Consider the following 144179-nt stretch of genomic DNA (forward strand, 5'->3'; position numbering starts at 1 on the left):
CTCCACTAAATGGAAAACAAGCCTTTAGCACTGATGTGAATTCCCTAAACCACTGGTTCTCCACCCTGACCAGGAGGTTAAGTCCTTTGTGATGTCGTCTCCCAGCCAGGGGACGGTCCGCCCCCAGCCCTACCGCCAGCTGGTCCCATCTACTGCGGGGAGCCTGGGAGAGAGATGATCACTAAGGTAACCCAAGGCCCCGGGGGTGGGCAGACACAGACACACAGCAGCTCCCACTGCTGGGCACGCAGCCTATGTCCTGCTCTGGGGGGACTCCCGGGGGCCTTCGGCCAGCTGAGGCCTCAGACCTGACGCCTGCGGGCCTGCTTGGAGAGAGTCTTCTTGGTCTCTGCACACTCCTGTTGGATCACGGAGACCCCAGGGACCATCTCCAACTGGGGAGACTGAGGCCAGGAGTGGAACTGACACTTAGCAGCAGAGCTGGGACTTACCCTCAGTGGTCCTGATACCTGCTCCTTCTTTGGGGCGATGTCTTGATACAGTGGGCTCCCCAGGATCCCATAGAGAGGGGCTGAACAGTGCTGCCATGGATGGCGTTCATTCATTCATTCATTCACTCAGTAGCCATACCAGATGTCTACTATATTGGTTTCCCAAGGCTACCATAACAAATGACCATACATTTGGTGACCTGAAATAACAGGAAGTTATTCTTGTACAGTTCTGGAAGCAAGAAGTCCAAAGCCAAGGCGTTGGCAGGGCAGTGTTCCCCCGAAGGATCTAGGGGTGAATCCTTCCTTACCTCTTCCAGCTTCTGGTGGCTGCGGGCATTCCTTGGCTGGTGGCTGCATCAGTCCAAACTCTGCCTCCTGAATGTGTCCTGAGCTGCTGAAGTGCAGGCCCGGGCACCTTGAGACCAGAGCAGAGTGTGGTGACACCATGGCATGAAGCCTTGGCTTTTGAATTTCAGGGGCCACAGGCAAGTGGCACGCCTTTCCTGGAGCTGGCCTGGAGGCACAGCGAGGCGTAACGGCAAGAGGAGCAATCTGCATCCCCAGGGGCTGGACAGGCCAAGGGAAGCCAAGGAAGGAACCAGACTAGAGAGTTCCTGGAAAAAAATTCTGCCCAAGAGGCTGCTTGCTGGGCAAGGGGGCCTCCAGAGTGAACCCTAGGGCCGGAGATGTGATGGGCAGAAGCTGTGAGAGGTCAGACAGAGAGTGCACCTCCCACGCCAAGAGCCCCAGGTGGCGACCAGGGTGGGTATCAGGGGAAGGGGATATCCCCGAAGAGCCCACAAAACACCCCATGAAAGAGAGAGGAGAAAGAGTGCCATTATGGGTGAGTTGTTCACCCCCACCCACCAAATATGTTGAAGTCCTAACGCCCAATACCTGTGAACGTGACCTTATTTGCGAATGGGGCTGTGACTAATGTCATTGGTGAAGATGAGGTCACACCGCAGTAGGAGGGGCTCTTAATCCACTGTGACTGGGGTCCTTAAAGAAGAGGGAAAACCGGCACAGGCACCGAGAGGAGAAGGCCGTGTGAAGAGGCAGAGACTGGAGTGATGCTGTCACAGCCAAGGAACACTTAGCGCCAATAGAAGCTGGAGGAAGCAAGCGAGGCTCCTCCCCTGGAGACTTCAGAGGGAGCGCGGCTCTGCCAAAACCATGATTTTGGACTTCTGGCCTCCAGATTGTGAGAGAACAGATCTCTGTGGATTGAAGTGCCCCACATTGTGGTCCTTTGTTATGGCAGCCCTAGGAAATTAACAAGGGGACCAACCTTTGAGCATCCACCACATAGCAGGTACCGGGAGCCAGACACTCCAACAGGAGTTCAACAGAACTGCCTTGCCTTCACATCTCCTCTCCCTTTGCTCACCCCTCTCCTCCAGCTCTGGAGGAGCCAGACACGGCAAAGCCTATGGGGGAGAGGGGAGGAGAAATACGAGCCGAAGGACACACAATGCCCTCATTCCTGCTGTTGCTCTGCCTGAACTGGGGGAAGGGTACTGCTTCAAATGGGATGTGAGACGAAAAAAAGAAAAAGGAAAAAAAGGTCTGCCTTACATTAGACTGGAATCTTTTTTTTTAAAATCAATTTATTTATTTTTGGCATCATTGGGTCTTCACTGCCGTGCCCAGGCTTTCTCTAGTTGCGGTGAGCGGGAGCTACTCTTCGTTGTGGTGCACAGGCTTCTCATTGCGGTGGCTTCTCTTGTTGCAGAGCACGGGCTCTAGGTGCGCGGGCTCAGTAGTTGTGGTTCATGGGCTCTAGAGCACCGACTCGGTAGTTGTGGTGCACGGGCTTAGTTGCTCCGTGGCATGTGGGATCTTCCCGGACCAGGGGTCAAACCCATGTCCCCTGCATCGGCAGGTGGATTCTTAACCACTGCACCACCAGGGAAGCCCTAGACTGGAATCTTTATACTATCTGAAAATGACCAGAATGGGGTACGGGATCCACCTATATAATGTGGGAAATTGCCTCCAAGAGGTAAGCCTGGGAAAGAATTCAAAGGAAACATGCAGGTAGAAATATCTGATGGGCTCTGATACGAAACTTCCCCCTAAGCGGCAGCAGGAGCCAGAGTGCCTCTCTAAAGACGAGGGTGGCGGCAGGAGGTTATCTCAGAATCCTTGCCTTCCTTTGTGCTTTTCCAAAATGGAAAGAACCCTCAATTCAGCTTCACAGAAGTCTTCTCCAGGGACTGAAACCTAACCAGGAGCCCAGGTCACTGCAGGGAAATGATCCAGACTTCAAGGAATTGTAAAACATGTACTCAGGCAACAGCTTCACCTGGAGGCTGGCCAACGAAAGTCACCTAGTGGCCACCTTTGAGACTGGAGATGGTGATACGAATGCCAGAGTAAATAGAGCAGGGTTTCCTGGTTGAGGGCATGGGTGCTCGAGGCAGGCAGCATGGGTCTTTGTTCTGGCCATCTGTGCAGTTGGCTAAGTGGCTTAGGGGCAACTGCAGGAAACAAAAGCCTCTAGTAGTTTCTAGGCAAAAAAGAGAATTAGTACAGGGAATTAGGTGCTTACAAAGTCATCTGAAGGCTAAAGGGAGTAGGGGGCTCTAGACTCGGTCTCCAGGAGTATTTAAAGAGTAGATAGGATTTGTTTTCATCGGTATGATAAGATACCGACATGTCAGTGACTGTTGTCAAGAAAGAAGTGTGTTATCCTCGCAGATCCCTAGAAACAGGAGGCATAGCGTGCTATGTAGGGCCACATGGGGAAGCACCATGGTCTGCTGGGGGCAGTGGGAGCAAGGGGAAAACATGAACAAGAGAGAGCCTTTATCACGGTTTCCAGGGGAAGGAACTTGCTGCAGGGTAGGCAGGCTTGGGATTGGCTGGTGTGAATAACTTCAGCAGACTGTGGGGCATAGGTGCTGTCCTTAGTTGTCTGGTACCTGGCCTTGGGGAGATTAGGGCAGGTGAGTAGCGGCTCAGATGGTGAGAGCCTTAGAGGAGGTGGCTGGGGGTATGGGCTCTGGGTTATTGGCCGGTTTGCTTAGGAAACACATGTGTACAGACCAGCCATTGGCTGTCTCTAGGAATTAGCTACTCTGGAAGGGACAGTCCCTCCAGGGTCGGCAAAGCCCCAAGATGTCAAAGCATCAAAAATACAGGATAAAAAGACTCGATAAATACAAGAATGATTTCTTTACTACTGTAGAATTGACCAATAGGATGCGGAATGGTTTCTGCCACCTTCTGGAAGGTGAGGAAACAGGCCACAAGGAAGCTACTGAGTGTGAGAGGATAAAGACATGTATATAAACTGCTAGCAGAGCTAAAGGCATCAAGTCTTCATAGTGACTGCTGTCATTCTGATTATTGTTTTGAATTCTGTAGCTTGGGCAGCACAATGATCATTAGGCTTGAAGTTAAAAGGGAAAATGTCCCTGTCATTTGATTATCCATTAATACAGTACTCCCAGGGACACAGGTCTGATCGCATGTGTGTACTTGTCAGCCCTTAGATGCACGAAGTTAAATTGGACTGCGGTGTATTGGGGATAAGGGAGTAGTTCTGAACCTCATCTTTCCAGGAGGGCTTGAGCATTGTTGGGGGTAAAGTTGCCTATGAGAGGACCTAGCAAAAATTGTTTCCAGCACCTTCCTGAAATATCCCAAGAGCTTTTCCATACATGTAATGTTTTCTGCTGCCCACCAGGTAAGCAGCAGAGTGAGGTGAGACCCAAAGCAGGGTGATGAAGAGGCAAACCCTAGCGCTTCCCTGGTGGCGCAGTGGTTGAGAGTCCGCCTGCCGATGCAGGGGACATGGGTTCGTGCTCCGGTCCGGGAAGATCCCACATGCCGCGGAGCAGCTGGGCCCGCGAGCCATGGCCGCTGAGCCTGCGCGTCCGGAGCCTGTGCTCCGCAACGGGAGAGGCCACAACAGTGAGAGGCCCGCGTACCACAAAAAAAAAAAAAAAAAAAAAAAAAAAGAGGCAAACCCTAAATCCAGCCAAGGAGGGCCAACCTCTGAATCCATTTCCTGGAGTTGGGGAAACAAAGCGAGGGAACCGTTCAGTGGGTGGGGCCTCAGGGACAGCGGGGGGTGGGGGGGTGGTAGACCACAAAGCTCCCCCAAGTCAACACAGGCCAATGTTGGCTCCTTCAACCTGTCTTGTCCTGCCCCATTTCCCTGACTGAAATTACATTTTCTCTGCACTTTCACTCACAACTTTTATGGGTTGCATTTTTTTTTAATGAAATAGCTCTTTTTAATTTATTTTTAAATTTATTTTGGCTGCATTGGTCTTCCTTGCTGCACCTGGGCTTTCTCTAGTTGCGGTGAGCGGGGGCTACTCTACGTTGCAGTGCGCCGGCTTCTCATTGTGGAGCCGTTCTCATTGCGGAGCCATTCTCTTGTGGAGCACGGGCTCTAGGTGCGTGGGCTTCAGTAGTTGCGGCATGCAGGGTTAGTTGCTCCATGGCATGTGGGATCTTCCTGGACCAGGGATCGAACCCATGTCCCCTGCATTGGCAGGCGGATTCTTAACCACTGCACCCCCAGGGAAGTCCCTTATGGGTTGTATTAATAACACGTCCTTCACAATTACAAAAGTAATAGCCACTCACTGTAAGTCAGAGACATGCACACTGTATAAAGATAAATCACCACACTGACAAGGATGGCTATACTGCAAAGGATAACAGCAGGTGTTGTAAGGATGTGCAGCTATTCGAGCCCTCAGACACAACCGGCATTTAGCACAGCTGCTCTGCAGAACAGTCTGGCAGTTCCTCAAAATGTTAAACAGAGTTATCCCATGACCCAGCAATTCCACTCGTAGGGATATACACAAGAGACATGAGAACATATGTCCACATAAGAGCTTGCCCATGAATGTTCATGGCAGAATTATTCATAATAGCCAAAAAGTGGAATCAGCCCAAATGTCCATCAACTGATGAAGAGATAAAGAAAATGTGGTCTATCCATACAATGAATATAATTCAACAATAAAAAGGAACGAAGTCGGGGAGGGAGAAGGGTAAGCTGGGATGAAGTGAGAGAGTGGCACGGACTTATATACACTACCAAATGTAAAATAGATAGCTAGTGGGAAGCAGCCGCATAGCACAGGGAGATCAACTCGGTGCTTTGTGACCACCTAGAGGGGTGGGATAGGGAGGGTGGGATAGGGAGAGTGGGAGGGAGACGCAAGAGGGAGGGGATATGGGGACATATGTATATGTATAGCTGATTCACTTTGTTATAAAGCAGAAACTAACACACCATTGTAAAGCAATAACTAACACACCATTGTAAAGCAATTAAACTCTAATAAAGATGTTTTTTAAAAAAAGGAATAAAGTACTGATGCAGGCTACAACATGGATGAACCTTGAAAATATTAAGCTAAGTGAAATAACTCACAAAAGAACACATGTTGTAAATAATGTCCAGAAAAGGCAAATTATAGACAGAAAGTATATTAGTGGTTGCTTAAGCCTGGGGTGGATGAGTTGGGGAGTGGCTACTAATGGATATGGGGTTTCTTTTGTGATTACAAAAATGTTCTAAAATTGATGGTGGTAATGGTTGCACAACTCTATGAATATACTAGAAATCACCGAATTATACTCCTTAAATGGGTGGATTTTATGGTATATGAATTAAATCTCAATGAAGCTGTTATAAAAATTAGTTATGAACACTTATGTCCACACAAAGACCTGCATACGGATGTTTATAGCAGCTTTATTCATAATTGCCAAAACGTGGAAGCAACCAAGATGCCCTTTAGTAAGTGAATGGATACTGCAGTCCATCCAGACAATGGAATATTTTTCAGCGCTAAAAAGAAGTGAGCCACCAAGCCGTGGAAAGACATGAAGGAAACTTAAATGCGTACTACTAAGTGGAAGAAGCCAGTCTGAGAAGGCTACATGCTGTATGAGTCCAATGATCTGATTTTCTGGAAAAGGCTAAATTATGCAGACAGTAAAAAGAGCAGTGGTTGCCAGGGGTTGGGGGAATGGAGGGAGGGATGAATAAGTAGAGCGTAGAGGATTTTTAGGGCAGTGAAACTATTCTGTATGATACCATAACAGTAGATACGTATCATTACATATTTGTCAAAACCCATAGAAGGTACACCACCAAGAGTCAACCCTCCTGTAAACTATGGACTTTGGGTGATCATGATGTTTCCACGTGCGATTATCCATTGTAACAAGTGTACCACTCCCTGGGAGATGTTGATGGTGGGAGTGGAGGTGGTGAATGTCAGAAACCAGGGTGCATATGGGAACACTCTGTACTTTTCTAGTCACTTTTGATATGAACCTAAAATTGGTCTTAACAAATAAGGCCTATTTTTTTTTTAAATCACTTAAAATTTTAAAAAATCACTTAAGAGTCTGATCACATACACACATGATAACTCAAACATTTTAATCGTGTGCTTGGAGTCTTTGTAAAGACTTTTTTATATAGTTTCACGTTATAGTATTTTAGCCTGTTTTTCTTCACTTAGCAATATAATGTAAACATTTTTCTGTGTCAATAAAGGTTTTATTACACTTTAAAATATCTGCATGGAAATCCATTATGTAGATGAGCTATAATTTATTTAAACATTCCACATTTTTAGACATCCTTTTAATTTGTGTTAGCATAAAGAACACAATGGTAAACATCACATGCTCTTGGAATAAATTCTTAATGATAATAAATAGTGAATATTTGTTGAGTGCTTATAGGGGCCAGTTAATGATCAAATGCTGTACAATTTGTCTCGATTAACAAATGATCAGAGAAACTTAGGAAGCAGGTACTATAATTGACCCCATTTTACAGATGAAGTGACTGAGGTTCGGAAATATTAAATGACTTGCCCAAGGTTAAACAGCTAGTAAACGACGAAGGCTGCAATCACACTCATGTTCACCTGATTCTAGAACTTAGAGCTATTAATTGTTTCTGACTCCTAAACACATGGAATTAGTTTCTGTAACTTTTCATTCTTTTGATACCTTTTGTCAAATAGCCCTCCAGAAAATTCACAATAATTTATAGTCCCCACCAAAAATGCAGAAAAGTACTAATAACTCTCACCAACACTGGTTTTATAGTTCTATGTAATCTTTGTGCTAATTTGATAGTCAAAAAATGATTTCCTGTTACTGTTTCAATTTGTAATTTTTTTTTAAGGGGCAGAGTTGTCATCTCTGAGGATGTAGACATGTTTTCTTTTTTGTTCTTTTTCTTTTTTAATTGAAGTATAGTTGATTTACAATGTGTTAGTTTCAGGTGTACAGTAAAGTGATTCAGATATATATATATATATATATATATATATATATATATATTTCAGATTATTTTCCCTTACAGGTTATTACAAAATATTGAGTGTAAGTTCCCTGTGCTATACAGTAGGTCCTTGCTGGTTATCTATTTTATATATAGTAGTGTGTATATGTCAATCCCAAACTCCTAGTTTATCCCTCCCCCACTCTTTCCCCCTGGGTAACCATAAGTTTGTTTTCTATGTCTGTGGGTCTATTCCTGTTTTGTAAATAAGTTCATTTGTATCTCTTTTTTTTTTTTTTAAAGATTCCACATATAAGAGATGTCATATGATATTTGTCTTTGTCTGGCTTACTTCACTCAGTATGATAATCTCTAGGTTCATCCATGTTGTTGCAAATGGTATTATTTCATTCGTTTTTATGGCTGAGTAATATTCCATTGTATAAATATACCACATCTTCTTTATCCATTCATCTGTTGATGGACATTTAGGTTGCTTCTATGTCTTGGCTATTGTACATAGTGCTGCAATGAACACAAGGTGCGTGTATCTTTTCGAATTATAGTTTTCTCCAGGTATATGCCCAGGAGTGGGAATGCTGGATCATATGGTAACTCTATTTTTAGTTTTTTAATGAACTTCTGTACTGTTCTCCATAGTGGCTGTACCAGTTTACTTACCAACCAAGATATAGAAGGGCTCCCTTTTCCCCACACCCTCTCCATCATTTATTGTTTGTAGGCTTTTTGATGATGGTCATTCTGACCGGTGTGAGGTGATACCTCATTGTAGTTTTGATTTGCATTTCTCTAAAAATTAGTGATGTTGAGTATTCTTTTCACATTCCTGTTGGCCATCTGTATGTCTTCTTTGGAGAAATGTCTATTTAGATCTTCTGCTCATTTTCAATTTGTAACTTTTAAGTTACTTGTGAGATTGTATATTTTTATGTTTATTCACTGTATTCATTTATTTTCTCAAGAATCAATTTTGTACCTGCTTTTTTCTCTTCCACTGTGCTTCTTTCTTATTATTTGTTTAGCAATAGCCTTGTTGTTATATAATTTTCAAATATCTTCACACTTCATGCTTTTGCATTGTAACTTGACAATTTCAATTATTTTTCTTACTGACTTTTATTTTTAGACTTTAAAAGTGTTCCCTTACCAACTCCTCTAGACACGAGTACAGAAGCAATGAAGTTCCACAGTGAGCAAGCTGACAACGGCTAGTCAGGGAGCCAGCTCCTGAAATGGTTTAAAACCAGTCTCTGCTCTTATTTTCTCTCCAATCAAATCCAGAATAAATATTCATATTCTTTGCTTTCTGCCTGGAGAAGTCAGAATACACATCAGATGTAGAAGGTCGGTATCAAAAGTACAATTTGGAGCTGACATTTGGTCCATAAGACAGCAAAAATTACAGCAAATTCCTCCATACTTTTGCTAATTGATGAAAAATGTTAAGATATAATTCATATACCATGAAATTCATCACTTAAAAGTATAAAATTTAACGGCTTCTATTATATTCACAAGGTTGTACAACAATCACTACTACTTAATTTCAGAATGTTTTCATCACCCCGCAAAATGACACTCCATACCCATTAAGCAGTCAAACCCCATTTCCCCTCCCGCCAGCCCTGGGATCCAATAATATACTTTCTGTCTCTATGCATTTGCCCATTTCCTATAAATGGAATCCTACAACATGTAGTCTGTCTAGTTTCTTTCACTTTGCATTTTTTTTAAATGATTTTTTTTCTTTTGTCTGCGTTGGGTCTTCATTGCCGTGTGCGGGCTTTCTCTAGTTGTGAGCGGGGGCTACTCTTTGCTGTGGTGCGCGGGCTTCTCATTGTGGTGGCTTCTCTCGTTGTTGAGCACGGGCTCTAGGGGCGTGGGCTTCAGTAGTTGTGGCACACGGGCTCAGTAGTTGTGGCTCGCGGGCTCTAGAGCACAGGCTCAGTAGTTGTGGCTCACGGGCTTAGTTGGTCCACAGCATGTGGGATCTTCCCAGACCAGGGCTTGAACCCGTGTCCCCTGCATTGGCAGGCAGATTCTTAACCACTGCTCCACCAGGGAAGCTCTAGCATGTTTTTAAATTTCATCCATGCTGTAGTTTGAGTCAGTGCTTTTCTTTTTTGTGGCCAAATAATATTCCATTGTATGGAATTTTGTTCCTCTGTTTGATGTTGATGGACATTTGGTTGTTTCCACTTTTTGGCTATTATGAATAATGCTGCTATAAAAATTCATTGCTACACATTTTCATGTGGAGGTAAGTTTTCATTTCCCTTGGGTATATATCCAGGAGAATGGCTGTATCATATGGTAACGATGTTTAACATTTTGGAAAACTGCTAAACTTTTCCGTAGAGTCTACACTATTTTTCATTCCCATCAGCAATGTGTGAAGGTTCCAATTTCTCCGCATCCCTGCCAACCCCTGTTATTTTAAAATGTATTTATTTTTATTACGGCCATCCTAGTGGGAGAGACTTGTACACTGGGTGAACTTTGAGTCTGTTAAAATAAAGACAAGCTTTCTGAGTGTGGGTCTTCCAGGGAGCCACCAGACAGGTCAAATGATGATTGTTCTTTGTGAATGATGTTTTGAAAGAACTCCAGCTTTGTTCTGTTCCATCCAGTACGGGGAATGCAGACTGTTATTTTTCAAGGCTACTGCTGAGCTGGAAAATGAGGGATGGGACTAGAGCAAGTTAAAAAAACAGAAATTATATTTTTAAGCAAAATTACCTGATTTTTAAAACACCTTTTGATGGTCCCAATTGAAAACACTTGTGGGTCAAAATCAACTGCGGGCCCCAGTGAGGAACCTTGGACACAGAGAGAGGTGGCTTGGCGGAATGGAATGGTTTTCAATTGTTTTAAAGTAGTAGAAAATTTTTGTCAGATAGCATTTTATTCAGAAGCAAGAGTGATATGGAAAATATTTCACAACCCAAAGGCCTAGCACCGGCCCATCAGAACAGACACAACTTCAGCTGTACCAAACGTTACCCTTTGAACGGCCGGATTGTGGGGAGACGGAAGGTGTCCAGGAGAGGGACCCTCCCGGAGCAGCCCTCAGAGAAGAAAGGATGAAAGCGGAGCTTCCTTTCAAGTGGGGGTGGGAAAGGAGAACGTGTGCGCTGACCCCCGCGGTGCCCCAGACCCTCTGCAATCCGGACTCCCTCTGATCCCACACCCTGAGCCCACACTCCTGTGCTGCGGACCCCACTGCCCCTCCCCTGCTCTCCGTCATCCCTTGTTTCTCCCCTCCCCCTTTCGGTGCCCTCCCTACTCCGTGCTCCGGACCGCCCCCCAGCCCCTGTGCGCCCCCCGGGTCCTGGTACCTGGACTCCGCTGTTCCTGGGCCCCCTGCACCCCTGCCCCTTCCGGCCCTCCCACAGAAGCCCTTAAAGTACCTCGGGGAGCCCTGAGCTCGGCAGAGGAGTTTAAAACTTCCTGCTACAGTGTTCCCTTTTCTCCACACCCTCTCCAGCATTTATTGTTTCTAGATTTTTTGATGATCTTGCACTGTTGGTGGGAATGTAAATTGATACAGACACTATGGAGAACAGTATGGAGGTTCCTTAAAAATTAAAAATAGAATTACCATACGACCCAGCAATCCCACTACTGGGCATATACCCTGAGAAAACCATAATTCAAAAAGAGTCATGCACCACAATGTTCATTGCAGCACTATTTACAATAGTCAGGACATGGAAGCAACCTAAATGTCCATCAGCAGATGAATGGATAAAGAAGATGTGGCACATATATACAATGGAATATTACTCAGCCATAAAAAGAAATGAAATTGAGATATTTGTAGTGAGGTGGATGGACCTAGAGTCTGTCATACAGAGTGAAGTAAGTCAGAAAGAGAAAAACAAATACCATATGCTAACACATATATATGGAATTTAAGAAAAAATAAAGAAAGGTCATGAAGAACCTAGGGGTAAGATGGGAATAAAGACACAGACCTACTAGAGAATGGACTTGAGGATATGGGGAGGAGGAAGGGTAAGCTGGGACAAAGTGAGAGAGTGGCATGGACATATATACACTACCAAACATAAAATAGATAGCTAGTGGGAAGCAGCCGCATAGCACAGGGAGATCAGCTCGGGGCTTTGTGACCACCTAGAGGGGTGGGATAGGGAGGGTGGGAGGGAGGGAGACGCAAGAGGGAAGAGATATGGGAATATATGTATAACTGATTCACTTTGTTATAGAACAGAAACTAACCACCATTGTAAAGAAATTATACTCCAATAAAGATGTTTAAATAAATAAATTAATTAAATAATTAAAAAAAATAAAAACAAAAAAACTTCCTGCTACAGGATGAAGAGTGTAGCCCACTCCAGGGCTTCCCAGACTTGATCCTTGGGGGTCCATTCTCTGAGTCCGCGGAACCCTGCCCTCCCCACCCCATCCCCGGCGCCCTGGGGGGCTCGGTTCTCTGCTGGGGTTGGCGGGGCTCCCGGGGTCTTTCCTCCACCCATCCCCGCAGGCACTGGGGGCGGCGGCGGCCACCCCTTCCCGAGGACCAGCCTCACAGGGGGTTCCTCCTCTGAACGCAGACGGTTCGCGGGTCCAGGGCGGGACTGAGGGCGGCAGTGGGGCTCCAATCTGCCGCCTTTGTTTCCTCAACCCCGCGGGAGTGTGTCTGGAGGAAGGGTCTCCCCTGGGCCCCCAGCTTTCCCCAGTCTCCCTTCTGTTAATGCCACCCTCCTTTGTGTGTTTTGTAGTCTAGCTTTGCTGGATGCCCAGGTCTCATAGATGGGTCCTGAGTGGGTCCCGTCTCTCCGCAGGGGTGCTGGTTTTTCTTGGAAACCACCACATCTGGTCCTCCGTAAAGAAAGCGTATTCGAGCTGTGATGTGTCTTGGTTTCTGATCCTTGAGATACGAAAGTTACTGAGGTTTTTCGTGAGGGGCTTCTGAGTCCTGCTTGAGCCTGGTTTTTACTGAGAATCAAGTCAACACGCAACAGGCTCCCTACCGTCTTGTCTTTCATGATTGGCACCAGCGCCCCTGGGACTGTTTCTCTGATCCTGGATGGGGATGATAACGTCACTTTACCGTCGGCCTCAAGGGCGTGGTGTTGGTTGCCAGCAGACTGGGTTCAATTCTCATCTCCACCAACTGTTGTATGATCTTAGGGGGTTCACTTGGCCTTCCTGGACCTCAGGCTCCTCAGTTATAAACCTGAGATAAGACTGTCCTCCTTATGGAATATTAGCCATAAAAAAGAATGAAATAATGCCATTTGCAGCAACACAGACCGAACCAGAGATTATCATACTAAGTGAAGTAAGTCAGAGAAAGACAAATGCCATATGATATCACTTACATGTGGAATCTAAAATATGTCTCAAATGAACTTATCTACAGAACAGAAACAGACTCAGACAAAGAGAACAGACTGGAGGGTGCCAAGGGGGGGAGGGGGAGGGCTGGAGTGGGAGGTTAGGGTTAGCAGTTGCAAACTATCACATGTAGAATGGATAAACAACAAGGTCCTACTGTATAGCATGGGGAACTATATTCAACACCCTGTGATTAAACCACAATGGGAAAGAATATAAAAAGATATACATGTATAAGTGAATCACTTTGCTGTACAGCAGAAATTAAGACAACATTGTAAATCAGCTATTCTTCAATTAAAAAAATAAATAAAAGCATTAAAAAAAAAGAAAAAAGACTCTCTCCTTGCAGTGAGGTCTCAGACAGTGTGTGGCGAGGACCCAGCCCTCTTGCTGGCATCAAGCAGGCCAGCAACAGAAGTGAGCTTCTTTCTTTGCGTCTCTTGGCTTCCTGGGTTGAGCCAGCTGGTGTCCATGCCTTCTGGAGGGGCCGAAAGGAGAGGATGATTCTATGACGCTCTGCTGTCTGCCAGTCCCACCTGCTCTCTGGACAGGACCATGATCAAAGTGGCAAACATGGCCTCAGGGCTGCAGAAAGGCTGCAGATGGAGCGAACAGCATGGTGGTTCAGCAGGGTCTGAAGCCAGACACCCTGGGTTTGAATCCTGCCTCCGCCACTTCCTGTGTTCCTTTGAACTTGCAGCTTTTGTCTTAAGTCAGAGTCTTATCCATAAAAAGGAGTAGATTGTGAGGGTACCCAGCTCAGAAAAAGTACATGCAGAATGAATGACCTAAAGCACCCACCGTACGTGAACACAGAGTCCAGACGTGGGAAGGAGCACTGCAGCAACACAAACCAGTGTTATTTTTTTTTTTTTAATTTTTAAAATTTATTTATTTATGGCTGTGTTGGGTCTTCGTTTCTGTGCGAGGGCTTTCTCTAGTTGCGGCGAGTGGGGGCCACTCTTCATCGCGGTGAGCGGGCCTCTCACTATCGCGGCCTCTCCTGTTGCGGAGCACAGGCTCCAGATGCGCAGGCTCAGTCATTGTGGCTCACGGGGCTAGTTGCTCCGTGGCATGTGGGATCTTCCCAGACCAGGGCTTGAACCCGTGTCCCCTGCATTGGCAGGCAGATTCCCAACCACTGCGCCACGAGGGAAGCCCGAATTATGTGTTTTGACCTCATGGGATTGCCCTGAACATCCAGTGAAATCATGGTATGTGGGCTCTTGGTGAGTTGTAACCGGCTTTTTGAAAATAAAAGCTTTCTGTCATTTGATCAAAACAACAAAAAAGGGAAAATGGCCCACTCTAGGATGAAACCCAGGGGTTGGGAGGCTGCCCTTGTGAGTCTAGACCAAGTTCAGGAACACACAGAGAGATTCTAATTCCTGGGTAGGATACTGTGTCTGCACTGAGTTATAGCTTCGGCTTTTCAAACCCGGTCAGCAGCTTGCTAGGGGGGTTATCTTGTGGCTTCACTACGTATTTGTAAGTGAAAGGCCTTTTGCTAAGTAGAGGAAAGACGGCATCCCTATCAGTCATCTGTGTTAAAATGGCAGAGCTATGGGGAGGGGGAAGGGTGAGCTGTGACAGGGCGGGGGGGAGTCATGGACATGTACACACTAACAAACGTAGTAAGGTAGATAGCTAGTGGGAAGCAGCCGCATGGCACAGGGATATTGGCTTGGTGCTTTGTGACAGCCTGGAGGGGTGGGATGGGGAGGGTGGGAGGGAGGGAGACGCAAGAGGGAGGACATATGGGAACATATGTTTATGTATGACTGATTCACTTTGTTATAAAGCAGAAACTAACACGCCATTGTAAAGCAATTATACTACAATAAAGATGTTAAAAAAAAATGGCAGAGCTAACTAATACCATTTTAATTAGGATATCGTAGGAATTTAATTTGCAGTGGCACTAGGGTGCCCTGCTCAGGGGGTGGGGTGGGGTAAACCCGGAGCTGCGAGCCACAGGGCTGCATCTGGGTGAGTCATACCTCCATCACTAGCCAGATGTGTCACCTATAGGGCAGGTTATCTAACCTTCCCAGGTCTTGTGTTCCTACTCTGAAAAATGAGTATAGTCAAACCTATTTCATCTATTAAAGATAATTAATGAGAACAGTCCAGAAAGTATTAGGTTCTACACAAATGCAAGGTTTCATCATCATCACATCAGATCCTTTCTCTCATCTCTCAGTCCAGGGGTCCAAGTTCACCAGAGAATGGAGATTTTTGTTTCTTCGTTCCTTAATTCTTTACTGACCATCATTTAACAACAAGGATTCGAAGTAGCATGTAGAAACATACGGAGTCCAGTAGCATTCCAGTAAATACCACAGTGAGTTCCAGAAGGCTATTTCTTATAAGCAACACAGTACAGTAAAAGTGATTCTTTGGGATTCTTCTTCTCACTTGGTTTGTTGACTGAATGAATGACTGAATGGAAGATGATGAATTGAAATTCCCTTTAGGTAATATTCCTTTGTACATGTACAGGGAGTACATACGTTTGCAATGTCCACAATAACCTGTTAGATGATCTCTCCCTTACAAGCATAGTCCAGTCACAGAGGATCGATTTTCTCTCCATTATCACTGACCATCAACTTTATGACAAAGAGGCTCCAAACTGACAGGACTCAGGGTGCAGGACACGGTGTGATCAAAGATTTGGTGAAGCACTCCTCCAATGGCATTGAAATGATCCACTGGTGAAAACAGAGATGCTTTATTTCTGGACACTAAGGAACTGAGCAAAACCCTCCTTTTGGGGGGAACTTTGTGCCTGGCCTAGACAGAATGGGGATCAATTGCCGTGTCCCCAGTCTTTTGGGGCAACAATGATGGAGGGGAATGAGAGGATGCTGAGTGCTGTGTCCCAGAGACAGGGCCTAGTTCATTGGATGCTCTATACATTGTGACTCAAGGGATGTGGGCCCCATCGAATGTAACTGCTGATCTGCATTGCATAGTTGTCCTTAGCCATTGGAGAAACATCCAATGAAGAGTTTAAATAGAACTTTGGGGGAGGATTCGTTACGATGCGTGCTTGAAAAGACACTAGGAAAACTTATCCTACATGAGGAAAAGAGTGCAGAGAAGTAGTTGCAATCTGAACACACCTGAAGAAACAACACTGGGCTTGGTGAATAGCCCGGAGGAGGGTGATCCTGCTATCCTAAAATGAACCTTGAAGAACGGCCACTGGGGATCTGAGAACTCCTGCCCAGGGATAACTCTCTCCATTATGGGCTGAATGTTTGTGTCCCCCCAAAATTCACATGTCGAAACCCTGACCCCCAATGTGATGGTATTAGGAAGTAGGGTCTTTAGGAGGTGATTAGGTCACGAAGCTGGAGCCCTCGGGATGGGATTAGTGCCTTGTTAGGTTCTCCAGAGAAACAGAGCCAGTAGGATATATATAGTTATACACAAGAGGAGATTTATCCTGGGAATTGGTTCACAAGGTTATGGAGGCCAAGAAGTTCCACAGTCTGCTGTCTACAGGCTGGAGAATAAGGAAAGCTGAGGGTATAATTCAGTCTGAGGCTGAAGGCCTGAGAACTGGGGAGGCTGTTGGTTTTAAGCCCCTCAGTCCAACGGCCTGAGAACAAGGAGCTCTGATGTCCAAGGGCAGGAGAAGATGGACATCCCAGCTGGAGGAGAGAGAGAATTCACCCTCCTTTCACCTTTTTGTTCCATTCGGGCCCTCAACAGATTAGATGGCGCTGCCCGTATTGGTGAGGGTGGATCTCTTTATTCTTCTTCTGAATCAAACACTAGCCTCTTCTGGAAATGCCCTTCACAGACACACCAAGAAATAATGTTTTACCAGCTATCTGGGCATCCTTTTTTTTTTATCTTTTTTTTTTTTTTTTTTTTTGGGGCTGTACGCGGGCCTCTCACTGCTGTGGCCTCTCCCGTTGCGGAGCACAGGCTCCGGACGCGCAGGCCCAGCGGCCATGGCTCACGGGCCCAGCCGCTCCGCGGCATGTGGGATCTTCCCGGACCGGGGCACGAACCCGCGTTCCCTGCATCGGCAGGCGGACTCTCAACCACTGCGGTACCAGGGAAGCTATCTGGGCATCCTTTAGTCAACTTGATACATAAAATTAACCATCATGGTGTCCTTATAAGAAGAGACAGGAGACAGGAGAAACAGGAGAGAGCCTTCTCTCTCTGCTTTCCACCAGGTGAGGCTACAAAGATAAGACAGCCGCCTGCAAGCCAGGAAGAGGCTCCTCATCAGACCAGATCTGCCAGCACCCTGACCTTGGACTTCCAGAACTGAGTAAGGTTTGTTGTTTAAGCCACCCTCGTCTTTGGTAATTTGTTCCAGCAGCGTGGCTGGCTAAGGCACTCCCTGAAGGGGCTCTCCTGCAGCCTGGCAGTCAAGGTCCTCTGGGGCAGGTGGGGCTCAGACAACTTTCCCAGACAATCTCCTTCCGTCCGTCCCAGAGCCCAGCCCGCCTGGTGCTGGACGCATGCTTGTTCACTCACACTGCCGCTCTGCCAGGGTTCACGTGTTCACACGGGCCCACCCTTCAAGGTCTGATGTCGGCTCTGTTACATGTCTACCTGATGTCTCCCTCCCTTTCATCCTGTGCTAATGACACCCTGATTTTGTTCGGAGCCAGTATATTCCAGGTAGTTGATGATGCTCGGTGTAAACTGGTGTTTTTCAAACTATGGACACAATCCACCACAAGATTATGAAATCAATTTAGTATAGTGTGACCAGCATTTAACAATTATAAACTGAAAATTTCTGAATAAATCAGAGTGGAGGTAAGTATTGTTCGGTGAAAGTTTACTTTTCAGTTACATATGTGTGTGTACACTGGTTTCAATGTGCCATGTATAGTTGACCCTTGAACAACACGGGTTTAAACTGAGTCCACGTATATGTGGATTTTTTTCAATAAACACTACTACAGGACTACACAATCCACGGTCGGCTGAATCTGAGGACGCGGAAGCATGGATTGGGAGGGCCAACTCTAAAGTCATACACGGATTTTGGATTTTCGACTGCAGTGAGGTTGGCACCCCTAACCCTCCTGTTGTTCAAGGGTCAGCTTTATTACCTATTATGGGCCTCCATCAGAAATTTCCAAAATCACTGGTCTAGGCCAATCAGGAAGCTCTCAAGTCCCCATCTCCCAGCCCCACTTGCAGCTAACACCAAAAAGAAAAATTAAAGATATAAATACACATGCCACTAAGATGAAAAATAACTAATAAATATTTTTAAAATATTTAATCACACTCTTAAAACTAGGTACCATTTTTAAACCTCTGTAAGGTTGGCAAGGATTAGATCAGGGCTGGTGGAAGTGTGGGGTTCCAGGTATGCTCATGTGTGCATCTAGAAGGTAATTTCATAACTACAACAAAAGTTGTTTGGAGACTTTGTCCAAGGAATTCCAGCTCTAGGAATTTATGCTAACGAGAAAATCAAATGCCCAACAAAAAGGAATTGATTAAACAAATTATGATATGGCCGTAAATGGAATTCTAGGCAGCCATTAAAAATATTTTAAATCATTGACTTGGAAAAATGTCCACCACGTGTAAAGGAAAGGAAGCGTGTGATAAACCAGTATGTAGAGTATCATGGAAATATATTTACACGTAGAAACCTACACCTGTGTATATATTGTCAGAAACAGTTTGAAAGAAAGTACAACAAATTAGATGGTAAAATTATAGATATTCCTCTCCACATCTCTACCTTTTTCTTAATAGTCCTCTGACTTTTCTATAACAAATGTCTATTACCTGAGGATTGGCAAAAGCTTTTAAATTATGCGCTATTTACCATTGCTCAAGCCAGGAAGGTGGTCCCCACCCTCCTTTCTTAGCACGTGATCAGCATGCCCACGTGTTTAGCAAGCATGTGCCCCCCCCCCATGGTCAGGAGCCCTGCTCCAAGGTCCTGGCACCACACCCAAATTCTTGGAAAACCAAGGTCTTGGTCTCCCAGTTGGTACATGGACATCAGGACCCACCACGCAGGAGTAAATGAGAAACCAAATGCTAAGCATCACATAAATCCATGTTGTCATGCTTCATACCGTCTAGGTTCCTTAGGGAGAAAAAAAAGGTGATGCAACAGTAAGCAGTAGAACCAGAACAATCCATTCATCGTCCAAATTCTAAAAATAGCACTCAGCAAAGCCAACCTATGGAGAATTGGAATCATATGAGAGACTGGAAAATGTGAACTGAAAAGAGGTCAGGAGGAATGGAAAATTTGTTAAATGCTCACGCTTTTGTTGGAAAAACCACTTGATTTAAGAAAAACGTCTTGTGCGTATTGGTAAGAGCTCTGGTGCAGGGCTGTCCTGGGGTCTGAGCACTGCACAGCTGTGAAGGACCAGTGCTCTGCCATTAGATGAACCAGCCTTTAAATCTTGGTCCTATTTTTCCCTAGCCGGATGACTGTTGTGAAAAGCCTCCTAGCCTCAGTTTCCACATCCATAAAATGGGGACCCTGCAGGCATATTGAACAGATTAGATGAAGTATGAATTAAAAGGGCCTTGTATGATGGTTTGCAGTAGATGTCTAATAAGTACTGCTCTAAAAATCATTATTATTCTTATTACTACTACTGCTCTTGCTTCAAGCCAAAGCTAGATGACACTGGGGTACAGGAGAAAAGTAGCTTGTCCTGGGACAGAGGTTGGGTGCCTGTTAGAGCCCCTTCAAGGCTAAAATTCCATCTTTCTAGGACCTACATCATCTTTAAACATGTTATCTTTGAAGGAGAAATGAACATCCACTACATTTACAAGGGAAAGTCATATTCTTTCATGCGGTGTTTTCTAATTAAAGATGGGTAGGATCTGAAACTGCATGGCTTTATGTCACCCCGCCACCAGCTTCTTTTTTTTTTTTACATCTTTATTGGAGTATAATTGCTTTACAATGGTGTGTTAGTTTCTGCTTTATAACAAAGTGACTCAGTTATACATATGTTCCCATATCTCTTCCCTCTTGAGTCTCCCTCCCTCCCACCCTCCTTATCCCACCCCTCCAGGTGGTCACAAAGCACGGAGCTGATCTCCCCGTGCCATGCGGCTGCTTCCCACTACCTATCTATTTTATGTTTGTTTCCAGTTCTCAGTCCAGTCCGGACAATGAGGGAGCTGAGCCCAGTTTCCTGCTATTCAGCCTGGGGCTCTCAGGGTGCTTCCTTCCGTTGCCTGTAAATGCAAATGTGATTTCCATCCTGAGCCGGTGACTGGGTCCCAGCCTGTCTGCGCAATCATTTCAGGAGGCTGCTCATCACTACATCATCCAGTGAGAAACAGAAAATCAGACAAAGATTGATTTTGCCTACGTGCAGTGTCAGTATTGGAAAAACACAAGGATGAAGTGTAAGTCGAAACCTTTGTTATGTGGCTGTACGGCCAGCGGAGGTTTAAAGGTTCCTGCAGAGGTGCTGCTTTTTCCTTCCGAGGTGGAGACAGAACCAAGTCAGACTGGGGGGCTCCTGGCCCTGCCCCGACTCCAGGCCTCCCTCCCCTGGTTTATCCCATAAAAGCACCCCCCCCACACACATGTCCCTGATTCCATGCTAGCTGCCCTACAACCCACTCTTCACACGGCAGGAAAAAGCAACATCCTAACTCCTTATCTGGTCCCCAAACCAGGAATATCCTGGCCCCTCCTGGCCCCTGGGCTTGGAGGAGCTGGAGACCCTGCCATAGCCCACCTCTTACTGCATTTCAAGCTGCATCCTGTCCTTAACCCCACATCTCTTCAGCCCTGCTGACTTCCTTCTGTGGGAAGAATACACCCTTCTCACTCTCATCTCAGCAACCTTGCACTTGCTGGTCTCTGCCTTAAAGGAGTTCCTTCTACCTCAGGCCACATCTTACATGTCAGCTTTTAGAGGGCTTCCCTGACCATCCCTATCACATTATCTTGTTTTCTCTATAGCACCCATCACCGTCCACACTACTCAGCTGTTCCCAAGGTTGTGGTCTGGTTTCCGCACTGGAAAGTAAGCTTCCAAGTGAAGGACCCTGCTGCCTTGTCTGCTGTGTCACTAGTTCTCAGAACAGCAGGCTGCTCCCAGAGGGGATGAGTCTCCCGCAAAGGGTTCTGGTGCTCAATTGCACAACTTAGTCGACTGTGTGTCCTTTCTCTCTTCCTCGACTTTGGTGATTAAAACCTTGGAGTGTCATGTGATATCTTGACCCAGCGCTCTATGATTTCTGCATGATTTATCTGAAAAGTTCTACTGCCAGAGGTTGGGGGTGGAGCCCTGAGGGTGCAGTAGGCGGAGCATTGAGGCTTGAACATCTGGAAGACACCGGTTCAGCCCTGCTCTGCCTCATCTAACTGCCCTGTCTTGCGCAAGCAGCATCAGTGAAGTGTGGATTTTAAATAAAACGTTGGCATATGCTAGAGAACTTTGGCTCCCCAATTCTATTTTAGTCTCTTCGGTCTTTACCTTGGGAAGAGCAGCTGGAGCTGTTTCTGGCCCCATAATGTGAGGTCCAGATCCTAGACAGTGATGGCTCTAGGCCAGGGGCTCTGAAACTTGAACGTGCACGTGAATCACCTCGATCGTCGGGCACCACTTCCAGAGCTTCGGATTCAACATGGCTGGGCAGGGGCCAAGAATGTGCAGTTCTAACATCTTCCCAGGTGATGCGATGCTGCTGCTCTGGGACAACGCTTTGACGACCACTAATCTAAGCTGTGAGGCATCAGGTAATGATGGTCAGCACAACTTAGATCTGTACAGTGCTTTATCATTTACAAGCCGAGTTTTAGATACATTATCTTATTCGCTCCTCCCAACAACCCTGAGAATATTATCAAGCCCAGTTTACAACTGAGGTTTGCAGTTGCACACGGAGGAAGTCCCTGACTCAACACCACATAGCCAGCCAGCCAGCTCTCCCCGGACTTCCTAGAGGGGTAAACATTCTAGACATCCAACGTCCACAAGGTCACCATGCCCTACACCCCTTAAGTCCTGTTACTCTGGCATGAATGACCACAGTCACCTCCTTAAAGGGTTTCCTTCATTCATTCACTTCTGACTTGTCCTTCCTTTTTTTTTTTTTTAATCCATTTAATTCCTACTCTTCTTTCAAAGCAGCCTAATTGCACATCCTCCACAATGACTCCCAGGTTTATTCATCCAATAAACATTTATTGGCTGCATCCATGTGCCAGGAACTGTACAAAATGCCAGGGCTACAGTGAACATGGTGAACCCATCTGAATCCGATGTCCTGTAGCAACCAGCACCATGTTTGCGGTAGCACTTACCTCAGTTAGTGGTCCCCCGTCAGGCTGCAGATAAACTCTGTGAACAGAGAGCACAGCTTATTTAGTTCTGTGCTGTGCACAGCGACTGACCGTGCCATGAATATTTTACATCAAGCCCGACAAGCTATTTAGGCATTTTTGTTGTATTTCACTTATCTGGTTAACCCTGACACGATAGCTGTCTCTTTCCCGAGTATTTACATTTTTACGTAGACGTATCTAAAATGAAATGAAAATAAGCTTGTTGAAAATAATTGCAGTTTTGAAAGTACCCACTTTGCAGGTGATTCACCCCTCAAGAGCACAAACACTCTGTAATCCCTGATCTAATTCCCTCAAAAAGGTGCCAACTGTACTCTCAAGACCCTCACTTCGTTTCCTCACCTGCCAAAAAGAAAGTTGTAAGTGAAAAGCAAACTACATCGTGCAGATACATTCCCTTCTTTTTCATCACTTTAAATATCAAACGACTTGAAATAAACTTTACTATGCTGTGCCAAAACGGTGCCTTTCATTAACTGGCCAGTGTGTGTTGCTTTTCTTTTCTTACTGAAATTTACAACAGCAAGGCCAAGCTTGCACTTGCGGAGCACTGCCTGTTACTAAGGAAACTCCTCAGATAACAGAAGCTCCCTTGGAACGTCAATTTCTTTCTTAACAACTTCCCCTCTCAACTGTACACATTGGATATTTTCAGCCGTCACGTACATGGTACCATTTGCTTCAAACTGGTCCCGGATTATCGCGATTCTGCTGCTCTTTTGACATACTAACTCCTTTTCTTTCCAATTCTCTGTGCTGTTCGACTGTACTCATAATCTATTCTTCCTGTACAATTTCCTGAGAGACAAGGGACAGGGCACATCTTTTCTGTAGAGTATATGAACAAATAGGACTTTGCCACTTATAAACACACTTAATGTCGTGATGACCCAGGGTGTTGCAGTCTGACTGCTGAATAAGTGGGGCATAGTCGTTTTATCTTTTCCTCTACAAACAACAAATAGTAAATATCTAAAGAGTACTTTCAGAAGCACCCGTTTTAGGAAGTTAGGTCTAACATCCACTCCTTTTATGTAGAGATCTCTAAATAGGCCCTTTCAGATTTCCAAGTGTTATGAATGTGGGCTGTAATCCAGACCCTCCAGGTTCAGTGGCTTAGAACCAAAACCACTTACATCTCTCTCATGTATAGTCTAAGCTGAGTGTCCCAGGTTGATGGGCAACTCCACTCCGCAGAGGCATTCAGGGACCTGGGTTCCTTCCCCGCTGAGGCTCTGCCATCCAGTGAGCCCCGTGCATTTACCTGCATGGCTGGGGAGGGGCCACACCTTCTCTGGGTTCCAACTGGTGGGAAACGGAGAGGTGTAGGGGGCCTGTGATGGTATATACCCTTGGTTTCCATCTCTTGGTGAGAATTCGTCACTTGGCCACATGTAACAGCAAGAGGGGCTTGGGAATGTAGTCCCCATAGAGGCAGCTAGGTGCCCAGCCACAGCTCTATGCTTATGCCACAGAAGATGCTGGTGGACAACTAGCAGTATTTAGTAAAAAACAACATTTTCTTTCTTTTTTTTTTAATTTATTTTTGGCTGCGTTGGGTCTTTGTTGCCGTGCGTGGGCCTTCTCTAGTTGTGGTGAGCAGTGGCTACTCTTCGTTGCGGTGCGCAGGCTTCTCATTGCGGTGGCTTCTCTTGTTGCAGAGCCTGGGCTCTGGGCGCGTGGGCTTCAGCAGTTGCAGCATGCGGGCTCAGCAGTTGTGGCTCGCAGGCTTAGCTGCTCCGCGGCATGTGGGATCTTCCCAGACCAGGGCTCGAACCCGCGCACCCTGCATTGGCAGGCGTATTCTTAACCACTGTGTCACCAGGGAAGTCCCTCTTATTTTTTTCTATTTTATGGAAGCACTGTGAAACTGCTATACGATTATTTTATTTCAAGCAAATCCAATAGGAAAAAAAACCAGATTTACATTAAGATGTTAAAGAACTATATTTATTTTAAAACTGAAATAGACCTGAGAGATCATTTGGTTATTAGGCAACTTGCCCACAGCAGCTGTTATTTCACTGACTTGTTTACTATCAGTCCTCCCCAGGAGGGCAGGGACTTTGGTTCATTGCTGATTCCAGCAGCTAGAGCAGTTCCTGACACATAGAAAGTGTTAATAAATCTTTGTTGAAAGAATAAATAGATGGAACTGAAACAGTCCAAAATGTAGTGATTTTAAATTATTTTGTGACTTTATATCCATCTCTGCTGAGTTACCAGGGATGGGAGGAAAATTTCTGAGGTTCTAACAAGTTTCTTCCATGTATATGTATAAAGAGTATAAAGTCTAACTGCTAGCCGAAGTACAAGAAGTACAAAGAAAATTTGGACAAGCTCTGAATGACTCTTGGTGTTTATACTTCTATCCCAAAGAGAAAGCTAAGAGTCTGACTTACGTTGTGCCTCAGATTTTTTTTTAACCGAAGTACTGTCTTAAACTTGACCCCCAGATATGAAAAGCACATGGTGTGACATTCAAATAGCTGCAAAATGAAGTACCTTAATTTGCTGAGAGATATTAAATGGTCTATGATCAAGACCCAGTCTATTTTTTTCCTCCAAAGACAAAAATCAAACATTTTTCTCCCATTAAAACCAAAAGAATAATTCAAATTAGACAGTCCTGTCACTTGTGAATTGGAAGTAAATTCTTATTATAGAGTGGGAAATTCACTCCACTGAATATAGTAGTAAATATTATTAAAATAAATTCAGTGACCTTTTTAAAAAAGATTATAAAATTGAATTTATTGAGTTTCACACAAGATGCACTTATAAAATTAGTACTGAATGCCATTTTAACAGAGGAAATGAACATTATTCCAAACTCCCAATATATTCTGCCAAAAAAAGATCTTTCAAAAATGACAGCACAGTAACAGAGTAATTCAAGCTGAACTGAAAGATATACCCAAATCATATTTTTGCTCTGATCAGGGCTATGTTTGGCAAAGTTATCCCCAAACTGTTCCCATTCCTCACAGACACTGTTCTTTATGTTGGTGAAGAGAAGATGGAAAAAAGAATAATAATCCTAAAACGGGCCTTCACTGAAACATACACAAAACAATTTAAAGTCTTTCATCTTTAAGTTAAAATAATTCCTGGTTTCACAAAAGCATTTCTGTACAATTTTCTTTTTTACCCTACATAAATGTTAATTTCGATTTCTTTAGCTTTAATGTAAAACATTAAAATCCACTTTTGTTTTTTCAGAGGAACAAGCCAAAGCATTAAAGCTTGCTTTTTCACATTTCACCCAGGAAACAGACAAACCAGCTACAATTTACCTTCTGCACGTCAAGTGCTGGAAATATCAGCACAAGAGCTGAACTTTAAAATGAAAACTTTAAAATGAAACCATCAAAGGAAGTTAACAGTTAACGGTTAACACCTGGACATTCTGAAATTAGACCCTGTAAAATTTTTATAAAAGTGCAGAAAGGTTCCTCAAGGTAAAATGTGGTGGAAAATAACCTGTCCTATGACGTGGGCCACAAACCGGTAATTAAGCAGAAATGGAATACTGATCTCAAACAAAACCAAAAAGCACCTTTTGGCCGCTGTTCCCAACATCCCCGCACAAACACCTGTCCACACCCAGGCAGCCACCTGAACGCCCCGAACACCCCACTTCCCTTCCCCCACACAGCCTGCCCAGCCCGGCACAGGTGCACGTGACAGCCACACCTCCCCACACAACACAGGCCCGCCCAGGCGCAGGCACACAGACAGACCCACCCATGCACTCCAGAAGCCGGAGCAAGATGCTGCCCCATCTGCTAGAAGATGGACTTCAAAACTGTTGCTTGGAAAACCCACTTGAAGTCGACACCTTTGAATTTTGTATACTGACAGTTCTTCAGCCTGTTCAACACCAAATCCTTTTAACTGTAACAGTTTAGGAAGCAATTAATTAGTTTAAAGTGAAACCAGTTAACTACAGTTAAAGTTAACACTGCTCCGCTTTCTCAGCACAGGAAGTGGCTTTCTGTAAGGGAATTCCTATTTTATCCACTGCAATGAAACAATACACAGCTCACGTTTGCTGTAAAGAGTAAACTGAAAAATTATGAAACATTTTCTCAGTGATGCATAACCTTCATTAATTAATATTTTTTAAATAAACTGGCTTAGGGTCTTTTATTTTTTCTCTATAAAGTGCTACTATTCATCATGTCTTATTTAAGGTAGTTTTTTATTCTGATTAATTCAGGTACATCTTCAAAGATTATTCTGGTGGTAAGAACACTTGACTTAAGTTTAAATATTATTATTATTTTTAATGGTTTGGCAGATGAAGTGACGTTTGAAAACTGTGGAAACAGAGTGAGGCTGGAAAGGGAGCATCGTGCTAAGAGCTTCACAGTTTTCCAGGTATATCCTTATACTGAAGAGGACTCACATCAAAATCCGATCTTCTGGAAGCACAGATTGACAAAGCAAAAGTGATGTCCGTGTTGCTCCTGTCGGGCCCAGAGAGATTCTGCTGCTTTGCCAAGCAGCAGGAACTTTTCCTAATCCGTCAAGTTTTCCAAGGAGTCAAGGCTGGAGGTCACTGTTGGCGGACTCACGTGACCTGACCTTCAGCCAGAGCACATCACTGGAAGAAGGACACTAAGATTTGCTTTCCATTAATAATTTAAGTTCTTAAATAAATATTTAAGTGCCATTTTCAGCATCTGTCCATCCTGGTAGCACAGCATCTGCTGCCCCGGGACTCTGTATCTTTGGCACACGCAGCTACAGAAATCAGTCAATTCGGTTTCCACAAATTGTGAACCTGTCTATCTCTAACAAATCTTTCTTTGAGGATCTGTGTTTTAATTCAGAGTTTTCTTGCGTTATGTCCTTCTCGTCACCATCTGGAGTTGTCAGGAACTGATCAGAATTGCTTGTCACAAGTAGTGGTATGACATTTTCCTTCTGATGAAGAGGCTGGCTGGTGACCGAAGCAGACAGGTTTTCTTCTGTGGAAAAACAGATTCATTTAATTAGAAAAGGGTTTCCCCCCAACTTATAATAACCACAAGCTTACCAATATAGTGGTACTGAAAAGAAATGTTGATTATCCACGCTTTTGGATAAAGCGAGTAATAGCCAGACAGCATGCTGTATACGCCCCAGAGTTTATAATGAAACTCAGAGGCTACACTAGTTCTGTTTCCTCATCCAAAAGTTTATATAAAAGCTATTATGTGTATCATGTCACACAAATAACACTGTTACCTGATTCTGGAAAGATCAGAACTCCTATGTAACAACCCTCCTCCTATAAAACCAATAAGAAGATTGTTGCCAGAGCTGAAAAATTAACATTGTTTCCTAAACTCAGGACATCAGGGCTAAGGAGACTCTAATCCATTCCACCTCTTATGTGAAGTCACATTAGACATGGTCAGCATTTCATGTCCAGGAAGTCCAAATCAGAAGTAAAAACAAATCAATGGACAAAACCTCTAATGTGTATTTTGGGCCATGGCGATCCTGAGCCTGGCCTGAGGAGCAGTGGTCTGGGGGCCTGGACCCACCAATCCCCGAGTCATACATTCAGTCCTTATAAGAGCAGCTTCATCAAGGTAAGGATGACATACCACAAATGGTACATATTTAAAATGGATAATCTGATGAGTGTTGACACATATATACACCTGTTGAAACCGTTGCCACGGTTGAGACGATGAATCCATTCATCTCTCTGGGTCGTCCCTCCCTCCTGCTGTCCTTTGCTTCTTTTGGAACATGATGGACTCCATGCTGTCTTGACAGCCAGTCCCTCTGTTCACATGCAAATTGGGCCCGAGCTGTCTGACTTGCAATATCTTCCTGAATGGTCTCTGGCCAGTGGTCTCCTGACCTCCAAAACATCCTGACCAGACACAAAGGCACTCGCGCAAAATGCACTTCTTATTACGGGGCTCTGGATCCAGTGAACTTGAACTGCAGTGCGCGCTACAGGTTTTATCCCCTCTTCAACTGGAGGCTTCTTGAAAGCAAGACTGATGGTTATTAGTTTCTTACTGTGTTGAAGGAGCCTAGCCTAACAGAACACATATGGACCCATTATGAACTATCCAGGTAGCTGAAACGAATGCAATCCCATATCACCAATAGTACTTACGTGTTCTTTAAAATTAAAAATTATTTTCAAGTTAATCACAAGTTTCTGTTCTACTTTAAAATAAAGCATACATGACGAGCATGGCTCTCTCTTCAGACTGGCCTCCGGCCCAGCTCTAGTCTCATCTCTTATTCCTTCCAGAACAAACTTGACACCTGGACTACTGACCCACTAGTTCTCTTCTGTTTCAGGCCTCCACGATTCAGCCCACGCTGGTCCCTTTCCTGACGTGCCCCGATCTTCACCTGGGCCTATTTCTTTTCACCCTTCAGGATTTAGTTCAGGCGTCACCACCTCCAGGAAGGGCCCCTCTCCTGTGCCCTCCACGCCCCTGTCTATAACCTCACTCACCAATTTGGATTATCCACTTTTGTTGTCTCCCCTGTCAGTCTGTGAGGCGCTAAAGCATGATTTATTTACCTTTCTATCTCCAGCATCTCATATACTACCTGTCACACACATTGCCCCAGTTCTTCCTCCAAATCTTCCAGGCCAGAAGCCCTGGAATCATCCTCAACTCTTCTCCCACGGCACAACCTCACTGGCAAGCCCTGGGCCCCTCCTAACCTATCCAGAATCTGGTCAGCCTGCCCGCTCACATGCTGACCCATGCACTGAGCCAGGCAGCTCCCCACTGGCCTACACCTCTGGGCTCACCCTTCTTTTCTTTTTTTTAAATAAATTTATTTTATTTTTGGCTGTGTTGGGTCTTTGTTGCCGCACGTGGGCTTTCTCTAGTTGTGGTGAGCGGGGGCTACTCTTCCTTGCAGCGCGTGGGCTTCTCACTGCGGTGGCCTCTCTTGTTGCAGAGCACGGGTTCTAGGCACGTGGACTTCAGTTGCTGTGGCTCGCGGGCTCTAGAGCGCAGGCTCAGTAGTTGTGGCACACGGGCTTAGTTGCTCCACAGCATGTGGGATCTTCCCAGACCAGGGCTCGAACCCGTGTCCCCTGCATTAGCAGGCGGATTCTTAACCAGTGCGCCACCAGGGAAGCTCTGGGCTCACCCTTCTTGAGGTTAATTTCCACAAAGACTGAAAACAGTCCTTTTAAAATGTCTGCTGGATCGTGTCACTCCTCCGCTCCAAGCCCTGCAACAACCCCTTCACACAGGAACAGCTGAGATCCTCACGAGAGCCCACAGGGCCCTGGGTGACCCGGAGCCCTGGGCAGTCTCTTGGACCCCCTTCCAGTCCCTCCCGATCCCGGGGGAGAGGCTGTCCCTTGACACGCCAAGCACGTTCCTGCCTGGGGCCTCTGGACGCATGGCCTGTGCCTGGGAGGCTCCTCCCTGGAAGGCTCGGTCTCTGCCCGGATGCCGGCTCCTCACGGCTGGGGAGTGCCCCCAACTCCCACCACAGTCCCTCTCCTGAGTCTGCTTTAGTTTTCTCCACAGCACTTACAGCCACCTGCCATAGTGCACATCCATTCCCTCTCTCTCCCCGATGATCCAGCTCTGCCTGCCCCACTGCTGTATCCCTGGGCCTGTCAGGTAACAGGTGCCCAATAATCATCTACCGAACAACCAACGAAGGAGTGAAAAAGCTCGGAGCACTGCGTTAGGGGCACCTGTGATGAGATCCACAGCATAAACATTAAAAATCAACAGCTAAGCAAAGTGAAATCCAATCTTGAAAGCACTGCTAAACATCGACTGAACAGTGATTTTTTTATTAAGTGGAGTTCAGACAATTAATTCATTATAGAATGATTCATAGAAGTGATAAAAAGAACCAAACCTACCTTGAGAGGGTTTACATTTATTTTGTGATTTACTGGATGGTTTGCTGGGAGCGCTGGTTGGGGGAGGGTTAAACAACTTTTCTTCCATTTTGGCTTCCTTCACGTACTGGCATGATTTTCCCAACAGGACAATGCTGTTCAGTACTTTCAGAGAAATCAACCTAAAACAGGAAAGAAATGACCAACTACTGTTGGAGTCCCTCTCAGTCACTGGGCAGGTAGAGGGGAGGGGGAGAGAGGATGACCCAGGCGCCGCAGGGCCCAGTTCCTTATGCAAAACCCGAGATTCTGGAGGTTTCTTTACCACGGGGGAACATTTTTGAAAAACTCGCTTAGTCCTCTTTATAAGAAGAAATTATACTTAGAAGTCTCATCTGGTTCTAAATTGACATTTATTCTTTTATTACAAAACAAATACATATAGCAAATGCAGATGAAAAACAACAAAAACTTATAATGCCACACTCCAGTGCAAATCACTGTGACATCTGGTATATTATCCTTCAGTCATTTTTGCTCTGAATGTACATCTATTCATACTTCTCACTGTCCAGAAACGGGGTCTCTTCAGAAGGCAGTAGGGGATTGGAGTTCAGAGCGAGTGCAGAGACTCCAGGGGCCAAGTGTTTGAGTTCGAATCCTGACTCCACTGCTCAGGATCTGTGTGGATCTGAGTGAATTTCCTAACAGGTTAATCCATAGAGGTGATTTCAGTAAGGTGCTCAGAACAGTGCTGAGCACACAGACACGCCAACAAAATTGGTTATTTTATTCCCATCGTTGCTGTTGACATGACAATACATCATGAATATTCTCCAGAACCGCTGGTGTTCCTTAATGACATTATCTTAATGGTCTCACAATGCTTCACGATATTGGTTATCATATAACAAAGCCCCTCAAAGCCCTTAATTTCTGGTTACTTAGGCTATTTCTAATATTTTGCTTCTATTAAAAAGTTTCTGGCTAGGAAAACTTACGTTAGATCTGTGTTTCCTTAAGATAAATTCCAAAATACATAATTACAGAAGTGGGATTTCTGGGCCAAAAGGTATATAATCTTTTTAGGCAACTGAAACAAATCTGGCAAAAATTCTGAAAAAAACTCTTCACACTGGTATCGTCACACAAATAGGGGCCCTTAAATGGCACAACACCAAGGATCTCACGGTCAGTTCTACAGTGAGTGAAGATGGGGGTGGCTATTTCTTAGGCCTGATACGAAATCCTGGTGGTGACACGGAACTACGCACCAGTGAGGGGAAGTCCGAAGAGGGGCGTGGAAGGAGGTCAAACAAGAAGCAAACAGGCTTCCTTCACTCTCCCTGGCCTCCCCACTCCCTACTCCGGAGCACTGAGGGCCTCACAAGGACCCAAGGCTGCAAGGACCTTCCGCGTGCATGCGCCACTCTTCCAGGTTTACCGCCGGCCCCAACTTCCCCCGCCCTCCTTACTCAGCCCTTCCACTGCTTCCTTGACACCACTAGGGGATGTCTAGGAGGATCTCAAGCTTACAAAACCCAAACAGGACTCTCGATTCCAGCCCCAACCCTCCAAAAAAACCAAGGCGAACCAGCCCCACGTGTCTGTCTTCACCGGCTTCCCCATCACAGTGGACGGCCAGCCCATCACCCTAACTGCCTGAGCCCCACACCCTGTGATCACACTTGGTGCTTCGTGTTCCCTCTCGCCTCACATTCACAATGCATCAGCAAGTCCTGCACATCTCCACCTTCAATGTATCTCTAGTTGACAGATTTTTAGCGCTCACTGCCACCATTCAACTCCAGCTGTGGTCACCTTTCTGGGGAACGACTGGAGCAGCTTCCTGACCTCGCCTGACTTGTGCTTCTCTCCTTGCTACACTCCAGTCCATTCTCTGCACAACAGCCAGAGCGGCCCTTGCAAAAAGCCAGATGGGTCTAGCCCTCTTGTGCTCACAAGACTCCAGTGGTTCGCCTCCCTCAGAGCTGAAGCCCAGGCCCTTCCCGGGGTCTGCCGGACCGCCGGCCATCCTCGCCCACGCTCTCTGCCTGGCAGGGTGGAGATAAACAAGGAATGATACTAAGAACTTCGCAGGGCAGTGTGAGCATCTGTGCCAGGGAAGGAGGATCTCACGTTTTTTAATGGCAGTAGCTGACGAAAGTTACCTTAATACAGTAAAGCATTTCTATGTTCATTCAAACAGTAAATGGTATGCAATCTGATCAGAACCACATCTTGCTTTGGACATCACTGACACTGGCCGCGTAGCCTGAACGCGGCACTGAGGGCACAGAAAGTTTATTTGTAACTCACATACTTGGTGGAGACAGTGAAAACTGACTGCTCCTGGGCTCCTGACACCTCTGGAGCACCTGCTGAGTCAGTTAGCAGGCAGACAGCAGTGTAGAAAACACACTCAAAACGTGGAACTGGAAATACCCACATGTCTCTGGAAAGCGGACCTCGTCCCAGGGGCAGATTCTGGGTGAATCTCTGGCTGAGGTCACTACCGCTCCGCTTACCCTCTCCTCACTTTCTCCTCTCGAGACACTCAGTTCTGACTGCCGCACAGAGCACGGCTCCTGATGCGCCACCTGATGCGCCACTGCACGTGAGCACAGGGACCAGGGATGGGGTCCCTTTCTTCTAAAGTAAACCTAAACCTAGGCGGGGCTACTTTATCATAAATTCACGTAGTGAAAAAACTAGCAGTGGCAAAAAATGCCTTTTTATATTATTTTCTTCATACCGCTTATTACTATCTTAAAGTATTTTAGTTGTTAATTTGTTACCCTTTGTCTTTCCCAACAAGATATAAGCCACGTGAGACCAACAAATCTGCAGATAAAAGTTTAACCAGTCACAGGCAGAGAAATGATACACTTCTGCATCTCCTTTGGGTTTATATGACATAGGCCTAGAGCATGCTAAATAATCAGTATGGCAAATATAGTAGAAACAAAGATTTTTTTTAAAACAGAACAATATCTGATTACAATGGCAGATTTTATCATAAAACATGGATGAAACTTAAGTCCTAGGCAGAAAGGGCTTTAAATGATTTCACTAAAAGATTAAAATTAAATCTAAAGTGCTATTAATACTACTACCAAACAGCATATTTAATTTAACTAGAATTTAACTGAGTCACAAATACATTTGGAGATACATGCTGTCAAGGGAGACCCCCAAGACAGCTGGGATGGGCATATTGTTATGATTTAGCTGCTATTAACTTCCATCACATCTTGCATTTATACTCTACTGTATAACCAAAAACATATTCAAGAATGGTTAATCTTACCCGAAATAGAAGAGTATGACACAGGCATAAGACAGGATTCCTTGCACTTTAATTGAGCTTGTTACAACTCTGATGAGCTAGCCAGAAACAAACCAAAACAACAAAACACATAAACAAAACATACAAACAGAGTTATTAGTTAATATTTAAATAAAGATTTCTCCATGTGGATTTTAACACTTTGGGCACATACCTGTGGCCTTTGTCTAAACTGAAGAAAGCAGCTCTAGTTTTGTTGATTCATATCAGAATCTGGCTGCTTGTGAAAGCTTCTGTGGTAGATTTGGATTCTTTAGACAACTGCAGGATGGCTGTGGCTAATGCCATGTTCAACTGCTGACTCTAAAGTCAGACACTATACCTAGCTCATGAATGACATGTTTACCTGTATGTTAATACATAGATGCAAATCAGCTGACTTTTAACATAAAAATTATTCTGGAAGATACAAATGAATTCATCTTGCTGCATGTGTCCCTACCAGAACTAGAAGCACTTAGTGGGCACTTCCCTTGCTCCTGCTGTTTCTGTCCTTTTTTCTTTGACTCTCTAAGAACCCCCAATGACTTGCAGGGGAAGAGGGAAAAGGGAACCTTAGGGGGTTTGTACTGTTTAAAAAAACTAAATACTATTGCAAAATTAATTACTTAAAGGCCAGAAATGTTCTGCCTCCTTTGGATAGTTATGATTAAACACCTATTTTCTTACTTATCTCACAGAAACATAGGAGTAACAGCACTATCCTTGGAAGTTTGCTGAATAAATCTGGTGGGATCTGTTGCTGGAAAATGTTTACACGTTATAAGTTCAGCTTAATAATGAGCCCACATATTAGGGTATGGGGGACTGCTATGTGAAAATAGAAAATCAGGGAAAATAACTGACCTTATCTAGTAATGTTATCATCAAATGGAAGGGTCTCTAAATAAATATCATAAGATACATTTTAAATGACATTTAAAAAATGCTTTTAATAGCGTTTCCCTGGTGGCGCAGTGGTTGAGAGTCCGCCTGCCGATGCAGGGGACATGGGTTTGTGCCCTGGTCTGGGAGGATCCCACATGCCTCGGAGCGGCTGGGCCCGTGGGCCTGCGCGCCCGGAGCCTGTGCTCCGCAACGGGAGGGGCCGTGGCGGTGAGAGGCCCATGTACCGCAAAAAAAAAAAAAAAAAAAAAAAGCTTTTAATAAAAGAGCAATTGGGAGGAGATAGACAGAATGGACTGCCATATATTCAATAAAATTTCACGATGAGGAAAGATATGGAAGTCGTCATCTCTGTCACAGTCTCTAATGGGGAAATGACCTGTCGTACAAACGTTTGTGATGGAAAGTAACATGGTTCTAGAATTTTATTCATTAATATGAAAGGCAAACCAACGATCACATTCAAGGCTTAAACGACTTCATTTTTACCCAGTATATTATTAGGTAACTTTAAGATACATGTGTCCCAAGTCCAATTTCCTTGAGACCTTAACATATGATTTATTTTACTTTTCTTGGATATGAATTCATTCTAGGACCAACGGTAACATTTACAAGGAAACACTGCCACTCTTGGCCTTAATTAAAGAATTATCTTAGTTACTGAGGCCTCAGCTTATTCTTCAGGGCCCCAAGATTTCTGCCAAAGCTAGGGTGTCGTTCTGGCGCTCTGTGAGAAAAGCGCTGCAAAAGAAAACCTGCTGGATCCTCGCATAACTACGTAATCCCCCTCGCATAACTACGTAATCCCCTTTGAAACTACAGGAGGTTTCCCAGAAGTGTTCTGCTAATCAATTATTAATTAAACTTAAATCTTTTCGTATAACAACCATAAAAACTTATTTAAAGAGTAAAACAAAGACTGAAGAAAAATCTAAAAAATCTACTAATTTAAAAAATTCATACTAATTACGAATCGAGTTTTCTGGCAAATAAGTTACTAGATAAATAAGTATTATTTGGCAAAGCAGGGACACACTTAAATCCAACCACTTAACCAATCCTTTAAAAAAAAAAAAAGTCAGGCAACCTAGGTTTATTCTCACACCGTTGTATCCTTTTTCCAGTTGTAGAAAACAAATGTAGAAAAATTTTAAATTCTATTTCATCAATCTCTTACACCTTTAACAAATAACTTTACTCTTGAAAAATTTTCTGTTTTTCCAAAATTCTAGGAGCTCCTTTTCCCAAGCAAAAGAAAGTTGAATTAGTTAGTACATAATAAAAACAAGCTCCTAATACAACTGAAAACATTTAGGATGTGGTTATTAGAAGAGTCCTGCTGAAGTTTAAATAACATTAAATCTATTAATCATCCATCCTCTAAAAAAAAGTTACGCAAGCTGGTCAAAACTACAGTTAGTATAATCAACAACTTCTTTATACCTCTCTTAAGTTAATTTCTATGGGACTCTGCATTATAAGAGAACTTCAGATGTCCTTTGACAAAAAGATGGCATTTGTTTTGATATGAGAATAGGTAGCCAAAAAGGAATATAGGGACTTCCCTGGTGGCGCAGTGGTTAAGAATCCGCCTGTCAGTGCAGGAGACACAGGTTCGAGCCCTGGTCTGGGAAGATCCCACATGCCGCAGAGCATCTAAGCCTGTGCGCCACAACTACTGAGCCTGCGCTCTAGAGCCCACGAGCCACAGCTACTGAAGCCCGTGTGCCACAACTACCGAAGCCCACGCACCTAGAGCCCATGCTCTGCAACAAGAGAAGCCACTGCAGTGAGAAGCCCATGCACCCCAACTAAGAGTACAGCCCCCACTTGCTGCAACTAGAGGAAGCCCGCGTGCAACAACAAAGACCCAACACAGCCAAAAATTAAAAAACAACAACAACCCCCCCCCAAAAAGAATATAATCATATATAAGTGCAGCCAGCAAATCTTAATTAACATTATTACAGCCTTAATTAAATATTATAGTAACTATATGCAAGGCTGTTCTGAGCAATTCATTAAAATATCAGAAGTTGATGACTAATTTTTTTGGTTGATCTAGTAAATTTCAGTGCTATTATTTAAAAAATATATATGATATTTCCTGTGTATAACAGTAGAAAATATCCTTGTAAAAACTTTGGAAAAAATTTAAGAAGTAGTGCTTATAACGAACACAGAGTATTTCTTCATTTGTGCATACCATATTTATCTATTTCATCTGTTGCCAAATTTTTACTACTATAAATGCCACTGCAATGCATAACCTTGCCTATAAATCATCATGTGCCTTTTATAACTATTTTCTTAGGATAAATTCCTAGAACTGGAATTACTTCATCAAAGCATAATACCGTCACAGTGCCCTTCAGAAACGCTGGATCAACTTATACTTCCACCAATATGTGTTACAGTGGCCACATCAATGCCAACCACTAGGTATTTCCACTCTGAAAGAAAAATCGTTGCCAAATGAATAAGCAAAAATGAATATTCTCCTTGTCAGGAAAGCCATTACATAAAATAGAGCCTTAATATCATTTACCTATTGGATGGCTCAAAATCCAAAAGGAAGATACTATAAAACAAAATTTCCTTCTAAGTCATGTACCTTTAATTTTTATATCAAGTCCTTTTAAAACAAACTTATTGATAATCCATTTATTAATATTCCATAATGACAGTCATCTCGTCATAAAAAAGGGAAAAGAAGTATGGACTTACTAAAACAGCTAGTGGGAGAGGAATAAACCCCATCCTCCGTGCCACGGAATCACTGTAATCAGTATATGCCTAGACAGAGAAAGGAGAAAAGGATTTACGGGATTAAATAGCATTTTAAAAGTACAATTCACTCATCACCAGCAAATGTTATAAACAGGTGAGGCTGTGAGCGAGAACCTAGCACCTATAATGTAATTTAATAAAATGATGTGGCAATCTAAGTGTTCATAAGAAGTTTAAAATACAAAGTTGCATAACTGTTACAACACTGCAGAAACCATACCCTATGTAATGTTACATATTAGTATTATTTTTATTATTTTGTAAACATTTAGGGTCAAGAACAGAGATAAGTAGGAAGTTTACCTAGCTTTCCCTTAATTAATATCCCATGCTGAATTAAACCATTGTTCAGTTAACTTCAGACTATGTCTTCAATATAATACTCACATTTTTCTGTCGACTGCTAACAAGGTCAAAAGCAAGGCTGGCTCTATATTCACTGTAGACCTAAAGACAAGTAAGAATGAAATATTAAGTAATATAGTGCAAACATACAACGTGGAAAGATTTACCTTGTAGATAAGACGTTCAATAACTAGCCAGAAAGAAGGTGCTACTAACTAAGCGACATCTGGGTAGTTTTTTCTCTTATTCGTTTTCCTACAATAAGGGTAAAACATAGCCTCAATTCCCCCAGCTGGTAAGTTCACAGGCTTTGTAAAGGTTTCTCTTAAAGAGGGATAAATATTCAACGATTATGATCCTGAGAGTTTAGAATCTGGGGAGGAATGGTTATATTTTAAGTAGTGTAAGGCACAGAAAATAATTCTGAAAATTTAAATTAAATGAACACTTTAAAAATTATTATTACTGTATATCTAATGATAATGATGCCTTCTTAGAAAAATGAACGCTAAACATAATATAAAGCTGAGTTAGAGAACATAGTTATGAAGGCACTAGTATTCCACTAAAAACTGCACGAAGTATTAGAATCAAGCCTATTAGTTTTGACTTATGTTGCTGAGAAAATGATCCCATGAAAAGGGATTCTTGTTTGGAGGAAGCCAAGAGAGTAAAGGGTAAAATTACTTTATCACCGTTTATGCAAAAAAGTGCAAAATTATATTTTATTCAAGTATATTAAAACATTCAGAAACCCCATAATCCAATCATCACATTGTAGCAGCTGCAACTGCATTACATTTTAAGTCTTTGCCTTTTGAAATAATACGCATCAGAGTTAAGACAAAGCACAACCAAACCAAATCTAGATAACTGGTGAAATTACTATTCATTTTGGGCCTGAGGTAGGAATGAGGACTGCACTAGAAAACTTGCCTACGTTTTGTTTACAACAAGCCTAAAGCCCCATTTCTATTTCTGGAAATTCTACAGAATACCTCGTTATAATATAAAACAAATCTCTCAAAGTTCCAGCAAATGCTTTCACTAGAAAAATATAACATAAGGCTCTTGTCTTCTAGGACTTATCAGAAACCTATTCATAATCACAGAAAAAGAATCAATTTTTAAATATAAAATATTAAACAATCTAGGCAGAGAGAGAAGTTTTGATATCTAATGTTTTAAATAGAAACAATGTGATTTTTAAACAGTTTAAGTAGACAGATTATGATGGTTATTAACAGTTTATAATGGTTTTGAGTTACTGATACCCTGATCTCAACTACTGGTCAATCTATACTTCTACCCAAATGTATGGAACCAGAACTGTTTAACATTGAAATAATGTACTTTCAGTAGTTCAATTATTTTTAGAAATTTAAAATTATAATTCTAACTTTAAAGTAGTAGTACTTTTCTATTTTTCTTCATAAATGCAGTAAACTTAAACTTGCTCTTCTACAACTTTATAATATTAACCAGAAGTCAACAACAAACATTGAATTGCTTATTAAAATACATACATCTGCAGTAATGTCATTGAACTTTGTGATAAAGGCATGTTTTACAATATCCACAGCGATTTCTGATGTAACCACCATACAGACATCTGGAAACAACACCCAGAGATGATCTATAAAGTAGGGGAGAAGAGAGACAATTAAATCTTTTAATATGAAGAGAATCCGTAATATCCTATCACAGGCTACCACAGAAACCTGCAATCTCCACAGGGCAAAACTATAACGTTTTCAATAAGTGATAATAGAGAGAGAACCAGCATTCAATTAATTATCAGAAGAGCCCTATTTTATCCAGATAAAAGATAAGGCATTCAACAATTATTTATTCTGTGCTTCCTCTGTGCCAACCCCTACTGAAGGGGGCACAGTGGTGAGCAGAGCCCCTGGCTTCCTTCCGGACCAGCACGGGAGGACTGGTGGGACGGCTAACTAAGCAGGCTCCTTGTAAAACTCTCTGGCTGCCTTAATGTGACAGTGAATAACTACTAGGAACATGTGCTGAAGTCAACTGAACAAATTTTTTTCCCTCCTTGATCACTAAGACTTAAAGTTACTGATCATTTATTTCACTGTCATACAGATGTTATTTGTCAGATTTGCTCATCTTTACCATATTTATTAGAATGTCAATTCAGCACCAAGTACCTGACAAAAAAATGCCAACAGATAACCTCCTTAGACCTTGAAGAAGGATATGAGTGGGACAGAGCAAGAAAAGGATCGGAACTGTTGGCAGGGACCTGTAGCAACCCAGCACCTGGGCAGCTGGAAGGTGGGGTGGAAAGAGCACAGCTGGGGCTCTGCCTGCTGACAAGACAAGGCAGTCTTAGGGAATTTCACATCCTGTTGAGGTTTGGGGAATCAGGGAACCTCGTTCAACAATAAACTCTGCCACTGACTGGCTAGATGATGCTGGCAATTATCTAAGTTCCAGTTTCCTCATCTACCAGATAAAAGTATCCACACTTCACCATTATGAGAATTAAATGAGACGATGTAAAGTGCATAGCAATGGGCCAGGCATACAGGAAAGCTTGTACTATTTCTATGTTATTCATCATCTTGGGAATTTAGGGTAAGCTTCCGTAAGTGGTATTTGGTTTTAAAAAAAATTTTTTTAAACCTAAAAAAAACAAAAACAAAGAGTAAAAGAATGATGAATTTACCAACAAAGAAGTGTTCCTCTTATCATACTTGCAAAGAAAACTAAGACAACTTGTTGAAAATCAAGTACAAATGAGAACACGACTTTAAACATCCAGTTGTCAGCAGGTTTAGGGATTACTATCCTGGGGCGCAACAATACCGCTGTTTAGGGACTGCTGATCCCATGCGGGCTCTGCTGGGACCAGCCACACTCGCCCGTTACTGCCTCTCATGGACATCCTGTTAGCTGACTTAGTTATAAAGCAAGAATCCAGCTATGCAGAGAATCTAGGGTGTGTGTGTGTGTGTGTGTGTGTGTGTGTGTGTGTGTGTGTGTGTGTGTGTGTGTGTGTGTGTGTGTGTGTGTGTGTGTGTGTGTGTGTGTGTGTGTGTGTGTGTGTGTGTGTAGGAGGGGCTTTGCTACCACAGGTCAAGTAGCCTTTGGATCTATTCAGATGAGACGTCAAGCCACTGTTAAGATATACCATTTGATTGTATGCTTTCTACAAGAAAATAACTTCTGGAAATATATTTCCAAGATCACATATCTCATTTTACATCTGTTTCTGATGTTTCACACACACCTGAAAACTAACAAGAAGTTATTAAATACCTATAACATGCACGGCATTGGGGGTACTAAACTGCAAAACATGACCTCGATGCTTAAGAACAAGGTTATACAGAAATGTCAGACGTAAAAAATTCTAAATTACTTCAGATACCTGATCATTTCCCACCAAGCTGACTTCAGCACCACCAGACTGCGTTATAATTACCTATCTATTTCCTCTATTAGCTTGTGATTCCTACGCACATCTTAGTCCTTCTTACCTGTGCCAGTGCCCAGCACATAACATATACTTAGTGAATGTCTGCTAGCTGAATGACTGATGAAAATTCATGGAATCTCAACAACTTCCTTGCCAGCCTTGATTCAGAGAGTGTAAGTAACAAAGTTTACTGCTTTACATTATATTTCTTTAATTTATCTTTATTCAAAATGCTAATTCATAGGCAGTGAATGAGTAAAAGATAAATTTTAGGAAAGAGTAAAAGTTCTTCTGGTGAACCCGTAAAATGAAAAAGATCTGACTGTATTTAGATAACCACAGCACACTACAGTTAGAAAAATCAGCAAGGAGGCTTGGAAGCTGCAGTGCTCGACAGGGTCCACTCACCCACTGGGTACACAGCTCTATAGAGATGCTGTGTGGTTCACAGGAAATGACGGGCCAAACACCACGGCACGTGGTCTGGCTCCCACCATACCACAGAGAGCACACTCAATCTGTCCTACTGGAACGGTTATTTCCAACACCCAAAGAGGTGAACAGCTAAAAATTTTGAGTTTTCTGCAATATTCATTTTATTCCATGGAAGAGAATGATTCTTGGTTCAAGAGTAAAATTGGAAGGCACCGTATTTGTTAAGAGTTACTTACCTGGATTCCAAGAAAATTGTTCCATGTTTCTTAGACACACTATTAGCAAAAGCACATAATTTGTAAATCGTTCTTTAATATCTGAAAGAAAATTTAACAAATAGTAGATATATAGCAAATTGTATATAAATAACAATTATATAGTATGTATCTAAAATAACTTTCTTTTAGTCAGAGCATGATGAAATTATATATGTAAATGTGTGTAAAATTAATATATTATAAAAAATATATAAAATGTCTGTAAAATTATATATAGGGTGGTGCTACGTTGGTAGGCCATCTACTTCTTTCACCAACATAATTCTAGTATGGAAATTCGGTTTTCTACAGACTTCAAAAAATATTCAAACCATCAATCTGCTCATATTGAGTCAGACTGCTCCAGTGGTCTTTGGGAACGTAAGAAAACTGTTTTCATTTTATAGAAGAAGAAATAATAGAAGAGTGTAAAATGTAAGACTTTGGGTAACATAAAACCCCTGCTTCCCAGACTATTTCCGATCTGGTGAATAGTAAGCATACAAGTACCGACCTGATGACTCCTTCAGCTAAGAAAGTGCTAGTATTACGATAGCATTACTAGGGATATATGTGGAACTTAGGGGAATAAAACGAGCAAAAAATTAGGTTTCATGATATTTACCGTAAGTTACTAAGTATTCTGAGCTTAGTCTGAATGAATTTAATAAAAGCAAATAAGTAAATTCCTGCTAAAGGCTAGTTTACACATTTCACTTTTGAAGCTGTTATCTTCTTATCAGAGTCTAAGATGCTATGTAACCAAAAAATGGAATGAAATAAATCTGTCTGTGGTAAGTCTGGTACATCCACGTGTTGGGTCTATGCAATGGGCGGGCTGTGGCTAGAAGCCATCACGCATGTAGTGCCCATCTCAAAAGCCTGTACACATCTGTCATTTCCCTAATAAATCTAGTATCTCAGGAATTCAACTGTGGGACCCCCTATAGCCCTCTGCATTTCAGTTTCACTCTGAAGTCCTTCCTGGGACAGCTTTGTTCTTCCTTTCTGATTTCCACCTTACCCTGTCAATCTACAGCAAATGATTTGGACTTTTGTTCTACAGCTAAACCTTGGCCTCTGTAAGTGAGCTGGCGTTTTCCATGTGTCTTCTTCCCTAAATTCCTGAACTCTCTCTAGTTAGTAGCAGTACCTCTTTTCTAGGGTAGCTTGGCTCCTAGCCCCTATTTGTGAGGAGTCTGAGCTGTACCTTTACTTCTTCAAAGGCTAGGGGTCACAATTTGCTGTTCTATTATGAATCCATAGCGTTATTTCTTACGAAATGTCATGTTTTGGGGTATAAGCTCACAGCACAGTGAGGTGAAGAGCACAGGCGTGTCCCTCGAAGGGCACTGCAGAATTGCAAGGAAGCACACTCTGGAGTGTAAAGCACACATGTTGTGACTAGTTCTAGATCACATTTTCAACTTATTCTGTGATTTCAAACGGGAGTATAGGTTAAAAGAAGCTGAGAAGGGCTTCCCTGGTGGCGCAGTGGTTGAGAGTCCGCCTGCCGATGCAGGGGACACGGGTTCGTGCCCCGGTCCGGGAAGATCCCACATGCCGCGGAGCGGCTGGGCCCGTGAGCCATGGCCGCTGAGCCTGCGCGTCCGGAGCCTGTGCTCCGCAACGGGAGAGGCCACAAGAGTGAGAGGCCCACGTACCGCAAAAAAAAAAAAAAAAAAAAAAAAAGAAGTTGAGAAAAGCCTGTCCTAGAATAATTTCCATCATAATCTAAATAAAATGCATTCTCTGCTACTTATGTATAGTTAACTGTGGGACTTAATTTATGGGACTAATTAAATTTGTTCATGTACTTTCAGTTGGAATTCTGTACAGTTATTCACAGAGCTGCATCTATATGTGTGCTAAGCCCTTTGGATTTCTAATTTCCATTAACAAATTTAGCAAAGAAGTGTACTTATTTCTGACCTTTCCACTTTCCATGATACTGACTTGGTTCACTGCAGAATTACCTGGAAAGAAACTGCCTTGTGAAATTTAAAATAGTATTTGAGATAATCCAACAAAATTTTTATGAAGTCTTATATAATAAAACAAAAACAAGAGCAGTGCTTAAATTAATCATATCTGATTCTTGGACACATGGTAGCTGCTGGCACAGAGGAAACCTATAATCATTTCAATTGTAAGAATACTGATAAAAGGGGAAAAACTCCATTTTTTTTTTTTTGCGTTATGCGGGCCTCTCACTGTTGTGGCCTCTCCCATTGCGGAGCACAGGCTCCGGATGCGCAGGCTCAGCGGCCATGGCTCACGGGCCTAGCCGCTCCACAGCATGTGGGATCTTCCCGGACCGGGGCACGAACCTGTGTCCCCTGCATCGGCAGGCGGACTCTCAACCACTGCGCCACCAGGGAAGCCCAAAACTCCATTTTATTAGGGGGATATTTACGGTCAAATAGATTTTAGAAAAGCAGACTATTTCAAAATACTGTAGAGATTAATAAAAATTGATAGATTCTGGTAGATAAATGCAATTTTACACTATGAGGGACGTGAAAGGTGGTAAGTTTGAAGATTAAAAACACAATAAAAAAAGCACTCATTTATCAATCTAACTATGAAAATGAGGCTGCTATGTGGCTATTAAAAAATCCCACTATGTTTCATTCTTGTACTTTCACAACTTTGTTTTTTGTACATTTAAATAATTTACAGAGATTTGACTTTTAAAATTTGAGCATCACTAAAGTATACCGAAATTCTGACACAGTTCCTCTGCAATAAAATAAAATCTTACATAAAGAAGTAACATTTTTTAGAATAATAGATTCTGATAATGATAAGATGTAAATATGTTGCTGATTGAATGATTTATCTATTTATAATATTAATAATGCAATCCACAACGTATTTACGTCATATCTCATCTTCAGAACACAGTTTTGACTTGGATTGAACTCGCATTAGTCAAAAAGTGGAACTCCTACCAAAATGGGAATGTTTTCTCTTAATCTTTATTAATGAGCTTAAAAACACGGGTGATTAATGCTTTAAGAATATTTCTGATATTCAAATTATTAAGCTCCTTTTTCCTCTTCTAAGTCACCACTAACAGGGATATTTAACATATTTACAGTCACAATTTAAATGTGCAATGAGTGACTCTTTTATTTCCAACAGTCATTCAAATTAATGCAGGTACTCAGGCTTATGTTAAGAGAGTTAAACAGAATCACCCTGAGCTGGAACCTTACTTCAGACCAATGTTAACTCCTGCAGGATCTTTCTGAACGTACAGTTCACATTGTCAGTGGGTTAACAGCTATGTAAAACATTTCATTTTAAGAACCCAGGTCAGAAAGGTCTAGGTTCCATACTCAGCTGGGGCATACGACATGATGTGGAAGAAAGGACAAAATGTTAAAAGTTGGGTTTTATTAACTAAACTCTATTTCGTGTGTCCTCAGGTAATTCCCCTAAAGACAATGTACAGTCAGGCAAGAAACTGAAAGGGATAAAGTCACTCTAAAATTTCCAAACCAAGTTTTCAACATTAAACTAGCATGAGGTACTAAATTTGATCCCATGTACATGGCAGCTCAGTTTCCCAGGGAAATTCACAGGGAAAGGAATAGCTGGTGTGTGACCGGCAGCATCCTGTGGACTGGCTCTCATTTCACAGATGCTAATGCACGTGGAGGAGGCAATAAACTCAGTCACCACGTGAAAGGCAGGCGTTAGTGACTCCTTACCTATTCCTTTAATATCTGAGCACCGCCTGCAACATCAGCGAAATTGTCTCCGACAGATTTTTCTTTTTCTTACCTGGGAACAGGTTTTAAAATTCTACCTTAGGTAAAATTAATTTCTTATAAAACTTGAAGGGAGACAGAAGTGGGTACAACGCAGATCACCCTGCATTGTAACGTGAATTATTTTACCTCTAACAAAAAGCAAAACTTTTCATGCTGATTACTAACCATTTTAAGCCAAAATATACTTCTGAATTCCTTATAGACTCACATGCATTGCTTTATTAATATGCTACTGTTTTCAGTTTTCTTAGAGCTGAAATATTGAATTCCTTATCTTTCTAAGCTAAGAGATTAAAATTTGGGGGACTTGTTTATAAAAGAAAGGAAAAAGGGATATTAATTATATCAACATACTGGCGATAAGGTTGAAAATCGTTCACAATCTCCTCCTCACGATACATAAAGACTGAAAACCCTTATAACTTAAAGATCTGCATGTCTAGTTTAAAACTCTACAAAGAATGCCTACTCAAACCAGGTTATTAATTTAAATACAAATAATATGATTTCTGCTACAAGTGAAATTCTTATAGTTGAAGCAATATATTCTAGAGTTAACTCCTGAAGCTGAGAAGAGCATGCCCCTTCCCTCCTATCCCTCCCCTCCTCTTACATTTCAAACGTAAAGAGCTTGGCAGCACACGTTTGAAAGAATATTACTGCACAGAACGACACCATGCCAACTGCCCTTCAGAGCTCTGAGATCTAAGGTCTATCACTGCTCCACAGAATTATCTAAAGTTTTTCATTAGTTCTTTCTGTTCCTTGCCTAGCTATCAAATCTCCTATAATTCTAAACACTCCTTTGCTTTAATATATTCATATGCCATTACTTTCCTTGTCTAATATACGTACAGAAAAATTTATGTATAGTGAAATTTTACTTTTAAGTGTACAATTTGATTGAGTTTTGATGAATGCATAAGCTATGCCACCATTCCCATCACTAAAATATGAACAGCTCCATCACTACAGTAAGTTTCCTTGCTCCCTTCCCAGTCAACCCCACCGCCAGTAAGTAATCACTCTTTTATTTCTATCATCATAAATTAATTTTATCTGATCATAAACCTCATAAGTATGAAATCACACAGTAGGTACTTATTTGTGTCTGGCCTCTTTTCACTCAGCATGAGGCTTTTGAGATTCATCCATGTAGCTGAATATACGTAGTTCTCTCTAACTGCTGAATAGTGTCCCACAGTGTAGATATACCAAAATTTATTTATCTGCTCTCTTCTTAATGGGAGGATTTGGGCTGTTCCCAGTTTCGGGCTATGAATAAAGCTGCCATTACAATTCTTTACAAGTACAAGTCCTTTTGTGAAACTGTGTTCCCGCTGGTGAGTGATAGGGTAGGTCAATGTGTAACTGTGTAAGAAACCGCCAAAAGGTTTCCCAGAGCAGCTGCAGCAATTCACATCCACCATCAGTGCGGGGCACTCCCCAGCATCACTGACACACACTGGCAGCCACAGGACCAGCCATTCCAGTGGGCGCGTGGTGATCTCTCACTGGCTTTTTCACCCCTGTTTTCCACCATAGTGCAAATGGCAACATGGTGAAAGAGATAAGTAATGTCTTCATATTCTTATGAAAACAGTTTTGACTTTGCAGACTCCCTGGAAGGGTCTTGGGACTCCCCTCCAGGGTTCCATGGGCCACACCTTGAGAACCAAGACACTGTGCTGCTATGATTATCCTAACTATGTAAGATAAGGTTTCTGGGGATAAATTTTGTGCCCTCACACATCTTAGAATTAGAAAGGAGGCGGTAAGGCACAACTGAAAAAGCCTAGAACTAAGAGCCAATCTGAGGTTTATCACCAAAATTCTTTTAGTAGCTAAGTGAGTGACCTTAGGGAAGTCAAATTACTCTCTGTTTCAACTTTCACATCTGTAAAATGGAATAATATCAGCTGCTCCTAAGAAATTTCTGGATCAATGAGAAGCTTCTGAAAGTATGGTAAGGTGAGATACAAATACCTGTAATTTTTTACTATCTTAAACATCCTGAGATTACAATAACCAAAATAATAAAAAAAAATACTTAGTAAAGATGTTGGGAGAATAAAAGCAAGCACAGCTTAAGTCAAAGAAAACAGTGGCCCATAGGAATCGTGACATTAGAGTTCCAGAATGAGTTACAAAATAATACTGCATAAAGCTGCAAGTAGAATCTGATTGTACGTACCGCTATTTGACATCTGAAAAAGATTGTTCTTTTCAAACTTCTTGAAAACACTTCCTTTAATTTCAACAAACTGAAATAGTAAACACAAATATCATCTTCATCATTAACACAGTTTTAAAAATGGATATGCTACATATAAAACTTCTCAGGGAATAAATAACATTTAGAAAAAATAATTTTTCCCATTCAGAATACTACTGTTAAAGTACCATACAACCTCAAAAATGTAAAATAAAATCTCATACTTACATTATTAGACATCATAATAGTAAGCAGGGACTTGTTGTGTGAGTTAAAAGCCACGTTGAGAGTTGTTGCCTGAACCATTATAAGGATTGCATGCAAAACTAGCAGTAAGTGATGTCAAGGAAAAAACTTAAGTCTGTTTTCAGTTTATATTAACAGATAATGCTATAAAATCTTGCAAGTTTATAATGGGGAAAAAAGATGACTATGCTTTCTAAATCAAGTCTTATGTAAGTATTTTATTACCCTTGTAATTCCCCTATTAGATATAGTTGATATAAATTTGATGGGATAAGATGTATGCAACTCATATGAAACAAAACAAAAGCAGAAATGAATCCAGTCATTTAGACTGTTGAGTCCTGGAAAACAGTTGTCTTGTTCTTTCTGGATCTTTGGCATTTGGTACAATGCTTGGGAAATAGGATCTCAGAAAAGTTTATTAAATAAATGGAATAAACTACGGTAAATACTGAAAGAAGAGACCTAGATATATACATTGTGAATTAAGATAATTCGCATTCTAAAATAGAAGAGAACACAAAGTAAAAGTTAGTCTGGAACTGATTTTCCTCTCTGGTTCTGCAGGGGGCGGGGAATATAAGACAATAAGAAATGTCTGATAATTAAGATTCTTCCTCAAATGTCATTTTTGAAGACATCCACAAGCTGCAGAATTATACCCATATTAAATATGGAATAGTTTATTTAAATTAGAACAGCAACTTTTTACTTCATTATACTTGGAACAAGTTTTTACTCTCCACAGAAATTTTTCCTACATAGTCCTTTAACTTCCCAAATATTAATCCAATTCTTTCAAGCATTGTTCTTTCAGAGACAGTACAGACAAAAAAAATCACACGACACATTCCTTTGAATGAGTCCTGATCCCATATGGACCTTAAGTGTAGGTATGCATGTGTGTGTAAATATACATACACACACGTGCACACTGTGCTATACAGTAAAGCATTCACTCTCCAAAAGAAAAGCTTTCAGGAGATGCAGGAGGGAGAAATAAAAGCTCAAAAATTCCTCCCTAACCAATTTCAGATTTTATTTCTAGATGAATTGTATACATTTTAAGTCGAAGGTTAAAACAAAGAATTCATAGGTTTAAAGATAACTTCAAAAAAATTCTAATATATGTATGAAAAAGTTATATAGATCTATATAAATCTAAAATATGTATAAACATACTATCCCTTTATTCTAAAATTCTTCCTTATAATCAGCTACACTGAGAACAGAACTACTTTCTAGCAGTTCAAAGGGTCATGTACACATGAGACCCTTTAAATTAATTTACAATCCAGTTGACCCTTGAACAACATGGGTTTGAAATGCATGAGTCCACTTATACGTATATATTTTTCAATAGTAAATACTACACTATTGAATGGTCCGTGGTTGCTTGAATCCTTGGATACACAGGGCTAATTGTAAGTTATACTTGAATTAGCCCCTGTGTTGTTCAAGGGTCAACTGTACTATTATAAGCAATTTCTCAAAAGAAAGCAGAGGGTTCACATTAGTCTTCAGGATATGGACACACACACACATCTTTAAATCTGAGAAACAGCTAACCAAATAGAATAATGTAAAATATGCACTGATGGTTGGAATTTCCGAGAAGTCTAAAAGGATACAGACATAGAGAACGGCCATGAAAAAGTGAGGAATCACCCCAATGTGGGCTCTTTTTCTTTCTTTGGGCTCTGTTGCTGTCCAATAGAGAGCATCTAATATATCTTGTCCAAATGATGAAAACAGACGATCTGCTACCTAAAGAGAAAAATTTTGTTAAGGTGTTTCTCAATATTCCATTTGAATATGTTACTAAAATTCAGAGGTGAACTCAAATACTGGAAATCTCACTTTTTAAATCCTACTAGAAGCTAGGCTCCAAAAGAGAGCAGGATCTTTATTTACTTCTTCACTTACGTTTCCTTATTCTCTGACACACAATGAGTGCTCAAGTTTTGTGTTACCTGAATTAGACTTTGTCTAGTAAACTCTGTTTGTAACAAGAAAAGTTTTAGTAGCAAAAATAAAAGGGAGAGGATACATCAAAATCACAGTTCCTCTGGTTTTAAAACTCTGAACTCAAATTCAGGATTCAAACTTAAATCCTTTAGGACAAATATATCATTTGACCCACTCTACTCACACCTAAAGCAGTAAATAACAATAGCTGTAATTTGTTTGAGGTTTATTATATAAGAATATAATAAGCAGATTTGCTTCCTAAAGACATTTTCAAGTTCTGATCTCCATGAATACAGTATGATAAATAAAGAGAAGCACATAAAAAAAGAAAACAGAAGGGCTTATCAGGATTCAGTCACATTCTAAGACAGGACCTTCCCAGACCATCCAGTCTTTTGTGGTTCCCGTGGGCTCTAACTATTACCGTGTTCCTCTTCATCACGGTTATTCATTATTTCCAAATACCTCCTTGTTTACTGCCTCTCTCCCACCTGTAGAATACAAGCTCCAGGGGATTAGGCTTTGTTCATCTCTGGATCTTTGGCATCTTGGCATGTAGGGAGTGTTGGTTGAATATTTGCCGAACGAAGGGATAAATTGCTACCATTTAGGGAGCTCCTACCACATGCCTGGTCTGTGCTAAGCCCCTCTATGGGCTGTCTCATGTACTCCTGGTAATTCCCCTAGTATCTCCACTTCACAGATGAGAAGCTGAAGGTTAGAGTCATTCAGCAACCGGCGGCCATGTGCAGGATAACCAGGATTGGAGGTAGTTATCTCTATACCAGAGCCTGGACTCTTCTACACTATGCTGAAACCACTCATCAACTCTAGTCTACAAAGTGAATCAGTACTTAAGCCACTTCGATCAGCAATTCATGGATCCTTCTGCTTGCCCTGTTTCCTAGTAACAGTAATACCACCACCTTGTAGAGGGCTGTGTAAATCAGGCGGCGTCTGCCTTAAGTTTGGGAATAGGGAGAAGCCCGGTAACCTGCAATCCCCTGGAGGGAAGGCATGGAGAAGATTAGTGGGGTGCTGGCACGGAGAGCCACCCACGCGGCCGGGGAAGAAAGGAGGCCTGGGCTTTTCCTTCTGTGGGAGGGAGGCGAGAGCAGGATGGCTACTCTGCTTCACAAACCACACCCACACTTAACGGGGCAAAGCAAGTGTACGGCAACGAGCCTACAACCAGGAAGCTGGGGTGTGGTTTTTAAATCATCCCAGTCAATGTATTAAGGACTAACCAGGACGGCTAGAGTTCTGCGGCTTCTACTAAGAGATGGAAAGCCCCCAGCTGCCCAGGCAGCGCAGCTTCAGGGCAGAAAGGCCAGCAGCCTCCACACCACCCCACGTGTCTACGCCAGGACAAGCCCGTCTGTGATTAATTGAAAAGACAGGTAGACCTTACTTGTGTCCCCAAAGAGCAGTATAGGAAAGTGCAAGTTGAGTCTCAGAGGTTAATTATATAACCCAGGTTGGCTTACTATCTATCTGACTTATTAAGTTTCTGCCTATAAAGCAAAGCATGTTTTTCTTTGCTTTGTGTAACTGTTAATTTACGTAAATGCAGATCTTCATATGATGACTGTTTTAAAGCGTACTTGGAAGACATATTGTATTCAAAATGTTAAGTACTTAGAGAAATCGGGAAATTGTTTACTTGCTTGGTGTGAAAATTCAAAAGCAACTTAAAATATAAATCTACTATAGCCAACATACACATAACCCTAAAAGTATCTTCATAAATTTAAAAATTCTAGCAAAAAGTATACATAGGTTTCCAATGAATTTGCAAAATAAATTTCTCTACCATTTGACAGTTTACATTCTCAAGGGAGCACTGACTCAGAAATGTCTAGGCAGCAGGTGCCCCTCTTCCCTACTTGAGGACACTTTGTGCCCTGAGGACCTGCTACCCTCAGTGTGTCCCAGGATCGGCAGCACAAGCACCATCTTGTTAGAAAGACAGATTCTCCAGTGCCAGCCCAGACCTACTAAATCAGAATGTGCATTTTAACAAGGTCGCCAATGACCGGATGAACACTGGAGGCCAGAAGCACCATTACCAGAGCCTGCAGGAAAGTGTTCTGTGTTGGAAGGCTTGGAGCCGTGTGCCACCGGCCAGGCCTGTGCAGGCTGGGGCGCTGGACTGCCTGGAGGGTAAATGAGGGCCCAGACTCACCTCGAGCATATTGTAGATGATGTAGAGCTTGATGACGGACTGGCCCCTTATCAGGTGATACATCATGGAGTAGTCCACATAGTGCATCATAAAATAGCAGATGACCAAAATGACACCCTTCAAGATGTCACACACCTGGGCAGGCTGAAGCAAACGTCTGTCCCTGAAATATATGAGAAGTAATGAAAATATGAGTTTTACCTTCTGTGTCCCTGAATAAATAATCTTTACTGGACATACAGTGGCAAACAAAGGTAATGGGACTTAGGTTGATCTTTCAAAAATTTCAAACTAACAAGGAAAGTTATGCTGACTACTCAACAGTATGAAATTTTCTGCCCAAGGAGAGAATATAAAATATTAAACCAGAATTACTGCTAGAAGTGGGGAACCTAAACAAGTGAACACCGAAGGCAGGCGGCTGCTGATAGAGTGCCTGGAAGCAATGGATTTCCACGAAGAAGACACAAGCCTCCCACCTCACCGGGAAGCCCTGGAGCCCCACTGGCTCAGCCCTTCTTACGCAGTGCTAGCACTCTACGCATGGTGTTCTGCACTTTGCACTTTTTATTTAACAGCGTAACAGATTTTTCCATATCAGTTCATAAGGAATTCATATTTACATGACAGTGCAGTGCCCCACTGTGTGGATGTATCATAATTTATGTAACATATCATTGACAGATTTCCAGCCTTCTGCAACTATAAACCATGATGCAATGTACATGTCATGCCATGTCAGTGAAAGTGAATCTATAGGATAAAGTCCTAAAACTGGAATCTCAGGGTTATGTTCACTTGACATTTTGATAATAGCAGCTGCGCTGCCCTCTGCAAGGGTTGTACCAATTTACACTTGCACTAGACACCTGTAAGCCCACGTGCATCAATTAGCATTTGATCAACTTTGGGATCTCTGCCAATGCCACTGGTGAAAAATTGAATCTAGTAGTTTCAATGTTAATTTCTCTCATTAGGAGACTGACATCTTCTTTGTATATTTAAGTTATTTATACTGTGTGTGAATTCTCTCCCCGCATCTTTCTCTTACTGGTTTGTAGGACAGCTTTTATATTACAAAAGTTAGCCGTCTATGACATGAGTCGAAAATACAGTTGCTCCTTAAACAACATGGGTTTGAACTGCACGGGTCCACTTATATGTGGATTTTTTTCAATAAATATGTACTTCAGTACTACGTGCTCTGCGATTGGTTGAGTCCATGGATGAGGAACCATGGATACAGAGGAATCTCGGACACGGAGGGATCGTGTATACGGAGGGCTGGCTATTGAGCACAGGGTTGGTGCCCTAACCCCCAGTCGCTCAAGTGTCAACTGTGGTTTTTTCCTAATTAATACAAGCAGAATCATTCCTTACTTTTGAGATCAGAGTATAAGGAGCTAAACCTAAATTGTGAATGGAAATGTCTTCCTAAGACACAGCAAAAAAATACATTAGAAAAGAAGAAATTTAAGACTTCTTTCACTGAACGTAAAATTCCCGTGACAAGAATGGGAAAGGTGTTTTCTCTAAGTCAACTACAGGCTGATTCCTCAAGATAGAAAATGCTCAGTCTCCTGCTTTGGCAGCTTTTACATATGTATCATACAATCAATAAAAAGCCTGAAGACTGGCATTAGGAGCTCCAGAGTCTTTTCATTTCTGCCCGTTGTGACAACACTTTAGGACCTACCTAAGGGGTGAGCTCCCTTTCCAGCGGCCTATTGGCATCCTGAGCTCTCTACTTACTTGGTATTTCCTGGCTACTTATTCTCTCTGGAGCTCCTTCCTAGCCCTTGTCCACATTCAGATCGGGGGCTCTTTTCTTCCAAAGATCCTTGTAGGGCTCAACAAGGAACCCGTAACTGCCACCCAGAACGCTGGTCTATAAGATAACAGCGAGGCATGCGATGCCAATTCTGCCAGATGTGCTACAGAACCTCACACTTGTTTTCTACAATACACACTGCATTGCGTACTACATTGTAGTATGCAGAGGTTTTCAGTCAGGTGTGAATTTGACCTCTTCACAGAGAGAATAGGAAATCTGCAAAAATCCTGAAAAGAGACAAATTCTGAGAAGACTGGGTCCAGGGAGGGCTAGCAGAGGATGAGAAGACACTGGGCTGAACCAACGAGCTAGATGGAGAGACGGGTCAGAATAGTCCAAGTCACGCCACGTGTCCAAGTCATACCACCACGGCACAAGCCGAGGGAAGTTATTCTTAGTAGTTGAAGTTGAAATCTTGGGAAAAACTGCCTTAAGGATAAAGCTGATCAATGTCTATCATCATTTTTCTGTCCCTTTCTGTCTCCAGTGCTGTTCCTCTCTCTCCCTGTAGACTCTGGACCTTTTCTCCTCATGAAATCCAGAGTGAGCTGTGTTTCCCATATCCAAACACCTAGCCCAGAACACAGAACTCTGCCAACGGCTGTTCAAATATCGAGGTAATTCGCTGCTGGACCCCAAGATAAAAAATGGAAGCGGTATATTTGTCAAGAGCTGGAGGTAAACATATTTTTAAGTCAAACAATGAGAAGAGGAGACATTCTGAACACTCTTGGGCGTCTGGCCCGTGTGCCTGTCTCCCCTGGATGGCCAGCGTCAACCCGAAGCATCAGCCAGGAGCACACACCCACCTCCCCCTCAGAAGTGCTGGCACAGCTGAGCATATGCTGAAAAGCACAAATCACCCACAGTCGGGGGCCTCTGTGTTTAAGAACTAGAGGTCATGTTTTATGAACTAAAGAAAACGATAGGAACGAAAAGTAGGGTGGTATTAATGAATTTGCATTAATTACCAAAAAGATTTAGATAACTAATTAAAGTAGAAATCTATACTTAGAGATTTTGGTACTAGATTGGCATCTACTTAGTTAAGTGATCTCAGTCAAAGCACTTTATTTAAGAGATAAAAGGATTTTTAATACCTATCTGTCCAATTTTGTTTCTTTATAAACATTTGCAACAAAGGAACAGTGTGTTAGTATATCTAAGGAGGAATATTATATTCGATACAAGTCATTGTTAGAAATTAGCTACTAAACATTGGAAAGCTGTCTCCCCAAATAACGTAATACCACACATTTTAAACCAAGATGATAATAAATTTAAATTTTTAAATTTTAAATAAACAACTTTAATTTAGCTTTCTTTTGCTTAGGATTAAACCAGGCTGTAAAAATGGCGGAAGAGTTGAAGAAACACCTTATGCTACAATCCACAGGTCCTATGAGGCAGGCACCATTCTAGGCACTTGGCACGTATCTGTTCTAGTTTCCACGACAACCTATGAGATCCTATGAGGAAGGTACATCACCATCCCAATTTCACAGATGACGCAAAGAGTATCAAGAACGTGCCTGCAGCTGCATGGTCAGGAATCAGATGTGGGGGACCAGGGATCTGACCCTCTGCATCTGGCTCCAGAAGGCATGTTCTCACTCCCATCTACCGTCCCAGACTTTTCTTTAAAAGAACTTTTAAACTTACAGGAATCAGCAACTCAGTATCTTTTATCTTTCAGCATAATTTAATACTGTATAATTTATCACTGTACTGTCATCTCATATGGAAAAATTATTGTGCTAAAAACCAAAAATAGCTATAATTTTTCATTTCTAAAAAGAGGGAAAAAAGGACTATTTTCACTGGATCTGTGCACTGCTTTATGTGCACTCTCTGCTTTGGTGAAAATTTTCCATTGCTTACATCATAACTGGGTGCTACAGAGATGACTCTGATTTTCTCCTTAATTTCAAAATTAAGAGGATTTATTCAAATAAAAAAATAAAAGCATAACTCTTAAGAAACAAGGGTCTTGTTTTCATATAAATTTCCCTGTAAATGAAAAAGGAAAGTTGCAAAAATAAAAAAATCATTTCTAAGGGGGCATCACAGCTTCTCTGAGTAAGAAAAAATCTAACCGCAAAATAAGTCCAGCTGATTAAAACAACTTGAACCAGTTCCAGCATTTGTTTCCTTCTCTGCCAGGACATTTTTAGATATGATATATGATAAGTATTTCCAACTCCATAAGAAGCTTCTCTACAGCCCTGCCAATCAACTCTGAATTGGTTTATGAACAATACTTTCAGGCTGAAGCTCTTCCTTATAAATGCCTGTTAAACAGTGCTTACTGGCAATTCGTTTTGCAAGCACTGAAAATCCCACACTAACACATAAACAAGCGGAGGAAGCTGTTGGACAAAGTGAAAAACCCACTAAATCTAATTTACAGCTGGCTGTGAGTTATCACAAGACAAGTAATATTAAACAAGAGAGTCAACACAACTTAAATTTTTTAAAATTTTCAAGTTAAGCCACTCTTACAGAAATTAAATTGTCTACATTTCTAAATTTTATCTTTTGGTCTTTCAAATACTTTCCCTGGATTTGCACAATTACCGAATAAAGTGACCCAGCTGTTTCAAGGGCACGTTTGGGGAACAGAATGACGTAGTAAACCAAGATGATCAGGTGTAGGCTTTTCCTGCACCCTGTTCAGCAGAAGGTACTATGCCAACTAAGATTAAAGTAAAAACTGATAGTGAACAGAAAAAGATCAGGAAAGAAGAGGAGGCAACACAAATGACTAAGAGAACTGGGATAAGCCCTGCCTAGTTAATTTTCAAACTGGCGTTGAAACATGCCAAGGTATCAGCATGAGTACTTCATTACAAAATACGCAGATGGGATTTCTTTTTTTCTCTCTTTCTCTTTTAACATTTTTAGCTATTTGTGGTATAACTGAAAGAATGAAGATATATAAGCACTATTGAAAAAAACGTGAAATATTAAAAATGGTCTCCATTTTTGAAAGATAAGTCGTTTTATAATTTTAGAGTAAACTGGAATAAAGTCTTAAGATTTTTTCTTTAATTAGGAGACTGAAAATTTTAAATCTTAAGTTTTTGTGACAGACAGTAGAAAAATAATTATAAAAGCTTAAACTGAATGACTAAAGCGTTCCTTGGGCTTTGAAAATAATTTCAAACTATACTAGGAAAAACCCACTGGTTTTATAAGCTATGTTTGGCGCTTGGAGGATGCAAAATAAAAACTGCTCACATTGAAGGGCTCAGCTGACTGAGGTGGCATTGGGAATGAAGTACTTGATGTCAGGTCTAGTCCGACATGTATAATTAAAGATCATTTTATCAAGTGATTTTCTTATGTTAGATGAGATCACGGTGAAATCCTGCACAAATGTGGACAAAGCTCTATGACCAAGTAAGGACAGGGAACCACATTTTCTTCAGTATGTGTCCATCTCCAAATGGTTATGTCTATATTTTTTCATTATAATCAGTATTCGTTTGTACTGATGTCAATTTGGCCAAGAGTATAGAAGGAAAAATCAGGGTTTACTCACCACGAGGAGTCCCTGTGACACCACATTCCATTCTATAAAGGAAGTGAAAGTGCTCCTCCCTTCGGTCTGATTTACGAGAGAGAAAGAAAGAGAGAAGGTTGTAATGTTGCTACGCTACTTAGAGCGTCATGGTGAGGAAACAGCGGACAATAAAACTGAGGTTAGGAAGACTCTCTAACAAATATATTGCTCTCTACAAATCAGCCACGTAGACCAGCCCTGGTAAGAGGAAATGACAGACGTACTTGTTTCCCCAGAGAAAGTTACCAAGAGCTCTCCCTACATGCGCGACAGGGGTGGCATGAATCACTCAGGCCAAAAACAAGGCTTATATCTAAAAAGAGAAAAATCTATTATGTATATGTGTGTGTGTTCATATGCGTGCAGTTAATTTTAGGTAGAACTACCTTGGAGGAGGTAAGGCATACGGAAGAAACCCAATGGGTTAAGAAACTCTCAAGCATTTGAAATTCATAATTCTTCGGGAGATGAGAGCTTTCTGTGGGGTAAATTCTCAAAAGAAAAAGACACCATTGCCTCTGAAAAACAAAAAAGTACATAAAGCCCAAGTAAGAGTTATGCCTAAAACCGAGGTGAGAAATCAGTAAAATTTACTTGCACATATTTTATTTGCTCCAATAGTAAAGGAAAAATACTCTAGCATTTATTACTTAAACCTACTCTACACTTATTACTGTCTAAAAATATTTTAGCAAAGTATTCAAAACTATCAGTTCCTGGCACCAGATAGTATTGCTTTTCTCTACAATCTCCCTCAACTTTTAACTCAAATGTGACTGAGGCTTCTACAACACAAAATGAAGCCACAGGCTGGAGGAGGAAAAAGGATCCAGAAAAAATGCCAGGTGAATTAAAAACACACATACAACTGGTTATTATTTATTTATTCTATAAGTAAATTTGGAAAAAATAATGTTGGACACCTCTTTAGCATAATATAGAGCAGTCTACTTTTCTAAAAAACAAAATACTTTCATTCTTCCAAGAACAAAGATACTTCATATAATAAATCAAAACTTAATTCTGATTTTCATGTCCCCATCATTAAAAAAATTATCCTAATTCAAGAAGTTTCTCAAATGTTTTTAAAAAATTATACTATCCTGAGAAAGAGGGAAGACATACATAAATCAGTTGGCTTTTAAAGACTCTGGATGTATTTCTTTATTTTAGTCTACAACAAAATAGTTAAGGGCAAAGACTTTTCAAGACTGTAAATTCATTAGCAACAGCTTTCACCTAAATATTCTTGAAATTACTAAGGACAGGTGTAAACTTTTTATGCAAGCAGTACACCCTTTGCAGATAACACACACACAACCATCGAGTCAAGAAAATAACCCTGCTAACATCTCAAAATGAAAAATATTTTAACAGGGTCAAAAGCTGGCAAAATGTCCACCAGGGGAGCAGTCACGATAAAGGCTGGTTTCTTAAGGGCTGCAGATTCGCCCTGGCCCTCAGGCTTAGTGAAAGGCAGAAAGTCTATTTAGTTTGTCAGTACTGACAAACACCCCCAAACCAAAACCCACGGCAAGTCTGCAGAAGATTTAGAAATAGGTTCAAAAAATCAATTCTAAAGCAGAAAACCCGGGAGGCTGTCAGCTTTCGGAAGCCTCTCACAAATGCTGTACCAGATACAACTCTGCACGTAGAGGAGGTGAGAACACCAATCCCATTTCTGAAAAGAGGGCAATAATAGTACTCTGCTATGATGTGACACTGAAACCACAGCACTAGAGCCTGCAAACTGTTGCTGTTTTCATGTCAGAATCTTGATTACTTTGACAAATATCCCTTCCCACCCCCCACCCGACTTTTGGGGAATAATTTCAAACAACTAAGAGACTAGGAAGATATCAATAGTAACTTTCTTTTTTTTTTTCTAACAGAAAGAAAACTAAAATACAGGAGAGTGAGAAAAAGAAAACAGAAAAAAGAATGCAATTAACCTCTTTGCTGGTCTCTTTAATTTCTTCTTACCTCTTTGAAAAAATAAAGTCAGACTGAAGGAAAGAGCACTTTTTGTTTGCTTAAAAAGATGGGACATGATACAGCTACAGGCAAGACAAATCAAATAATCTTGAATGCAAGTACAGAATGCTGGAAGAAAAGCTATAAGATGACAAAACTTGGCTGATTAATAATTTTGTAAAAATAAAATGTATTTTTATATTCCTAAAATATCTGAAAGGTCTTAGACTTAATATTAACAATAGTTTTGCTAATTCTGATAAAGTATACTTAAGGCACTAAGACAGAAAGGCAGTATCTTCATATTCTGTATAATCTGCCTACACTCACGGAGTATTTAAAGTGCTGAAGTTCTGTTATATAATTTTAACTGCACTTCACGTTATATATACACATATTTATTAGTGATGGCATAAAATGTAATTTTTCAGTTGATCCAAACTGCAGAAATAGCAAGAACTGTTTGCCCAGGAAAACTTAGCGGAGTCTTCACTGTAATGTGATGGGCTGCCCTCTAGTGTCAGTTTGGCCATAAAAACTTAAAAATAGAACGGACTTGAATTCTGTTTTAAAATGTTATTCAAATTAATTTAGATTGAAAAGTATTTTAAAGTAATATACGAAAGTTATCACCTTTACTTTTTATGCCCAAAAAAACCCCCCTTAAAATACCTAGAAAAGGTTGGCTCTAGGGACCACTGACCACTCACACTAAAGCCAACAAGGAGTAGAGGGATGAAGTCTTCCCAGCTCTCTGCAACACCTCTCCCAGTTTTTAGAACAAACACTGAAAGACTTCTCTAATGCTGCTTTGGTGCCTTGCTCCCCAAGTGACAAGGGACACAGTTTAGATACCTGTGTAACAACAAGATGGCTCTTGTTGATTTTAGGTTACACATCCTTTTAATGCTATATCTCATAGTGCCAACAGCCACGGAGAACATGCTCTGTCTTTAAAAGCCATTCGCTTAAAGACAGCTAGAGCACGAACTTGCCTCACATTGTTGATCAAAGAATAACTAAAAAATAATCTAGCTCATAGTGTAGACACGAGCTATTTTATGTCAGATAGCCTCACCTGGGCTTTATCCAACTTTCCATGCGTCTATTCTTGTTATGCAATCACACATGAAGACTTCCATTTAGTAATGTCTTAGATTTTTTTCTTGGTCTTCTGAAAAGGTAACTGAAATAACCATGATTCTATTGAGCTCCCAACAGTGATAAAGGAATAGTGATAGTATACAAGGTTAGGCTTTCTGAATATTGGAGTACCATGCTACAAATGTCTGAAAAAAAAAGGTTTGCTGATACGAATAAAGTCTTCTTAAAAATTCTCCCAAAGGCATAAAGCACGTACTTGAATATCTTAAAGTTGACGGTAAATTCCTAAAAAAGATACTCCCGTTTGATTAACAAGAAATTAATAAAATATATAACATAATTCTTTCATTCTGGAAGGAGAGGAAGATTATAGAATGTGAAGTATCACATGTAACAATGATGTGATCTTAATTCTTATAATCTACCCCATGCCATCTCGCAAAGAAGAACTTTTACTCTTATCACAATATGATCATCATGATTGATAAATTCTTCCAGTTTACACTGGAGGGATTTCTTCCTTATTAAGACTGATTAAGGCCATTTTTAAAAGGACTGTTATGTGTTATTCAGTACGTACTAAATATCAAGTATATGCTTGTTCATTACTTTAAAAGAGACTCTTCCATGACTTTAGTCTTAAAAAAAAATCAACATATAATTCTGTATGTTGATCAATAATTTTATAACTCAGTTTCCATGGTTACTGATGATAATGTTATTATTCATATATTTAATATACCATGGAAGAGTCACCTACTTTATAGTTAAATAAAGTTTCACATATTATTGTCCATTTCAGTATTTTGCAACTTTTTCGGAATGAAACGTATTTAGAAAAATGACGCATGTGAGAAACGTAAATTGGGCAACTATGCTAAGAACACTGTAATAATGTTACAGAGAGTGACCACACAGAGCAGAGGCATGTTGATATAACCACAGAGAAAAAACCTGTAAAATCCAAATTTCTAACCTCAAGACCAAAAAAGCAATAAGATTCACATAAGCTTTACATTTTCATCTTCCTGTTCCCAGTTTTGGAAGAGAAGGAAGGAAGCTAGTATTTATTCCTGTCTACTACAAACCAGGCACTACACTAGGTATTCTTTGCACATCTCTCAGTCTTTGTGGTAACAGATGCTGGCTCTAAACATCCCCTTTTTACTGATGGGGACACAAGCTTAGAGAAGTTGCTGATGACTCGTCAGTTAATCTATGCTGGGCCAGACTGTCTGATCCTTCCCACCAGGACAATGGTCTTCAAGAGCTTTCCCCTCTCACAAATCAGAGGGGGGTCTCACCTGTAAGCAGTAACTAAGGCTAGCTAGGCCATGAAGACAGACACTCTCAAATGAGACGGAGGAGGAACCCTGTACTAAGAGCTCCCTAGGAGATTCTGATGCCAGCCGCCGCCCACCTCCCAGCCTAGCACCTGGTCCTCACTTTACAGATGATGCCCAGGAGGCCAAGGGACTTGAAGAAAATAAAAGTACAGGCTGAGCTAGCACAGTGGCAATGTGGTTGGTCCTTGACTCTCAGTGCTAGGCCTTTTCTATTCTTCTACACAGCCTCCTGCATTATTAACATTTGTTTACTAGCCAAAGCAAAGTTCTGGTCCAAAACCATTTGGAAAAAAAAAGTACATATAAAATGTACAAATATTATATAAGCATATTATATAATATTCCTTAAAAAGATAAACAGTATTCATTTATGCATTAAGGGCCAAAGTGTGAAAGAAACTTAATGATTATCCCTATTCTAAAAAATCTATGCAAGTGGTTATTTAGCTCAACTACAAGTAGTAAAAATAACTTAAATGTTTAAAATAGTTCATAATCTTAAACTTACCTTAAGCCATAGCAAGGCAGTGTGAAGAGCCTGAACAGCGCCAAGAAAACTCTTAAAGGAAGCAGGGTGAACACATACAGAAACGCATCCAGGCACAGAAAGATTCCAAAGACCATGAGCTGGATTTTAAAAGCAGAGAAGAACATAAAAAACAAAATGTAAAATAAATATTCTTTAAAATATTACAGATGAAAATTTCAAACAATCAAGGAATTTCTAAGCTTTGTAGGAAATTCATTTCTTATAACTTATCCATGGGAATAACAAGTTAGTACTTCTCCTTGTGTATACAAGCCATATTCTAATGAAAAATCCCTTTTCAAAATGCAAGTTTGTAGTTCTTCTTCCAGAGTCTTTGGTTTACCACCTACACAAGTCAATTAAAACACAAATTGCCCTTGACCACAGCATCTGATGTAGCTTTCTGGGTACTTCCTCAAACTTTAGAGATATTATAGAAAACCTTTCAGATAAAACTTGTAAAGTCTAACCTTACTCTTATGTAAAGAGATTACTAATTTTAACAAAATTTCATGTATACTTTAACTTGTTGTACAGAGAAGGCATTATTCTTAATTGGAGGAATAGCTGCTAATATCTGTAATGTTTCCCCCTTTCTTGTATACTTGCCACATAAGGAGGACAGAATCTTTTGATGGCTTAGAGAAGTAGCCATACCCAGGCTACTAAACTCCCCTATTTTAAGAGTGGTGACTTTCTGTATGTCTGACACACAAACACGGTATGATATATACACCCTCACACACAGCACTTGATGTATTCTTAGTCAATAAACTGTCCTACATATATATATTAAGCAGTTAAAATCCACACTGTTACTGGTAGAATCGCATCCCTCCCCACCAAATTCAGATGTTGAAGGCCTAGCCCCTGGCACCTCAGAATGTGACCATATTTGGAGATGAGAGTTAACTAGTTAAAATGAGGTCATTAGGGTGGGCCCTAATGCAATATGACTGCTATGCTTATAAGAAGAGGAAATTTGGACACAGACAAGACACCGAGGGAAGAACACAAAGACACAGGGAGAAGACAGCCACCTACAAGCCAAGGAGAGAGGCCTCAGAAGAAACCAACTCTGCTGACACTCTGATCTTGGACTTTTAGCATCCAGAACTGTGAGAAAACAAATTTCTGTTGTTTAAGACACCCAGTTCATGGTACTTTGTTACTGCAAGCCTAGCAAACTAACACACCTTTATAAGAAAGGACACATTTTATTAATTTTTTGCAAGAATGTCTCAAAGAAAAAATATATATATACACACACACGTATGTGTATGTATACATATATGTGCCAGGTTTCTTAGTAGTTGGTCTGAGTCAGTCATCCTGTCGTCAGCACAGTCACAGTTCTTTCTGTCTGTCCCCTTGTTTTACACACAAAGGAGTGCTACAAAAGACTGAGCAAGGTCCACCGAAAGCTAGTGGTCCTTACTCTCCTGTCACCAAGAATCCTTTCCCTGTTTGCTGGTGATCTGTTGTTTACACTCCAAAGGCAGAAAATGACAGAAACCTGACATTCCCAGAAGGTATTTTGCTGTGTCCGTGTAAGTGGCTGTCTTTCTCGTGACCCTACACTGGGGATTAACACATCACTCATTCATCAGCATCTACTAAGCTGTTAATACGGGCCAAGTTAGATGCTCAGCCTGGCGGGCAGAGCCTGGCAGGACCTCATGAGGGGGTTCCTGCCCTCAGCAAGCTTATTCGCATTTTCACAGATAGAGACACGACCATGTAGATAAAGGAGGTCAATGCAGAGGTAACGGCTGCTATGATAGAACTAAGTATACAAGGAACAGGGGAGCCCTGAGAAAGAATGGCCAACCCAACTTTGGGAGATTTAGAAAAAGCTCCATAGAAGAGGAGACTCTTAATGACATCTGAGATGAGGGCTACTGACACCTGGAGAGGGAAAACTGGGAGGGGGTGGACGGGTGGGAACAGGGGAAGGAAGCTTTCCAGGGGAGGAAGAAGCGTGAACAAGAACACCGACGAGAAAAGTAATCATGACGAAAACTGTCTCTTAAAGAATCAAACCTTCTTTTAAAGAACAGTCACCTTTCTTAGGCTTAGAGGAATGTGTATTAGTATCATGGTAAACAACAGTAACAAAAGTCTAACGGGCCTTCCCTTCACTTTTTTTTTCAATTTTTCTTTTTATTGAAGTAGAGTTGATGTACAATGTTGTGTCAATCTCTGCTGTGCAGCAAAGTGACTCAGTTATAGACATTCTTTTTTCATACTCTTTTTGTTGTTGTTAATTAATTTTTGGCTGCTTTTGGTTCTTTGTTGCTGTGTGCAGCTTTCTCTAGTTGCGGCGAGCGGGGGCTACTCTTCGTTGCGGCACATGGGCTTCTCATTGCAGTGGCTTTTCTTGTTGCAGAGCACGGGCTCTAGGCACGTGGGCTTCAGTAGTTGCGTCATGCGGGCTCAGTAGTTGTGGCTCGCGGGCTCTAGAGCACAGGCTCAGTAGTTGTGGTGCACGGGATTAGCTGCTCCATGGCATGTGGGATCTTCCTGGACCAGGGCTCGAACCCGTGTCCCCTGCATTGGCAGGCGGATTCTTAACCACTGCACCACCAGGGAAGCCCTCTTTTTTCATATTCTTTTCCATTATGGTTTATCACAGTATTCTGAGTATAGTTCCCTGTGCTGTACAGTAGGACCTTGTTGTTTATCCTCCCCTTCACATTTTAAACCAGCCCAGTAAACTCAGTGGGCAAGAAAAAATCTTCCCCCCACTGTGTGCTGACCACATAAAGACCACCTGGAGCTGTCGATATGACAGATCTCAATATTAAAATGGAAGGAGGGACTTCTCTGGCGGCACAGTTGTTTAAGAATCCGCCTGCCAATGCAGGGGACACAAGTTCGAGCCCTGGTCTGAGAAGATCCCACATGCCGCAGAACAACTAAGCCCGTGCGCCACAACTACTGAGCCTGCACTCTAGAGCCCGCGAGCCACAACTACTGAGCCTGCATATCACAACTACTGAAGCCCGCGCGCCTAGAGCCCATGCTCTGCAACAAGAGAAGCCACCACAATGAGAAGCCTGTGCACCGCAACAAAGAGTAGCCCTGCTCGCTGCAACTAGAGGAAGCCTGCGTGCAGCAACGAAGACCCAACGTAGCCAAAAATAAATTAATAAATAAAATTTAAAAAATAAAATGGAAGGAAAGCAAGTGGCTGTGATCTAAAGAAACTTCAACTGGGTGGAAAGAAGGCATCCATCTATGTGAGAACATGCAATACACAAGTAAAGCAAAAGAGATGCCTTTCAGGGTTTAGAAACATGGAAAAGTGACCCAACTCCTCTATCTACTGTTCAGGTGTTAACTTTTTTCACAAAGCACAGCATTCTCTTAAATTCTTTACAAATGAAAATGAGAAAACTTCCCAAAAAAGTAAACAAGATGTAATCCTGAAAACATTCATCCTTGAGGGAGGTAAAGAAACCCCTGCTGGGCTGAGTGTGAGCCTGGCGCCCTACTGGGCGCTGGAGGGCATCTCATTTAATTTACCTGGTGATCCAGGAGTCTGAAGGAGATGTGCCAAGAGGGACTCCTGTGTCTTCCATCCTCCAGGCGAGTGGTGAGTGCTGACTACTTAATCCCCCATCAGCTCTTGAGCTAGTGATTTTCATCCCTGCTCAGCACATGAGGAAACCACAGCTCTGGCGGCTGAACACCTGCCCAAGGCTGTGGGTCAGAGTGAAGGAACTGGCCTTCACGCCTGGGTCTGTCTGCCTCAAGGCCCTACATGTTCTCTTTGAAGCAGTTTAAGCACAGCAAAAAGATCTTACTCCCTATTTTTGCTAGGCATAGGAGTTAACGTAATTTTCTTTGTGCTAACTTGTCTTTTGCCAATTTGCCTAGTGTCATAAAAAATGTAGAAATAAAAGGCATTTAATGAATCAAATTTACAAAAGGCATAAACATTTCACACATATAGATTTACTGCTAGCTTTGAAAATGTTATCTTAATAAAATAAAAAGGTTTGAGTATATATTATTAACAAGAATAACGTGTACTTTCACACCTTCAGTTAATTGGTATGGCATCTTGATAAAATAGGCAAGTACTATTTCCTCTTCATTTGGACCAAATAACCATAAAGCATTCAAGCAGTCTTAAGTAACAGCTAATGAAATCGGCCCTGAAATACACAAGGTGTGACTATAAAGCAATGAAATTGGTGTCATATGCCACCCTGTTTCGAGAAGCACAAAAATCTCCTTTAAATGCCACTTGAAATTTCAAAATAAATAATGTTGTGGCTAAAACCAAAGAAGCACCATGCTTCTGGAACATGCCTCTTTAAACCACGGGTGAACATCCGTCCTATCAGCTGACAGTCATGCCTTGCGCACTGGACCCTTGTTGCTCTCTCACCCCATTTCCCCATTTCTCTCCTCCTCTGGTACTGCTGCTCCAGCCCCACCTCACTTTATCCATCTTGAAGAAGGCGGTATCTTACTTTAGCTGTATCTCACCTTTACGGGGGGCAGGGTGGGGGAGGCCTTATAAATATGTCATCTCTTTGAACTGGCCACTACATGAATAACAGAATGCAGAAAACCAAAGCATAATGGAGAAACTTCAAGAAGAAACCCCACACTGGAGTTTTTGGCTTGTACCTCTTTTCCATTCCGTGTTATTTTCCCGGGGATGGAAGACAAAATGCTACAGAAGGTTTTGTGTGAAAACTTTCCAGAGCTAGCTCAGTCTTTGATTTGTTCCTCCTTCTCTCTCTTAACGAAACATATATTGCATGCTCTAATGTTCCCTGGACTTTCTGTCTGGCGGGAGATCTTGTGTGCAAAGGCTTCAGAAGCCTTTTACGGGTACTGGGCAATACGGCCAGGCACTGGCCAGGTGCTGTGCACAGGGCCTGAGGGCCTCCGTCCATCCTCACCTCCAACCCGAGCACGCCGCCCCTGCCCCGACTCTGCAGTGAAACTCGGGAGCTTGCCCAGTTCCTGAGCAGTAGAGGCAAGGCCAGTAGGTCTGCAGAAGACATGGCTTTGAAACTGAAGCACTATTTCTACTGAAGACACCTGTCACTCAGCCTCAACCTCGCCACTGGATTTGGCTTTATATGTTTAAAAAAAAAAAAAAAGATTTAACAGAAGTTTTTAATAATTGAACATCAATGTTAAAACTACAACAATTCTGTAACACTTCTGGTCAACAAAACATCACACGCTAGTGAAAATGTCCACAACCAGCTCTTACCACACTCGTTGTGAACCTAACACTATTGCTCTTAATCATATGAAAAATACTAGCCTCAAAAGAAATAAATAAAATGCCAGCCTCTCTCTGTGGAGAGTGGAGCAAGGTTTCTTAACCTTTTAAAAATGCTTCCTTTTTTGACAAAAATCTCCTGCCTTCCTTTTAATGCCATTTGAAATTTCAATAAATGTTATGGCCAAAATTAAAGCACAGTGATTCTGGAATATGCCTCTTTGAGTTGCACAAACCATCTTCTGGCAATTCTGAATCTACCTCCTCCACCATGACCACAGAGTAGTGTCCAGAGCTGAGGGCGGCTGCTCTGGGGTGGGAGTTGGGAAGCAGTAGTAAAGCAGGAAGGGTGTTTTCTTTCCTTCCCCTGGTCTCAGTTTATAAAGCTCTGGGTCTACTCCTGTCAGAGCAGAACCCGCGTCCTGCTTAATTCTACACGGGGGTTGAAAGGTCATTTAGGAAGGACAATTTCTCCAGGGAATTCAAATCTAGCGAGCGGGACACAGACTGCAGAGTAAGGGCCGGACGAAGGATGTGCTCTGGATGCGCTGAGATCAAGTCTGAGCAGCGAGCTGGGGGCAGTGGGGGGTGGTGGTGGTGAACTTGGGATGGGCACCTGGGGGAGGGAGGAACAGCGTTAGCAAAGATCTCCCACCAGGAGACAAGATGGGTACTAGCTGCCGCCAGGCACAGAAAGGAGGAACAGCATTTCAAGCAAAGACAAGAGCGTGCTCGGGTGCAACGTGAGTGGGAGGCTGTGTGGCCAGAATGTAATCATCAGATGAGAGGGTCAGGAATCTGCACAGTTAACCACTAAGGGGCACAAATCTTTATCCTGTGCTCTGGAAGTTCTCAACAAACTCACATGCGGGGATCAATTAAAAGGATGTCAAGGAGACTGGGTTATCAATAAGGAAGTTTACAAATGACTGACTTTGAAAGCAATTACTGCTTCAAGGTCATCCCTATAATAAAACAATTTTTATTCATCTGAATTCAAAAATTCATACCCCTGGGAAGTCTGCACTCTAGGAGATGGAAAAAAAAGGGATTACAAGGAGCCAAGTACTTTCATGACAGGTAAAGCCACATAAACGCATGTGCGTACAGAAAACAAGGTAATTTTGATAAAAGGCTTCATAACAGTCAACTTATGCCTGACATATTTAACACAAGGAATACATTTCTTCGGAGGTAAATAAATATATTGAAGATTTTAATTTGTAGAAAGACTGCACATGGAAAGATCTTGAGATTTTCCTCCTTCTCTTATTTTTAGTCATTGTTGAATACTGTAATATTCTAAGCACTTGACCTGTATTAACTTACTTAGTCCTTACAACAACCCTTGCTTGAGGCAGGGGCCATTACTTGGTATTCTGCAAGGACAAACAGGGCTGTGATGTACAAGGCTGGGTGTGCCCTCAGGACCCTATGGCACATTTGCGAGGTCTTAGCAGCTGCTGCAGGCTACAATCACACACCTTCTAGACTCAAATCTGCTTTTTTTAGGGAGCGACCAGCAGCACTGCAGCAGGCTGAGAGAAGCAGCAGGAACAGTTACGAAGGAGAATACTAGTCTGAGGGAGACAGCACAGTGGCCTGATACAGCACGATGGAAAGAGAGAGGAAGAGAAAGAGCTTAGACTGTTTCCAAAGCTAACGTGACAGAAATAAGTTACTGATCCAAAAAGATAAACATAGCCCCACAGTGCCAAGGTCACAAATTGTCTTTTAAACACATCAGTGAATGGGACGGAGGCCTGAAGTCTTTGGCTGGTTGCCCTAGAACCATCTGATGGATCCTATGTGCCTAAGAGGTACAGGGCTGACACCAGGCCAAGGAAGCCCTGGATGCCTGGGCCATCCCCCATCACCTCCAAGACCTCCCTCTGAAGTGGGCTACTCGTGCCCCCGCCAAAATGGATCTGCACTCCCACCTGCCCCACGCCAAGAAGCGTTAGGAACGGTAAGACTGTCACACAAGACACGTGGAAGCTGCTGTCACCACTGCTGCAAGCCAGGGGCGCCAAGCGTCAGGCAGGCCAGGAGGAACACCAGCCAAGGCTGCCGAGATGCTGACATGAGCAGATACCCCAGGCTTTCCGGTGTCTTAGTAGTCATGTGGTGGACGTCTTGAGTCAGGGTGTGTCACAAGCAAGAGCTGCATCATGAGAACAATTTAGAGGGATGATTCCCCACACGTTTTCATGAAAATTAGAAACCGAGTAGGATGCCCCAAAAAATCACTGCCATAAACAGATCTAAGTACTCTCATAACAAAATCTCAGGACTGTTTTATTGAAATAAAGGTGAAACATTGGCTATAACTACATTTTCTTAATATACACTTACACTGTGAAACAACAAAAAGGCTTTATATATTTTCACTAAGTTCATTATTTTGAAAGGAACTTTTTGAATTATTTTTTCCTAAATGTTATTACCCCTTCCAACTCTCAAAAAAGCAGAACTAAGTTCCTCCACTAGAGATGTAAAATTTCCCTGCTGTGAACGTTTCCATTACTCCCATTTCCTCTGCCCCTCGTCAGCAAACTCATTCACACGGTCATGGACTACCCACCCTCCTGAGATGACCTAGTCCAAGTGCCTAATCTTAGACGAAGAAAGTCAAAGCCAAAGGAACACCATGATCGGGCTACTGGGCTCTTCCCTGCAGACCCGAGATGAGAAGCTAAGGTTGTTCACCTCGACCCCAAGAGTTCCCTCTGTGACAGTAACCTCTCCCTTCCAATAATAACAAAGTCTATGCCCCAAACACAGTATTCTATACCTACTGTATACTTATATCTTCAACCTGATGAACTTAAGTAGTTCTATTTAAGACTAAGCAGTTGGATTCAATTTTCTAAAAAAATATATTAAATAACTATAACATACAAAGCATGGTAATGATGAAATAAAAGATTGTCAAAAAGCACAGAATTATAAGGTAAAGTCAAAAATATATTTTCATTTTAGTTCTACCTCTTATGATATAGGCAAGGTTACATAAACATATGTAACTACAGAAAAGTAATTTTGATAAAAGGCTTCATAATAATCACATCCCACATATGACATGTATTTAACACGAGGAATAAATTTCTTAAGAGGTAAAATTAATCAATTGATTTTTTTTTTTTTTTTTGCTGTACGCGGGCCTCTCATTGTTGTGGCCTCTCCCGTTGCGGAGCACAGGCTCCGGACGCGCAGGCTCAGCGGCCATGGCTCACGGGCCCAGCCGCTCTGCGGCATGTGGGATCTTCCCGGACCGGGGCACGAACCCGTGTCCCCTGCATTGGCAGGTGGACTCTCAACGACTGCGCCACCAGGGAAGCCCTAATCAATTGATTTTAATCTGAAGAAAGAGCGTACTTGTGGAGGGATCTTAAGCTCTCCCTGCTTCTCTTATTTCTAATTCATGTTGAACATTGCTATGTTTCAGAAGCAGAGCTCTGAGGGGTGGATAACCCGATTATCATTCTCAATCTGTTTCTCCCTTTGTTGGAAAAGCATGATATTCACTGGCCTAGTCTCCTGTGCAGCAGGGATGGCTGTGTGACTCAGTGGCTAATAAGACATAGCGGAAGTAAGCATGCTGGGGCACCTCTGGGAAAGCTTTAAATTCTTTATAAAAGGGACAGTGGAAAAGGTGGCACTGTCCATCTCCTCTTGTTTCTGATTATAATGCAGATGTAATGCCCAAGGTTGCAGCTGTCATCTTTCTATTAAAAGGAGGACTGAGAGCCAATTTGCCAGTGATGGTGAAACAGAAAGATAAAAAGAACTTGAGTCCATGCTGGCCTCATTAATCCGCTGGAACAATTAAGATCTCCTTCCTCTTCACTTGTTAAAAATTTTTTCAGGGCTTCCCTGGTGGCGCAGTGGTTGAGAGTCCACCTGCCGATGCAGGGGACACGGGTTCGTGCCCCGGTCCGGGAAGATCCCACATGCCGCGGAGCGGCTGGGCCCGTGAGCCATGGCCGCTGAGTCTGTGCTCCGCAGCGGGAGAGGCCCGCGTACCGCAAAAAAAAAAAAAAAAATTTTTTTCAAAAACCTTTTAAAGTCACCATTAGGTATTCTGTTACCTATACAGCTAAAAGTATTCTTGAGAAATAAATTTCAATTTCCTCCCAAAGCTAGTCTAAACTCCTTAGCCTAACCATTCAAAGTAACCTGGATCCAGCCCAACCTTCCAGTGTACCTGTCCTTTCTTGTGTGTTCCTAGCAATTTTCCACCTCTGGATCTCCCTAGTACAACCACCCCTGTCCCCGCCACACAGGCTGTAAAATGTACAGAAGTGACCTTTCTCCTCATCACCCTGCCATTACCTTCACGAGTCTTATGTTTATCTCTCTACTCCCACACTGTAAAAGTGCCTGGAACACAGTGAGCACTCAAAACAAAGACAGAGGAAATTAATAAATAAATGCATGAGTGAGCTGTATCTCTCTAAATTAGTATTTAAATACATTAGGGAATTTTAAAAAATATGGGGTTGGCCAAAAAGTTCGTTCCGGTTTTTCTGTTAAGATGTTAAGGAAACGTGTAACACCTTACGGAAAAACCCGAACGAACTTTTTGGCCAATCCAATACTATGCTGAGCATTTCTTCACTACTTCCTGCAGTTTTGGATTCACTCAGATGACAAAACTAGCCCTTGGACAAGGGATGATTTCGTACATGGTGTGGGGTAAACTGTTCCTATGCGGTCAAAATGCAGAACACACACTAGCACATGCTTCAACCAAAACATGGGTTGAAGGTGAGATCTGTCTGGGCGTCTACGTGGGACGGCAGAGTGTGGCAGGAAGAGGACACAGAACTTTCATGGTACTTATACCTCAGGAGGCTGCTGATGGGATTTAATGCTATTTCATTTCAGGTGCTCAGGACAGTGCTAAGCATCTAATCCTTATTTGATAAATGCTATTCGTTTTATTAGTAACACAGAAATGGATGCCAGAGATGGGATGTAACTGGCCAAGCCAAGTGGGGTAAGAAGCAGTGAAAGTCACTCACCAGGAATTTCCTCTCTGGGAAACTGGTGATCCCCTGCCCTGGTTCCACCAGCACCTGATTAAAGCAACCACTGTCTATCCTAACTGTCAGCTCCAGCCCCGTGCCTGCTGAGGTCAGACTTGAGGGCTCAGCAGAAAATGTCAGGGTGTAAGGTATGTTATCTCTATGGCCATTAGCTAAATCCTCATGAAAGAGATAAGCTTTACCCTAAGACAGTCTGGCTAAAAAGAGGGAAGAAAACAGTTTTCCCTAAAGGCTCTTTCTGCAGGATGTCAGCAATCCAAGAGGGCTGAGAGTCAGAAAATCATGGCCCTTGCAGGGTTAGAAAAGTCGTTTATTAGCTAGCAAAGAAGGAAGATGAAAGTATAGCAGGAGATGAAAGAGGGACACAGGAGAACCTTGAAAATCAGTCCTTTCCCAATCACTTCCTGCTGTACTCAGCCCAAGATGACAGCTACCCCTATTGCAAATGAGACTTCCACTGGAACGCAACCTGGGGACAAGAAACCTTTCAAAATTTTTCTTGCTCTCCCAGGGCAAGGCATTCCCAATTTGCTGAAGAGAGGCTTGTAAAGATTTTAAAACACTTACAGAAGGCTCACCACATAGTTAACACACAGATGAGAAAACCGAGGCGCACGGACAGAAGTAAATTAATCAAGGCCCCACAGTTAATAAACTGTGGAGCCAAGATTCAAGTCCAGGCAGACTACCTTTAGAGTTCATGCCCTTAACCCACGTTGCTATCCTGGCTCTCAGTTCAGGATGCACAGAAAGTACAGTTCAGCCTCCTCCTTGTAATGGAAGAGAAAAACACAGCCCCCAAAGTGGACCACGTAAGCAGTTAGCAGCAGATCTAGGACAAGAACCCAAGGGGTGTGTGTGGGCACAGGGGAAAAGGGATTGTGGAGGAAAAGAGGAAATGTTGCCCCAAAGCCAACAAAATGCTCCAAAATTTCATACGCTTACCTAAGATTGAAAAGTTCAAATGTAAAAAAGTGCTAATAATTGGAAATACTATTTTAAATATGTAAGCAATTCACCTTTATTAAATGTCAAGTATAATGTGTTTATCCACTGACACAAAAAACATGGGTTTTTTTTTTTGTTTTTTTTTTTACAATCATTAAACAGGTTCGGTAAGAGATACTAAGCTGACCTTTCTCTTGACTTTAAAGTATAATATGCAGTAATTACATGCTTTATAGTATCTGCAATCCCTGTAGACGCAAAGTGCTCTTTAATTATCAACTTTCTCTTCCTGCAAAGGTTAGGTGAAAATATATTAGCATTTACCCAAAAAAACAAGAACAATAAAAAAACGAATAAGGTATTACATATTAGAATAGACAAACACAAAGGAAACCAATAAAAAATAAATTAGATTAGCGTGAATATCTAGATAGCCTCTCACCTCTCACAATAGAAGTCTGAAGTGGGATCCCCACATATCAAATAAAGGCCTTAGAGAGAGCAGAGTGAATTCATGCTGTTTTGAGAGACATTTAAGCCTGGAATTAAACTGAAATCTAACTTTCCTCTGTGCTTCACTTAGTCTTAGAAGAAGAAATTGCTCTAAACTGAAAAAGAAGACATTCTTTCGTACATTTTAAGCAGTAAAATTGCTAAAGTGTTGTTCTAAGAGACTAAATGAAAATTTCCTAAATAGGCCTAAAGCTAAAAGCCTCTCTCATGGGAAACAGGATTAGAATAATTACAACTGTGCATGAGCAGTGCCCATTCAACTTTTCTGACGTTAATACATTTTATACACATAGAAGTGAGACCTAAGTTTTAAGAAAAAATACTTACCCTTAGCACAGGCAATGAATGCAATCTGATACTTTTTCTATTCTTTAATTAAAAAAAAATAAATCCTAACTGATTAGTAACCGTATGGGTTACTCCACCTATCAGTGGTCCTGTAACGGACCACAGTTTGAAAAACAATGGTTTATACTGCAGTCCCAGAAAGACCTGCAGGGATTTCCCCCAGAAGACAATTTAATACAGTAACAAACATGAAACGCTTACAAGTTTCTGTGAGAAATCTACCCAGAAACCTGTCTGTGATTTCAATGTTGCTAGTAAAGAGAGAACGATGGGTGTATTGAACCTGCCTCTGATGAGGTGACAGAATTACGAGAGGATGCTGCCATCACGCACTATTTCTGCCACAGGTGGGATGATAGAAGGGGTCAGATGGACACCTCTCCGTGTCGAACCAGCTTCCCGGGCGTGTCCATAAAGTCTGCCTGTGACTGCAGGCAAATCCCTCTGTGCTCTCCCAGAGCAAAATGGGAGTCCAGAGCAGCTCAGACAGGTGGGCGGACGAGGCCGGCACTGTCCCCGACAAGAGTCCAGGCCGCAGAGATCCACGCCTCCAGCAGTGTCCTCACATTTCCAGCCATGACTTATCATTGGTAGAAAACAGTGAGCTTTGAAAAGCAGGTTAAAGTGTTTTAAGAAAGACACAAGACTTACCTTAAAAAAATTTTTTTTTTTCTCAAGCAAAAGAAACATCACCCCCTAGGTCCCTCCAGGACAAAATCTTAAAGCAACTCCAATACACAAAATAAGGTTGATGCTGCACCTGGGGAGGAGTGCTGTCGAGGGTGCCCCCCAGGCCTCCACCTCCCTCCTCACCTCCAGCCCTCACTCCTCCACAGAACCCTAGAACTCCCCAGAAAAGCAGCAACACAATAATAGCTACGCATGTTTAATGATCCTGACCAAAGGCAACAAGCTGTTTCATTGTCTCAAATGTCTGCTGGCTCCCTAGCTCTCTAAATCTCACCCTAATACAGAACTTTCCAAAGCTTCAGCACATGATGCGCCACTAAGAACCTACTGAAAGCAACATCTCACAAACCGGGCATCCTTCCTTTTCACTGTACCACACCTCTTGTTATTATAATACACTGAGAAAGCAACCCAACTCCAAACCAACCAAACTCTTCCGATACCAACTCCAATAGTAAAGTATGATTCTAGAGAAGTGACTGGAACATTACAAATTTTACGTTACTATAAAAGTATGAAAACGTGTTTCAGTATAGCTAAAGCTGAATTATTTCTTAATTCTTTCCTTCTTGCTCAGACTGGTCAACTCTATCAATGCAGACAGAGCGGCCTTGATTTCGTATCTGACCGGTCTTGATGGCCTGGGACACAATCAAGGGAGCGCCCTATGTGCAAAGATTTAGTGCTGCTATTACTATGTTTATCCTATGCTGAGATGTTTTCTGTGATGAAGGTGAAACAAATTGTCTCTTTTCTTTGAAGAAACTGTTTTTAAAAATGAGGGCTTTCTGAGAAACTGAAACCTTAAAAAAAAGGGTGCAATTAAATAATTTATATTACTCTGAATGGGAAGAAAACTGCTTCTAGTAAAACAAAACTGAAGAGAACTAAAGGAATAAGTAGAGAGCAATTCCTTGAAAAAGTTATTTGGGTGGGACACAAATGGGAATATGGTAAGTTTAATAAGTTGCAAAGTTAAAAATCACTGGATCTTACACTAAAAATACACTTTTAAAGACTCTTCCTGAATGGGAATTCCTACTCCCCCAATATATTTAATTATTTATGATCACGTTATTTCCAATATTTTAAAAACGCAACTCAAGCTGTTCACAATTTTTTTAATAGAATTAACATATTGACATCATTTTCAAAACGACGAGTTAAAAAAAAAGTACCTTTTCCAATTCTCTTGGTATTCGCATACAAGTGTACACTCTTTCTCTTCTTTCTGTATACTTGGCCTCATTATGTTCAAGGAAGTACCCTCTGGTTAGTTCAGCACTGAGGAACCTCAACAATGAAAGCTCTACAGGAAAAAAAAAAAAAATGACAAAACAAAAAGAACAGTATTTATCAAGGAACTTCCATGCTAGCTGGTGCTACAGGTAATGTATATGCAAAACAACAAGAGAATAAAACAAAGTAATCTACATTTCTGTGCCCAGAACTGAACTGCACACAAACCACCGGAAAAGACTGTTGAGAAAATTGCTGTTCTGTGTGATATAAACTGAAAAAGTCACAGGAATATAAAAGGGACGATTACTATGAGCCAGAATAGTTAGAAAAGTGTTCTGTGAGAGTCTAGTCCTGGGTCTTACAGGTGATATAGGACCTGGACTGATAGAGAGATGAAGGCAGGTAAAGGCACACACACACACACACTCAAAAGGGAGCCAAGTCACCTAACAGGCATTGCTTCAGCCCAAGAACTATCCTGGGTGAAGTACACAGACACTGGTGCAAATTCTTCCTTGTTCAGCCTCAGAGATCCTGCAAGTATCTAAATAGTGCCACTTCCCCAGGTGAAGGCTTCCCAACATGATGGTAATTATAATAAGTCATACAAAACAGAACCTCAACCCGATCTGAAAGACCTCCCTTTCCTTGGATTTGTCCACCTGTTTCCTCGGTTCCTCTGAGGCAAATTCACCCACAGTCATCTCATCTCAGCGGAGGAAAGAAAGGCCAAAGGAGGTGGAATGCTTTCCATTTGGCTGTACCTGGAGGACTTGAGATGAGAAGTAAGGGTGTTAATGCCTGATCCCAATCTTCCCACTGGGTGACACTTCTCTGACAGCCCAGCACCTCGGTGACCTCTCAGTCTCCAACTTCACAGACATCCCTACTTCTACTCTCTAGGAGGCCATCCTCTCTTCCAGAACTCAGCACACCAAAGGTTTCAAATTGTCCTCTTTGCTCTGAGCTGGCCTCGTAGTTCTTTTACCAAATACAGTATTGGTGTTCCCTCCAAAAAATGACGAAGAGGGGAGGTTGATTTCATTTACGAGTGATCGACCCTCATAGTTACGTCTTATGTGATGCTAGGATTTAAAGGTTGCAGGGATGGAGAACAGCGTATAGTCCAAAATACCCTTGAAAAGCCCTTAGGAAGACTCAGAAGTGGACATATTATCTCCCAGTGGGCCTAAAAACAGCTTACTTCCTCCAACACTGGGACAGATCGCTAGTTCTTTGAGCGTCAGGTGAAGTGGTTTGCTTATGTATAGAAGTTACAGCTTCCCCAAAAAAATTACACACATTTTTTTAAAATACAAGATTCATAACCCATTTGGAGAGTCAGTGATACCATGAAAGCTGTCTGAAACAGGAGACTGAAACAGATGGAGAGAAAACCGGACTTCCACCTACTGCAGCCCAGCGCAGGGGCAGGCCAAATCATCCAGTGCACCACGAGCACGGTACTCTCAGTACATCTGTGGTTGAAGCCATGTACACAAGATGTAAACTTCACTGCATATATTAACAGATGTTCAGACTAAAAGGCCTTAGTATAGGGACTTCCCTGGAGGCGTAGTGGTTAAGAATCCGCCTGCCAGTGCAGGTGGCACAGGTTCGAGCCCTGGTCTGGGAAGATCCCACATGCTGTGGAGCAACTAAGCCCGTGCACCACAACTACTGAGCCTGCGCTCTACAGCCCGTGAGCCACAGCTACTGAGCCCACGAGCTGCAACTGCTGAAGCCCGCACACCTAGAGCCCGTGCTCTGCAAGAAGAGAAGCCACCGCAATGAGAAGCCTGATCACCGCTAAGAAGAGTAGCCCCCGCTCACTGCTACTAGAGAACACCTGCGCGCAGCAACGAAGACCCAACGCGGCCAAAAATAAATAATTAAAATAAAATAAATTAATGAAAAGGAAAAAGAAAAAAAAAAGGCCTTAGTATAACCAAATCTGTGTAGAGTAAAATTTCTGGCTAGGAACTTTCTAATATGCTGTTGGCTGGCTAGGTACAGGACATGATCTACCGTCTGAAGGAGAGAAAAAGAGTCTTTTGAGCTGCAAAACAGCTAAAATGGAAAAGAAAGATCAAACAGTTATATGTGCACACAGTTCAGTTTTCCAATTAGAAAGAAAGGGATGTTTTAATTAGCTAATATCTAAAATATCAGTTCTTTCCTGTGAAAACTGGGAAGCAACAGGACATTCAGAGAGCGGAAGAAACTGCACTTACACAAAGTTTCACTGGCGCCAGCGAGCTGAGTCATGAGCCCCAAAGGTCACTTCACCATAACTGCTGAGCGGCATCTGCCGCCAGCTTCACATTCCTGCCTGCCACCCCCATCAGTGGCGCTCTGCTCTCGGAATCACCTTTGCTAACCTAAGTCTCTGCGGGGTGCCTCCTCCACCACCGGACCCTTAAGCATTTGCTGGTCGGTTCGGTGCTCTATTCACTACATCCGAACAAAGTACGGTTACAGTAAAATGCCAGCCATCCTTTAAGGCCATATTCTCTGATGTGTCATCAGCCACCTTCTCTTTTTCTTGTCTTTTTTTTCCTACACATACTCTATTTGGGCTGTCTAAGGTCAAAACCATCATCTAAATCCTTAAGTCACCATACCTTCAGCTCTGACTCCTGAGCCTGAACCAATATTTCCAACTGCCACCTGGAAATCCCAAAGGCACCTTTAAACTAGCAAATCCAAACACCACCTCTTCTCCACTAATCCCCTCCCCCTCCCCCGACCTCCTGCAGCCCTGCTGTTAGCTCAGGGCTCACCAGTGATACAGAGGGTTCTACGCTGGCGGCTTGGGGCCAATTCTGACCATCCCCTCCCTCCTCTCCCCAAGCTCTAATGACTCTTTCTCGAAATGTTTATTAACTGTGCCCTCTTCTTTCCGGGCTCAGCCTGCATTTGGTCCTCGTCCTCTCTCTCCAGGTTACTGCAGAGGATGCCTGACCGGAGCCCTCCTTCCGATCCTTTGTCCCCTCGGTCCCACCTGGCCTGGCGCCTGTCCGTGTGCACGCAGGCCAGCCATGGAAACCCTCTGGGGGTCGTGGGACCTCCAGGTGAGGTCAACACCTCAGCAGTGGCAACACCAGAGCCTTGCAGCCTTGGTCCCTGGCTATCTTTCCAGCAGTGCCGCCCTGAACTGCCTCCCTGAACCTCAAGGTTATGATTTCCTAGTTACATCACTTCTCACTGCTGGCAAATGTGTCAGTTGGATCACACTGTTCACTGGCCTGAGAACTCCCTTCCAGCCTCCACAGGTGAACATGTGCAGAGTCACCTGCCCCGTGAAGATTTCCCAGGTTCCCCAGGCAGAACAAGTCCTCCCCCAACTCAGCTCCACACGGTACATGCGTTTTCTTGTCTGGTGTTCTCCTCTACCTTTGCATCCTCGGGGTACAGCACGTAAGAGGTGCTCAACCAATGCTCGCTGAAAGAATGTGTGGATCAGAGAAGAGGAAGGGAAATCACAATGGAGGGTGTGGCAGAGAGAAAAACAGAATCAGAAATTAGAAGTGGCAAAAGCAGAGAGTAGCAGATTCTTGGGAAGAGAGCCCGTGACTGAGGCAGGTGTGTTCTGAGACTGGGGTGTTCTTAGCAGGGCAAGAACGCAAAGCTCCTGGTGTCTCACTGGACTCAGCAGTCGCCGGAGCTAAGGAGCCTCCAGTCCGTATGCATCCAAATGATGGAAAAGGTCCCCCAACAGGTACCTGTCCCTCGACCCCTAGGAGGACAGGGCACCGCAATGCAGTCACAGCTGGTGAGTGGCTGGGTGCATCGTTCCCAGTAAGTGCAGGAAGTTGGGGAGCGCACTAGTATCACAGTGTGTGAAGGAGATAAACAGGTTACCGTACAATTTTAAATTTTAAAAAGCAAATTAAGGGCTTCCCTGGTGGCTCAGTGGTTAAGAATCTGCCTGCCAATGCAGGGGACAAGGGTTCAAGCCCTGGTCCGGGAAGATCCCACATGCCGCGGAGCAACTAAGCCCGTGCGCCACAACTACTGAGCTCACGTGCCGCAACTACTTAAGCCCTCGCGCCTAGAGCCCATGCTCCGCAACAAGAGAAGCCACCGCAATGAGAAGCCCGCGAACCGCAATGAAGAGTAGCCCTCGCTCGCCGCAATTAGAGGAAGCCTGGGTGCAGCAGCAAGGGCCCAACGCAGGCAAAAATAAATAAATAAATGATTTTTTTAAAAAACTCAAATTAAATTAAAAGGTTGAGACAGCTGCATGTATGGTGAGGCCACTAAAGGAGGCTGTTCTCTTGCTCTCTGTACTTCCCCTGCCCAGCCAGTGCCTGCTTCACCTACATCTTAGGCACATGAGTGATCTTCCTATATACTTGCCTCAAGCCCCAGCTAGTGGCTGTTCTTATCAAAGGGGTAGTGAGGGGTGTGCCCCCTACTGGTTTCCCTGGTAACTAATGAGCCTACCTGGGGTCAATTGCCCTATAACTGGTAATCTCCCACTCTCCCTGACAGCGAAGACTGCCACCATGTCCTGCCTGCTGTCAGCCACACATTGTGGGATGTCACTCCAGGACCTTGCTTCACGTGTGTAAGATCCCCCATCCATTAAACTACTGATGTCTCTGTTGCTGAGTCCAGGCTCTTTCTTCAGTCTTGAAGCTGGGCAAGCACAGGGCTTGTAGGCCTGCAGGGTGCAGCCCAACACTGTACCCTTGTTTACTTAGAAAATTATCCTCCATAATGGTGCCTTCCCTGGTGCCCACAAGATGACTGAACTTCCACCATAATAAGGGTTTTGTTATGATGCACAAAGAGAGCACAGGATTAGCAATTAGAAGAAGGAAGTTCTGGCACCAGTTCTGTCACTCATTAGTGCCGTGACCCCGCTCCACTCATGGATCTCAATTTTACAGAAGAGGAAACCAAGGCTTGGAGCAGTTTTACAACACCTGTTACCTGCTTGCCATCCACAAAGGATGTTCGAGGGACTGAGAGAGGACTTGAATGAAAGGATATGAAAACTGCAAAGCATGACACAATGCTTGAACTACTGACTAGTAATTTCACATGATCTATAGTATTAACCAATTCTAGTTTGGTGGTTACCTAATGTTTACTGCTATTTCTGCAATCCTGTTTCCATGGATAAAAGGTAACACATCAAATAAGCATCTTTAACAAACTATATAACTTAAGTAACTAATTTTCCTTAAACAAGTTATAAAATATAAACCTATGAAAGTGTTTTAACTATATAGTAAATATGAAAAAGTGTCGTGTCAGGATTTTACCTCTAGAAATGCAAGAATTTTAGTTATAAACACCAATTTTGATTTTCCATAGAAAATTTAAAAGTAAACACTTAAAAATCAAATGATAAAACATGTTTTGAGTAGACACCTCTCATAACTATGAGACAGTTTTTATAATTATGCCCAATTTATAGATGACGAAACCAAGGCACAGAGAAGTTAAGGAGGTCTCCAAGGTCACAGAGCAAGCCAAATGGTAGAGCCAGCATTCAAATCAAGCAGTCTATCCTAAAGTGTGTGCTTTTTGGCACCAGATTATTCTATCACTGTCTCAAGTGCTTTTGTAAACAGGCCATTGTGTTCTGGAAAACTAGGTCTCCCCCCACCCCCCATCTTTGTGCTCCTGTAGCATTCTGGGTTTACTTCTATGAAGTTACACTGTTTACTAATCAGCTCCCTTACCAGCCTATGAGCTTTCTGAAAGCAAGCACCATGTACCCAGATCTTCTTCATGTCCGGCCAGCAGTGAGTTCTGAGTGTAAGGGCAGTGTTTGCCTACAGTTAACACCATACTAATGGCTGGGGAATGGTTTTAAAAGAAACATTAAAGCAATACTAACAACAAAAAAAAAAGCTTCATGGGGTGAAATATTTTGAAAGCTTTCTTACCTCCTCCTCCTCTTCCCCCACTCCTGGAGAACTGGCCCTACTTAAGGGATTAGGATCCTCCCGCTAGATGGCCTGGGGTAGTTTACAAAGGTCCTGCTCACACTACTTCATGAAATTCTCACAATTCTGAGAGCTAAAGAACAGTTAACAGCATTCACATTTTGCAAATGAAGAATCTGAGGCTCACAGAGGTTAGGAGACTTGTCCAAAGTCACTGAAAAGCTAAGGGGCAAGTTGGGAATAGAACCTGGATCTCTGAACTCCAAGTCCAGCGTGCTCTCTCCCCTGGACCATAATTATCACCCATCTATCTGACAATCGTACTAGAGAAGATGACCTAGCCCTGATCTGGCTTCAACCTGTCAGAAGGAGCCGTCTGATTCACGCTGAAGAACAAGATTCTGTTGCCCGGTGGCCCGAGCTCCTAAGGCACAGGGTAGTCTTGCCGCTCTGTCTGGTCTCCCCATCTCCAATCTTTTCCTGGCCATGGATATTGTCTGCAGGATGCTACTCAATCTTCTGTTCCAAAGTATAGCTGTGTTTCAGTGCTTTTGTTTGTTGCTGCTGTTGTTTTAAACGCTGTTCTCTAGCATTCTACAGACTTACCTGAACTCACTTGTCCCGTGATACTGGGTAGAGTGCCTGGCTAATGATTTAGGAAGGCTACTACTGTTCTTTGACCTGTGGGTGCCACTCTTCAAGAATTCTGCTAGCTAACTGAACCGTAACTTTTTCCATACCATGGTGATATTTCATTCCTTCTTAGCAAGAGTCACTTTCATTTGTTATGCCAAACATCTTTCTTTATAGTTTAAGTGCAAATTATTTTCCAAAATAAAATAATCCAATTGTTTATTTTCTGAATACCATTTGAACTCTTCAGATGTCAACCAATTTTGGTTCATTTATCCAGATCTCACCAAGAAGAAATATTCAGTAAAAGTCTTTTAAAAAATAGAAGTATTTTACTATTTATCAACAATTATAATAGAAATGAGCTTCTACATTTGAATAAGTTAGTCTTGCCAATTATGAATATTTAACACTAGGAAAATAATACCAATCATAAACCTGGATCAATTCTTCCAGATTATTTTTAAACAATATTCATCTACCACAGAATTGCCTTGTGATCCAGTATCTTAAATTGAGAAAAAGTACAGTATAAATGGTTTCTTCCTCATCCCTAAAAGAAGAAATATTGTTTAATTATCTTCTGAGAGAGCTTGTTTTAGAAATAAAAACTCAGTATAAAAAAGTATTAATTTGAAGTAATGAGTAATCATATATTTACATGTTCAGTAATATGTCTAAATATATCTTTCTTAAAATACCACTGACCATCAAAAACCTGTAAAGTAATATTGGTTAACTGCTAGGAAAATACTATGAAACATGCAAATCTCCACAGTCTTAAATAATGCAAAAATTTAATAGGCTTCATTAAAGTTACACTAAAATATTAGTTACAAGTTTATTACACAAATACAAAGGCACACCCTTGTACAAGGCCAACTAGGAATCAATGACAGCAATTCTGCTTTCCTAAGTCAAATACAGTAAAGGTTCCAGTCGAACTTTTAAGGTCCTCAAACTGTTTATAAATAATCTCACTTAGGGAAGTAAAGAATAGGTAGAATATTCATAAATTTATAGATGGAAAACAGATACAAAAAGAGAAGTGACTTTTTCCAAGGTCATAAGGTTACAAAGTAGGGGACTAAAAATGGGAACGAAAAATCATTAACTTGACAGTCAATGATACAGTCTTTCCAAAGACCTCTTTCTCTTTTATGCAAGCATCCCCAAAGTGGGCTGCAAATGAGCTGCTAGGACTGAATTTTGGAAGGTAAACTAGGTGGAAGGTAAACATCTTAAAAAGGTCAAGAATATTGAACCAGTCAAAGATCAAAATAAATAACTTTTCATTGCTTGTTCAGTTTACAAGTACTTGTTAAGTAAAGCAAGTGAGAATTTTCAAAGGAGAGCAATCATCTGTCAGAAGAGAAGAAGCTAATTTTACTTTATCTGCAACAGGGCTGTGTTCACTCCAAGTAATTTCTCAGGCAGTTTTACAATTATTCTTACTTTCCTTTGTAAATGAGAAACTGATTTACTCTAGAGCATAATTTTCAGAATCACAGCCTTTAATCATCCATCAGGGATAAGTTTGGGGCCATAAGAATAACTATGTAACATACTATAGAGGATCAGGACTGGTTAAATGAGAATGTATTTTAATATTCAAAATGTTAAATTTTCAAATACACAATGGGACATAGTGAATACGAACAGTTAAAACCCTTGTCCCACTCAAAATCTTTTGTGGGAGCTGCTAAAAAGGAGATCAGTTGGCTTTTCTGAGTTTTAGTCTTTCTTCCTGCCTCTGTTCATTCTCTTATGGAGGTAAAGCAAGAAGTTTAAAATGTAAAGAAAGAGGAGAGAAGCACAAGGGATGGAGAGCTCCAGAGTGACGAGTCACCACCTAAAAAGGAACAAAATGGGCCCATGGCACTGCTACAGTCAAAAACCATACTGTTCACCCATACCTTACTTCAAGTTCTTTTGTTTTACAAGCAATACCTATCCCTATGCATACTCCAATACCTGCATTATATAGGTATTGTTTCATCCTCACCAGTAGGTGTTATATTTATTTTACAACAAGTCTTCTACTGTTAAGTCTCCAGTCACTAGAGCCAACTTAGATACTTCAGATACTAAACTATTTAGTAGTGGAGTTATGAAACAGAGCCAAATGGATTAGGCAAGCATAGAGTCTACAAAGCAATTGAACAACTGAACCAAGCCAAGCACAGATTGCCTAATTCTTAGTCAAAAGTTGACTTGCTGGGCCTAGATTCCTAAATGGGAATATGGCTATACAGAAATTCTCCCACTTAGAACTTCTGCAGACCTGTGAAGTGGGGCACAAGCATGGAAACATAGTAATATGTACTTTTTTTTTTTTTTTTTTTTTGGCCGTGCCATGCAGCTTACAGGATCTTAGTTCCCTGATCAGGGATCAAACCTGAACAGAGAAAGCAAAAGCATGGAGTCCTAATCACTGGACCACCAGGGAAGTCCCAGTCATATGTACTTATTATCTGGTCTTATATCAAAAAGGACAATAGAAGTTGGTCATATTTTTAAGAAGAGGAAAAAAAGAAGACAGAAGAGATGAATCTGCGGTTCTTGATGACTACTATACCCAGAGTTCAAGACAGGTGACCACATAAGGCTACGGTGGAATACACAGTGACCATTATGAGTGAGAGAATGAAACCAGGAATGACGAGTGGGATATCCATTCCTATCTATGTTAAGGTTTAAGTACTAGAACCTGAGAAAAGTCTCAGCCCATTGTCAGGCTACATATAAGTCAGAGGGAGTTCAGTGAACAAAGTGATTAGAAGAGTTTGAAAAGACAAACAAAAAGAAAGCTTACCCTTGATGTAGCTGTATATATACAAACTAATATACATAAATATTCTACAAACCTATAAACGGGCTTCCTTGGTGGCGCAGTGGTTGAGAATCTGCCTGCTAATGCAGCGGACACGGGTTCGAGCCCTGGTCTGGGAGGATCCCACATGCCGCGGAGCAACTAGGCCCGTGAGCCACAACTACTGAGCCTGTGCTCTGCAACAAGAGAGGCCGCGATAGTGAGAGGCCCACGCACCGCGATGAAGAATGGCCCTCGCTTGCTACAACTAGAGAGAGCCCTCGCACAGAAACGAAGACCCAACACAGCAAAAATAAATTAATTAATTAATAAACTCCTACTCCCAACATAAAAAAAAAACTATCAATGAACACAGACAGGTATAAAATAAAAACAGGAACCTCAAACATTATGTTTTGAATTATTTTACTTGGATTCAGCGGGTGTGGATAATCACCTAATCTGTATATTCATTTACGGGACCGTAGATGGTTAGGGCAGGCCAACAAACGTCTAATTTATAAGAGTCCTAAATTCCTTGGGAGAAATGATAACGGGGACTTTGGAACTAACTGATGGTTCATGCCAACAAGACACTAAAATTATGACTTTCAAAAGGAAAGACAGGGCTTCCCTGGTGGCGCAGTGGTTGAGAGTCTGCCTGCCGATGCAGGGGATACGGGTTCGTGCCCTGGTCCGGGAAGATCCCACATGCCGCGGAGCAGCTGTGCCCATGAGCCATGGCCGCTGAGCCCGTGTGTCTGGAGCCTGTGCTCCGCAGCGGGAGAGGCCACAGCAGTGAGAGGCCCGCGTACCGCCAAAAAAAAGTAAAGACAAAGGTTGCCCTGAATTGGCAGGGGACGGGGGGGGTGGGGAAGACTAGAGTATCAGAGGCAGCACCAGAATATAAAAAATGGACATGTAACACCTTAAGTGCAAGCACCTAGGCTTGGAAGACATTTGATTCGGGAAGAAATATTTCTCACATGACACTAGGTGGTGCCACTCCAAGGCCCTCTGGCCCAGGGCAGCCCCTAGGTAAGAGTTTTCTAAATTCCGGACAGGAGAGGAAGGAAAGGATGCTGAGCAGTGGAAGGGAGCAATGCTGCAGGGTTAGGGTGAATGCAGAAGCCACTTAGCAGCCCAGGGCATTTCAGAGTGACTGAAAGAATTCTAATCTCCAGCGAGGATGCCCTGACCAGTGCAGCATCAGCGTTGGAGAGTGGGCACTGGCAAGGGCAAGAGCTGTGTAACTAGCGGAGAAGAGACAGACACCCGGGGGAAAGAACAAAGGGCCCATGTGCAGGCCCAGACACAACAACGCTGGCTGGTGACTCCAGCTGAAATACTCCTGGGATTCTCACCTAAGTCCTCATCCCCAAGAGCTGCCACGGTCATCTCTCCTCAACATAACGTCCAGAATTGGGGAAACAATGACTACCCCAAAGACTAAAGCCGGAAGTGTGTCCCTGATAACGACTTCCTGCAACTCTGGGTTAAAAGTCCGGCTTCAAACATGTTAAGTAAACCACGCTCCGTAACCCATGATGATGAAGAATGCACAGGCGGCGTGAAGTCAATGGAAGTCCACAGTACCAGATATCCAGACCCATGACCAGCAGGGCCACGGAAGGGGTGTTAAGGGTTACTCCAGAAGCCCAACATCTATGATCATCAAAAGGCACGTGACAACTTCATTTTTTGTGCATGCAAACAGTAACAAAGGCTTTTAAAATGTTGGCTTTCCTAAAACTCATAAATATTTCAAAGAAATTATAGTGAAACCTGGCTACATTTTTTTTCTATTTGCACCAGAGTGCTTTTAATTTTGAAGTCCAAGTAAGTAAACAGACAGCTAAGAGATTTAATACTTTGTCTTACTTAAATCTGACCAATTTAGAAAGTAAACACTCTCCCAAGCAAGTGTTTAACTGACAACTTAGAGTTGAGAATTTCTAAGTGGTTCATTGAAAAAGACAAAACAAGGCACAGTCTGTACTTAATTTTTCAAAGATAAAGTCCTCTTCAAAGTCTAACCTACGTCTACTTCTGATAATTAGCAAATCAATCAGGATCTTACCTGATCAGCCTTAAGTTAGCATTTAAGTACTCCCACATCTTCAATACCCGAGTGCAATCAATGATGCAGTAGCCTTAGTACTTAAACATTTATTTGCATGAACTGCAGGAAATAACGGCTAATGCAGCTCCTATTGTGTACCAGAAGCAAATTTTTAGTTGGAAGAAATTAATGTAGTTATGGGTCTGTTCCTGCTCAAAACTTAGAATTATTTAAGAATTAAAATGCTGTTATCACCCTATATTCAATGAAACATACATCTCAGTCTTCCCCTTTTTTAAGCTTAATACACAACTGCAATATGAATACAAATGCAACTTTTAAAAACTCCCTAAAAATAAGAATAAATTCCTATAGCTTAAAGAAACAACATTGTAACAATATGCTTAAAACCGGTCATTGAAATTAGGATCCACAAGTGCATCTTACGCAGCCTTTTTCTTTTTTTTCAATGTGGCTTAAGTTTCGGTTTAGGAAAAGTTCACAGGTAACATTTGCAGGAGTGCTAAATATTTATGTCCTGAGCAAAATGACTGAACTTTACGGTCATTATTACCACCTTGTTATCTGCAGCAGAAGAACACAAATTTAGAGGGCAAGTTAACAGGTTTCGATGACTCAAGTTCGCTTAAAACACAGAACAAAAGTCACCTTGACACACAGATAATGAAATCAGTCTTGCGTTTCTCAGTTCTGGGCTCCCTGAGACGTGGGGAGATGCTCGCCAACGTTATCGAGGCGTGAGGATACCAGGCGTTCTGTTTTGTTTTGAAAGACCTTTCAAAAGCAGGAAAGCGAGTGGGGACGAACTCCCCGGGCCACAGCCCTCTCTCTCGGACGCACCTACCTGGCTGGGCGTTTGCCGCCGGGGCCTCGGCGCTGCGCGCGGACCCGCCCGAGGAGCTGTCAGCGGCCGCGGAGCCTCGGGAGCTGCGGCGGCTCCGCGCGCCCACACCACGGCGGCCCCGGAGGCAGCGGCGACCCCGGAGCTCGCAGCCGGCAGTCCCACGGCGCCCCCCGCCCCCCTCCGCTCCCTCGCCGCGGCCTAGCGCCGCCCGCCCGCCCTTCTCACCTGCGCGGCTGCGGCGCCGCTCCCGCCGGCGGTCGCTCTCGTAGAAGCCCAGTGTCTCCGTGTGCTGAGGCGCCGGCGGGGGCCCGTGACCGCCGCCGCCCGGCTGCTCCGCGTCTCCGCGGCCTTCCCTCTCCGGGATGTCGGCGCCGCCGCCGCCGCCGCCTTCTCTCTGGGCAGTCACGTCGCCGACGCCCGCCATGTTCCGAGCACAACAAACCTTCCCCACCGCCTCCCTGCAGCCTCCCGCCCGGCCTCCTCCTCCGGCCGGCCCCCTTCCCGCCTCGCCCCGCCCCTCGGTGGAGCCCGGGCCGCCGCTGCCACTACTATCCGCGGTCCGCCGGCCGGCGCGCGCCATTAGCGTCAGCTGCGCGTGAGAGGCCGCAGCCGTCACGGCCGCCGCCATCTTCTTCCTGCCGTCGCCGTAGCGCGCGCTGGCTTCCCGCGCCGTGCCGGGCTCGGCCGTCTTGGGCCCAGCTGCGGGCTCCATGCAGCCGGGTCGCGCGGCCGGGGAGAGCGAGCGCCTCCGGGGCTCGGGTCGGGGCCCCGGCGGGAGCGGGGCAAGAGCGGAGGCGGCGGCGGCCGGAGGGTTGGCCGAGGCGCCCAGGGGCGGCGGCCGCTGCGCCTGCTGCCCGCTGTCTGCGAGGTGGCCGGCCGCTCGCCCGGGGCCCGTTTTGCAGGCTCGGTGCCCGGAGTGCGCCGGCGCCGCCCGCCCGGTCTTGGCACAGCTCGCGTGGCCGCGGCTCTGAGGGCCCGGCTCCAGATCCCCGACCCCCGCGAGGCCCGGCCCCATAGGTCCGCTATCTGGGCTCCATCTCCTCTGCATAGTTATGATCACCTGCCACATTCCCTGGCCTCTAGGTTTTTGTTGACAGTTTCCAAAGCACTTGGGCAAGGAGGAGCCCGGAGATGCTACCCAACAGGGGGGGCGCGGAGGAGAAGCGATGGTCTCAGGGACTCAGCCCGAGGAGCTGTGTGCTTTATACGTTTTCCGCGCCCGCGGACAAACTAGATTGTCTTTCGGCATTAGGGTTCGGATACAGCTCTTGGCCGCCGTGGTGCCCTTGCTCCATCACCTGGGCGACCTCTTTACTTGGGGTGACTGTCCTTTGCAGCTCAGGCGTGTGACTCCGCACCGAGGGCGGTGCCGAGACCACCGCCCCCGCAGGACTCCTGGAAGTGAAGATGCCCGGGGCTCGGGGAAGGGGCCGGGCACTCCATTTAGGGGGACCGTGACAGGTCGAGTTCTCTTCTGCCAACTTCACCTGTACCTCTGGTACCCTTTTGATTCGAAAACGGAAAACTGTAATTCTTCCCTTAGCATTAAGCTGTCTGGAAATTACCCTAGACCTAAACTTGAGAGCCAGATATAAACGGGTGTGAATAGAGCAAAGTCGATCTCGTGTTGATTCACCAAAGACCTTGAGTGTTCTGTTGTCACTAGTGTTCTGTTGTCACCACGAGTACCCACCTGGTTGCAGACTCACGGTGAGCTATTTTGGGCACCGTGCTGCGGGCAGCCGCCTAACAGTCTAACAGCAGGGTAAGAGACGGGCGAGCGACCAAGATGGACCAAAAAGGCCCCGTAGCTGGGAACTGGCCCTCGGCCGCCAGTGAAAGGAGGAACTGATGCCTTTGGAACATCCTTATTCCCCTTCATAAAATGGAACAGTTCAGAGGATGACATTTCTAAACATTCCTGTGACCATGAAATTCTCTGTTTTGGTTATATTTGGTCAAAACTGAGTCTTAATGAATCAATCAAAAACAAGTGCTCTGGTCAAATCTTCAGAATCATTTTGAAAATCAAAAGGTACTGAAAATTGTATGGCCTCTAAGATTCCTTTACAGCTCAGATTCTATTATTCTCTGATCTTTTATAGTGTAAAACCATCCCATTCTATTATGCACTGATTGTGAAGAAGGAAGTAGGCTTTTATTGCTTGTTTATGTCAGTTCCCAAGTGCTGTCTCACCACATTTATTGGCTTATGGCCCCTGCTTCTAACTCAACAGGAGCTGGAAGGGAAGGAATCTAAAATTCTGTTTCCTAAGGCAGCCAGTTGTAGGAATGGATTTCTCTCATTTTCTGTAATAGCCTGAGGAAGAACATGGTGTTCCAAGGCCTGTCTCTGTCCTTTAAAATAGTCAGCAAAGAGAGGGAGGGAGCAGTGTGTCCAGGCCAGGTCTGAAGGTGTTATAGCAGAGGAGCAAAGCAGAAATGGGAAAGCTGAAGCTCTTGTAGCTTTTCATCAATTGGGTCTTTTCACTGGAGCTGCATTATTTTATCTGACGTTTTGTGAAACTGCACAATTTCAAACACATAAGTCTAATATACTAAAAAGCATTTTTGAAATGAACATTAATATAAATAATTTTTTCAATTAACACTATTCTTTCCTTGTCTAGGTATTGATAATTAGATAATCAGATATCTTACTGTATATGAAAATTTTTCTCTGACTTAATTCAACCCATTGGCAAATTTTCAGAATCCAGGAAAAGGGTATTACGAAATATGTATTCTAAATCATCAAAACTTAAGTTACACATAATCTCAAGAAATAGTTACAAAGCATAGAAAACCAACAGTTCTCTGAGAACAATAAATAGAACTTAAAATATCATAATGTTCTTGATATCAGTTGTAGAACAAAAGATAGAAGCTTAGATTCATAATGCCACCGTTAGGAAATAATAGGAGTAGTTCAAAAACATGATAACCCTCGCCATTAACGAGACATCAAATAACATTCTGAGTTAAATTATAAGTTAAAAGCAGAATTTGGATAACAATGAGCTGCAGGAATTGAACTTAAAACATTAATTCAGCAAACAGTAGGATGGTGTGCTGTTAACATGTCACTATATTAGTTGCTAGTGAAAGAGATAATTCATTGGTGGGGAATAGTTTCAGTAGAGGAAAGTGATGAGCAAGAATGAGAAGCGGAGAAGAGTCTTACATGTAAACAGTACTGAAGGAAAAAAACTCAATGAGTGAAGAAACTTCTTAAATAATAAGGGATTTATATATTCAAATTATATTTTAATATATATGCATAATAACTATGATTATATAAATTCAATTAAGAGTTTGTAAAATTGCTACACGTATTCTTAACTGTATTCTTTTTTTAATTTTAAAATTTAATTTTATTTTTTTATACAGCAGGTTCTTATTATCCATTTTATACATATTAGTGTATATATGTCAATCTCAATTAACTGTATTCTTTACCTAATGGTGGTAATATCTACCATGTAGCTATTGTATTTTGAAAATAGCAAAACGCAAAATGTTGTTTTTAAAAAGAATGAAAATTGGGTGAGTAGTGTACACAATTAAAACAATAAATAGCCTATTTTAGTAAAGATTTAATGATTGTGATTTTGTGACTAAACAAAATACATTGAACACATTGTGTAGGAACCATGGATTCAAGCTCCAGAAAATTATCTTATGAAGCCTATAAACTCTGGTTCTCAGTATCTTTCGCTGGTAAATGGGGCAATACCTATACTACAGTAGGAGCTGAAAAAAATAAGATTTCCCTTTTTCTTTCTCCTCAGTGCTGACTTCGAATGCTTCCTTTTGTTTAGACTGAGTAGGTTTTACTTTTCAACTACAAAGCAATTTATCTCTTGATAACATTTCTCGTATATTTCCCCTAAAATATGTTTGAAATTAGTTTCATATACTTTTCCTGAGTAACGGGAACATCAGGCACTTTGATGACTTGAAGGGGCGCTGAATCAAGAGAAGGCCTGGACCCTCTGGCTGTCCAGTCAAAGAGTCTTTTGATCTAAGGTGACACATGTGACCTCTCTATGCTTCATTTTCTCCACTGTAGAGTATTACACCAGATTACCCTGATGGCCTCTTCTATAATTTTCTGATAAAACCCTTCCAAACCCTTTTCAGATTCTTGGACCCTTGGGTTATAAAGAGCTAGATATTTGCCTATACTCTGAAGGTTCGTAGAAAAGTATGAAATCCTTAATTACAGAGTGACTTTGTAATTGGGTCTAAAATTTGAATGCAGGGAATTCAAATGCAGTAACTTTATTGATAACACATCCAAGGTGTGTCATCTTTAATGTCCCAACTTTATGAGCTAAGCATTAGCTCTTCATCCCTTTGTGTGAGGAGAACTGGTGGTTCCCGCTGACCTTTCCACTCCTCACCCCAAGACTCAGGGTTTCTGTGCTTTATACAAGTTTTCCGTACTGGATACATGCATAACTCTTAAGAACACCAATTGGGGCTTCCCTGGTGGCGCAGTGGTTGAGAGTCCGCCTGCCGATGCAGGGGACACGGGTTCGCGCCCCGGTCCGGGAGGATCCCACATGCCGCGGAGCGGCTAGGCCCGTGAGCCATGGCCGCTGAGCCTGTGCGTCCGGAGCCTGTGCTCCGCAAGGGGAGAGGCCACAACAGTAAGAGGCCCGCGTACCGCAAAAAAAAAAAAAAAAAAGAACACCGCTTGAAGGTAGCATTTAACAGCAACTGAAGAGGTATTTGAGATGATTACTATTGTACCACTCATTTTGGTAGTATAGATTCAACCACTGAATAGAATACAGTTTAAAATAATTCTGTATTTCCCAATTGACAATTTATTTTAGCAGTACATGACTTCTATTCTCTAAACCATAAATACCACACACCTAATTCACAAAATGTAGTACTGAATTTAATTCATTCACCCTTGTCTTTCCAAGAGAAAAGTATGAATTGATGTTTTCAGAAAATCCGAGCAGCATTGCAACTGATGTTCTAAAGAAATAAAATATACTGAGGGCCCCAGAGCAAGGCTTTGCAGTAAATTTATGTGAGTATATTGAATCTCTGAGTTTCAGTAATAATACTTTCTATCTTCGGCAATCATTTTTTTTGGACTGATGCTTATTATGTTTTATCCTGTCTGGGCTTTATTCCATGGATTGCTAAAGGACATCAACTCAGTTTGTTTCTGGAAGATCTAGCACAAATTGAATAATGTGCCTTTGATTCTAATGTACCTGTTACAACTTAACTAAAACGGTCATGAGCAAAATCTTTTTTCTAAAAGCATTTCTCTGGCACAAGAATATAGGACTGAAAACATTTTAAACAGGACCTATTGAAAACTGTATATTGTTACAAGAGATATTTTATAAAAGATAGTCTGTTCTGAAGACCTAAAAGTAGGTTCTGTTTATGTAATAAAAGTATATGAACGTAAATCCATGCTTTATTGGCTAATGAGACCCTTTATTCAAGATCAGATGTAAGGTTTGTTTCATATTAAATTTTAAATTTCTGGAAAATTCCAAAATACTGATGAGAGAGAACATGGCGATGGCTTAGCAAGCTTTCCAGTCCAGATTTCTATCTTTGAGGAGAAAAAACATTGTTTATTTATTTATTTTTAAAATAAATTTATTTATTTATTTTTGGCTGGGTTGGGTCTTTGTTGCTGCGCAGGCTTTCTCTAGTTGCGGCGAGCGGGGGCTACTCTTCGTTGCAGTGCGCGGGCTTCTCATTGTGGTGGCTTCTCTTGTTGCGGAGCACGGGCTCTAGGTGCGCGGGCTTCAGTAGTTGTGGCACATGGGATCAGTAGTTGTGGCTTGTGGGCTCTAGAGCGCAAGCTCAGTAGTTGTGGTGCACGGGCTTAGTTGCTTTGCGGCATGTGGGATCTTCCTGGACCAGGGCTTGGACCCATGTCCCCTGCATTGGCGGGTGGATTCTTAACTGCTGCACTACCAGGGAAGTTCCCAGTGTTCTGTTTTATGGAGAGTAGTATAATTGGCTTCTCCCTTGAAAGAAAATAGTTTTCTTTGTATTTGTAAGGATGTGTTTTTAAAAACAACATATCAGCAAGGATTTTTTTCTTCTGAGTTTGTAATTTTTTAACTAAATTTTCATAGAGGCAGTGTCTGTTAATTCTTAAGGGACCTATATAAACACACAGGTGGATTCACCTATGCAAGCATTTATTTCTAGCTAACGGATGGTTTTCTCAAAACAGTCTGATTGTTTTGCTTCTTTGCCAAACTGTGTGGCATATTTGTTTGGGGCTAGACTCTACAATCTAATATCAAGTGATGGCAGTAGACTAGAAAAGGTCTTCAGATAGAGAGACAGCAGATTAAATGGGGAAAGCTATAAACTCGGAGTCAGGAGGCCTGGGTTAGGATTCTGTGCTGCCACTTACTAGCCATGATACTTAGGATGAGCTCTGGGCCTTAGTTCCCTGATCCATACAGCAGAGGATTGGCTATATTGTCTTGAAGTTTCCTTTAAGTTCTAGACTTAAGAGATTTTAGGTACCTCTTGGGGTATTTAGGCTGAATTTAAATGTTGACTTGGCATAAGCTTGTAATATTATTTTTCTTCTGATGAACTCAAATTCCCTATTCTAAATTATAATGTTTACCTTAAATTGCTTACCTTTACTTAACAGACTTTAGTATTTCTTATTCAGCAAACACTTGTTGAATGTTTTTTATGTCAGTTACTACACAAAGCCCTAGAGTAACAACGAAAATGACATGTAGTTCTTGTCCGCAAGAAATTACATTGCAGTGTGATAAGTATTACAGTAGAGGAATGAATGGAGTGCCATGGTAGTTCAAAGAGGAGACCGAGTAATTCTGTTCAGGGGGAGCTTGGACAGCTTAGAAGGAAGTGGCATTTGAACAGGTCTTGGAAGATGTGCTTGTCAGGTAGAAAATGGGGCAGAGACAGGTAGCTAAAAGGCCTTACAGGCAGATGGAGCAGCGTGTGCCGAGGGAGCCGGATAGGAAGATGCAGAGTGTTTGAGTAGAGCTTCAAGACTGGGTTTGTTTCCAGGGCTAAACCCAGGGAAAAAATGGTGGGAGAGGCAGGGCATTGACTAGACAGAAGAATGGGCAAAAATGGTCTGGAAGTAGAATGAGGAATTAGGGGATTAAAAGGTTGCTAACACTACCTCTGGGCCTTCTTGACAAGAATAATTCATAGTTTTTTTGAGCCTTATATATAGTGAAATTTGCTTGCACTTCTACCCATAGTTGTTAAGTAGAACAATTAGAAAGTCGATCTGTGTTTATGGGGCATTTACTGTGTATTAAGTCTTATTCTCAATGTCCAAGTCCCTAAGAACTTTTACCAACATCTTTTTAACTGAGAATTTATCTCTGTATAAAATTTGTAAAACAAACATTTAAAAAAATTGTTTTGTTTGGCTATAAGACAAAGGGTTAGGTTTTTGACAAGGAATCACAGATGCAGTTTAACCGTAAGCAATGTATTCTTCACGTATAGAATATCATATTTCACCTCAAAATCCCAAATCAAATCATTTTAGTCTATTGAAAGGGTAAAATGGGATGATGGCTTGGAAGCTGCTTTTTGGAAACTTTAAAGTTCTAGATTATTTTGATTAATTATAAATATCAGAAGGAATACACTGTTAAATTTTATGTCTGAGTTTCAGCCCTCTCCCCCAACAATTATAGCGTGGGGTAAGAACTGTACGTCAGCTTGGAATCAGGCTGTTTTGAGCCATTTAATTTAGACACATTGTTTTAATATAAGCACTTTTCCTTTGGCAGGCAGCATACAATTTTAATTAGCACTTGGAACACAGAAGAATAGGTTGACGAGGTACCAGACACGAAGAAATGTGTTCATAATGGCCTGCCTGAGGACCTGGCAGCATCCAGGAAAGACACTTCCAGCATAATGCCCAATGCTTCTGAGAAATCATCTTCACTGGCACTTACACTCATATATTTAATCACTTTAGTGTTTTGAAATGTCAAAATATTGGCATTAGCTGCTTTGTCATCTAAACTACACTCAGAGAGAATATTAATTTCTTAAGCTTATTCTGATGCAGCAACTGGTATATGAGAAAACTAAACTCATTTTCTACATCTGTCCAGGATTCACTTCCCAACTTTGCCGGTCAAACTCTTACTCATCCTTTAAGCCCTAGTTGGAGTATACCCCTTCCCAGTCTTCCCTAACCTCCCTTTTCCCCATGGCTAGTCTCTTTTCTGTATGTCCGTGCGCCTACAACTACATGACCACACTCTGCTGTTATTTTTTAATGCATTATTCTCCCTGTTGACTCTCAATGCCATGTTTGTAAGAACTGTGTCTCCATATCTGTATTTGGGTTGCATCTAATTAAAAGACACTGCATGGTGGAATAAAAAGAACATGCGCCTTATAGTTAAACTGTTATAGGGTTAATCTTAACTGCTACTTACTTTCTATGGGAACTTGCACAAGTTACCTAACTTCTTTGTGCTTCTTTCAGTGAGGGTAGTAATGCCTGCTGTGCAGGATTGTTGTGAAGATTAAATACGATCCATCCATCTGTCTAACAAATACATAGAGAGGTCCTATTTCATGTCAGCCACTGTGCTTGGTACTAAGAATATAATGGTGAATAAGGCATGATCCTTCCCTGAGAACTTCATAATTTCTTGGGAGAGACAGATAAGAAAACAGACAATTGCAATATAATTCTTTTTTTGTTAATAAATTTATTTATTTTATTTATTTTTTGCTGCATTGGGTCTTCATTGCTGCACCCGGGCTTTCTCTAGTTGCGGCGAGCAGGGTCTACTCTTCGTTGTGGTGCACGGGCTTCTCATTGCGGTGGCTTCTCTTGCTGTGGAGCACGGGCTCTAGGCGGGCGGGCTTCAGTAGCTGTGGTGCATGGGCTTCAGTAGTTGTGGCTCGCAGGCTGTAGAGGGCAGGCTCAGTAGTTGTGGCGCACGGGCTTCGTTGCTCCGCGGCATGTGGGATCTTCCCGGACCGGGGCTCGAACCTGTGTCCCCTGTATTGGCAGGCAAATTCTTAACCACTACACCACCAGGGAAGTCCCTGCAATATAATTCTTGAAGGAATAGCACAGGGATTCTTGGGGTTGGATGAAGGCAGCAGGATTTGGGGTGGTAGGGGAAGCACATGGGGTAGGATGCTCTTGAGCCAGAGAGAAGACAGCAAGTCAGGAGGCAGAGAGAGACATTGTCTAGCAGTGGCCGCGGGGTTGAGGCTGGAGATGTAAGTACCATGAGAGGCCTTGCATATCAGGCATGAGGCAGAGGGAACCTGTGAAGAATGTATGATCAGATTTGAGATTCAGAAAGATCTCCCTCCTTGGCAGTGTGTGGGTAGTTTGCGATATTCAAGGGAACCAGCACGACCAGTTAAGAGGCTGTTGCCCAGAGGTCATGGTGGCCTCCACAGCAGGAACCACATTGGGAACGGGATGATAAGAACATATTGAGAGATATTTAGGAGCCAGAAAAGGCAGAATGGGATCAGATGTGATGGTGGGGAGAAGGTGGTAAGGAGGGGAGAGGAGTCAGGGAGAGGAAACAGAAGTGATTTGGGATGTACGTAGGGAAGGAAAAGTGAGTCCGGTTTGGAAATTGTAGGGTTTGAAGTACCTGTGGGGAGTGTGGGACATTTTGACATCATCATTTTGAGCACTTGTATATTTTGGCCCTGCTGGCTTTTGTTCTGGAATGTAAACATTTCTGCTAGGTTGATATCAACATGGATGAATTCTGTGGCAAAGATATATTCCAGAGTGAACTCCATTGAGACAATTTAATGCCCTGATCTATTTTCTATATAGCCTATTAAAACTGTTTCCAATTGTTTTCACTTTCATTTTTTTTTTTAACCAACATTATTTCCATCAGGATAAAATCTTTCTCATGTACCTTTTACAAGGAAGCCTTGATTGTTCAACTTCTTTTCTTCATCTTTGTCAAATTTTTATAGGTTATAGGTTTTACTATGGCAAGTTTCCTTTTAGGTTCACTATTTTTACCATGTTAAATTTTATACATGTAAATTTTATCAAATCTTTTCTGATTTTTCATTAATCTGTGAGCAATAAAAGTTTTTTACCATTTGCTGTTTTGGCTATTGTCCACTGTAGTTTACTTTGCTTTTTTAACCTAGCCCAATATTTTCTGAAAGAATTTTTGCAGTTTTTAAATTTAGCAACGATATTTGATCCTCAAGTCAGCCTTTCATCTGTAACAAATTTTACTATGTCTCATTTTGGCCCCTGCCAGTTTCATTTCAGTCCTTAATATCAGGGGTCCCCAGTCCCCGGGCCATGGACTGACACGGGTCTACGACCTGTTAGGACCCGGGCCGCACAGCAGGAGGTGAGTGGCGGGCAAGCGAGCGAAACTTCACCTGCCTCTCCCCATCGGTCACATTACCGCCTGGACCATCCCTCACCCCCACCCGGGTCCGTGGAAAAATTTTCTTCCACGAAATGGGTCCCTGGTGCCCAAAAGGTTGGGGACTGTTGCTTAAGATCAAACTGCCTCCATTGAGAGAATCAAAATGACATATTTCAGCCCACTGATAGCCAAGGGGAGGTGTCCAGGAAATAGGATATGGATGCAGATATAGTGATTTGGAGAGAAATCAGGGTCCAATACAGATATGGGTGTCATTTGCATCTGGGTGTTGAGGACAAGGGGATGGGTGACATCTACCAGGAGGGTATATAGCATGAGAGAAGAGCACCCAGGAAAAGTAGAGGAGCACCAACATTCCAGAAAGACTTAGCCTGAGGAGGAGTCCATGAAAGAGGCAGGAAGAGTCCATGAAAGAGGCAGGAAGAAACCCACTGGAGGGTATTATCACGGAAGTCAGGTCAAGGAAGAGCAGGGTCCAATGATGACGGATGCAGCAGAGGGCGTGTAGGAGACACATGAAGCATGTCCTTTAGAGTTAGCAGCAATGACACCATCACTGTCCTTAGTGCCAGCCACCTCATGAGTGGGAGAGAAACACTCAGCTGGGGAGACAAACAGGAGGACTGAGAAGGAAGTAAAGACATGGAGACAGGGCTTCCCAGGTGGCACAGTGGTTAAGAATCCGCCTGCCAATGCAGGGGACATGGGTTCGAGCCCTGGTTCAGGAAGATGCCACATGCCACGGAGCAACTAAGCCCGTGAGCCTCAACTACTGAGCCTGTGCTCTAGAGCCTGTGAGCCGCAACTACTGAGCCCACGTGCCACAGCTACTGAAGCCCGTGCACCTAGAGCCCATGCTCCACAACAAAAGAAGCCACCGCAGTGAGAAGCCTGCGCACCACAATGAAGAGTAGCCCCCGCTCGCCGCAACTAGAGAAAGCCCACGTGCAGCAAAAAAGACCCAACACAGCCAAAAATAAATAAATAAATAAATTTATTAGGAAAAAAAGAACCAGTTAGTCTAGGTAAGTAGGGACTGGTAGATGGCCTTAATTATTATTGGGTTTTTTTTGGTTTTTTTTTTAGTACAATCTATAGCAATCTTATGAGGGCAATAGAACATATGAAATGCACTCTTCTTATCCTAATGTAATCATTTCACCTGCCAGTCTGCCAGTTCACACAGCTCCAAAGGTTAACTTTGTTTTAGGAAGTGGGACAGGTTTCAGTAGTGCGATTACCTTCAAGTAAACTTTTCTCCTTCCGTAGCAACTGACATCAGCTACTGGACCTCCAGGACATTGAACAAACTCCATTCTCTTTGAATCCTTTATATTTATAGCTAGCATCCCCTTCCACCCTGTCCCTGTTCTGACCCTTTTTTCGTTTTGTTTTTTTGTTTGTTTTTGCCTTCAGGACAAAGTGCAGGACACTTTTGTTGGCTGTTCTCGAGTCTAGCGTATTTGTTTGACCTCTGTGGAATTTACTTCTGGGCACATGAATTAAATAAAGGTGGACTGAGCAGTCAGGATTCCTCCCTGACAAGTTCCCCAAGCTTCCGTCTTTGCGTTGCTGTTTCCCTACGCCACGGACATGTCATTGCCTCTGGGCTCCGGCACTGGCACCCTGTGTAGGTGGGACACTGCAATGGGACAGCACGGGGCTGGGGGAGCCCAGGGAAAATCAGAGATGCCCTTCTTCTGTTTCCCTGCACCAAGCCACAATTCCGCTTGGAGTATAAGTGGGTCTAATTAGGTTGAGAAAGAATCAGAGATATTGGGCATATATTTCATCCCCCAAATTGAAGTGTGCAATAAACACTGCATGAAAGTGATCTGTAGACGAATTTAATACTAACTTTAGACTCACATCGTAATAGGCTGCTGGAAAAAGGAAAGAAGAGGAAATCCTCACCCTGTCCCGGGGCTGGCTCTCTTCCTGACATGTGTCACAGTTCCGGATATTGTCCCCGGCCAGAGAATGGGTGGGGTTGGATCTGGGCTTTTTTCACTGTCCATCTTTATAGGTTTGTCTCTGCATAGTCCTTTCACACCATGTGGGTCTCATTCTGTCTCCCTGCCTTGCCTGGAGCACAGGTCTCAGGCCAGGCTCTGCCTGGAGGGTCCCGGCCACATGGCCATGAGTCTTCCTGTCTGTGCCCGGAATATTAGATGGATCCTCTCATTCTCAGTATGCCAGACATCATTCTCTCGTTCTTCTTCCCTCTTTCCTGGTGGGTGGGGCAGTGAAAGTTGGACAGACAGGCCTTTGTGTTCTACCCTCCACATCTGTTCCCCAGGCAATACACATGTAGGCACTCCCCTGCTCCGATGGGGGCAGGACAGCAGAGAGAAAAGAAGGGTCAGACCTGGAGGAAAAAAGACACAGTTTAGTATTTTAAATTAGTATCATCCTGCCCCACAAGCAAATAATGCTAATAGGGAAGATGGTCTCCCCTAAATATTTAGAAAAAATATTTCTAAAAAGTTTTGGCGAATGACGAAGATCTGTGGCAAGATTGAGGGAGAAGTTTCTAAAGGCTGGGGGAGGAGGCCATTTGGGGAAGTGATGTCTTGATCATGCTGCTTCTCCCTTCCTGTTCTCCTGTCACTTCCTCTGGACCTCTCTCCTCCTGAGCCATATTGTCCCCTTTCTCCAACCATCCCCATCTTTCCCCACCATTGTCCTCCTCTCATCCTATACCCATCCACCGAAAACCGTTTAGAGAGGACCGGCCGGGGCCTAGTAGGTCCCCCTACTTTGAGGGTTTGTCCAGAGGGCCATACACCATGGTTTGACTTCTTCCTGTGGATTACTTCTGTAAAATATCTCCTTTTAATTTCTGCATGAGCTATTTTCCTTGTTTTTTTACATTTAATTTTACTTTTTGAACATAAGATTTGTATGATTCCAAAGGCAACATTAAATGGTTATACCCAGGGCCCTGTTGCTTTCATCCTGTACCCTCCACCCTGTTTGCCTCTGCTGTCTGCAGGTAACTAATGTTGTTTCTGAAAATAGTCTATATGCAAATATATTTCTCTATGCAAATATAAAAAAATATATAGGAAAGGTGGCATAGGACTTGCCAGTTTGCACCTTGCTTTTTGCACATAATTTATCTCAGTATCCATATTGATATGTATGGAATCTTCCTCATTTTTCCTCAAGGCTGAATGACAGAACTATGGGAACATATCATAGTTTCTAAGTCCCGTATGGATAGGCATTTGGATTGTGTCCAATCCTCTGCTATTATAAATTATGACACAATGAATAGCCTTTTGCATTTATTGATGACTTTATTTAAGTAAAAACAACTAGGAGGGAGGACAGGAGGGCAGGAGAGAGATGGAGGGAGGAAGAGATGAAGAAGTAGAGAGAGATGCTTGATTTCTTAAAAATATGGTGCTTTGGACAAGAACATTTTTGAAAGAAGACCTGTATGCTCTTGGGAATTAGTTGAGATTCCAGTGTTCTCTCTTCCCAACGGCTTTTGTGTCCTGTGCGAGAACCCTGAGAACTACCCAAGTCTGTCCACAGCCATTGAATTAATGGGAGACCCTGATCTATTTGGAAGTTTGGATTGGTCGTGGTGGGTGGGACTTACTGTCCTCTTCTTGAGGAGGTCAATTTCTCCATGGTGCCAGGAAGCCTCCTCTCCAGCATATTATCTTGATTTTTACTGACTCCTTCGATAGGAATAAGCCTCTCATTTATGATTAGAGTTGCCCAGGAAGAGAGAACTTACTGGCCTTAGTGTGTCAATGGCATCTGTCCCAGGCAATTTCTTGAGAAGACATTTGCCCCGGACGCACAGGGTCAGCGGCCATGGCTCACGGGCCCAGCCACTCCGCGGCACGTGGGATCCTCCTGGACCGGGGCACGAACCCGCGTTCCCTGCATCGGCAGGCGGACTCCCAACCACTGCGCCACCAGGGAAGTCCCAAGAAGACATTTTGATAGAGCAAAGGACAGTGCAAATGTGATGATGCGAGTTGGGGAGGATGGGAGAGGGAGGAAGGGGAGGGGAGGAGTAAGACATTTTTGAACGTTTTACCAGGATATCTCCTAATCCCTGCAAACTTCACATCTCACACAGAGGTGGTATTTCACCCCTGGAGCTGCTATTCCCCATCTTATTAATGCGAAAGTCCATGCCTTCGTTCACTGAAACTAGAAACCTCAGTTATTTGTACTGATCTCTTTGTCTCACCTACTCACCCTGCAAATGTCATTCGTCTTGTTCCCTCTTCTCTATTCCAGCAATTATTGCCCTCGGACAGACCTTCAACATTTCTCCCCTGGAGGATTACAGAATAGGGGAGCAGAACAGCCTGCCGACTCTGGAGCCAGACTCCCAGGTTTAAGTCACTGCTCTGTGCTTACTAGCTTGGACCCCCCCAGACCACTTACTTAGCCTCCTGCGTCTCAGTTTCCTCCTGCCATTTGAGATGCACGATAGTATTTGTCCCATCCAGCCCTTGTGAGGATTAAGTGAAATAAAATGTGGAAAATACTTGGAACAGTGCCCGGCATGTCATAAGTATGCAGTAAGCACTAGAGATCATTTCAAAAGCCTCCTAACTGGTTTCACTGCCTTCTCACCTCTCTCTCTCTATTTCTCTCTAGTCTATTCCCCACTGGGTGGGCATATGAACAAAGTGGTTCCCACTGGAATCACTTCCATGATCCTCTGGACCTTCTCAAGCTGATGCCAAGCTATCATCCCAGTCTCATCTCCTGCCACAGCCCTGCAGGATTCCCTGGTCCTACCACTGCGGGATTCTCTGGGTTCACATCTCTGCAGCTCAGGGCTCTCAACTGGGATTTCCTCCTTTCTCCTTTTCTCCTTGGTAATCCACTTCCTATCCTTCCAGGCATAGATCAGATGTCCTAAGCTCAGTGAAAATTTGCTGACCTTCACCTCCTGATCACCAGGTCATGTTGACGGCTTTCTTTTCTGCAGTCCCCTGGCAATCTGTCTACCCCTCCAACTTAGCCCATCTGCTGCAGCAGGGAGAACGCATATGCACCCCATGTTACCCTTGCTCCATGGAGGGGAAGCCATGCCCTTCCTGCACATCTCGGTTCCCACAGGATTTCCTTGTGCCCAGATCACCTTCTACCTTTCCTCAAACCGTCACACATCCCTCATTGTAGCACTTGCCACACTCCCTAAAGGAATGGAGGGAAGTGTGCTTTATTTTGTGCATAAAAGTGGTTGAGAAAGAAAATGAGAGGAATGAGGGACCTTCAAGATGGCAGAGGAGTAAGACATGGAGATCACCTTCCTCCCCACAAATACATCAGAAATACATCTACATGTGGAACAACTCCTACAGAACACCTACTGAACGCTGGCAGAAGACCTCAGACGTCCCAAAAGGCAAGAAACTCCCCAAGTACCTGGATAGGGCAAAAGAAAAAATAAACAACAGAGACAAAAGAATAGGGACAGGACCTGCACCAGTGGGACTGAGCTGTGAAGGAGGAAAGGTTTCCACACACTGGAAAGCCCCTTCACTCGTGGAGACGGGGGCATGGCAGAGGGGAAGCTTTGGAGCCATGGAGGAGAATGCAGCCACAGGGGTGCGGAGGGCAAAGCGGAGAGATTCCTACCAAGAGGATCAGTGCCGACCAGCACTCACCAGCCCAAGAAGCTTGTCTGCTTACCCGGCGGGGCGGCGGGGGCTGGGAGCTGAGGCTCGGGCTTCGGAGGTCGGGTCGCAGGGAGAGGACTCGGGTTGGCTGCGTGAACACAGCCTGAAGGGAGCTAGTGCACCACGGCTAGCCGGGAGGGAGTCAAAAAGTCTGGACCTGCCAAAGAGGCAAGAGACTTTTTCTTCCCTCTTTGTTTCCTGGTGCGTGAGGAGAGGGAATTAAGAGTGCTGCTTAAAGGAGCTCCAGAGAAGGGCGCGAGCCGCGGCTAAAAGTGTGGACCCCAGAGACGGGCATGAGACGCTAAGGCTGCTGCTGCCGCCACCAAGAAGCCTGTGTGCGAGCACAGGTCACTATCCACACACCCCCTTCCAGGGAGCCTGTGCAGCCCACCACTGCCAAGGTCCCGGGATCCAGGGACAACTTCCCCGGGAGAACGCACGGCGCGCCTCCGGCTGATGCAACATCACTCTGGCTTCTGCCGCTGCAGGCTCGCCCTGCATCCGTACCCCTCCCTTCTCACGGCCTGAGTGAGCAGAGCCCCTGAATCAGCTGCTCCTTTAACCTCGTCCTGTCTGAGAGAAGAACAGACGCCCTCAGGCGACCTACATGCAGAGGCGGGGCCAAATCCAAAGCTGAACCCCAGGAGCTGTGCGAACAAAGAAGAGAAAGGGAAATCTCTCCCAGCAGCCTCAGGAGCAGCGCATTAAAGCTCCACAATCAATTTGATGTACCCTGCATCTGTGGAATTCCTGAATAGACAATGAATCCCAAACTTGAGGCAGTGGATTTTGGGAGCAGCTGTAGCCTTGGGGTTTGCTGTCTGAGACTGATTTGTTTCTGATTTTTATGTTTATCTTAGTTTTGTTTTTAGTGCTTGAATCGTTGGTGGATTTGTTTATTGGTTTGGTTGCTCTCTTCTTTTATTATTTTAATAATTTTTTTACTTATCATTTTTTAAAAATCTTTTTTCTTTCTTTTTTTTTCCCTATTCTGCAGAGCCGTGTGGCTGACAGGGTCTTGGTGCTCTGGCCAGGTGTCAGGCCTGAGCTTCTGAGGTGGGAGAGCAGAGTTCAGGACATTGGACCACCAGAGACCTCCCGGCCCCACGTAATATCATTTGGTGAGAGATCTCCCAGAGATCTCCGTCTCAACGCTAAGACCCAGCTCCACCCAACGGTCAGCAAGCTCCAGTGCTGGATGCCCCATGCCAAACAACTAGCAAGACAGGAACACAGCACCACCCATTAGCAGAGAGGCTGCCTAAAGTCATACTAAGTTCAAAGCACACCACTGGACGTGGCCCTGCCCACCAGAAAGACAAGATCCAGCCCCACCCACCAGAACACAGGCACCAGTCCTCTCCACCAGAGAGCCTAAACAACCCACTGAACCAACCTCACCCACTGGGGGCAGACACCAAAAACAACGGGAACTATGAACCTGCAGCCTGTGAAAAGGAAACCCCCAACATGGTAAGTTAAGCAAAATGAGAAGACAGAGAAATACCCAGCAGATGAAGGAGCAAAGTAAAACCCCACCAGACCAAACAAATGAAGAGGAAATAGGGAGTCCACCTGAAAAAGAATTCAGAGTAATTAAAGATGATCCAAAGTCTTGGAAATAGAATGGAGAAAATACAAGAAATGTTTAACAAGGATCTAGAAGAACTAAAGAGTAAACAATGATGAACAACACAATAAATGAAATAAAAAATTCTCTGGAATGCATCAATAGAAGAATAACTGAGGCAGAAGAATGGATAAGTGACCTGGAAGATAAAATAGTGGAAATAACTGTCACAGAGCAGAATAAAGGAAAAAAGCTTGAAAAGAATTGAAGACAGTCTCAAAAACCACTGGGACAACATTAAACACACCAACCTTTGAGTTATAGGGATCCCAGAAGAAGAAGAGAAAAAGAAAGGGTCTGAGAAAATATTTGAAGATATTATAGTTGAAAACTTCTCTAACATGGGAAAGGAAATAGTCAATCAAGTCCAGGAAGCTCAGAGAGTCCCACACAGGATAGATCCAAGGAAAAACACACTAAGACACATATTAATCAAACTATCAAAAGTTACATACAAAGAAAAAATATTAAAAGCAGAAAGGGAAAATCAACAAATAACGTACAAGGGAATCCCCATAAGGTTAACAGCTGATCCTTCAGCAGAAACTCTGCAAGCCAGAAAGGACTGGCAGGACATATTTCAAGTGATGAAAGGGAAAAACCTATAATCAAGATTTCTCTACCCAGCAAGGATCTCATTCAGATTCAATGGAGAAATTAAAACCTTTACAGACAAGCAAAAGTTGAGAAAATTCTGTACCACCAAATCAGCTTTACAACAAATACTAAAGGAACTTCTCCAAGCAGGAAACACAAGAGAAGGAAAAGACCTACAATAACAAACCCAAAACAATTAAGAAAATGGTAATAGGAAAATACATATTGATAATTATCTTAAATGTAAATGGAATAAATGCTCCCACCAAAAGAAACAGACTGGCTGAATGGACACAAAAACAAGACCTGTATATATGCTGTCTACAAGAGACCCACTTCAGACCTAGGGACACATACAGACTGATAGTGAGGGGATGGAAAAAGATATTCCATGCAAATGGAGATCAAAATAAAGCTGGAGTAGTAATACTCATATCAGATAAAATAGACTATAAAATAAAGACTATTACTAGAGACAAAGAAGGACACTACGTAATGATCAAGGGATCAATCCAAGAATATATAACAATTGTAAATATTTATGCACCTAACATAGGAGCACCTCAATACATAAGGTAAATGCTAACAGCCATAAAAGGGTAAATTGACTGTAACACAATCATAGTAGGGGACTTTACACCACACTTTCACCAATGGACAGATCATCCAAAATGAAAATAAATACGGAAACACAAGCTTTAAATGATACATTAAGCAAGATGGACTTAATTGATATTTACAGGGCATTTCATCCAAAAACAACAGAATATACTTTCTTCTCAAGTGCTCATGGAACATTCTCCAGGATAGGTCATATCTTGGGTCACAAATCAAGCCTTGGTAAATTTAAGAATATTGAAATCATATCAAGTATCTTTTCTGAACACAACACTATGAGACTAGATATCAATTACAGGAAAAAATCTGTAAAAAAATACAAACACATGGAGGCTAAACAATACACTACTAAATAACCAAGAGATCACTGAAGAAATCAAAGAGGAAATCAAAAAATACCTAGAAACAAATGACAATGAAAACACGACGACCCCAAACCTACGGGATGCAGCAAAAGCAGTTCTAAGAGAGAGGTTTATAGCAATACAATCCTACCTAAGGAAACAAGAAAAATCTCAAATAAACAACCTAACCTTACACCTACAGCAATTATAGAAAGAAGAACGAAGAAAACCCAAAGTTAGCAGAAGGAAAGGAGTCATAAAGATCAGATCAGAAATAAATGGAAAAGAAATGAAGAAAACAGCAGCAAAGATCAATAAAACTAAAAGCTGGTTTCTTGAGAAGATAAACAAAAGTGATAAACCATTAGCCAGACTTATCAAGAAAATAAGGGAGAAGACTAAAATCAACAGAATTAGAAATGAAAAAGGAGAAGTAACAACTGACACTGCAGAAATACAAAGGATCATGAGAGATTACTACAAGCAACTCTATGCCAATAAAATGGACAACCCGGAAGAAATGGACAAATTCTTAGAAAAGCACAACCTTCCAAGACTGAACCAGGAAGAAAGAGAAGATATAAACAGAGCAATCACAAGCACTGAAATTGAGACTGTGATTAAAAATCTTCCAACGAACTAAAGCCCAGGACCAGATTGCTTCACAGGAGCATTCAATCAAACACTTAGAGAACAGCTAACACCTATCCTTCTCAAACTCTTCCAAAATATAGCAGAGGGAGGAACACTCCCCAACTCATTCTATGAGGCCACCATCACCCTGATACCAAAACCAGACAAAGGTGTCTCAAAGAAACAAAACTACAGGCCAATATCACTGATGAACGTAGATGCAAAAACCCTGAACAAAATACTAGCAAACAGAATCCAACAGCACATTAAAAGGATTATACACCATGATCAAGTGGGGTTTATCCCAGGAATGCAGTAATTCAATATACGCAAATCAATCAATGTGATCAACAAAAAGAATAAAATACCTAGGAATAAACCTACCTAAGGAGACAAAAGACCTGTATGCAGAAAACTATAAGACACTGATGAAAGAAATTAAAGATGATACAAACAGATGGAGAGATATACCATGTTCTTGAACTGGAAGAATCAACATTGTGAAAATGGCTATACTACCCAAAGCAATCTACAGATTCAGTGCAATCCCTATCAAATTACCAATGGCATTTTTCACAGAACTAGAACAAAAAATTTCACAATTTGTATGGAAACACAAAAGACCCCGAATAGCCAGCACAATCTTGAGAAAGAAAAACGGAGCTGGAGGAATCAGGCTCCCTGACTTCAGACTATACTACAAAGCTACAGTAGTCAAGACAGTATGGTAGTGGTACAAAAACAGAAATATAGGTCAATGGAACAGGATAGAAAGCTCAGAGATAAACCCATGCACATATGGTCACCCTATCTCTGCTAAAGGAGGCAAGAATATACAATGGAGAAAAGACAGCCTCTTCAATAAGTGGTGCTGGGAAAACTGGACAACTACATGTAAAAGAATGAAATTAGAACACTGTGTAACACCATATACAAAAATAAACTCAAATTGGATTAAAGACTTAATTGTAAGGCCAGACACTATAAAATTCTTAAAGGAAAACATAGGCAGAACACACTATGGCATAAATCACAGCAAGATCCTTTTTGACCCATCTCCTAGAGAAATGGAAATAAAAATAAAAATAAACAAACAGAACCTGATGAAACTTAAAAGCTCTTCCACAGCAGAGGAAACAACAAACAAGACAAAAAAACAACCCTCAGAATGGGAGAAAATATTTGCAAATGAAGCAACTGACAAAGGGTTAATCTCCAAAATATACAAGCAGCACATGCAGCTCAATACCAAAAATCAAATAACCAATCCAAAAATGGGCAGAAGACCTAAATACACATTTCTCCAAAGAAGATATTGCCAACAAACATATGAAAGGATGCTCAACATCACTAATCATTAGAGAAATGCAAATTAAAACTACAATGAGGTATCACCTCACACCAGTCAGAATGGCCATCATCAAAAAATCTACAAACAATAAATGCCGGAGAGGGTGTGGAGAAAAGGGAACCCTCTTTCACTGTTGGTGGGAATGTAAATTGATACAGCCAATATGGAGAACAGTATGGAGATTCCTTCAAAAACTAAGAATATTGGAGATTAATCCTTTGTCAGTTTCTTCATTTGCAAATAATGTCTCCCATTCTGTGGGTTGTCTTTTCATCTTGTTTATGTTTTCCTTTGCTGTGCAAAAGCTTTTAAGTTTCACTAGGTCCCATTTGTTTATTTTTGTTTTTATTTCCATTTCTCTAGGAGATGGGTCAAAAAGGATCTTGCTGTGATTTATGTCATAAAGTGTTCTGCCTATGTTTTCTTCTATGAGTTTTATACTGTCTGGCCTTATATTTAGGTCTTTAATCCATTTTGAGTTTATTTTTGTGTATGGTGTTAGGGAGTGTTCTAATTTCATTCTTTTACATGTAGCTGTCCAGTTTTCCCAGCACCACTTATTTAAGAGGCTCTCTTTTCTCCTTTGTATATTCTTGCCTCCTTTATCAAAAATAAGGTGACCATATGTGCGCGGGTTCAGCTCTGGGCTTTCTATCCTGTTCCATTGATAAACAAACAACCCAATCCAAAAATGGGCAGAAGACCTAAATAGACATTTCTCCAAATGAAGATATGCAGATTGCCAACAAGCACATGAAAGGATACTCAACATCACTAAATCATTAGAGAAATGCAAATCAAAACTACAGTGAGGTATCACCTCACACCAGTCAGAATGGCCATCATTTAAAAATCTACAAACAATAAATCCTGGAGAGGGTGTGGAAAAAAGGGGACCCTGTTGCACTGTTGGTGTGAATGTAAATTGATACAGCCACTATGGAGAACAGTATGGAAGTTCCTTAAAATACTACAAATAGAACTACCATATGACCCAGCAATCCCACTACTGGGCATATACCCTGAGAAAACCATAATTCAAAAAGAGTCATGTGCCACAATGTTCATTGCAGCACTATTTACAATAGTCAGGACATGGAAGCAAACTAAGTGTCCATCGACAGATGAATGGATAAAGAAGATGTGGAACATATATACAATGGAATATTACTCAGCCATAAAAGGAAACAAAATTGAGTTATTTGTAGTGAGGTGGATGGACCTAGAATCTGTCATACAGAGTGAAGTAAGTCAGGAAGAGAAAAACAAATACCGTATGCTAACACATATATATGGTATCTAAAAAAAAAAAAATTGTTCTGAAGAACTTAGCAGCATGACAGGAATAAAGACGCAGATGTAGAGAATGGACTTGAGGACACGGGGAGGGGGAAGGGTAAGCTGGGATGAAGTGAGAGAGCAGCATGGACATATATACACTACCAAATGTAAAATAGATAGCTAGTGAGAAGCAGCTGCATCGCAAAGGGAGATCAGCTCGGTGCTTTGTGACCACCTAGAGGGGTGGGATAGGGAGGGTGGGAGGGAGATGCCAGAGGGAGGGAATAAGGGGATATATGTATACATATAGCTGATTCCCTTTGTTATACCATGGAAACTAACACAACTTTGTAAAGCAATTATACTCCAATAAAGATGTTAAAAAAAACCCATAATCTGGTAATGGCAAGAAGTATAAAACAAAAGAAAAGAAAATGAGAGCAATGAGTCTGGGGAAGGGCAGTTTTATAAGAGCTAAATAGTCTGGTTGCCACGCCTCGTGTCTGCTTCCACAGCTCTCAGAAACTTCTTATAATACAAGTGTCAAACTCTGGGAAGTAACTACGCCAAGAATTTGCTGCCCTCTTGTTCTTGTGCTCACCTCCTTCTGGGGAGGCAGTTTAGAGAGGACAGAATAAAAGCCTTTGAAACCATGAAAGTAGTTATGATTTTGTCCTGTTGTTGCATTCTCTACCCTGCGGCGGTTCACGCTGGGGCTCCTGGTTTAGCAATGTAGCACGGAACCCAGATCTGAATCCTTGCTGTTCCGTGTTGAGTTCTCAGTCTCCTTCTGGAAAAAATCTTATAAATCCAACTGTGTTAGGTCTGGTTCCCCAGAAGCAGAACCTGGGTCAGGGATTGTTGTGACAGTGATGTTTTGAGGCAGTGCTTGGAGAAGGGGAGTGGGAGAACCAGAGCAGGGAAGGAGAGGAAAGCCCCTCATGGATGTGACCTTGGCAGGGGGCTGACTTGGATGTGACCCCTCGGTGAGCTCTGGAGCATGAATCCCACCACGGAGCTGGTCTCCTCTTGAGGCAAAGGGATGGTTTTTCAAAGTCTTGTGTCGGTCAGTCATTGTCTCCTATCTTCTCTGAAGGTCGGGCAGCTCCTTTTGGTTGAGCGCCCACAGAGTCCGCTATGCCAACAATCTTTGAGCAAAGAAGTGGAAAGAGGTAGCTCAGAGCACGTACCGACGACTAGAAACATAACCTCTTGGGGTGCCTTGGAGAGACTGAAACGGGATAGGCTAAGTGTGTGCATATGGCTCCTGCATGCACGTGTCTGTGCCTGGATTTCCCAAGGCACGTGGTACGGGGCCCAGGCAATTTCATTAGGATATTGAAGGGATGATGTCCTCTGAAGATACAAGGACTTAGCAAAAGTGAAATAACAGACATTCATTTTTTGATAATCCATGGTCTATTTAAAAGACCAGAGCTATGCCATGTCTGTATCTAGGTCTGGCAGCAATTGACTATGGCGATGTGCTACCCTTTCTACTTAATTTAACTAATTTATTTAGAGTTTCTACCCTGGCTTTGTAGAGTTTAACCCATATAAATAAGGCGACTCTGAAAGGGAAGAGGATGCTGCCAAAACCTTTAGTTGAGGAGTTACTACAGGGAGGTCTGAGAACTAAGACAAAAATGGGATAAGTGTTGGGTTATAAGGGTCTATTATTTGGGGAAAATGAGGAACTATAGTGTGAAGAAAGACACAAAGCTTTATTTACCTCTCCTAACCATCTCAAACCGAATAGGTGGGACTCTTGCATGACTTGGATAGCCTTATTCCTGGCCAGGTAGCTCAGACAGCTCCAAATGTGACTCCCAGAGGTTCTAGCGCTGCCTAGTGTCCTTAAATAAGTTCATTGTCTGCTTCAACTTGTACATGTAAGAATGGATGAGCTCAGAAAGCTGGAGGACTTGCAGACATCCACGTGGCCAACTCTGTATTTTTATATATTTAAGGATCTTTAAAAAGACCACAGCATGCTAGTTGACTGTATGTCTGTGGGTCCTGCTAATATTTTTACTGGTGTCAGACGGTCCAGCCTTGTATTTCTAAAGTTTTTCCCGTCAAGTCTTCAATAGACATTCCTACTTCTGCAGTCACTATTTGATAGAGGCCTGAGAAGCTCTTCCATGAGGCAGGGTTATCATTGGTGAAAGAGCTTTAATAGGCCAAGTTTGAAAACCTTGACTTCCCAAGAGCCACTTGATCCTAAGAACTGTAGATACTGCATTTTTCTGTGTGAATGTGTGATTGAGGTCTATAGAGGCTGATGCTGTCTCAACAGCTCCTGTAAATGGTCTCTGACAAATCTGTAATTATTAGCTTCTTGCCTTCTTTCTTTTAGAAGTCTGGAGCAAAAGAAGTAATTAACAGTTGATTGAGATGGTTCATTCATTTGGGTTTTGGTTAAAGTTAAGAAGGCTCTAATCTTAGTGCTATTGACTCTAGAAAATGATCTGTCAGATCACCTATAAAATATCAATAATATTACTAAAGGAAGTTTTCAGAAAAGTAATTTTCTAAGCAGACATAAAAAGAATTAAGATATACGTCTGTGCTTATACCTATGATGAGTACCTGGTGTGGTGGAATTTTTTATTTAGAGGCAAACAGAAAGTCACTTCGGAGTTGCATCCTCTATATAAATATAAGAATTGAGGTATGTCGACTATGGAAAATGGCATACTGTTAACTTTTTTTTTTAATGCTGTTGATTTAGCCAAGACCTCTGCTCAGTCTGCAGAGGTTTGGGGAGAAGGTGGATGTATTTGCATAAGGATCCTAAAAGCCTTCTGAGAGGGAAAAAGTGAGGTACTAACCCTCTCCATCAAATCTTAAAATTAGTAAAACCTGCTACAGTGGACGGTGGCAGTCCTGACCACTGTTCAGTGACAGAAGAGGACACTCTGGTTCCCCAAAGGGAAACTCACCACAAGAGAAAGTGGAGTTTGGCAGTGATCTGAGCTCCACACCATAGTCCCAAATCAAGATGAAATCTTCATCTCATACACCACGAGCCTGAGTTCAGAAGATTCACAGGTAGGAGCCAAGAAACCAGCCATCTTGGATGCTATGATAAAAAGCTTAAACATTCCAGGTTGAAAGGTGTTAAGCAAGGTAGTGGCCTGGATTTTGTATTAGAGAGTTCATTCCAGTGACCAATGCAGAAGCTATGCCTAAGAGGAACAAGAGTAGAGTCTAGGAGGCTATTGTCATGGTCCAGGGAGTGGAATGGGGTCCGAATGAGTCAGAGATAGAAGGGAAAGATTCAAGCAGTGGGAGGTAAAGCTGTCATGTTGTTAACTGATTAGCTCAATGGGAGCACTACTTAATCTGTTTGATATTTGTGCTGTGTATTACTATTATAAATGGTGGGAATTGGAATAAATGGCCAATTATTCTTTTCCTGATTCCACTTGTTTCAGCTGTTGGTCACTAAGAAGAAAACTATGACAATGGGGCTTTGATTAGCTTCACTCATTTTCACAATGACTGTGGTTATCATTCCCAGTTTCTTGAGTGGAGTCATTGTTTTAATTTGCATAAGTGGCTTTTGGATATGCAGAGATCCAATTAATTAAAAGCAAGATATCAATGGATATAGAAGAACAATTATCTCGATATGGCCAGATGTTAAAGAGAACGAATGTCTGACTGGAGAGTTTGCCAGCATTTCCACTGAGTTAATTCTAGCTGCCAAAGATTGATGGGAGGAGAACATAAAGAAAAGAAGAAATATAGGTGATCTTGGCCAAATGGTACTTCTGCAGCTTAGAAGCATGGTGGGGGAGGCGTGTCATGTTTTTATTTTTTAACCAAAATGTTTAAAACTAGAAAACCAACAGATTTTTGTTGTAAAACAACAACAACCTAAAACAATAAAATGGTGCATATGGTAGAAATGAAAAAACATCTCCTGTCCCCGCAACCTCCTAGTTGCCTGGACCCAGTTAGTAACCACTGTTCATAGATTAGTGTGAATTCTTCCAGGTCAAAGGTGTCCTTAATGAGATTCTATTCATTTTACAGAATCGATGACAGCACATGTTTCATCAAGGTAAACCTTGCCCTATTTTGTTATCTGATAAAGTCTACTTGATGATTCAGTTCATAGCTTGCTGGCTGGCTGAATGCTAGGGTTGTTGTTGGCAGGAGATGCTGTCCTGTTGGGAAGTAGACAGTGGGAATAAGAGAGGCAGGACAGAAAGCCAGGAAAAAAGGGTCAAGTGGAGGTTGAATACAAACGGCAGATGCCAGGTGTGAAACTAGGACAGGCTTGGCATTCGAGGCTTGGAAGTCCCCCTTCTCTGGCTTCACTTTCTCACTCCAATCCTAGTCACTCTAACCCCTGGCTGCTGAGTTTCACCCCCAGGCTTCTAAATTACTCTCCCAAAGGTCACCAAGGGACCATTTGGTCACCACATTGGATGACATTCCCTCAAATTTCACCTTCCTTAACCTCACTGAGTCTATGACATTGCCACCAACAGTCCCCTTCACACACCTTCCTCTGTCCTTGGCTACAGTGACGATGTATTCTTCCAGTTCTTAACCTTCTCTGACTGTTCGGGCCCTGATTTCCATCCTGACTCTTCTCCTCTACCAGTTCTCCAATTGTGGGCATTGCCTACAGCTCTGTTCCTTTCCTGCTCCTCTTTTCTCTGCATTTCCTGTTTCTTGGATGTTTAATTCATGTCTATGTCTTTAACAATGATCTCTGTGAGGGAGATGCTGAAATATTATAAATATAGCTAGAAATAAAAGGAGGAATTTGGCCCCAATATTCACTGGAGTTCTGATCTTCTGTTTTTTGTTACCTTCTCGACATGTCCCATGTCTATCTCAAACTCAGCAATTCTAAGACTAAACTTGTCCTCTTCTCCACCTGGCAGACTCCTCAGCATGGCCTAGAGGGGTCTGCATGATCTATCCCTGCCCACCTGTCTAGTCTCATCTCTTGCCGCCCTCCTACAAGCACCCTCTTTTCCAGTCATACCGAAATAACCACAGATGCATGACCATGCCATGCTATCCTGTGCCTCTATGTTATAAAGTATGTTCCCTCCACCTGAATTGCCATTCTTCCTGGGCCTGGATTTTTTTCCCCCCAGACAACACTTCTTCAATTCTCAAAACTTCTCTTGAGTATCACCTTCTTAAGGAAGACTTCCTTGAATTCTGGATCTGCTGCCCCTCTGCAGTCTCCTGTATCACCCCTGGAAACTCCTGCTATAGAACTTATCATACTATAGTGTGATTGGTTTCTTTGCTTGTATTCCTGACAACCTGTGAGCCCTTCGAAGGCAAGGACCATGTCTTTGGCCTCTGCACCCCCAGGGCCTAGAGAAATCCTTTACACATACTAAGTACTTAATACATACTGGATAAGTATGAGAACAGCTTCCCCCTCCTGGCTTCTCTATTTTTGGTGATGGTAAAGCCATCTGACATTTAGATCTCTAACCCAGACATCTCCCCCAACTCCAGAATCGTATCCTTCCTTTGCAACGTCTCCGCTTGAATGTTCAGCAGGTTGATCAAAGATAACAGGTTCAAAACAAAGCTCTTGATTCCTTTGCCCACTATTCCCCATCTCAGAAGGGCACAACTATTTACCGAACCACTCAGAGCAAAACCCTCGGAAGCATTCTGATTTCTCTCTTTTTCTTCCACGCTACAACAAATCCAAGAAAAAGATCCTGTAAGCCTTATCTTATCATGTATTGGGAATCTGGCTGGTTTTTGTATTCTCTAAAAATATCACATTAGTCCAAGGCATCATCATCTCTTGCCTGAACCCCTGTAGTACCCTCTTGCTGGTCTCTGTATGTCCACTTTTGTTCCTCTATGAATGATTCTTCCACACAATGACTTAGCCTGGCTTATGAGACCCTTCTAAATCTGGTCTTTTGTTATCCCTCTGTCCTGGCCAGATGCCTCCAGATGCCTCTGTCCTGGCCACTTCCAGAAAGAGGACTCTGAATACACTAAAAAAAAACCTCCTGGCTTCCCTAGTGGCGCAGTGGTTGAGAGTCCGCCTGCCGATGCAGGGGACACGGGTTCGTGCCCCGGTCCGGGAAGATCCCACATGCCGCGGAGCGGCTGGGCCCGTGAGCCATGGCCGCTGGGCCTGCGCGTCCGGAGCCTGTGCTCCGCAACGGGAGAGGCCACAACAGTGAGAGGCCCACGTACCGCAAAAAAAAAAAAAAAAAAAAAAAAAAAAAGAACTTCCTGACCCTCCATCCTCTCACCCTGATTTTTTTCTCTTTACCCCATGATATTTTATATTTCTTTATATATCTATTGATGAACTCTTATTCCTAGTATGTAAGCTCCCTGAGGGTGAGGTCTTTGTCCGTCAAATTCTTTGCTGCAGCCCAGCAACTGGAACAGTTCCTGGCATTATAATAAGAGCTCAATAAATGTTTGACGAATGAACGAGTTATTCTAGTTTGAAGTCTATGAGTCATCTTTGCTTTCCCACTGCCTTCCTTCCCGTGTATAGTCACCAAGTCCTTTAGAGTCTTCCTGAAGTTAATTCAATTAAGATTTATTGATGCAAACTGATTGCCTTGCATTGTGTCTGTCATTGAGAAACTTACTTCCCACAATTGCCGTATCAACTGAAGTGCTTGATGGGAAAAGAACTTTGTGAACTCTAAAGCACCACACACAAGTCGTTTGCCTTCCAGCTCCCCTGCGTTGACACTAATTAACATTACTTCCACTTGGACCTCTAAGTGATCTTCCTGCTTCCAAAATCTCACCAGAAAATATATTCCAAACTCTGCTGTCGACTTAATTTTCTTAAAGCATTGTTATAATTATGTTCCTCTCCTACTCAAAAACTTTGACTGTCTTCCAACTTCTGACCAAATAATATACAAACTCCATGGCTTGTAACCAAGATCCTCCCCAACCTGGCTCCAGATGGCCTTTTCACCCTCTCCCTCTATTCCCCCATTGAAGCTGCTGGTGTTCAAGTCCATCTAGACCACTCAGTTCTCCCCGAGGACAGCTGCCTTTCCCCCTCTTCTTCACTCACAGTCTCCCTCTGGCAGGAACTCTTCCTACACACCTTCCCCTGAAAAATTCACACCTGGCAGGGTCAGAGCAAATGAACCTCATGATGCTCCCCTCCCAGTGTTTTTCCACTTGTAGGTGATTTTTCTCTACTCTCTGAAAGTTAATAGCATTTAGATCTTCCTATTGAGGGAGCACTGTTACTTCCAGAGATTTTAAACAGGGTAGAATATTCTTTAACAGGCTAGTTTTCCATTCTGAGTGTGTGTGTCTGTGTGCGCGCATGAGCGCATTTCTATTTAAAAGTGAACACTCCACATGTATCACAAAATTCCAAACCTGGAAAAATCCTCCAATATAGCCTAATCTATAACTGTTTACATTTGAGGAAACTAGGAACTACTTCGGTTAAGTGAGATATTCCAAGGTACACACTAACTGGCAGAAGAGCTTGGCCGAGAAACTTGGTTTCCTGATTTCCAAATTAGTTCTCTTTCTACTACTCTACTTCATAACACATTGCCAAGTTAGTACTAAAAATTCAATTCAACAAATACTTATAAACTATTTCCATACATGCCCAGCACTGGCTTAGCGCTCTGGGATACAAAAGAAGTGTAAGAGAAGAGTCCTGCCCATGAAAAACTTTTGAGCTCACTGAACAAACAAGGCACACCCACATGAAACAAATATATTCTATCTTACATTGTTATGTAATTATACAGAGTGAAACAGAGCTGATAAGTCTTCCTGTAATGACAGAATGATTCGTTATCTTTGCTGTTCAGTGGCCAGTATAGCCAAGTGTGGCTGCTGAGCACTTAAAATGTGGGTAGTGTTACTGTTACCAACCTGGGTTCTTGGACGACATTTCCTTAAAGGAGGAAGGAAGGAAAAGGATGCAAGGAATGCTTTAAGTATCTCTCTCTTCTCTCACCATTCTTATTTGGGAGGTAGGGAAAGTTGGACGTCCGCTTGTCCAAGCTTCTCTGATTCTCGCTCCCTTTCAAATGGGTCATGTGACTGTCTCTCTGGGATCTGCCTTTCAACAATCGGCATGCATCCGTGGCTCCCGCTTCTATATGGTAGACTTCAAAGACAGGTTTTCATCTTGCGGGATGCAGTGGCCTGCCTTTCTGAGTTGGCAGTGGGCGGAAGCCTCCATTTGCTACAGGATGAGCTCCATTCTCCAATCTAGCCTTGCTGAATTATAAATTTAATGTTTTGGCCTCTGTGCATTGGACTCTATTTCTTAATTGGTTCTGGACTCTGAAGAGAAGGAGCAATTAATTATCATCCTCCCTTAAACTCAAACATCATCCAGATGGGCTTTTTCATGCACTCTTCTATAGTACAAATTTTATAATCTTATTCAGATTAGTAACCCACGATCATAAGCACATAGAAAGAAGAGGCAATATTCTATACTGTTATTCTTCCTAAATCTCTTTAGACTTCAGGTTCATGGGCCAGTATTTATTTACATGGAGGTCGTAATGGGCTAATAAGAAAATTAAATGGGCTAAGAAAAAAATTAAAAATAAAATACATATGATGAGAAATGGGATGTTTCCTGCAGGAATTCCGGCTGAAACTCAAAGCTAGTTAAAATGTGTGACAAATTCCCTATGTTATAAACAGCAATGCTAGACACATTTCTGTAGGACTTACTGAGAGGTGAAGAAATGGATTCTTCAACTGTCCAGAGCTTCATCAACTCCATCAACCACCTTCAACTGTATAAGAAAAAGCTGGAGGATGAGTTAGATGGGATTCATAGGTGTAAGAGCATCATGGCATCTTCCCGATCTTCAATCTGGGGTAAGACAGGAGGGCTGTCCCCTTAAGCCAAGTTAGAGTGGTCCTAAAGGCAAACCTAGAAAAGAGGAAAGTCTTCGAGGAGGGAATATCGACATCCTACCCCATGAGACTGGGGCCTTCCCCTTGCCTGGGGGGTCCTGAGCGTGGGAGTCTGGCCGGAGCTGTCTGAGACGGCAGCTGAAGACTGGGGGCCGGGATGACTGGCCAGGACTTCAAGAGGTTGATAGAGAAGCATGTCTGAGTAACCCCACAGAAGGCATTCAGTTGCCTTGAGACAGTCATACCCAGAGTGATTATGAAGGCAATTATGTGAGAAAAATATAAGCTAGTTCCATTAACACTCATGAAGTGCTTTTCTAGTTCCAGGGTATGGATCATTTCATTAACCCTCACAACAGCCCTAAGAAGTGGGACTTTGACTCCTATTTTATAGATGAGAAAATGGAGGCACGAAGAAGTTGTTATTTGCTTAAGATCATAGAATGAACATGATTCTGACTAGTGTTGATGAAAGAAACAGATCTTTGTATATATTACTTGGTTTTGATACCATCTGTCTGTTCTTGATACCTAAATTTAATATTTCCAGCTCTAGGGGCTTCCCTGGTGGCGCAGTGGTTGAGAGTCCGCCTGCCGATGTGGGGGACGCGGGTTCGTGCCCCGGTCCGGGAGGATCCCACATGCCGCGGAGCGGCTGGGCCCGTGAGCCATGGCCGCTAAGCCTGCGCGTCCGGAGCCTGTGCTCCGCAACTGGAGAGGCCACAAAAGTGAGAGGCCCGCATACCGCAAAAAAAAAAATTCCAGCTCTAATCTCTCTCCCGCTCTCTCTCTCTCTCTCTCCTGAACTCAAGGCTTGTATATCCAACTGCTTATGTGATAGCCCCATTTGGGTATTTAATAGGCAATGGAAAATAATATATACAAAACAAAAACTCTTGATTGAAACCTGTCCCTATCTCACTCTTTCCCATCTCAGCTGCTTCAGCCAGATCCTTTCCATCCGCCTCCCTTATTGAGTGTAGAACTCGAATCCACTGACTTCTTTCCATTTCTTCTGCCACTTTCCTAGTCCAAGCCACTATCACCTCCTGCCTTTACTCTTTCCTCCTTAGTCCACAGGAGACAGAAAATTCTCATTTCCTTCACTGGTCTTGCATTTGTCTGAGAATAAAAGTCACACTCTGTACTATGGAGCTCTGCAAGGCCTGGCTTCTCCTGCTCTCACGCTTTCCCCCTTTCTCACTGGACTTCAGTAGCACCACCTCCGTTCTGCTCCCCAGGAGCCCAGGCATTTGCACGTGCTCTCTTTCTGCCTAGAATGCTATTGTCCCATCGTTTTTTTTGTTTGTTTGTTTTTGTTTTGTTTGTTTTTTTAACGTCTTTATTGGAGTATAATTGATTTACATTGTTGTGTTAGTTGCTGCTGTGTAACAAAGTGAATCAGCTATACGTATACATTTATCCCCATATCTTCTCCCTCTTGCATCTCCCTCCCACCCTCCTTATCCCACCCCTCTAGGTGGTCACAAAGCACCAAGGTGATCTCCCTGTGCTATGCGGCTGCTTCCCACTAGCTATCTATTTTACATTTGGTAGTGTAGATATGTCCATGCCACTCTCTCACTTTGTCACAGCTTACCCTTCCCCGTCCCCATATCCTCAAGTCCATTCTCTAGTAGGTCTGTGTCTTTATTCCCGTCGTACCCCTAGGTACTTCATGACTTTTTTTTTTTTTCTTAGATTCCATATATATGTGTTAGCGTGCAGTATTTGTTTTTCTCTTTCTGACTTACTTTGCTCTGTATGACACACTCTAGGTGTGGGTAGATCACCCTCCTCTTTAGAGCTCAACTCAAAGGTCATCTACTCATTGCTATTCCTGGTTACTCCATCTCTCTTCCCTGTTTATTTTTTCATAGCCCTCCATACAGTTGGTAATTATTTTGTGCATTCTTTTTTTGAGTTGTTTTTTGGAGGCATTCATTTCCACCTCCTCCCTACAACTAGAAAGTAAGCCACCTGAAGAAGGGACCTTGCTTACCTTCTTCTTCATCATTGTATTCCCAGAATCTGGCATATCGCCTCATGTGTAATAGGTCCTCAAAAAATGCCAGTTAAGTAAAGGAATGAAAATTTCAGTAAACGTTTGTTGTATGAAAGAATAAAGAGAGAACCACGTATCGGATGCCATATACTGGATATGGTGGAGTTCTGACCTGGTGGGAGTGGGAGGTATGCTGGGGGAGCACATACTCATCATGATTAGGACCATTGTCTCTTTTGGAGGCAATGAAAAAGCACCACCACTCACCTATACTTATTCCTGTGTTCAGACAATATTTATTATTTTCTCATGTTCTAAGCACAAGTTTAGTGGCCAAGGATACCATGACATAGGCACAGTCCCTGCCCCCAAAACTTATGGTGTAGCATCCTACAATACACGAGAGCAGGGAAAAGTGGGGAATGGGCAGTAATGGAGCAAGTCTCCAGTAACTCCTTGACTCTATAATGTCCCCAGGAAGTTGAACGCTCAGTTTTTTTCATCTCAAATACAGTGTAAAAGAAAAACACAGAAAGAGTCTGTAAGGGATAGCAAAATGCCCACCTTTTAAATACAAGAATGACCACTGAGAAAATGGAGCAGAACTTCATCTAGATATCCGTTAGATTAGTTGGTATGAGCGTGACACTTCTCTAACATGAAATCTGTAAGTTGTCAATCCTAAAGCTGAAAGTTAGAGCTCAAGATACTTTGAGCCACTTAGAAATTACAACTGCCCTATTATTCAAGACTTCTGCCAACGTCCACTCCTAATACAAGGGAACAAGGAACAATGGAGAAGGCCGTGGAAAAGTTGGAACTGAAAAACATGGATGAGAGTTCTTGCTTTGTTCCTGTCAGATCATTCGCCTTAAGGATGTTTCTTAATTTTTTCCAGTCTCAGTTGACTCATCTATATATTGGGGATGAAAAAGACATATATCTTATGATATTGTTGTAGATTAAATGAGCTAAACCATGTAAAGTGCTTACCACAGTGCCGGTCACCTAGCACACAGAGTAATGTTAGGTAATAGTAACATGATTTGAGGGGAAATTATTATAGTAGCACCTAAGTCACAGGGTTGTCATTAGGAGTAAATGATTGTGTGTGTGTGTGTGTGTGTGTGTGTGTGTGTGTATGTAAATACCTATCACAGTGCTTGGAACACGGTAAGACTCAATAAATAGTTGTTGAAGAGGCTAATGTATTGGAAAAACTATGAAGTATAGATTGCTATAAAAATGCTTCTGCTTTTTATTTTATTATTTATTTTCTCAACAAAAATAGACTGAGTAACTAAAAGCCTTTGTATGAAAACAAATGCTCAAAACTTCCCCATCCAACTAGGTATGATATTTAGAATATTTAGCAGTCAGGAGGGCATGCATGCTGACCAATCAGAATGGGTGCTGGCAGTAGCTACAGAGAGCAGGATGCCAAGGGTTCCCACTCTCCCAGGCACTGTCCTTTTAACTGGAAACGGTGAGAAGGCCTTGGAGGAGCCCCATGGACGGACCAGAGGGAAAGAAGAGGGGTCTGGGGTGGAGAGGTTTGCATAGGGTAGTAGCCATTTTCTAACAAGTACAAAACAATTTTGCGATGGACCTAGAGGGTATTATGCTTAGTGAAGTAAGTTGAACAGAGGAAACAAAAATACTGCATGTTATCACTTATATGTGGAATCCAAAAGATAAGACAAACAGAAAGAGACTCAGAGATATAGAGAACAGACTCTGGATACCAAGTGGGGAGAGGGAAGGAGGAGAGGTAAACTAGGAGTAGAGGAATAAGAGGCACAAATTACTATGTATAAAATAGATGAGAAACAAGGGTATATTGTACACATAGGGAAATATAGCCATTATTTTGTCATAATTTTAAAGAGAGTATAATCTATAAAAATATTGATTCACTATGCTATACATCTAAAACTAATATAATATTGTCAATCAACTATATTTCAATAAAAAATTTCACTTATTTAATATCTGAACCGGCTGTGTTTGTGCCTACATTCAGATGCAGCTCTGCCCCCTAAACTACACCCTTTGTGAACTGGAGTTGAAAGGAGAGAGAATATATCCTATGTATACTGTTCTCCCATTCACTTCCCATCCTAAACTAGGGTTTGTTTGCTTGTAAGTAATGTTCTGTTAAAGAGCTGGGTCAAAGAAAAGACTCCGAGAACCCAGCATCAGGAAAATGGTGTGAGTGTTCTGTTAGGGCTCTGTAAAAGGCAGTCTGTTTTTGGTAACATGTGGGTGAGCTGCCTGTTGCATCATCCCTAGCCGTTGCTGCTCTTGATAATACATTATTAGTCATCTTTATTCCAACAAAATCCTCATCACTCTCTATAGATTTGATGTTGAATTTCAAATCCACTTTAGTAATGATATTTATAACTGGTATGTTAGAAACCCTGCATTATTTGAAGAAAGGTGACTTATTTGAAGATCAGAGGGAAGGGTTGGGGAATAAACTAACTTCAAGTCACTATTTTTTTAAAAGTGCTACTAAGGAATTGAGCCTTCAAGTTCCTCTGTATAGCTCTTTTTAAAAACATTAATTAATTAATTAATTAATTTAATTTTTGGCTGCCTTGGGTCTTTGTTGCTGTGCGCAGGCTTTCTCTAGTGGCGGCGAGCGGGGGCTACTCTTCGTGGTGGTGCGTGGACTTCTCACTGCGGTGGCTTCTCTTGTTGTGGAGCACGTGCTCTAGGTGTGCAGTCTTCAGTAGTTGCGGCTCCCGGGCGGGCTCTAGAGCACAGGCTCAGTAGTTGTGGCACACGGGCTTAGTTGCTCTGAAGCATGTGGGATCTTCCCAGACCAGGCATCGAATCCGTGTCCCCTGCTTTGGCAGGAGGGTTCTTAACCACTGTGCTACTGGGGAAGCCCTGTATAACTCCTTTAAGATCTATATTGATATATTAGACATCATGAAAAGTCTGTGGCCTCTGTTTTGGAGTTCGGAAAATATAGTTAGTGAGAGATATGGAGGAGGGACCACAAATCTTTATGTTCCTTTCCAAGTGAAAGACGTTTGAAAAGGCTGTATAAGCTGATTAGCACAAATGACTTCCATAATTCACCTACTGGAGAGCTTATGTGAAAGCACTTCTTATAAAGTGTATTAGCCAGGATTCTCCAGAGAAATAAAACCAACGGGATGTTTCTGCCTCTATCTCAATCTCTATATCTAACTTTATATCTATCTATCTACCTATTATCTACCTATCTATCTATCATCTATCTAAGAGATTTATTTTAAGGAATTGGCTTCTGCAACTGTGGAGGCTTGAGGAGTCTAAATTCTGATGCAGTAGACCAGCAGGCTGGACACCCAGGGAAGCATTGCAGTTTGAGTTCAAATGCAGTCTGCTGGCAGAACTCCTTCTTTCATGGGTGAGGCCAGTCTTTTTCTATTAAGACGTTCAACTTATTGGATGAGGCCCATCCACATTATGGAGGGCAATTTGCTTTACCCCAAGTCCACCAATTTACCTGTTAATGTCATCCAAAAAAATACCTTTGCAGAAACATCAAAAATAATGTTTGACCAAATATCTGGGAATTGCGACCCAGCTAAGTTGATGCATAAAATTAACCATCACATAATGTACTGTGGAGAATGACTAACTTTTTTGTTGTTATTTATCTGTTTGTAAGAGAGAGCTGCCAAGATGGCAAAACAACAGCTATCTGAGGAGTAGCTGCAGGTTGAGATGTTAAACCGGAAAGAAGAAGACTTAGGGACATATGTATAGTAATACAAAGACAGTAACACATTGGTGTTCTCACAACCCAGAGATATACAATGTGTGGATAAGATATATATATCCTATATACCTTGTGCATTTTCAAAATACTCAAATGCCTGCATGTGAAAGGCAAAGAGCAGAACCAGGACTCTCAAAAGAGATGAATTTTGACTCAAGACTAATTGGAACCATTAATAAATGATGACTTCTGATCATAGCTGGTCACTCATTCCTGACCTTCTGTGGTGAGCTTACTTCCAATTCTTCCCAGTGGCTGTCACAAAATATTCTCTTTTCTTTCCCTCACTCCCGTCCACTTTATTTCCCTCAGTGCAGAGACAAAAGGCCACCAATTCTGTAGCATTCTTCTCAAACACCCCTATTTTTAGAACTTCTTTATTTATATCTCATTGAATGGGTTTCCTGGATTTTTCCCAAGGCCAGTTTACCTGCTTGTGTGCTTGGCCCTACCCTTTCCACCTTCTCCAGGTCTTTGCTCATTTGGTGAATATACAATTCTTTAGAAATAAATATGTGATGTGCTCTGCACTTAACATTTTGTAGCAGGTAGGCTCTTTTGTCTCAATGTCTGCTATGCTAGGCTTATGGCTGACAGAATTTATATGTAAACCAGATGAGTGAGATTATCTATCTATCTATCTATCTATGTATCTATCTATATTTTTTTAAACAAACAATTTTTATTGAAGTATAGTTGATTTACAATGTTGTCAGTTTCTGGTGTACAGCAAAGTGATTCAGATATATATGTAATATATATATATATATATAACATATATTTTCAGATTCTTTTCCATTATAGGTTGTTACAAGATATTGAATATAGTTCCCTGTGCCATACAGTAGGTTCTTGTTGTTTATCTATTTTATTCCTTACAAATTCTTTGTTTTTTGGCTGCGCTGCATGGCTTGTGGGATCTTAGTTCCCTGACCACGGATTGAACCCAGGCAACAGCAGTGAAAGCCCAGAATCCTAACCACTAGGACACCAGGGAACTCCCCTTATCTATCTATGTTTATACGTTTGGACTAGTGCGAGAGTGAGGATGACAGAAAGAAAAGCAGATGTATAAAAATACAGAACAATAAAGTATGAAGCATTTGTAGGTGGAGAACCTGAGAATACTTTGCTATTAGTACTATTAGTACTGAATCTTCAATGCATTGTAGTACAGAAAGCATGGAGTCTGGTGACCAGAATGCACTCATCATGCATTAAAGGCAAGTTGCAGACAATAGTTACATTGACACAATGACTAGGCCTCCTCCCTGCCATATCTCCCTGCCCCCACAGCTGGGCCTGCTATCTTGTTTATCTTAAGGTATAACTTATGTAAAAGAATACCCCCCTTTTAAATGCACAATTTGAGGAGCTTTGAAATATGTATACAGTTATGTAATCACTAGCACACTCAAGATATAGTTTTGATTCCATCACCCCAAAAAGTCCCCTCATGTCCCTTTGCATTCAATGTCCCCTACTCCCAATCCCAGGAAGCCACTGATCTGGTTTCTTTTAGTGTTATGGACTACATGTTTGTGTCTCTCCAAAATGGGTATGTTGGAACACTAATAGGTCGGGCCTCTGGGAGATAATTAGGTCTTGAGGGTGAGGCCCACATGATGGAATTAGTGCCCTTATTAGCAAGCTCTCTTCTCTCTCTACCATGTGAGGATGGTAAGAAGATGTGTTTCTGTAAGCCAGCAAGGGGGCTCTCACCAGACAGCAGATCTGCCTGTGCCTTGATCTCGGACTTGCCAGGCTCAAAAACTATGAGAAATAATGTTTGTTGTTTAAGCCACCCCTTCTATGGTATTTTTGTTACAGTAGCCTGAGCTGATTAAGACACTTAGTATAGACTAGTGTTGCATATTCTAGTATGGAATCACATATTAGTTCTGACTGCTTACATAAATGGTGCCATACAGTATTACTGTTTTATGTCTGACTTCTTTTCCTCAACATAGTATTTTTGAGATTCATCTATGTTGTTACACATATCAGTAGTTTGTTCCTTTTTATTCCTTAGTGGTATTTTATTGTATAAATATACCAAAATCTGTTTATCCAATCAAATCACGCGCTTGGGTTGTTTCCAATGTTTGGCTCTTATGAATAAAGCTACTATGAACATACATGTGTATGGACATATATTTTAATAATATTTGGGGTGGGATACATAATCAGGAGTGAGAAGACAAGTATATGTTTAACTTTATAAGAAATTGACAAACTGTTTTCCACTGGCAATATTGCTTCATATCTTCTTGCCAGTCTTAAAATTTATCCATTCTAATAGATGTATAGTTGTATTTTATTTTGGCTTTAATTTTTTGCATTATCCTAATGATTAATGATGTTGCTTGTCTTTTCATGCGTTTATTGGGTATTCATACATCATTTTCTTTTGTGAAGTGTCTGTTTAAACCTTTGTACATTTTAATTTTATTCATCTTTTATTATTCAGTTGTAAGAATTCTTGATATATTCTGAATTCAAGTACTTTGTCAGATACATTCATTTCAAATATTTTCTCCCAATCTGTGGCTTGTCTTTACATCTTCTTAACAGTGCCTTTTGAAGACAAGTTTTTAATTTTATTAAAGTCAAATTTATCGATTTTTCTATTATAATGCACACTTCTGTGTTCTACCTAAGAGATCTTTGCCTATTCCCAAAGTTGCGAAGATTTTCTTTTATGCTTTCTTATAGAAGTTTTTATAGTTGTAGCTTTTATGTTTACATCTCATCTATTTTGAACTAGTTTTAATGTATGCTGTGAGCTAAGACCTGAGGTTAATGTTTTGTGGATGGATATTCAGTTGTCCAGCACCATTTATTGAAAAGACTATTCCTATTGATTTATCTTAGCATTTTCAGCAAAAATCAATGGACTGTATATGTTTGCATCTATTTCTTAACTCTCTATTCTGTTCCATTGATTTGTGTCTATCTTTGCACCACTATCACACTGTCTTGGTTACTGACGCTTTAGAGTAAGTTTGAAATTAGGTAATGTCAGTTCTCCAGCTTTGTTCTTTTGTTTCAAAATGGTTTTGGCAATTCTAAGTCATTTAGATTTACAAATAAACTGTAGAATCAGCTTGTAAGTCTTTAAAAAATCTGCCTGCTGCAATTCTGATTGGGTAGAATTGACATCTTAACAATACTGAGTCTTCTAATCTGTGAATATGGCTCTCCATTAATTTAGCTGTCCTTTAATTTCTCCCATCAATATTTTGTATTTTTCAAGGCATAGATCTTATATATACATATATTTAAATTTGTTATTAATAGTTTGTGTCTTTTGATGCTATTATAAATGGCTTATTTTGGAAGTTTCAGTTTCCATATGTTTGTTGCTAATGCAAAGAAATACGATTGTACACTGGCCTTTTCTAAAACCTTGCTAACTCCATTTAATTAGTTCTGTCAGTTTGGGCATGTTTTTTTAGATTCCTTAGAGTTCTCTATGTATGATTCCCTTTAAAATCAGCTCCATATCCCTGAATGCCTTCCTTTGAGAGCTGGACTACTATCCTATTTCTTCGAATCTGTTGTCTCTCTCTGTCCTCTGTGTCTGGACCTTGGCCATTTTCTTTTAGCCTCTGACTTCACCAGTTCCTCTGAGGTTGCAGTCTGTCGTTGTCTTGGTGGGAATGCCTTACTCTCACTCAACTCTAGCGCTAACCTCAAGAATCCTAACTTCCTTCCTAGACACCTCTGGAATGGGGGATCATTCCACATTCCTTAGGATCACAACCTCTAAAAACGTGGAATATGGAAGATGATTATAGGGTGATACAGAGGTGGAACAATTAAAGAAGAAAAGAATCGCTGGAGGGAGACCAGCACTGTTCACCAAGCACTGTTTACAAAGAGTTTTACCAACGTGCCGCCGACTGAAAAAAAATGCACAACATAAAAGTTGTGAGTTATGTTTTATTTGGCAGATTTTCTGCAGACTTCAATCCCCAGAGACAGGACTCTCAGATTGCTCTGAGGGACTGCCCCAAAGATGTAAGGGAGGAGCCAGGATATAGAGGAGTTTGCAACAAAAACCAGGTGGTCGGAACATCAAAAGATGACTATTAATTAAAGAAAACCAGACATCGCAAGTTAATGAATTTAGTGCTTTTCTGTGTGTGGGAAGATGCAAAAGTTTGGGCTCATTGAAATCATTCCTTTGATATGAACCTCAGCTATCTAGGGCCAGTATCCTGTTTTTATCCATCCTAAGTTTCCTCAGGGTGCATCCTTGGGGGTAGCTGCAGTGGCTGAGGGTTTGATGGCAGGCATCCTATTTCCATCCTGAGATGGCTTGATGGCTGCAACATCCTCTGTTTATTGATGTGGCAGATGTGATTCTTGGTCCACAGTGCAATGCAGTGGATTGAAATATAGTGCTGATAGAGCTATGTATGGTCCAATTACGCCATGTAATAAGCAATTATAAATCCTTAGTGCAATCTACACTAAGAGTGTGTTTCCCATGCATCTGGGCTAAACTGGCTGATCTAAGCTGGCCATGGCTGGTGCAGCTGGTGGGGTGTAGCTCTACTCCACATGTCTCTCTTCTTCCAACAGGCCAGCCTGGGCACACTCTCACGGTGATGACAGAGGCACAAGAGAGAGCAAGCCCCAGTGTGCAACCCCCTTTCAAGCCTCTGCTTGTGTCACAGCTGCTAACATCCACAGGTGAAATTACTCGGCTAAGCCCAAGGTCAAGGGGGTACAGCAGAGCACCCTGCTCCTGTAGAAGGGCACTTCAAAGTCACATGGCAAAGAGTGTGGGTGCAGGGAAGGGTTAATAATGGGGCTAAAGGAAACTACTACATTGCCAGAAACTCACTGAGTATTATTTGTAGATGCATTTGAGTATGCTCAAATTTGTGCTTGAATAAACCACATGAATTCTCAATCAATGGTACGTGTTCAGATATCTTCAAAAAATCTGGAGCCAATAACGCTTGTTTTATGAAGTTCTGATTTAGCCCCTGCAGAGGTTATTTTCAATATCTGAAATTAGTAAACACTAATTAACTGGTACTTACCATTTTGCTACCCAGAGCCAAAAAACCAACTATCTTCCACAGAGACATCAGAGTAGTTAAATAAATCCACACATGAAGTACTTAAGGTACTGTTTGATCTTTTGGTCCATAAGTGTTGGTTATCTGTATTATCATTTTCTGAAACTTAAATATTATCATGACACTTCCCTGCTAATCCTTCCTGTGGCTTCATCTTGCCTGAAACTCTGGTTCTCGATCTTCAGTTTGCCTCATGATCACCTGGGCAACTTGAGAAACATGCATAATTCTGCATTCCATTCCTATAGATTCTGACTCAGTAGATCTGGGATGGGCTCAGAAATCTTTATTTCTACAAGTGCATCGATCATCAGATGAAAGTGGTACTTGCATCGCGCTTGGTGGCACATGGACCCACAGGAAAAACACTCCAGGCTCTTAAGCATTGCACACAAGTTCCTCTTCTGAAGCCTTATCTCCAACTTCATAAAGCTTTAACATTTACTAAATGAATGAAAGGTGGGAATGACACAGCAGTTCTTTGTTTTCTGAAGAAGCCATCTTTCAAGTTACCTTATGAGTGCCTTCTCAATTTTAAGCATCCCTAGGAAGGGGCACATTATCTTTTTTTTTTTTTCTTGTTTAGGTATATAAATGTCATCAGTCCCATTGTCCTTCATTCCTCCAAGCTGTTTTGCGACACAGGAAGCTACATTTCCCAGGCTCCTTTGCCCTCTGGTTTCCTGAAGTTTTGGCCCATGGGAAACATTGGTGGAAACTGGAAGATGGAAAGGGGAAAATAGCCAGGTATGTCTCCCTGTTTTCTTCAGCTCCCCTACCAAACATGGTAGCTCTACCACCTGCAATGCCTCTTCCGTGGTCCCAGCGCTTACCAGGCAGTTACCATCATGCTTCCCCACCATTTGGACTCTAGGATACCATGTCATTCCAATGTTCCCCCAGCCCAAGCGCTGCTGTGGATTCTTGCTATCAGTAATGTAATAGTCAGTCTTCTGTGTCAACCAGGCTATAGTACCCAGTTATTCATCAAACACTAATCTAGGTGTTTGGGGGAAGGTATTTTATAGATGTGATTAACATCTACAATCAGTTAACTTTAAGTGATGTAGGTGGGCCTGATCCAAGGTCCTTCAGGAGAAAGAGCTTAAGAACAGAACTGAGGTTTCCCTGAGGAAGAAGACATTTTGCCTGTGGTCCTGTGGATTGCAGTATCACCTCCTGCCCAAGTGTCTCCAGGCTATGCTTGTTGACAGCTGGCCTTATGAATTTTGGAATTGCCTGGCCAACCTCCACAGCAACATGAGCTGATTCCTTATAATACATAACATACGTTATATTATCTCTTTATCTATCTATCCATCTAATATGCTGGTTCTGTTTCTCTGGCAGAGCCTTGACTGATACAGATCATCTCTGGGTTATCTTTCCACTCTCTGACCCCTCCCTGATACAGCATATTTGAAAGAAGCGTTTTGAAAGGCATTGTTTAGAGACTATACCAGTATTACCTTAAAAATTGATGTGTGTCATAGATCAATGGAACAGAATAGAGAGTCCAGAATTAAACCCACATGCTTATGATCAATTAATCTGTGACAAAGGAGGCAAGAATATATAATGAGGAAAAGGCAGCCTCTTCAATAAGTGGTGCAGGGAAAACTGCATAGCTACATGTAAAAGAATGAAATTGGAACGTGTTCTCACCCCATACACAAAAATAAATTCAAAATGGATTAAAGACCTAAATGTAAGACCAGAAACCATAAAACTCCTGAAAGAAAACATAGGCATAACACTTTTTGACATAAATTATAGCAATATTTTTTGGAATCTGTCTTTTAAATTAAAATAAATAAAATCAAAAATAAACAAATGTGACCTAATTAGGCTTAAAAGCTTTTGCACAGGAGAGGAAACTATAACAAAGTCAAAAGACAACCTACAGAATGGGAGAAAATATTTGCTAATGATATGACTGATAAGGGATTAATTTCCAAAGCATGTAAATAGCTCATACAATTCAACATCAATATAACAGACTGCCCTATTTAAAATGGTAAGAAGACCTGAACAGACATTTTTCAAAAGAAGACGTGGCCAACAGGCACATAACAAGATTCTCAATATCATTAATCATCAGGGAAATGCAAATTAAAACCACAATGAGATGCCACCTCGCACCTGTCAGAATGGCCATCATCAAAAAGAACGCAAATAACAAATGTTGGCAAAGATGCAGAGAAAAGGGAACCCTCCTACGCTGTTGATGGGCATGTAAATTGGTGCAGCCACTGTGGAAATAGTATGCTGGTTTCTCAGAAAACTAAAAATAGAACTACCATATGACCCAGCAATTCCATTCCTGGACATAAATTCTGAAAAAAATGAAAATACTAATTCAAAATGATACATGCATCCCTATGTTTATAGCAGCACTATTTACAATAGCCAAGACATGGAATCAACCTTATTGTCCATTGACAGATGAATGAATAAAGAAGATATGGTATATATATACAATGGAATACTACTCAGCCATAAAAAGTGAATGAAATGTTGCCATTTGCAACAACAGGATGGACCTGGAAGGTATTATGTTAAGTGAAATAAGTCAGACAGACAAAGACACATACTGTATGATATCACTTATATGTGGAATCTAAAAAATAAAACAAACTAATGAATATAACAATAAGGAAACAGACTCACAGATATAGAGAACAAACTAGTAGTTACAAGTGAGGAGAGGGAAGGCGGAAGGGCAAGATAAGGGTAGGGGATTAAGAGGTATAAACTATTATGTATAAAATATATACGCTACAAGGAGACATAGTACAGCCCAGGGAGTATAGCCAATATTTTATAATAAGTATAAATGGAGTATAACCTTTAAAAATTGTGAACCACAACTTGAAAAAAAGTTTAAAAATTGTGAATCACTATGTTTCACACCTGTAACATATAATATTGTACAGCAGCTATATCTCAATAAAAAATTGACGTGTGTATATAATTAATGTTTGAGGAGAATTTTATGATTTATAAAGTACTAACACAAGTTATATCATATAATCATGGCTCCCCCCTTTATATCCCAGTGAGTTACATATTATAATGCTACATCTCAAGGAAGACAATGAATCTCAGAAAGGTTAAATAATTTGACCCATGTCATGTATCTGGGAGCTGGAGGAGTTGTGGTTTGAGCTCTGGTCCCTGACATCAAATCATGTACAATTTCCAGCACTCCTTGTGGCCCCATGAATGTTGGTGACATGAATGACCACAGAGTGCGGTATTTGAGAGCATTGACTATCTGTGTAGATGTGGGCAACTTATGTACATTCTCTGGGCCTGGTTTTCATACCTATAAAATAGTAGTAGAATCTATTTCACAAGTAGATTTTGAGGACCAGAGGAGATAATATATATAAAGAGCTAGATAGAAAAATACTGGGCAGTGGCATGTAATAATTCCACAAGAAAAGTTAGCTATTATAACTTTAGCAATATATGTAATTTGATGCTATATGTCATTTGCACTGAAAACATGCTTGATGAATGGTCATTATTAGCTTTGTGTGGTTAGGGGTGTGGTAGCTGCCCATGAACAATCTGTTAACAGTCTCTAACAAGGTAAAATTTGGAAACTTTTATAGCAATTTTACACTGCTCCAGTATCTGAGAACCTAATTGGTGAACTCATTTTATTTCTATGGTATTTAAAAAATATATCAGTCTGTGACGGGTTGGGGAAGGAAGTTTCTTCATCCCAGATAGTTTGAGAAGCAGTGGTAAAAGGAAGCACAGTGTCTCAGCTCGGGGAACCCCAAAGATTGAAGCTCATGAAGTCAAGAGGAAAGGGAGAAGTAGAACTGGGGAGCCAGGAGTCACATGAGAGGCAGTGGAGAGGCGCTTCATTTGTCTTCAGTGAACACATATCCGGTATGGTTTAAAGTAGGGCCACAAACTGAAACTCCCAGTTGGGCAACAAAGATGAGTCATGGGGCCTGAGTCTAAAAAAATGTCCACTTTGGGGCTTCCCTGGTGGCGCAGTGGTTGAGAGTCCTCCTGCCGATGCAGGGGACGCGGGTTCATGCCCCGGTGCAGGAGGATCCCACATGCCGCGGAGCGGTTGGGCCCGTGAGCCATGGCCACTGGGCCTGCGTGTCTGGAGCCTGTGCTCTGCAGCGGGAGAGGCCACAACAGTGAGAGGCCCGTGTACAGCAAAAAAAAAAAAAAAAAAGGTCCACTTCATTTTGATAGGAAACATGTAGGAACATTTTTCTTATTGTTTTCCAACTCTATGGCCTTTCCACTTTTCATTGTCTCAATTTTTGATAGAAACGTGTCATAGAAATAGTTCAATTTCAGCTCTATTCTGAAAAAAAAACAGTGCAAATTTGATAATGAATGATAAACCAACCTAGCCAATTGTGGCAGACAGGATTCTAAGATTCCCACCTCATGTTGTGCATGCCCTGCATAATCCCTGGGACTGGGACTGTGATGGGACATCACCCCCATGAGTAGCTTATATCACATAGCGGACTTGGCTTTAAGGACGGGAGAATAGCTTGGGTGGGCCATCCCTAATCAGGTGAGTCCTTAAAGGGGACTGGGCTCCTCCTGGAGAGATATCTGGGGCATGAGTGGGGTTTGGCGCATGATAAGTGCTCCACATCTGGCTTTGGACATGGAGGGGGCCACGTAGAAAGGAATGCAGGCAGCCAACAGGAATTGACAGTGTCCCTGCTCAGAACCAAGAGACAAACAGGGAACACAGGTCTACAACCGCACAGGACTGAATTCGAGCACAACCACGTGGCTTGGAAGACGATGGGAAAGCAGGATGGCTGACACATGGACGGTAGCTTTGTAAGATCGTGAGCAGAAAACGCAGTCGTGCTGTGCCCGCGCTTCTGACCACAGAGCTGTGAGCTGACCTACGGGTGCTGTTTTAAGCTTCTCAGTTTGTGCTCATTGTTGCGCGGCAACAGAAAACTAACATAGTTAGGAAGCAGACACCAGAGTCAGAGTAAATGGGAGACTCTGGAGGGCTCTCGTTTGGTTAAAAGGAGTGGCCACCACTTGATGCCAGCTTCTTGTTGCATGTGAAAATAGGGACTCAGTGCTGGCAGATCTGTATGCTCTAGAGAAGCCAGGAATCTGGATTTCCGTATGAAACATCTCGAATTTTAATATGGGCAGTTCTTCACACACACACACACACACACACACACACGCATGCATGCACTTCAGGTCAAGAAAACCATATTCATGCCCTGAATCTGTAGAATGCCAGTTTGCTACCTATGCCCTTAAATTTCTCATTTGTGCTGCTATGTTTCCTTAGAGTTAAAATTTCGATTTTCTTTTCTAGATCATTCACTGCCAAGTAAAATTCAAGATGTGACTTTGAGAAAAGCTTCGTTATTACTTCCTGTTGGTATTTATTGACAGCTCTCTTTGCTTAGAGGTGCATTTTTATTTCCTTTGATTAAATGTCAATGAAGAAAAGATGTCTCAGAGAATCCAACCCTTCTCTCCATCATACTTTAGTTTCAAGAGTTTTTACCTAAAATGGAATGTGTGGATGCGTAGAGTGCAATAATGCCTCTAAAGGGTCCACTGTCCTTTCAGATTAACCTGAAAAGCACTGAAGTTCTTTCTGTTTTAGAACCTTTGTGAGGCTGGCATTTGTTATTAAAGTAGCTTTTCACAGTTTTATTATTTACTACTTGTAAATAATATGATTTACTCGTAATATCATTATTTATTATTATATGCTGCCACCTAGTGAAATAGCAGAAGGGCTGTGCTGGTGATTTCAGATTTTGTGCTTTTTTGTAGCTGAATTTTGATGAGTATTGGGATTCTCCCAAATTATAGAACGCTTTAGAGTGAAAACACTGGTATAGGTTAGACTTCCCAGGAAACAGAGGGTCTATATAATGTGTACATTCTTGGTCTTTTTTTTTTAAAACAGATATAATTACTCAGATTCTTGGAGGTCAAAAATAAAATTCAAAGGCATGTGATATGTTTACAATGTTTTATCCTTATGTATAAGTTGCTATGTTTTGAGAGTTGTCATGTTTCATTTCTTAGAGATGTAGAGTTCACAAAAAAGGGAATTTCCTGGGAAAACAAGTCATCGTTCGTTTTGAGTGTTTAAAGAAAACTGTTCCTGCTCCACCAGGCTCCACCCTAGTAAGTAAATTCTCACGTCCCTGCCCCTCCCATCATTCCCCTTCACTGCACCATCTTGTGCCCAGTTCTGGGGATTTGTCTGTTTACTTTCTCAGCAAAGTACTTAACATCTGAAATGTCCAACATGTGAAAAGTAGGTCACCTATTGCAATAAGATTCACAGATTCATAGCATTCCCTCTGCTAGAAATGACCTCAGACTTAAAAAAAAAAAAAGTACCTCCCTCTCTTTATAGACAAAACACCCACCCAGATGGGCCGTGTGGTTTTCTCTGGGCTCAGAGCTTCTCCACGGTGGAGCTGAGATGAGGCTGAAGTGTCTTAATGGCCATTGAGTGTCCTAGACACTAGGACGTGCTCCTTGTCCTGAAAAGAGAGTTCGATAGGGCTGAGCTGGGATGGAGAGGAGATGCCATTCAATAGCAGGGGAGGGGGGGACCCCAGTCAGAAGAGGGAGCCTCAGTTCTGGAGCGTGTGGGATGGTCTGCAGCCAATGAAGAAGTGTTTATCAGCAAACTCTTATTCACCCAGCCTGTGGGGCCTCACCCCGTGCCTGTTCAGGTCATGCAGGGCAAGGAGAGACAAGACTGAGATGATTGGTGTGCGTCCACCCTTCCTCATCAGAGGGGCTGGCGGAAGCAGAGGAGTGCTGAACTCAGGGGCAGACAGCTGGCTTGAATGGGGTTGAGCCTGAACCTTGACTCAATGGGGTTGAGTCAATCCTCCTTGACTCTCCAAACACCTTTTTCTATATACGCCAAGAGAAAAAAAAAGCTGCTATAGCAATATTATTATACTATCACTAGTCATTAATGCTTGCTCATTATTAATCAACCTAATTATTACTAGTAATTGTTAATCATCGATATTAGCTTAATTGCATGTTAATAATTAATATACTATTACTAGTTATTAACTGTTACTAATTAATTATTAATTCGCCTAATTATTATTAGTAATTATTAATATTGGCTTAACTGTATGTTAATAATTAGTATTAGCTTTTTCATAGCAGTAAAATCAATGTTAGAGACAAGGAAGATCACCACATAAACAAAAACAACCACCAGGAAAACTGAACAGTTCTGAACTCATCTGCGTCTAACAGCATTGTTTTCAAAATATTTTTAAAAACCTTTTAAGGAGAACTGGGTATATTTCTACTAATGGCAAGAAAGCATATCTTTTTCAGAATCTGCTAAGTAAGGCAGACAGTATTTTTTAAAAGGATTTAGAAAATCTGAACAATACAACAAAATGGGCATAATAGAATCACCTGTTCCCATCAGTTAGAGAGTAAATACATACAGAGCCACAGAAATGTCTCAGCAAACACCTGAAAACAAATATACTATAGATAATGTTGTCCTGCTAAAATGTACTCAAACTAGCACCCATACTACAAATAATCCCCACAGTTTTAAAAATTAAAAAAAACCCACAGTGATCAATTAACAAAATGTATCTTAAAAAGAAAGCATAATAAAAATTCTAAAATATTTAGAACTGAATAACAATAAAAACCCTACAAATAAAGATAATGGGGTTTAGTGATTGCAATATTTTCAATTTATGGAGTTAATACATTGTTAGACAAAAGAAGATGTAAAATTACAAAAAAAAAAGATTGAATTCAAGAAATTAGAAAAAGAATGACAAAGTAAACTCAAAGCAAGAGAAAAAGGTGATACTAAAGATAAGAGCAGAAATAAATTAAATAGGAAGCAGAAAATAATAATCAGCAAACATTAAAACTAGTTCTTTGAAAAGACTAACAAAATAGATAAACTTTCAGCAATGGTGATTGATATTAATATCGAGGTAAATGATAATTATTACTAGGAATGAAAAAGAAATCACAACTGCAGATACAGAAGAGATTACAAATATTTCAAGAGAATATTGTGAACAATTTTATGCCAATAAACTTGGAACTAGTTTATTAAACATGTAGAAAAGTGAAGAGTACCAAAAATGACTCAAGAGAACATGGAAAACCTGAAAAGTCCTCTTAACTTTGAAGAAATTTAATCAATGTTCACACACACACACGTGTGCATGTGCACGCACGCATGTATGCACACACGTGTGCCCTCCATCACACACTTGGATCAGACTAGTTTCAAGATTCAGTCAGTCAGATTGTGAAGGAAGTCTATTCACTAGCTTATGCAAATTGTTCCGGTGATTGAGAAAGACAGAAAGCTTGTAAATTCACTTTACAAAGCTGGTTTCCCCTCAAAACAAAACAAGGACAATAGGAGAAATAAAAATATAGAGCGATCTTCTTTAAGAATATATACTTTTAAAGTTTGAAATAAAGCATTAATACATGTAATTCAGCATTGTATACGTGTGAGCAAATTTGGTAGTTAAGGAAGAAGAAAGTATAAAAAGCTAGGAAATAAAAACTGCTAATTTGTACCAGTTTAAATTTAGCAACATTGCTGAAGACGTGATCACTGAGATGGATTTCTTTTTCTTGTCTTATCCTCCTTTTCCATCTTTTAGGAAACTTTTTATTCATAAACGTTATTAATCTTGAATTTGTCTCTGTCCATCATTTCACTATCATAGAGGATAGATCTCCCATTCATTCATACATTCAACAAACATAAGTTTTCTCCTAAGTTCCAGGCACTGTGCTGGCTCCAAATAGCTTCCCCCATCCTCTCCATCTATTGAAACCACCCATTCTTTAAGGTCCAACTCAAATCTCAAATTTTACCAATATGGAGTAGATTAAAAGTGAGTAAGAGGCAATATTTTCCTTCCATGAACTTCTGCATAGCTGGAGGGCAGGGAGAGACAAGTCGAATTTTTTAAATTTTACAATAAAAAAGGAAAGTAAAGAACTCCTAGGGCTTCCCTGGTGGCACAGTGGTTGAGAGTCCGCCTGCCGATGCAGGGGACACGGGTTCATGCCCCGGTCCGGGAAGATCCCACATGCCGCGGAGCGGCTGGGCCCGTGAGCCATGGCCGCTGGGCCTGCGCGTCTGGAGCCTGTGCTCCGCAATGGGAGAGGCCACAACAGTGAGAGGCCCGCGTACCGCGAAGAAAAAAAAAGAACACCTATAAGAGAAATACAGTCCTTGAGGACTGAGGGAATTTTTATTTTTTTGTATATTTCTGCGTTACTTTTATTTTTTATATTATTTAAAAAACTCAAACCCAAAGAGCAGAAAGCAAAAAATCCAAACAAGCAAACCACATGGTACCATGGGGATTTGGTGATTCAGATAAGGGGCAGATTTTATTTTTGGGACAAGGAGGCATAGGGAAAAGCTTGGAATGGGTTTTGTTTGATGTGGGCCTTTTTAGGTTGGATACAATGAGAATAGATAAAAGATTACCATGGCCATATATTCCTGCTTACCTCTGAACATGGCAAGGTTTCTTTTCCACGGAGCTCAATAAACATCTAATCATGTTCTGTTTTGGTTCATTTTTTAACTATACATTTAATCTCTGTGAATAGATTAGAGAAAAAATTATGGGAGAAAAAGAAGGGAGAAGGGGGATGACGATTGTCACTGTGTTTCAACTGAGAAGCAGACAGAGTAGTAGGACTGAAAGAAAACTTCTATCTCCTGTAATCTCCCTCTGAAGACTTAAAAATTTTTTTTTGAGCTGTTCCTGAACAAGTATTTATCCAGCCCCCATTGAATGGGAGGCCCTGCCCTGGGTGCTGGAGCTAAAATGATGAATTGGAGATCTTGTCCCTGTCTTCAGAAGAAGGAAGGCCAGGTTGGCACCCGACAATATCTAAATTTCCTCCTGCTCAAGCCCTAAATTAACCTCTGCCCCATCCCTCTCAGCTGGGAGGGTGATGGTGATTTCATTCTACAGAAATAACCCTGCTCGGTAAGCGTTTTAAGGAGAGACGTCATTATCCCTCCTCTTCTCCCATTATGGCAGCGCTGAGACTTCAGAATGTCGGCTACCTGGCATCTTTTGCTAGCAGGGTGTGAGGTGCTCAGTGCTAAAATTGTGGAGGAAGACCCACGCCAACCACTGAAACTCACTGGGCACAGCCTGGTAAGTGCTACTGAATCTCTCCAGAGCCTTGTGCTGGTGGGAAGTGTCTCCAATCCAGAAGCTCCTTGTGAATGGGCTTCATCCATGCTTGCCTGCCTCAATGTCAGGGACTACTTCCCTGCCCCAGCAGAGGTTTCCCTCCTGGAAGCTTGCCACGGCACAGCCTCAACGGTGGCCCTGTTTCTGAGCAGCCCTGGCTTTGGCTGAGAGATGTCCCCATCCTCTATTCCCAAGTCTCTTCTCACTCAGTGCGCTGTACTTAAATTCCATGGCACAGGCTAGCGTCAGAGACAACTTATCTCTGAGGCTGTGGGGAGCTAACGAGCTTTCATCTAAGGGCCTAACCAGAGTCTTTTCGGGGACTGCATCGCTGGTGAGCCAGCAGCCAATCACCTAAGATTAGGGACTGCTGGGGAATGACACCACCACTTGTGTTCTCTACAGGACTTGGTGACTGGACCACCAGTCAGATGGGGATCAGAATATGACTGTGCAAGGCCAGCCTCTATTCACCCACCACTGTTTCTCTGACTCAGACCTGCCCTGAAATATGCCTGTGCCTTGATTATCTCCACCACCATCACAGCTCAAGCAAGACATCTCTAGGCAGCAGGAAGTTCTGAAGGCAAAGAACAGTGTATGATGGAGTCTGGGATTGAGATCCATAGACTTTTTGATTTCCTGTTCTTATTGGCAGCTGGGAGCTCAAGCATCTCATTCAGAGTACGGATTGTCCCACTATTTTCAAATCCAGAACTGTGTAGAGGGTTAAACTTAGTATGACACTGGTGGCCTGTCAAATACCTAGTGGATCCAGCTGCTGGGAGCTGGTTCAAGTTAACGTGCATCCGATTGGCTGCCTTTGGAGAGCTTAACAAAGCGCTCTAGATGGGGCTGGGGAGTAATCCCATCCCAGTCCTGGGGAAGGACCAGGAGGCAGAGCAGCGGAAGCAGGTACTGATCAAGGTCTTCTAGGAGAAGTGAGATGAGGGGGAGAGGTAAGAACATCTCCTTGGACCGAGGGTTCCTTGGAAGCCATCTAAGAAGCCCATCAGGGACCATGGGGAGACTTGGGGTCCTGGACTGGGGACTTTGCTGTCAGGCAAGCACTTGCTTGTTTCCCAGGACTTGCTTTCCTGAGCCAGTGGGGCCTGTGAGAGCAAAGGTTCATAATTCCTCACCTCTGCAATTTAAGTTTTTGGCAGGGCGTGAGTGACCGCCTGGAGGAATGGTCAGACATAGCCGCATACTCTCATAGTTACTATCTTTTGGTATTTAGTAAGTGAATCCCTTTCTAACTGGAACAAAGGCAATCAAACCTATCTACAATACATACGGCAGGCTCTAAAGGAGAAATTCTGGGAATAAAACCCCCCAGCCTGAATAGTGGCAATATCGTGGGAATATTTGCAGCCCCAGGGGGACTTCTTTGGATGCTACGTAACTCCTTGTACACAGATGTCAAGTCAGTGTATTGAATCACAATTTTTAAAATCTGACTTGCTTACCCACATAAGCTCTTTTTCAGAGGTCTTCATAATCACATTTTACGTGCTTACAGTGCTTGCTGGGGTCAGGCTCTGCTCTATGCATTCCACACATATAATTCATTCATTCTCCTAGCAATCCTGGGAGGAATGCATACTGCTCTCTGAATTTTCCTTGCAAGCAATTTGCTCAAGGTCATGCAGCTATGAAGTGGAGGAAGTGAGGATCACACCCACATGGTCTGGGTTTGGAGCTTGGTTATTAACCACCACCTCCACTTCTGATGATGATGTCATCTACTCACAGGATATTTCCAAATTTAAACTGACCACAAGGAGTCTTAAGAAACAGCCCCAATTTACTGCATAATCTTTGCCTTCTTCCCCACCGCCGTCCATTGGATGCTGTGAAGATTTGACTTAAATTTCTTAGGATAAGTGTATCTGTTAGGGTTCTTTTTTGGCTAAGATCATATAAAAGGAGAATTTGTTAGAGGGCTGTTGTGTGGATCAGGGAATGAGAGGGAAGCTGGAGAATCTGGCCTAAAAACAGGATGTGGGGGGAGCCACAAACAGAAATCCTGTCTGCTGTGGAGGACAGGCAGCAGGGCAGTGCTGCTGGAATAATGGACTCCATTGTTATGAGTCTTGGGAAAAGGAATGAATTGTCCAAGCTTGGGTTCTTTGCCCTCCCAGTGGGTGTACAGAATGGGGAGAGAAAGGTTTTGATGGAAGGAGTCTTTGGGTACGTCCACCCCGAGGTAGAAAGTGTGGGACTTTAGTTGTGGCAGGAAGGAGCTTCTGCTTTCCTAGAGCATGAAATGGGCAAGGGTAAGTATGAATGGGGCAGAGGATGAAGTGAGAAGGCGACATATTTGAAAATGATTATAACCGGACAAGCAGGTGGTAATGTAAGACTTAAACTTGGGTAGCAAAAGAGAGACTGGGGAGAAAAAAAATAGATTTAAAAGGATGACTTACCAGCAGTTTTCTTCCTCGTTGTCCTCTTTTTTTCTTCATGTTCTGAGCCATCACCTCCTGCCCCAAGTATATTTAGACAACTCTGAGAATTCTAGCTTGTCTATTTCCACGTCTATCTTCTGGCCTGAAAACCTTCAACTGAGGACCATTTTTCTTAAGTCCTAAATCTCATCTTAGTATGATTTTGTTCCCCAGTATTTTCAATCCCAAGTCATTGTGCTTTTACTAGAGACTGCAGCAAGTATAGTTTATCTTTTGAACAGAAATGTAGT

At 42.2% G+C, this 144179-nt stretch overlaps 1 protein-coding gene across 1 annotated transcript; it reads right to left on the reverse strand.

The window, feature by feature from the left end:
• Positions 1-24402: 24402 nt before the first annotated feature.
• On the reverse strand, positions 24403-89919 carry TAPT1 (transmembrane anterior posterior transformation 1). Its single transcript, XM_030864273.3, has 14 exons — positions 89130-89919; positions 76563-76693; positions 62560-62678; positions 52229-52391; positions 49704-49839; positions 48055-48152; positions 47806-47875; positions 41809-41889; positions 39219-39328; positions 37735-37794; positions 37285-37353; positions 33631-33707; positions 30342-30502; positions 24403-27450 (listed from the first exon to the last, which is right to left on the reverse strand). The coding sequence occupies exons 1-14, from the start codon at positions 89917-89919 to the stop codon at positions 27233-27235; spliced, it is 2283 nt and encodes a 760-aa protein (XP_030720133.2). The 3' UTR covers positions 24403-27232.
• Positions 89920-144179: the final 54260 nt, after the last annotated feature.

This window comes from Globicephala melas, chromosome 5 (assembly GCF_963455315.2).
Source record: "Globicephala melas chromosome 5, mGloMel1.2, whole genome shotgun sequence".
Taxonomy (NCBI): Eukaryota; Metazoa; Chordata; class Mammalia; order Artiodactyla; family Delphinidae; genus Globicephala; species Globicephala melas.

Excerpts from the sequence above, each read along its gene's own strand:
- TAPT1 (XM_030864273.3), bottom strand. The coding sequence starts at position 89,919 with ATGGGGCCGGGCCTCGCGGGGGTCGGGGATCTGGAGCCGGGCCCTCAG. Across the intron at positions 52,392-62,559 it reads CTGCCTTGCTATGGCTTAAG|GGACAGACGTTTGCTTCAGC; the intron begins GTAAGTTTAAGA and ends CATATATTTCAG. Across the intron at positions 41,890-47,805 it reads TTTTCAGATGTCAAATAGCG|ATATTAAAGAACGATTTACA; the intron begins GTACGTACAATC and ends ATTTTCTTTCAG.